This window comes from Triturus cristatus, chromosome 7 (assembly GCF_964204655.1).
Source record: "Triturus cristatus chromosome 7, aTriCri1.1, whole genome shotgun sequence".
Lineage (NCBI taxonomy): Eukaryota > Metazoa > Chordata > Amphibia > Caudata > Salamandridae > Triturus > Triturus cristatus.
The window spans coordinates 1,677,891,330-1,678,035,508 of NC_140590.1; the positions used below are offsets into that span (position 1 = coordinate 1,677,891,330).

Genomic DNA, 144,179 nt, shown 5'->3' on the forward strand with positions numbered 1-144,179 from the left:
GCTGAAGTCCCAGATAACCTTTGGGGTAAGATGAGGAATTTAGGGCCTGTTTGGCAGATGACGCAGACAGCGTCTGGGTACATTCAGACAATTGTTTTTGCAAAGATGATGCTTGCACGCCCGGCCAATGACTTATATGGCAAGTGGGTGGCCAGTGATTTATAAGCCCTTTCATGGCTGTCCCACCCAAGGAGGGGTGGGGTCAGGGGATTGAGCGCAAAAGACAAATGCAGGAGCATGCTGGGCCTACAACAAAGGCACGTCCAATTGGAAGTAATGCAGTTTTCAGCATGAATTCTCACAACGTAGAAGGAGACATCCAGGTTTGCAATGCGGGCAACATTGGGAAGCAGGGGTACTGGTCGTACAAGGGGGTCAGTGGCAACACAACAGTGAGAGGGGCAGAGGGTGAGGTGGACAGAACAGCATGGGAAAAGGCTTGTAAGCCAGTAAAGACCGATGGATTGAGATATTGGTTGCCCTGGAGTGCTACTTTATTATTGTTGGAAGGTTTTGAAAATGGTTTTAAGTTGGGTTATGTAGGTCTGCGTTGTGCCACTGCGCTGAGATTTGTGTTCTATCCAGGGGCATGAGTAGCTGGTTTGGCAAAAGCTTATGAAGAGAGGATGGCAGACCCTTTTGTAGATTAACAGTTGCCTTACTTAATCATATCCCCCATTGGGGTTATCCCTAAGAAGGAGCTATGGGAACTCTGACCCTCTGGCCAGCACATATGCTGGATTAGTCTATCAATAAATGATGTTATTACTGAAAGGCTGAGCAGAGTGCATCATGCCCCAGTGGTCTATGCTATTGAATTGAGCCAAAGGTTTGTGCCAGGTACCCTGATGGCGAAATGCAATATTAAATCGGCTTTTCATTTGCTGCCCGTTCACCCGGACAATTTGGAGTTGCTTGGAATCCAGTTTGCAGATTATTAATTTGTTGACAAAGCATTGCCGATGGGCTGTTCTGTTTCTTGCTCATTGTTTGAAGCCTTTAGTACATTTCTGCAGAACTTGTTTCAAATGGTAATCAGTTCAGATACCATGACACATTACTTAGATGATTTGTGCATTGTGGGTTTCCCACAGTCTACAGAGTGCGCAGACATGCTGATCAGGTTTCAGGATATGATGCAAGACTTGGGGGGTGGCTATGGCCCCAGAGAAGACAGTTGCAGCACTGGTGGTTTTGACCTTCCTAGCTGTGGAGCTGGATTTCGTGAGAATAGAGGCGCGGCTGTCCTAGGAGTAAAAAAGAGAAGTTGATTGCCTTGCTGAGTAAGATGCTAACCAGGGACAAGGTGCAGGTCAGAGAGAGTCAGGTTTTGGTGGGGCAGCTACATTTTGCTTGCAGAGCGGTCAGGACAGTCCGTACGTTATGAGGACATTGGGCTTGGCCCGGTCGGGGCGATTTCTCCTGCATCATAAATTATGGTGAAAGTGGGAGTGAAAGCAGACTTGAGGATTTGGCAGACTTTTTTTTAATGAGTTCAATGGGGTCGCGATGGTGGGGATGGGGGAGAAAGCAGAGGAATCTTTGGAGCTTTTCTCAGATGCAGCCGGTGGCTCATGTTTTGGGGTTTAGAGGCAAAGGCATTGGTGTGCAGAATCCTGGCCAGAGCAATAGAAAGGCGGCGGCTGCAGTATAGCATTTCTGGAATGTCCTTCACTAATGTTGGCGATTTGCCTGTGAGGACACAATTTCTTCAACAAGAAAGTGATTTTTCATGTAGAGAACATGGCGGTGGTCCACATTGTCAATAGACAGTCACCCAGAGACCTGCAGGCTTTGAAGTTGTTGTGAGGTTTTTGTTTTGGAGTGTCTGCACCTAAATGTCATTTTTAAGGCACAGCATATTGCAGGGGTAGATGACAGCATTGCAGATGCTCTGTCTTGTTCCCAGTGGCAGAGATTCTGTGGGCTGGCGCCCTGGGCAGACAAGAGGAGGACACCTACGCTTGGGCACCTGTGGCCCCCTGGAGGGAGCGCATGATGAACCTGGTCAGAAGTTCTTTGTCAGACTCCACGGAGCATATGTACAGTCAGGCATGTATAGAGTTTATAGCGTCTGGTGCTAAGGGGAGGATAGCAGAGGATGGCGAGGAGTCGAGCCGGGTGGATGTGGTGAAGTTCATTATATTTTTGATTGAACGAGGTCTGTCTGTGGTGACAATTGAAGGCTAGCTGGTGGGCTTGGCTTTTTTCAGCAGGCTGTATTTAGGTTATGAGTAGGGTGACCAGGCGTCCCAGATTTACCAGTGTAGTCCCGGTTTACCAGCAGCTGTCCTAGCAGATTTTGGGCAATAGAGCTTATGTCCGGGTTTTAAGAGGAGGGGTCGACTGAAAACGGTGGGAGCTGCCTTTTTATGTTTTGCCAAGCAGGGATAGTTATCATCTTTTATTTAAAAAAGTAGCATTTTATTTATGTATGTTCTCACTGCCTCCTCTGTATTTCTCTGCTGAGGAGCGCTGTCATTCCGTGGGCTCAGTTGAAGTAAATTTATAGTCGTCCTTCTATTTTTTGGAAATGTCCTGGTTTTTGGTTTTCAAATTCTGGCCAACCTAGTGATGAACCATCGGCAGGTGAGTTGGCAAAAGAATTTTGGAAGGCTGGGTCAGAGAGAGAACCTAGGAAACGGATAAGGATGCCGGTGACTATGCAGATTTGTAAAAGATTGGTGGAAATCCTTCTGCCATTTTGTCTGATGGAACAGGAGAGCCAGCTTTTTTTCGGCACTGATGGTTTGGCTGTTTTATGGAGCATTTCGCGTGGGAGAGTTAATTGGTTCCAAGAAGGTCAGCACGAAGGGAGAGAATGTACGAGTGCTGCCGGGGTAAGTGAGGGTGTGGCTGCCACAATCCAAGATTGATCAGAAAGGTCAGGGAAAGTGTATCAGCATCAGGTGTTGCCCGGATGAAAGGGTTAGCCCACTGCCATGGTGGCAGATGTCCACAGGAGGGGAGCCTCTGGAAGGTGAAGTTTTACGGCACGCCACAGGGAGCAGTGTGTTAGCCTCAGGTTCTGGGAGTGATGGGGTTTCCAGGGGAGGAGTTTGGTACACAATCCTTTAGAATAGGCATGGCAACATTGGAATAGTTATGAAAAAGTTCTCATTGTCCTGATGTTTTGTTGCTGCATTTGAGGGAGAATGATTTAGTTAAAATGAAGGGCTTGGCCCTAACAAAACGCGTCCAGGGCGATTTGCATGAAATCAAGATGGTCAACAACTATAGAAACTCCAAACCCCAGCCCAAGGCCATAGACTTCTTTAAACAGCACAACAACCCAGCTACCACAACAGACATCAGACTAGCCGAAAAGAGCCAGCTCGTCCCACGGGACACCACCTCCATCATGAACTGTGACAGCCATTGAGAAAAGGCTAGTGTATGGAAGGGAACAATGCTGCTTTTGCAGACCGGGAATTTCCTGTATCACTGTAGCAGTGATGAGGAGGGCTGCATCCTGCGATGCTGCAGTACCCATTGGCAGAAGGACAGCATCTGGACTGGGTGCTGAGAAGAGGGACAGGGGCTGCGCAGGCAAAAGAGGCAGGATCTGAGCTAGAGGGGCTGCGCACCTCTTAACTGGAACACAAACATACACATGTACCTGGCCCATTAACCGTGGGAACCTGGGCAACGTCATAATAGAGAAAACAATCGTTCCTTCAAGAAGTACTCTTGAGCAACCTTGAAGAGCAGTTGAAAGATCCTGGATAATCTGATATCCTGGAATGGTTTGATATCCAACCAACGATTGTATGTTGGAACAACAAGTTCCTCATAAACGACTACCTCAACAACGTGGTCATTACAACAAGCGTGTCTTAACCACGATTGTTTTTACCACGCATTCCTTAACCACAAATTTTCGTGGTAAATGAATGCATGGTAAACTGAATCCCTCCCACCCCTTAAAAACGAACCCGAATCCCCCAACCCCTAAAAACTAACCCTACCCCTCTCACCCCCTTAAAACTACCCTGTACCCCCACCCCCTAAAAATTAACACACCACCTGAAAACTAACCCAAATCCCACCCAACCCCCTGGAATCTACCCCGTACCCCTTCCCCCAAAAACGAACCCGAACCCCTCCCACCCATAAAAACTACCCTGTACCACCCACCCCCGAAAAACTAACCCAAACCCCTTGAACGACCCCAAACCCCATCACCCCTAAAAACTATCCCATACCCCTCTCACCCCCTAAAAACTAACCCGACCCCCCACCCCCTAAAAACTACCCTGAACCCCTCACACCCCTAAAAAAAAACTCAAACCCCTCTTACCTGTCCTGTCCTTCGCTCTGCTTTCCCCACTCATCCCTAACAGTAGACCAACTTAACCTTAACCACGCACATGCGTGGTTAAGGATAAGTCGTTGTTTGGCTTGCGTGATACCGGAACTCGTCGTTCCGCAGTCGTTGTTCAGGATGTTTCCCCCAACCAACATTCAGAAGGCCAGCCCAGGGGCAGGGTACGCCGAGAGAGGTAGCTAAGAGACACCCAATGCTCTGTCAGCAGCGCACACTCTAAGGGACCTTCTCCTAGAGTGCAGTGCTTACCCAGACACAAAGACTGAATCAAGAGCCCAGAGCCTTACTTGGTAGAATTTAACTGAGTTCCAGACAGGAAGAAAAGGAGAGGCGTGGCTTCACATCTGCAGAATCATGCCCCCCCCCCCCCAATTACAATTAAACAATGCTAATTAACACAACATTCACATGCGACTGACAACTTGAGGCCTCAATTTATAAGCAGGCTACTAGTTGCATCGGTTTGTAAACCTTGTATTTCTAGCCAACCTGTGAAAAAGTTCAGTTAATTGTATTATAGATGGAATTTCAAACACAATTTATATGCTCCCATTTATTTCCATTGATCCATTGCCTTTTTGGTTAAATCGGTGATCTTTTTAAATAACTCCTTGTCATTATTATAAAGGCTTTATTTAATCTACACTTCTCATACTTTAATAGCCGCGCTATTGAACAGGTTTTGGAGACTAAACTTGAGAAAAATACACGTCAGTGTTACACTGCTCCAGAGTTTATCAAGGGTTTTCAAAACCACATATGCTGCAAGGACAGTGGTAAATTTTAAGAAGGCACTCACCTGTAAAGCAACAGGTTCAACATTATTGTATAACTGCAGACCGAGTACAGTCTGCCAGGAGTAAATGCTGCTATATTTGTGTGGCCTGTGGTCAGAAGTGTTTGGGGTTATGTTTTCTGTAGTTTGATCTTCAGACCTCAGATTAGCACGCAACATACTGAAGCCTTGAATATATAAGTAAAACAATAAAGGGCACAATGTCAGAATGGCAAATTAGGCGCTTTCCCAACTCAGTACCGAATTATGGCCTCCACCATATTTGAAAGATGTCACAGAAGACCGACAAAGAGTGGATTATAAAACCATGAAGGGAATGTGTAGCGAAAGCCGTAGTATGTGGGGGATAATTTAAGATGTGTGACACTTGGTTGGATGTCCGAGTAGTCTAATGGCAAGTCCCTGCTTCCCCACTAGGCCAAATGCAGTGATCCTGGGCATATCACTTTATGTCGTTGCATTTTATACCTCAACTGCATTTGAAGCAGTTAGAAATATTTCAGCCCAGAGTGAGCCATGTACAAAAAAACAACTTGATCTGACAGACTATAATATTGGTTCACATATTCTTAAAACGGAACTCTGAACATACACTGAGTCTTTCTATGCAATTAATAGGCTATTAGGGTTCCCAACAAGACCTGCTACCATCAGCTACCTGGCTTACATATAGGTTTACCGGACAGTGAGAAGCTACACCAAGTGAGAAATAGTCTGGGGTTGTCCTCTGATCTCACCCACTAACATAAAAAAGCATCACAGTTAATTCAAACTAGCTTATTCACCTTCCTAAACCCCAGGTCTACAATATTGAATGACACTTGGGCCTGAGTTTTAAACGTTTGGAAATCCATACCTTAGACTACTGACAGATGCTGTGATATCTTTAGGGTTGCCACCCTCACAGAAAAAATACCAGCCATTTGTTTACCTTTTGATACTCTTTAAGGGCCATGCGCTTCTAGTTTAACAATACCTTGGTAAAGTCTCCAGAACTAACATGTTTCAACATCACAATTATCCTTCCGTTTGCTTTAATGATCATTTCCCCCCAAAATGTAGCTACCTCTCAAAGACTTTTAAAGCATTTCGATGCAGGTTTGCTTTTTTGAATGTATATTTTTGAAGAGGGACGAGACACTGGAATTTCACCGATTTTCCTATTTTTATCTCCCTCTGACCTCGACATAAACATTCCGGTCAAACAAGGTGGCGACCCTGATGCTATGCCATACTAATGGAATACCTTATGCTATCCAAGTGATAATTAACAATAACTAGAATGTACTCACGGTGAATATAGTACACACAAAAATGTATTTGTATGCTCGCTCACTCAAGGTAACTAATGAGTTGTGTTACATTTTTCCAAGCCAGTTTAAATCTTTCAATAAATGTCACTAAATGCAGCCATGTAGTGGAAGAACAACATCACTGTGTCGCGTCGATTTTACATTTAAAAAAATCAATAGAGAAAAAAACATTTAAAAAAAAAACATGGTTTCTTAAAGCTACAAGCCACAATAACGCTCATATTTCCGGAAATCAGTTCGCACCATGCATTTGCGACAACTGAAAGGTTCACAGCAAATAAAGAAATTGTTGGTGCCGCACCAACACATCCTGTCGCTGGAGGGCAGCATTGTCTTGATAAGAAAACGTCCATACATTTCCGCGCTTGAACAAACTACAAGAGGCTGGCCAATGATGTTTAGCAAACAGATACCTTTATTGCTTTGCGATAGAGGTCTGTACTAGTGTGAGGATTTTATTACAGGTTGGTCTATTTCGGAAATTTGTGCGAAAAATGTATTGAGCTTTAAATCCCACTGACTTGAGTTAATGATCCGAACAGTTTACGTTTTAACAATGGACCTTCTGGGAGCGCAGCCAGAAAAATCACAAAGGGGTGGGGCTACACCGAATCCCTCTCCCAACCCGACCCTCCCACCGGGCAATTTCCAGTAAACCTATTTGCAGCGGGAAAAGGCACTCTTTGGGCAGAGAAACAGGTGTTAGTGTGGTTAAGGCAAAGTGCCGGATATTGCACGGATTGTCAGAGCAGAGGAAGCGGATGAGAAGCCAGAACTTGCGAGAGAAAAACAAAAAAAAAAAAACTCACTCGCCCCCGATGTGAAGCCCCACCCAGCCTTTCAGAGCCCACCTGATAGAGGCCAGCTCTGTTCTGCAGAGAGTCTTGTCCCGATGACCTTAAATAACCTTAAATAATTCTCAGATTGTTTTAAATACCAGTTTCCTTTATTTTTAATGTGGGGGATGTGTGTGAGTCTATTACAGAGGGTTTGCAGAGCAATGCTGTGTGTATGCTTCAGCAACACCCATAATGAAAGTTTCTTTTAGATCAAAACAGCAGCTCACATGTGAGAAATGGAAGGGTGTCTCAGAGGTTATTTGCAGTAATATTTGTGAGCTGCAGCTGTGCTACGATATTGAAAACACGCGTCACTGTCCCTGAATATTAGATGAAAACACAAATCGAATTTGGACGAGTGTAACCTGTGCCCCGTCAGTGACCTGGCCAAAGAGGGCATGAAACAGCTGAAATGAGATCATAAATTCAAAGCTGTTCGAACACAGTCCCAGCCCCCCCCCCCCCCCCCCCCAAAAAATATTTTTGTCCCCGGTGTCCCAAAATCCTTAAGATGTCCCTGAAACCTCCCCAGAATTAATCTTTGAGCTTTGGTAATTTTTGGTGCCTCATTCCACGTTTTGGTCTGCACAAAGCTCGAAGTTTTTCTCGTGTAATAGTGCTTCACAAGCACAATTTCCTCTTCATAGCACCCAGAGGTAAATGCGCTTTTGCAAATTTTGTGCAAACCCTCTAATGTACGCTAACAATAAACACGGGCTCAAAGACAGTCTGCACCCTATTGTACAATTACCAGGCACTCTAAATGAGGCCATTAAAGGGACATTTTTTCACACCCCGCATCATGCCTTTGCACATAACATTCATACGTACTGTTTTGTACTTGCACATATATACATATGTAAAACTATTATTAATTCTACACAGGAAGACGAAACTGAGCCGCACCAGAAAAGGCAAGTTACATCGACCCTAATCCGACCGCAGCAGGCTTTCCTAAATTTAACATTCAATGAAAGTATTTCCGATCAGCAGTTGAAACACCATAAAAACATTTTGAGCAATACAATAATACTCTGTGCAGAAGGTGAAAAATACTACATTAATACCATAATCAATAACAAGCTCTCTGCAGGGAAATCTGGATCAATGACCTCCTTGTGTAACGTAACTGGTGCTCATGTAAAGCGCTCCGATACCAGATACCTTCGGGTCAAGTTTGCGCTATATAAAACTCCCGGGGGGAAATGAGACATATAAATATGCTTTTGATCTCTGCAGGGAACACTGGATCAATGACTTATAAATATACTTTTGTCCACTGCAGAGTACCCAGATCCCCACCATGATGTTAGTATCTTTGTAATTTCTCCAGAGGATGATATATTGACAGCACCAAAATCTTCTGACCTTTCTAATAACCTTTTATTAAAAATATAAGCAATCTCTTGATATCCACATATATTAACATATTGGTAATCTTTTCAATAGCTCAAGTTCTCTGCAGAGAATGCAATATTGTGGTCTCTGCAGAGACTTCCATTAACCTCCTGATCTCTGCAGTGAATTATTTATTGATAATGTTACAAGTAACATTCAAATCATTGCAAAAATGCCTATATTGAAAATGTCGCCAATATTCTTCTGATCCATGCAGTAAAAGCACTATTGCTGATGTTACCAATGATCTGATTTCTGCAGTGACTGCTATGAAGATAATCTGACCGATAATCTGTAGGAGACGCTATATTGACTATGTTAACAATGATATTCTGGATTCTGCCCCGAAAACCACTAACCTTCTGTTCTCGGCAGAGAATGCTTTATTGATCATGTTATCAGTAGTTCTCATGTTTGCAGATATTGCTAAATTGAAAAAGTTGCTAATAATTATTTGGTCTATGCCGCGATCACTATATGATGTCACCAATAGCCTTGTCATCTCTGCGGGGAATGCTACATTAATTATTCTGCAACAACAACAATTGATGGACAGAATGCAAAACAATGCCATACATTCACCCCAGTACAGAGATCTGGGCATAAATCCATCGTTTTTTTGCTCACCATGCCATTCCAGTTTGGACCCAGCCATATGCAAATCAGTCTTGACCCTGTGCCTCATGGGAACAGTCCTGCCCGAACTGCCAGGCCAGGTCCTCCCTGGACTGGAAACAAGCATCCTAGGACGGGTTAGGATCCTGGCTATCAGCCAGGATAGCTTGACTCCAGTGGCATGGAGAGCACGGGACCCACGTCTGGGCATTAATTATTCTAACACTGACCTGATCTCTGCAAGTATTTTATACTGTGGTCTCTGCAGAGTACGTCATATCAATCCCAATAACCTTATACTCCCAGCAGAGAGCGTTGTATTGTAACATCACCGATAATACGCTCATATCCATGGAACAGTTTGGAGATACCATTCTCAACAGCCCACTCCTCTTCTTTACACAGAATATTTCAATATTACAATAAACTCCCCATCTCTCCTGGTAGAACAGCATCTATAAACTCATGACCAGTATCCATAAATGCTGGAGGCTCCAGAACGGCATCAATAAACTGGTGAACATCCGAAGAGAACCAGAAATAAGAAATGCTGCAGGTTACTCTGGCATGGTCGGCTACTGCGACAAGAGAAGAATGGGGTTGGGAGCAGCGGTGTCCAACAAGTAAATCATTGTAGTGATAGCCCAAGAAAGCAGGATACTAGAGTTCCTTCACACATTTATTATCCAACTCATGCTGAAAGGTCTTCACGAAGCTGGCTTTTCAGGGTTTGCACCGGAAATGAAGACTGCCCTCTGATGACGAGATGTTGCACCTCATTCTCAAGCATCGAGAATTCAACATTTGGGGTTCTCCATGTCTAGGGAGAACGGCATTTCCTTGTCCATCGATGCAACCTTTCTGAAACACTGCTCACTGTCCTTCGGAGACAGAGCTCCTTATCTTTAATATACGGAAGCAGATAGATGAGACATTATTATGTCTCACACAATGAGATATTAGTCAGGCCAATGTTCAAGGGCCTAAAATTGTCATGACTAAGGGATGAAAATGAGCTCAATAGAGAGACAAGAATTGCACAGCTGAGGAGATGCCTCAATCACATCACCAGTCTCCTCCTAAGTTCTGGACCACTGATAGCGGATCAGGCTAAAATGAAGAGTGGGTCCTGGATGATGCAAGACTGAAAATGGAGCAAACTCCTGGATCACACTCATGAATGTGAAGCAAGATCTGGATCCATCAAGCCCGGGGGTGGAGAGCTTCCTGGATGGCCTCGCTGCAGCCACTTAGGTCCATCTCCCGCAGCACTCGACTAATGACCTCCACAGTGGACCCAGCCACCCCCGTTCGGCATCGCCACTTCTGCAGCATCTCATAATGCCCTTCACGGCAGTCCCGGTTCTGCATCTCAATCAATTCAATGTCATTATCACTGAGACCCAGCCGGCGAACAAACTCCTTCCAGCGACGTGCAGGTACAGTGTCAACCACAGCGTAGAGAACACGAGGGTCTGGAAGGAGAAGGAAGAGAAATAATCCACATGAGTTATCAGGGAGGTAAGCTCCAGATGGACAAGTAAAGACTTCACATCCACTGTGTACACCATGGGGCTCACACAACTCATCTCTTACCAACAGATTAGATCTCAACTCTATTTCGCACACTTACAATTCCACTACTGACCAACAAAGAATTGGTACGATGCTCCACATACACAATACAGTCCACTAAAGTGAAAGAACATATAACACCATAAAAATGTTGCACATCCCATAAAAGACTTTCAACATAATATCCCACAAATCTGTTGAGTTGCTACAAGTACTGAAGCTAGCCTTATGAATGGATTGTGTCTCAAGCGCAACGCCATGTTTGGTTAAACAACGTCCATACAATCATACGCTTTAATGTCAGTCTTTGGATAAAGTTGAAGGCCCAGGGAAGCTATGACAAGCTTAGACCTCTGCATTGCACTACGAATAGTCCGATTGAAAACAAAAGATGAAGGGCGGCATGACTGTGTACCCCAATGCCAACACTTCTGCATAGATTTTGCACACGTCTTACATCAGGTACACCCACTATAAGGGCTTGATAATTTAGGTCCCGAAACACATGCACACATTCATATCCTAGCACACGCTTGCACACCTGTATGTGGCACACCAAGGGGTTAACTGAGGACTTGTGAAGGGTTGTTGAAACGCACTTTCTGAAGTCGTGCAATATCCGCCAGCACACGCACCACTGTGAGCCAGCTTTCTGTTAACACGTGTGATTGTGGGTGCGCATGCAGTACAGTGGTGGCCATGCACAGCACAACTCTGGCATCTCATGTAACTTTTATTATGTTGGTAAAACATTATTGTCGTAAATGCCACCTGCGCATGGAAGTCTTGGCTCAGTAAAGCAAGACACGAAGATCGATAATCTAATAGAGAGATTCAGCCCTTCGCCAGCAAGGCACAGCTTTCGAGGCTTTCACACATATGAACATTAGGTTAGTAGTCCATCCACAAGAACATCCAGGCTACTTACATAACTTACACTTATACACACACACTTAAATATCTTATGTGCATAGACTAAAATACATCAGACATACCCTTACTCATACATCAAATACACTCGAAACCTCTGCACACCATTAGCATCCCAACAAACTGCGTACCAAGGGACGAGCGCACACCCCAGTGTTCCTCAGCTACATGTGTTCAATAACACATCAGACAACCAGTAACATTTAACATACACTTTCACCAAACAGGAGCACTTAGGGCACATTTGAAAATAATACACATACATACTATAAGCACATTAGCTGTATCTCCAAAGCCTTGTCGCATGTGCACACACACACAGACGCCTACTTACACCATCACACTAAGGTGTGATAACAACAAGTTAGGCACGCCCACATGTGCCACGCATCTACTCACCCTCAGGAAGCTGTGTCCTTCCTGCATCACTGACACAGTCTGGTAATTGAGACACCATAGGGGATGTGCACGGGGCGGTCACAGGCAGCAGGACCTCTGGATCCGAGCACTGTACTGGCTGTCCGGGGAGGTATGTGGACTTAGTAAGTCCAGTTTCCATCTAGGAGCAGATGAGAACAAATAAAACCACATGGTCACAAAACAGACACAAAACAGCAACCATATCCAGAAGTTATACAGCAGGAAAAAGGAAGGGGAGGGAGCCCATATTCAGAATTGGCAGGCCTTGCACTGAGATTCGATTAAGGCAAGCAAAAGAGGGCAGACACACAGATGACTAAAATGGAGAAAATACTCACCGACAGAGACAAAGGACTAAGCAGAGAGAATTGTTATAACCTTGCAAGCTTGTATAGTGTTGTTCCACCTGGCTCCTGGACTTACTACGTTTCCAAGTTCCAGCTCCTGAGCTAGCGTTCCAGGGAGGTGAGCTCGAGTCTGACTGGCTGAGGGACAGTACGCTTAGGTTGAAAGGAAGATCTTTAATAAACCCAGTGTTTACTCACCCCCTGGTGTCCTGTCGTTCAATGAGGGCAGTGCAAGTAGAATAATACACCAAGATTACAAAACTGAGGAGAGAGACCATGTACAGAGACTGCGGAGGGGCACTGCGGAGGTTGGAGGGCAAGGGGGAAACATGCAGCCATTAGAACCGATAAGGGAATAGAAGGGTCATATAGAGATTTTATACAACAAAGAGGGACCTCAAGGCCCTATAAAGTGACTAGGCTACGGATGAGGAGTAGTAAAAAGGGGTCACGAACACAGATCGCATACTACAGAGAGGAAGTGAGGCCATTTGTGGAGAATGAAGACCGGCGAAGCAAGAGAGTGATTACATGTCAACACAGAGTAAGCAATATATCTGGAGTTTACGGAGGAAGAGAAGACCTTCACAGACACTACAGCATGGGGAAGAGGCCCTATCCAGAGATTACTGACCATGAAGGAGGTAAAGAGTGGGCATATATTAATCGGAGTTAGAAAACAGGGTGGCATAACCGAGGCCAAATATAGAGTTCGCAAACTTCGTGTTACCGCACATCGGTGGTCATCGCCATGATATGAAAACACTTCCCACATAGGATCAAAACAAAGACAACATCCTTCCACCATCCATGCTACCCATGTAGGCAATTGCTTCAGCGCCCCACATAGGGGTAATAAGAGCAGAGCAATACAATACTCTCTCTCTACGGGAATTCTCTCTCTTATACAATGGGAGGGCATTGGCGATGCCATATTCAGACTATTTACCAATATCAATTTGTTTACGTATTTCTGTCGACTTCCGGCCACTTGTGGAAACTTGGTTTTTGCTTGAACCTTGCACTGCGTCTCTAAATACTTGTGGGTCAGATATAGGGCATTGTGCATTGATACATAGGCTTAGGTTATACAATCTTATCATTAAGTTTGGATGCCAGAAAGGGGTGAAACCTCTATTTATGATAAGGATAGTTGTGAGAAAAATGGGGACAAACAGGGGTGGTGGATCACTGGCTGTATGCAATGAGGCACAAAACTACTACTGCCTTAAAAACAGGTTGGTTCTGCTCGTCCCTGCATCTCAAGTCAGCAAGGTGAATCTTCAGTCAGATTTTGCACTTCTTAATTTATGGACAGAACAACACAGATCGCATAACAATAGTCCAAGAAGGTTGCAACAAGAGAGCTACTCATCTAACCTCAGTGGTTAGTTACAGAGATTGGCTAGTTAGAAACTGGCCTCTTTGATCACTGAATTTTATTGTTCCATGTTTGGCAAAAATCAATGATTACTTCCAAGTTCCTTTCTCTCTGCTTGGAAGCGCGAGCTGCCGCGGCAGGCAAGGCCAGGCAAATGAAATCGTATTGTTTGATTCATCAAGGCAGAGACAAAATCCCCCAGCCATGCGGTAACTATGGCCTGGTCACTTTTCAATAGCTGGTTAGTTTTCAGTCGTAGATGAATCGGAGGGTCATCTGAAATGGCAGATACTGGCGTTCAATCACTAGTGCCTCTGCATGCATGTCAATGTTAAAAAGTAGGCGCTATGAGAATGACCCATGGAATGCACTTCAATCTACTTTATAAATATCATTTCAGCACCTTTCTGAGCATAAAAACATGAATGCTGTTGGCATACTACATTTTAGGATAAAAAAAAATATGATAGTTATCTACTTTGCATTTTTACTAAATACAAACCTGATGTGTTAGTAAAAGGAATTTGCTGGCAAAAGAGCAAGTTACTTACCTTCAGTGTCTATTTCTTGGGGCTAGTCTATATAATCAGAGACTTCTAACCTTAGAATAACCCCCAGACACCAGTCTGGATTTAAAAAACGTTTTTCCAGCCCACCGCTAGGTGGCACTGTGGCACCCTCGAAGGGGTGGCGCAGAGCCAAATGTAATCACCACCCCTGCACGCTGACATCCGGTTCTCCCCCCCACCCTGTCAGCCCCCTCAGATGCAGAGCATGAACAATTGTTGGTACCAGTGTACTCAATACTAACTTAAGATTTCTTCAAATTGTTACAAGCTACTTCACAGAATGGGAAAGCGTAGGGCAGAGAGGGGTCTGCGGTTAGATAGAAGTAATCATCAGTACAACAAGTTACTTGCCCTCAGTAATACTCTTTCGATGGCGGATCTAACTTCAGATTCCTCACCTTAGAATAGATATCGAAGCATACCTCCCCAGATGGCGGGTCTGTGGCATGGACTCAGACCAATGTGTCCAGCAGGACTGAGCAGCAAAGTGCCTTTCCATCAGACCTGGCTGTCAAGACAGTAGAGTTTTGTGAACGTATGAAATGATGTCCATATCGCAGCCGATCACATTTCAAGGACAAGCACTCCACGATTCAATGTAGTGATAGCAGCCTTAGCCGCCGTAGTAATATGAGCTCTCAAACCTTCCCGGGGCCCCTTGTTGACTAGTGTGTTGCAGACCACTATTCATCTCAAAGGGGTCCCCTTCTGCACAGCCTTCCCTTTCTTCGCCCCAGAGAACCCCACAAAAACCTGATTGTCTACACGGGTTCCTTGATATGATTAAAATACAAATTGAGAGCCCTTTTGGGGACCAGTCAATGCAGCCTCTCCTTCTGCTTTGAAGGATGAAGGGCGAAGAATGCTGGTAGAGTGATCAATCACACAACAAGGAGGGAGTCCCGACCTTCGGCATGCATGCAGCTCCATCCCTCAGCACCAAGCTGTCCAGGAAAAAGGTGGTGTGCAGTGGTTTCACTGAAGTGCCTGGAGCTCACTCTCCTCTCAAGATGACGTAAATGCAATGCGGAAGACTGTTTGTGAGGTCATGAGATACAGCGAACAGCTATGCATTGGCTCAAAAGGTTTACAAATAAAAAATGTCAAGACCAAGTTAAGGTCCCACTGTGGCGTCACAAACAGCTTGGGAGGGAACACGAGTCTAAAATCCTTAATAAATCCCAGCACAACTAGTGATTAACTCAAGAATGGTTGGTCCAATAAACGTAGACTGTCTGATAGGGCACCATTAAAGGTTGATTATTGGTTTGTAACTTTGAAATGGGGAGTAAAGATGAGAGCCAGCTTGCAGGTAGTTGTTGGTGTTGGGCCTTACACTAACTGGTTGAGAACAAGGGTTTCCATATTCTCTCCAGTCACTAGGGATAAAAGAGTCAGACAGCTGACAATGAAGGGAAAGAGGCCATATGCAAAGATAACACACCAGCAAGGAGAAAAAAAAGGTCGCCCAGCTGGCCCAGTTTTTGAGGTAAGATGGCTTGGTTAAAACAAGCATAGGCATAGCCAATAGGTCTCGCCTTTGGGACCTTATAAGTGTTTAGCCATGCAACAGTTGCATAACTAAATACTTATAAGGTCCCAAAAGCGAGACCTATTGGCTATGCCAAGCGGCCGTGCGGCCGCGAAAGTGAAAGTGATTGCGGTCAAGCACATGCACTGTAGCTCTAGGCTGGCCAGGTAGCACTTTTTGGAGACCTCTCAATAAGTCTAGAAAGAACAGCGCATGCGCTGGGTCAGGCGAGACCTAAAAACGTTATGAGCTGTATTTAACATGTCATAGCGTTTTTATTTTTTACTTTCAGCTGCTGTAGAACATGACTAAAAACTTTGGCAAAGCCAAAAGATCTTGCATAGGCAGTGCTTTAAATGGGAAAAAATAGTGCAGGTACTCATTTAAATGTGGCGAGTGGGCGGGACTAGAGGCGGGGCTAAAGGCAAGACATGCAAAGTTTATTGGTTTATATACTAGTTGCAGTACACACGAGAAATGTCTTTCTATAAACAAATCAGGATAATTCTTTATACAAAATGAAAGTCAAACAGTGATATTTTAACCTTTCCTTATTTTGTAATATTTCTCTCACAAAAAGACGCACACACAAGCAGGCAAACAGACCCACATAAGCAGACACTCACACAAAAGAATCAGGTAGGAGTAAAGCCCTTTTAACCTCCCATGGCTTTTCTCATTGGGCTGTCACTGGGCTGCCTCGATTCCTTGCAACACAGCATGACGGCGAACACTGGGATATCATGCAAATGAGCCCATGCTGAAAAGTTCAGCGGGGGCTCAGCTCAGGGCTTTAAAATTGATTTGGCTGAACAAAGAGACAGGCTATCACCACTAGAGGCCAATGCGCCTACCCTCCATGAGTACCGGTACTCTCCACGGCCGTAGAGAAGTGCCATTACTCAGGGAGATAAAATTAAGAAGGGCCGGTACTCAGTACTGGTGAGTAAAGGCCCATTTAAAGCACTGTGCATAGGCAAGACTTATTGGCTTTGCCAATGCTTGTTGATTATACTTTAACATGTGACTTACTCTGCTTAGCATTATTGATTTTTCAGAGTTAGAGCGAGATAATCTAAAAAATTTAAATAGCCTGTCAAGTGAGAAACTTCTCAGCCACATTGGCCTTCAGAGGGAGCGAGGTCCGAACATAAGAGGAAATATACGGGTTGGTTTCCGTTTGGGCAAGTCCACATCTGCCAATATAGATAGAGCTGGAAAGAAGATATAGCCCGGTCAGCGGGATCCCCGAGGCTCAGCTGCAAAGCCTGGCTTCTCTCGGGATGAGCCTCCCTCTCAGCCGCCCGTGCCTGCAAAGCCCAGCAGTGCGCGGCCTGGGGCTGCAGTGGTATTGTTTCCAGGGTCAGAAAATCCTGTCAGCTTCGGCAACTCAGGGAGACACGAGCCCGGAGGGCTGGGACAGACAGCCTTGTGAACTGTGGCAATTAAGAGCAGAAGAGATTCAACCAAAGAGAAGCTTTTATCGGAGGCTGGTTAAAGCTGCATGCAGTCTCGCAGGGCTGCTTGATCTCAACTTGACATCATATTTCCAGCCCTGGCTTCTGAGAGTTGCAATCTCCGTTTGCTTCATGAGTACATTACATATGTGTGAGACTGTCTTGGCCACGTACAGCCGCCGTGCGAAAGTAAAACATTAAAAACAAGTACAGGCTATGCCAAGCGGAAGTGATGGCGTTTGCGATCAAACATCAAAGCGGCGAAAGTGAAAGTAATCGAGCAGAGCATCAAAGGGCTGGGTGAGAAGGGAGGGGGGAATGCAAGGAGCAGAGGAGCAGCTGTGCACGTGCACGCCATCGTGCACTCAAGCCCTAGGCCAGCAAAACCATGTGGGTAGCACTTTTGAAAGCCCACTTACAAAATGTCTCACAGAGACAGCTTTCGCTGTCTCAGCGAGACCTAAAAATGGAAGGGTCCTATCAGGATGGTTGCACCCGAGGACCCAAACACCCGCATCTTTAAGGGGCGCAATGGCTGCTGGAAAGGGTGGGCTGCTACGCTCAGAGGTAGGGCTGGCTTTCGACAGGCTGCAATGGATTCGGGGAAGCACGACCATTAGCTGAATTGCAAATGTAGCAGTTTCTGTGCCACACAAGAAATTATGTGCCTAGAAGCAGGGGTTCTCCATGGAACCTTCTCCCTTCCCTTGGAAGGTATAATGTCTTATCGTGCACATTATCAGGGTAGCACATCATCAGATTAGCACATCATCCTATGCTTTTAACGAAAGAACCACCCTGATTCCTTTTTGTAGCAAAGTCGTTTCCAGCAGGGTTTTGTTGGCTTGAGGCGGCAATGGGCATAGTAATCCCCGATTTATCTATAAACTATGTATCATGAATGCTCTAAGTAGAAATAATCAGTTTCTGGCAGTTTGTTCTCCCAAACTTCTGACAGTGTTTCCTATCCAGACCACAGAAAGCAGCACCTCTTAAGCCACAGCATAAGATAAAGAGGTCTCTGCTGGGCAAAGGCACACAACAGGCAAGGTAATAGGCCAGAAAACACAAACATTGCTTGGGAAATCAGGAGGTATAGCTTCGAGCTCGCAAGCAGCTGTGTACAAGGATTACACTCAGAGGAAAGACAGAGAAATACCACAGTTGGAGAAAGTGTCAGGCAAGTGAATTACAGACTAGGGAAGGAGCGACAGGTAACCTCTCCCTTCTCGCAGCCCTCCACCCCTCAAGCAGGGTGCTTTGCTCCCACTCACCTGTGATGTGCCGTCGATTGGAGAAGACTGAGGAGACACTGTAACAAAAAGAAGACCTGTCAAAAGCACTGCTGAACTCAACTCGTGCTTGTTCGCTCTCTTTCTGTATCTCCTGTCTGTTCCCTCTTTGTCGGTCCTTTCTCTCTCCCACCACATGCTCGCTGTTTCACTCTTCTCAATCTTTCCCTGTAATCTCCCGCTCTTTCTTCACAATTTCTTTCCCTCTAAGTTTGCAATTTCTCTCCTCCCTTTCCTCTTTCCAACCTATGTTTTCACTCTCTCTTGCCTCTCCACCATTCCACGTCTCCCTCTGCTCCCTTTCACTATTTTTTCCCCTCTTCTTTGTTGTGTCTCATCTCTACTGCTTCCCATCCTTTGTTCTCTTCTCTTTCTCATCTCTATGATCGTTTTCATCTCTCCCGATACCACTTTTCCACCTTGCTCACTCCCAAACACCCCTTTTCACTCTCCTTCTCAATCTTTTCCTGTTTATTCTTTCAATTTTCCCTTCCTCTCTCTATGTTCCCTGTTTCCCTGTCTCATCTATCTCTTCTCCAGTTTCATCACTTTTCTCCTTTCACTCCATTTCTCCATCTTCACCCATTCTCCATTACTTTCCACCTTCCTTCTCTCCTACTTCCACCTTTTGTCTTCTGCCTCTTTCCTTCATCCTCCCTCTCTTTCATCTGTTTGTCTCCTCTCCGCCCGAGTAATGATACCCTGTTCTACGCAGCGCCAGGTTAAAGTGCTGCACAAACCCCAGTCAAGTCACAAGTTCTCCTTCTCGGATAATGCACCATTGCTTATGTAATAGGAACATGCAGAGTTATGAACTGGTCAGTTCGAAGCAACAACCACAACAGCATGGGTAGCATCCTCCCCAGCCCGGGAGCATGCAAATGAAATGTGCTGCACACAGAACTCTGCAACATAAGCCTTTATTTATTCTTCAACATGCAACCACACACTGCACACATTGTGTCATAACCTTTAAAACCACACCTTAACATTTCCCAGCAGATTACGTAATTCCTGTTTAGAGTCCGCCCAGAACCGCAAGGGTCCTAGCGCACGCAATATCAAAACTCTACAGCATGTTTAAATTGTCAGTCCCAGTCAAGTTTATGTTCAGCCCTGGCTTTCGTCCTTTCAAACTGGGTCAGATAAGTGTCCTTGAAATGTTGTACAGTCAGCAGTGGCAGAAGTACTCAGGGTTACCAGGGTACGGGTGCACGCACGCTGCTCCACATGCTCGTTTTGTATCATGGAAGAGGCATGAGAGGTGCTACGGCTTGTCTGTGATTGTTGGAGCACGCAGCAGCAACTCAAAACGAGAACTAGTGTAACATCAAAGGGGCCAAGACATGCATGGGCATGTCTGATCATAGCTGAAGAAAGATTCATTATCTGTTGCTGCTACAAGCCCTCAAGGTGGTTCCACTGTTGGAGTGTACAGAAGGAGAAAGGAACATCACAACCGCCCTGAGTGACATGGAGGTAGTTTGTGTACAGCACAGGTCATCAAACGAGGGATGGGCTATTACAGGGGTGCCAGGCGCAGGCTAGAGGTATTGTGTATTATTAGGTAGTATGCCTACCTGGATTATACCATTAAAAACAGGGCCTGGAGGGAGGGGTTAGAGTGGGGCTGCTAAAAATCAGAACCACAGAAATCCCATGTGCTTCATCACTCAGGTCAGGAGTACACATCCTTTCACCATGCCATGGACATTCCCCACAAAACCAACTCTTCATACTAGGCACATGTGTACTTTCACTTTTGACTCCGAAAATAGCTCCCCTGGAATTTGATTGTGAACCCCTCCAAATAGTGGCTGTGTTGTCAGGGTTTGATTTTCCAAAATGGTGTCTTGGGTAAGCGATTTTATGGCTCAAAATGTGCAGTTCAGATGGGTTCAACCACAATGTAAATTCGTTTTTTAACATAGCCATATTTTTGCAGGAAATGGGGTCCAATTTGACAATAGGCCTTAAAAGGGACATGCTAAGATAAGAGGGGATGGGTGAGAGGAGGGGCTTAAAACCAAGCGGGCTGATCCGGACAAGAGTGCACCATGACTTTGCCACTTTAAAAAATTTAACAAGAATATTCTTCAGGTTTGCCTCATCTCTCTCTTTTTTGTTTAGCTCCGTCTGTCCCTTTCTTTTCTCCCTCTCGTATATAACACCTCACTCTCTGAGACACCATTTTCTGCCTCCCTTGCTCCCATTGACCTCCTCTGTGAACCCTTAACCTATGAGAAGCTCTTCCATCTTCCACTCCCCCCTTAAAATGGCACCTAGACTCATCTCTTAACCCCCTAGGCACTTTTATTCTGTGACTTGTGACGTCAGAAGCGCATCCAGTCAGTTGCCTCCTTATGGAGTACACGGTCTTGGAGGGCTGACTTGGCTTCCTGTCTCTACAAGCCTCACCTACGGAGTCCCTGAAGGACCAACATTGTTACCACCTAATGCCCCTTGTGGTCATCCTAAACAGCTGCACCCTGGACACCTAAATGTATCACATATACATAAGGCAGTATTCATGACATGGGCATCATTGCCAAGCCATGGACCTTCTCAAGTAGGCCTACAGCCGGTACATCAGAACTGGTTATGCCTTAGAACTGATGGATGGGATTTTCGGACCTTCAGAACAAACTTTAATTCCCTTGAGCGGCCCCTTCAAAGCGGTTGGTGCCTACCTCAGAGCATCGCAGCGATCCTCTGTGCCCTGGGTCCTTCCTTTCGAACACAATTTTTTTTGGGCACCTTCCACGCCTTGCAATGGTAATCTTTCTGCTGCCCGTTATTTAGGACTATGTAACCTGTGTGCCTTCTGTGATGCCACAGTGCTATTGTAAAGCGCTCCAACACCATGGGTAATGTCGGCGCTATATAAAACTGCTTAACATAAATAAAACACCAGCAACCTGACAGTCGCTCTCAATGACTATGTCTCTTTAGTTCGAAAATGAAATTAAAACACACCCTCCATGGTATCTTTCCTCTCCGGCTGATTTTCATCGCAGATTTGCTTGGTCATTGCGCAGTTTCTCTCCTGTATCATCTATTTCAGAGCCAAGGAGGGCCTTAAAATCAAGATGATGACCGCATAACTACGCATAGTCAAGACAAGTGACCAGTCTCCAACAAGCACATAACAGAAGACCATAGTTGAAAAGTCCAGAACATAAATCACTTGGTGGACTCTTAACCAAGCAAATAATTGAATTCAAAGCTTTCAAAATTCTGCCTACTTGAAGAAGCCCAGATGTCCCGGAGACATTCTACATTAACAAACTGAGGCGGTCAGATCGGTCAGCCTTGTCACCTAATGTTAGTTACTCATAACAGGCTCACCCTCCGTTTGTGGATAGATCCTTACTTGTGCACGCTCCTCCCTACGGAGCTTCTTCCCACAACCTTTGCGGCTTGAAACATCCCTGCGAAGCGTGAAACCAAACACGGGATATACAACAAGACCACAGGGAATGGCCCGGCTGTCTGTCAGCGATAAAAGTAGACCAGGAAAAAAAACTCCTCCCCAAAGCGTAAAGAATCACACAATCAGCACTCAAAATTACTTTCTAAAATCTATTATAACTTACAATTCTTTTAGTTACAATTATACTTATTTTATATGATAGAAATCACAAAATTGACATTCATCACTGTCACCCTGCAACAGTTTCTTCTGTTGAATATGGTTGATGTGCATGTGGCTAAAGCATTTTTATGATAAGGAATGAATGGGGATGTGTGGCGTGAATGCAGTTGGCCTTTTTAAGATGGAGGATGGCCGCGTGTGATACAAGGGGAGAGATGAAAGTGTGTTTAATATTTTCTGATTTGTATCATATAGAACAGATATAATTGCAATTTGTAAATACTGAATAAGGATATTGTGATTCTTTACACTTTGGGGAGGTGTGGTTTTTCTAGTCTTCTTTGCTTATTCCCCTGTCCTGCTCCCTATCATTTCAACAGGGGCAATTATTTTTGGAATTTTGTCTTTCAGTGGTAACCATTGCTAACTCTTAGTTTATGGCTGATCCCCCCTGCCCCTATCCTGCACCACTGAGATGCCAGTCTAGCCTCACTCCCAACTATGCTCTCAAGCAACCGTTCAATGGCGTATGCTGCATATAAGAACAGCTATAATGCAGCAAGCATGCACTCACACTCACCTGGGTTATAGAAAGTTGAAGAAGAACGATAATAAAATTTCCAGACGATCCAAATTCCTAAGAGAACTAAGCAGCCCCCGAAAACTCCTGTTAATGCAATCAGGAGGGGTGGGGTACCTGTAGAGGGAACAAGGGTGGATGAGAACTCAATGCCCCTCGATTTAGAGCCCTGCATGCCCCAGCATTGAACACTTGTTCATTACTCACCCATGGGTACAGGTTTTCCAATGGCCAGAGGGCATTGGTTACGGCATTCATCACTCCGGCACCTGAAGAACAGCAAACACGGTCATGAGATCAACTCAATCTAATGGCGAACCTCCACGTGGAACCAGAAATATACGAGACCTCTTCCCTGCCCCAGAAACCCGCTAGATGCAATTGCCTAAATCTTGTTATCCTGAAATATCATACTGCTCATTGGTATGGTAAATGTCTTACGGCTCATTGGTATGGTAAATGTCTTACGGCTCATTGGTATGGTAAATGTCCTACTGCTCGTCCTTACATGCCATATATTACATCTTATTGGTGAGGGTATTCTTGTATCTTACTTATAGGACAACTGTCTCCCAGCTTGCTTCTGGGGGCAATGTCTTTCAGCTCACTGATAATGGCAATTTCATGCAGCTTGCGGTAACTGGCAATGTCTTACAGCTCAAAGCCAGGGAGCCAAGCTTTTACAGCGGGTTACTCGCAGCTCATTACTACAAATCCATTTCTTACAGTTCTTCTCTAGGTGCAAATTCTTATAGCTCAGAGCGATGACTTCATGCACGTCATCAGAGAAGCTTTCTAACAGACCACCCAGTGCATTCCATCTTCAACAATATAGTTGCCTAGGTTAAAGTAAGTCAGCAAAGAGTCTGTCCTCCATGTCTATGGAAAGCTCAGCTGATAAACTACCTCTCATGGACGATAGACTATCAACTATATCTTATGTTTGATATGACGAATTCCATCCTCTGTGTCTATTATTTGCCCCAGGCCATTAGAAATATTGCATAATCCTGCCCCAAATTAGGAAGGGGTAATGCAAATCATGCCACACCTGAGAGTGTCTAAAGTTAACTTATGCAGTACAATATATACATTTTGTATCTAGCAATTACATTTTGCATTGAAATACAGTAGTCCAGTTATATTAATAGGGTCCTCGCTCCCTTCCAACGAAAACAGTTTGTGTGAACAGATACAAATATACACTCAGCAGAACATAGTGCTACACTTGTCCAGTTTTTTGCATATTTTCCTGTTCCAAACTCACCAATACATCTACAAGTAACAATAACATTAACCAGTGCGGCAACAGTCATGTTACTGAAACATAACTCCGCCCCCCACGTTTGCCCACAATGTTCACATCTGTTCATCGTACTGCTTGGCAGCGTCATTAAGGTACAAGGCAAGGGCTTGTCTTCCAGCCGCAGTCTGTCTAGGGGAGAGGAGTCGGCCTAACTGCTAGGGTGGTCGACCTCGTATCTGGGGAACCGGGTTCGAGTCTCGGCAATGACGCTGAACATAAAAATATATCTTCCAATCATGGACACTCCTCAAGCTTATTCCCCAGGCTTACCATAGTAAAGTTCACACTTCAGTGTCCATAAGGGACACAATTATCTGCATCCGCTGGTCCACTATTGTTTTTAGGTCTCGCCTGAGCCAGCGCATGCGCTGCTCTGGCGAGACTTTTAGTAAGGGCTTCAGAAAATGCTACAACGGTGGCCTAGAGCTTGCTGTTGGGCACGCGCTTATGAGCATAGGCGCCATATGGCTTTCCTCGTCATGCTCATTAAGCACATCGCTCGCCGTGCTTGATCGCGATCGCTTTCACGGCCGCGCGGCCAATGCTCGTTTCTTATCTCTTTCAGTGTTCTCCTTTCTACACATCTCTTCTCTTTGCCTATCTCCTCCCCTCCTTTCTTTCATACCTATCCCTAATCTCTTTCAGTCACTTCCTCCCATTAGTTTCCTGTCTTCTCCTCCGTTCTCGACCCCATCACTCTCACAACCGTCTGCCTCCCTTAATCTCTCTCCCTCTACTATCCCCTCCCCCCACGCCTCTCTCCGTACTCACTCCCCTGCAAGCACCTTGGCAGTGACTGAGTTCACTGCATGGAGCTTCACACTTCCCACATTGCACGTGATGCTCCCAGGCCACCGTTATCATGAATTATTCTTAACCTCTGCAATACCAGCCTGGACACTAACACCGTGTTTATATCGTCTATTCAACTTTTCTAGAAAAAATATTTTACCTTTCTTGTTCATGTCACGGGAAGTTTTTGCCACACGTGCATGTGATTTAATTGCATCCGGTCGTGTGAGGAGGCCGATGGAGAGAGAAAAGCCCATTCTGAATTCCACGATGTCACACGCTGCTCAGCAATTCTAGAAGTGTGACTACGCTTCTCCGACAATGTACCACAAGCCTGAACTGCAACGTCTATTTTCCGTTTCCGGGGCAGGACCACAGATCTGCCAATACTCTTCAATGCTAAATTCCGACGCCTCAGCTGTTCTCCAATTGGTTTCGAGTCATACCTGTTAATGCTTGCAACCCTGGCTTTCCACTACCTACGCCGACACTCAATTCCACTATTCATATTCAACCTCATCCGACACACTTTGGCCCTTGTACTCTTGTTCAGTTCAGGACTGTCAGTGAACTAAGATGAGACCACTGAATGTTAAAAATAAATCTGAGAAGAACAACAAAGTTTCCCTAAGGCTGTATGTGACAGCACCCTCTACTAGCTGAACAAGCATTGGCATAGCAAATAGGTCTCGCTTTTGGGACCTTCTAAGTATTTAGTTATGCAGCACAATATTCTTGGTGCAACAACAACTGTTGCATGGCTAAACACTTAAAAGGTCCCAAAGGCAAGACCTATTGGCTATGCCAATGCTGGTTTCTTATGCCACGAGTTTCTTCTGAGCACAAAACAGCTCCTTCCGCTAATGCCCATTTCTCAACAGCTTTTTTCCACCTAGTATGTTTTGGCCTCTCAGGCAATCACCAAGGCATTGCCTGGTCTCTTCGGGCGAATACCAATTCTCGTAGCAAAATCCAACCTTTTTTATTTTGCACATATATAAAATAGACCTATATTTTGAAAACTACCTCCTGGGGCTAAATGTCAGGTTTATCTCACTTTGGGAATCTCGAACCTCTATTGGCAATTTTATTCAACAGATAAGGAATCGTGCCGCGAATGTCAAAAATTCAAAATTCCGCCTACGGCTAGGGTCAAATAGAACAGTTTCTCCAACACTGTGGACACACAATGAAGCTACAGGCTGTCTCTTAGGAGGACTGTGTTGAGTTTCACAACACATTTTCTATGACTATTTATATCCAGCGCTATTTCATACTTTCTATGTGTTGGAGGCATCCAGCTCTTCGCACCCTCTTACATTGCAACCAATGCCAATAATGTAAACCTTCTCACACTGATAGCTCAGAGCAGGCAGAATTAGATCAGCCGCGGCCTGTGCAGGTAAGAGCGGTGGGGCCGGGTGAGGGGGGATTTCGACGGACGATGATGAGAAAATTAATTATTATATTTTCCCTCGTCATCATCCGTCAAAATCCCCCCACCTGGCCCCACCGCTCCACCACTCTTACCTGCACGGGCCACGGCTGAAGTAGACCCTCCACATCTATGCCGAATGTATACTCTTTGCACATGTCCAGGAACTCCGTGTAGTCTTTTTTCTATATCTATCGATACCCGGATTCAAGGACAGGTAATGTGTCTTTACAACTGTGCTTTGGTCTAATTACAGGCTCCCTGCATGGATGGGAATGGTCTCCGTCATTACAACATCAAGATAAAGCCAAAAACAGTCACTTACATCCAATACTCACTCAGAAAGTTAGTTCCATATTCATGGGGTAAAGACTTTACTAACTCAGACACATGATACAATAGGAAACGAGGTAGGACGTTAGGTTGTTACCTACTCCAATATAGTGAAGTACTAGTATGTAGTCAGAGAGGGGGACAAGCCCAGTATTACTCCCACTGCACAGAGAAGCTAACACCTCTATTCAATCATCAGCGAAGGGCAATACTAACCAAAGCACCCAACATATTAAAACAGGTAGGGTTGTTGCGCGATGGGATACTCACTCATTGCATGGACGGCACGTCAGCTCTATGTCGTGGAAGAATCCGTTATTGCACTGGCAAATTGTGTCATGGAACCCTTCACCTGCAAACATCCACAACGAGAAAGGGGTTCAGAAACAGACACAGGGTAAACATAGCATGTCCTCAGAGACCGCAGCATATGTACTTGGAGTAGAGGTAGTGCGCTTGTGTCATCTCTATTGGCCTCATAACAGACCCAGCATGTTGCCTGGAGCGTTCAGAATCAGGAAGGCTTTAGTACCAACAGTGGGTGGGGAGGAAAGACTTATTCTAAACTCTAGATATCTCCTGGACAGGCTCAACATGTTCCCTTGAAGAAGCGCGTCCCCTTACAGTAGTTGTCTCAGAACAAATTTACTACATCCCCAGAAGATGGTCCGCGACTTAGACCTACCATACCCGATGGTGTAGATCATTACCAGCACAGACTAATAAGCTAGTGGAGGATACATTATCAAAATAAATGACTTATCTACCATTGGGGTTGGCGTGCCAGATGCACAAAAGATCCAGCCCTGATTTAGCATTAACCTTGGAAATCAAGACATGTTGATAGAAAAAAAAATAAAGACCCTTTGAGAGAGGGAGTGCTCAGAGCAAAAAGAGCATGTCCCACAGACTATGATGTCTTGTAAAGTCCTCATCTTGAACTTTTGAGAATGCGCCCACATGCTACGTGGTCATATGCTCAGACTTGGCCCTTGTGTGCCCTCATTTGTTTATGCAGGAAAGGACAAGTTGAATGTACCACCCAGCCGCTCTCTGGTATTGGCCCCACCTCAATTGCTCCTTTCTACAAACTTTTCTTACTCCTCTTCCAATGCAATGGACACTGTTTGCTCTTTGCAATATGGTTTTCGTTGTGATCTACTGTGACGTTTAAAGGTCAGAGGATTATTTTGTTGTATTTTGTGTCTAGAACCCCCTAGTCTGCGGCAAATGGTCTATCATTCAGAAGGAAAGGATCTCAATCATTCTCTGCCACCAGCACATCTGTGGTTGGGAGTCAATTCTGCCTCTTTAGTTGATCTGGTCCTCGTAGCTTCCCAAAAAAACAGTACGAAATCCATGGGTCTGAACAACTAGCTAGAAAAGTGTGTGATCAAAAGCTACAAAAAGATGGGTGTATAATCTATTGAGCCAGAATCACATAATACACACCTAGGACTACCAAAGGGCATTTCCCTTTTTAGGACAAAATCCCTCACTCACCACAAAGGTGACATGCTTCATCATGGGGATTCTCCTCTCCAAGGATAACCTAGTTCCTTGGAGGGCTACAACCCTCTCAGTTAGAGAGTGGAGCTCAGGGATGTTTTGAATACCAAATAGGATATCCTAAGTCCTCATGTGAAAGACAAGAGTATGAGTGAAGGCGCAGCGCAAAAGAATATATAAGTTAAGAAGTGTAGAATAAAACTGGATAAGGGTTGTACAATTGAGAATTTATTCATATACACCCTTTGCCAGGATTAAAACCAGAGCACCAGCGGTATGGATTTAGAACCACTCCGGTGACAGTGAAAAAAGTGGTCGACATGTTTCAGCCATACTGCCCATACGTGGGTCAGGCTTTCATCGGGACCTCTAACAGGTGCTGCTGCGAACAATGTGTGAACAAGTGCAACAAAAAAAGGATACTGAGTATATTTCGTCAGTGTATAAACTCCCTCCTCAGTGTATCATTTGGAAGGAAGAGGAGTATACCCGCATTTGCTGGGTATTCAATCCCACCTCAGCCTGGCAGCCGCTCAGGTAGGGGGCACCGCTCTCTCCGTCGGTACTCCGTGTTGTATAGAGCCGGCGTCAGGCTGAGGTGGGATTGAATACCCAGCAAATGCGGGTATACTCCTCTTCCTTCCAAATGATACCTCACCCAGCGGGTCATGAGGTTGGTCTCCGCAGCATAGTGAGGGGGTGCAGAGCCCTAACATGTGTCATTTTGAATGTGGAGGGAGTGTGTGGTATCTGGGGAGGCATGGATGGCGTTTTACTCACAGCTCTTCAAGGTCTTCCCATTCGTGCACGCTTTGCATTGCTTGCATTGAAAGTCGCCTCCCCCTTGCACCTGGAACTCCCCACCGGGGCATCCACAGACAGTCTTACTAGAGGTAGTACAAGGAGAAACCTCAATCTGCCCAAAACCTGTAGAACGTGAAAGACAATACATGAGAAAAGAGTGGAGTTGGAAAGAAACAGGGTTAAGTGGATATTGCATACTCTAATCAAGGGTACTGCAGACACTTTCAATGCAATGAATATCACACGTCCTCGAACATTTCTTATACACCCTGCTTACACATTGCATATTATGCAATGGTGTTAGCCTTACATAGGCACAAACAACTCCGACACTCTGCATATTGTATACCAATGAGCTAATCCAAATATGCATACCTCTCACTCTAGGAGTATTACATACCTAGGGCAGTGTCACCCAAACCGTGGGTCGCGACCTACTAGTGGTCGTGAGGCAATTTTCAGTGGGTCGCGCAAGACCAAGCAAAAAATAAAGATACCTTTAAATCCTATGTTTATCTGGTCACATTTGCTGTGTTTTAAAGACAGAGGTCAAATGTCAAACTGGGTCTTCTAAAAAATGGCTGCTTATGTTTTTTAACACAGGGATTGGTGTTTATAAACTCCACTCACTTTTCAGTAAAGTGAATTATATGACAATCTTGCTTGGGTTTAGAGAGCGTTTTTTTGAAACAAAACAAAAGGTGAATACCTGTAAATGAACGCTACACATTCAGCAGTTAGGAAAGCAAAAATGAAGCACATTTGTTTGTAATTCTTAAGTGTGATGGAAACAAAGACCTCAACAGGATCAAAACAAATCAAGAAACTTGATGATGCACAAATGATAAATATTCATTGAAACACGATTTCCCAATGTAGTTTTATCAGTCAAACTGTATGTCTGGGCAAATTTAGTGCAGGTTTAAATGGAGAATATGCTGTATGTAAATGACAGTGCAATGCAATGCGATAGTTAAATTTAAAAAAAAAAAATTTGTAATTCTAAAACTTGGATCATGGTTCTAAGAACCCTTACGTATTTGTTACGTTGGTCTCTCCTGTTCTTCCCATTTGGCCCATCCGAGAAAAGTGGAAGTCCTGTGCCTCTGTGGGTATAGTAAAGAGACTTATTTATATTTTGACTTTGCCTTTGGTTTGCTCAGAAGATAAGAGGCTGCCTAGATGCAGGAACTTGAAATTGTAAAGAGGCAGTCAAATATTGTTCAACCACCATCAATTGTATAATGATTGGTAAATTTGTGAAATGTCTGATCTTTAAGATTGTGAGATCTAGTGATTCGTGCCATTTTAGATTTTGTTTTGAGGGTTGGCACCAGCCTATTTTTATGTGTAGTTGCAATACTGTATTTAGAAGTGTATTGTATTTTTTCTTAAAATATGGTAGGTATTGTAAAGAGGATTCACACGAAGACTCTTTGAAATGTTTATTTCTTACACCCACCAAATACACAGCGATGACAGCAGGCTTCAGCTCCAACTGTCCCTTCAGTCCCTTGTACACTCTAAACCATGTCATCACATTCTGAGACAGAACTACCACTTAAAGGAGAAGCTACAACAGTAGGATTTTAATTAATCAGGCAGTAACATTTCTGACACTAATGTAACTAACAGGCTATCTAGATTCTACATGAAGAGCCAGGAGTGGGGACTATTCAAGCTTCTCTGTAGGTCATGAAAGGGCATATGTATATAGAGATGCCAACTTCTAAAAACAAATCTCTAAAGAAAGGGTATTTTAATGCACAACATTTTAAATTTAGCTAGGGTAATACAATTTTTGGTTGGCTACTATTTGTGCGTGCGCTTTACAAATGTATTTGGAAAAAATTAGAGGAAATTTCGGACCTTTAAACAAAGCAGTCTTGAAATTCTCTATTTAACATGCTTTATATTTTGTTAAGAGGTGACACTGTCTTTGTTTTAGTTACATCTTTTTAATTCAATTAAAATACAAACGGATTGGATATTACACACCAAGAGCCCATCACTCTAACACCACACATTATAAATATCACAGTGTCTTCCACTCCACAAACACGTCTTACTCTTATGGATATTTCACACCCAGCCCGTAACTCCAGAACCTCTCACACTGCGCGTGCTACACACACCTCACGAACAATGTGGAATAGTACACAATTATTGTACGCAATGATGCACTGCCTGCCTCTCACCTCCCCTGCATGCATCACAGAGCATGCATTTGGATATATAATTTGGCACTTCTGTGTATGACCCCTCCTCGCAGCGACGGCAGCTCGTCACCTGGCCCTCGCCTTTGCAGTCTGACACCTTCCGGAAGCCTGAGGGTTGGATGGTTAAGCAAACAAACATGCATGATTGGGACCAATCAAAAATTCATACATATAGATGTCCATACCCTCAGCTCTCCCCGAGTTTACAAATCTCTACCCCATGCAGCACTTCTGTGTTGGAGTCTCAGTGCCAAGAATGGACCTTGCCCACTCATTGTCAGCCACCCTCCAAGCCCAGGTTTCATCCCCTCATACATTAGCACTTTCCAAATGTGCCGATCAGATTTGAACAGTCTTTTCCCTCTTTTCAACAGCCCCTCTAACTCCTGAGACTCTCATCGTGTTTCCGCTTTTTGTCCACCACAGTATGGTTCCCATAATGCCCAGAAAAGACGGCATAATATTTAACTTTTCCCTACAGCTCCCTTCCATCTTGGGGATCTTCCCAGTTTCAACACAGGGCCTTCCCACCACCTTATTCCACACATCTTAAACCACCCACTAGTGCCTCTTAGCATACAGTGGGAGCTCTAAGTCACGCCCCCCCACACTCCATTCATTCTGGGGTGACTCTCCGTGTCCTGAAGTCCATTTATGCCCTACTCCCCCCACCCCAACACAGACCAGAATCTCCCTATTTCCATTAATGGATTTTCAACTACCACCTCCATTACACCGTGTTTTACCACTATTTACTCTTATCAGAGGGGCTTTCCTCCCGACCCTCTGCCTTTTCTTCTATTCCATGTGCAACTCATGGTGTCTCCAAGTAGTCATCCTTTCACATTCTCCTCTAACCCTCTTACCTGCTAAACACATTTTGCAGCAGAATGCCCCACTTGGGTGCTTGTACTCGTCGTCTTGGCAAAGGACATCCCGCCGCACTCTCCAAGTGTCATTCAATAAATTGCTATCCCCAATGGGAGCCCCGTGGATCAGCAGGGCACCCAACACGTCCGGAACAGTCACCTTGGCCGCCTGTAGGTGTGCCAGGCCAAGAATCAGCTAGGGCGAGAAAGAGAGTAGAATTAGTGTGGTAAGGCCATGGTGAAGATCCTTTGCATGTATTTGGTCATATGTAGTAGCCTACCTTCCTGTGTTTTCTAGGTGTGTTCTTCAGCTCTACGCACTCTGTGGGTATTAAAAACTGAGCGATAATCTTACATGGTGCGATTGTCTTTGCAGTGCTAGTTTCTTCAATTTACTCCATGCCTAGCAGCCTTTATATCAGTCATGCTATTGGGTAGGCAGTGAAGACCAGTGCTGCAGCCCCTTTAAGAACAGCCTTGGTTTCTCAGTCCTAAGCAGGCACACGCCCATTACACTGTGGCAATGGTATGGTCCAGGTGACAGGAACATACTAGCGCTTGCACAACCGTCCACAAACCCAGAAGGGGTAGGTAGGATTCTGTCTTTAGGCCGAGGATCTCTCACAGTCCTACAGTCATCTCACATTGGAACCCTCCAACAACTGGCAGTGAGGCAGATCACGACCCAGCAATACACCGGTGAGTTTCCTTAACCATCTCGCTCTCCAACGAGACGTCAGATGGAAGGGGTGGCAAGGCTCTGCAAGGATTGCCCTCTTCTTCTACTATTATGTTACCACCTTTTAGCCTCACAGCTGTTCCTCTTCAGAACCTTCTTGCTAGAAACTGAGAGTGGCACATCTTCAGAAATAAATCCATGCAACGAAAGAGGAATACCTCGGCCAAATGCTCTGCGTCACTATATTTTGTGAAAGAAAGAAAGAGTTTCTTAGCTGTTAACTTTAATATGGTAGTGTCTCAGTGTTGGAATTTGCCCTTTTTGCAGGGTTATCCACAAACTTTTGGCTTCTTCTATTTTTTCCTGACCGTTTGTTATTGGCTATAGGACTCTGGGCACTTTACCACTGCTAATCAGTGCTAAAGTGCATATGCTCTCTGTATAAATTCTTATCATGATTGGTTATCCATGGTTGACATATTTGATTTACTGGTAAGCCCCTAGAAAAGTGCACTGAGCGTGCCAGGGCCTGTAAATCAAATGCTACTAGTGGGCCTGCAACAATGATTTTGCCACCCACATGGGTTGCCCTGAAAAGGTATCTCAGACCTGCCACTGCAGTGTCTGTGCGCAGTTTGTTAACTGCCATGTCAACCTGGAAAGTGCACCCACTTGCCAGGTCCTAAACTTCCCTTTTCTTATATGTAAGGCACCCTTATGGTAGGCCCAAGGTACCCCCCTGGGCAGGGTGTAGTGTATGTAAAAGGTAGGACATGTACTGGTGTGTGTGACAAGTACTGATAGTGAAATACTGCCAATTTTGTTTTTCACTATTGAAAGGCCATCTGTCTCATAATATAGAATGGGAAATGTTTTGTAACATCTTACAAGTATTACTTCCCATTGGGACAAGATGGAGAAATGAAGTTTAGTCTCTCTGAGCTCAGAATTTAATAACATCTTTTAGTAAAGATGGTTTTTAAATTGTGTGTTAAAAAAATGCCACTTTTAGAAAGTAGGCATTTTCTTGTTTAACCATTCTGTGTGCTTCTGCTTGTTTGTGTATTGACTGCCTGGCTTTGGAGTGACAGGGGCTGGGGATGTGCATTCACTGTAGACAGCCACTGGGGGTTTCAGGTGTGCCTGGTCCTTCTGTATGACTCAGAGCTGAGCTGAATAGACCTTGGCTGAATTTAGAGTAGTAGGAGGAGATTTCCTTGCACCTGAATAGGGCCTGTCTCCCTTGCACAATGGTGTATCCACCCCCTGTGGTCATACTGCACCAGTGAGGACAGAACTGGTATGGACTGGGCTTAGAGACCCTTGCACAAAGAGAACAAAGACATTTTGGAGTATAAGTATTAGACCTAAAGCCCCAGAACTTTAGATTACTTCTGGACTTAAGAGAAACCTCTGCCAAGGAGAAAAGCTGAAGAGCTGTGAGGAAGAGTACTGCCCCTTTGCTGCGTGCTGTGCACCATACTAAGCCCAACATGTTTAAGCTCGATTGCCTAGTGAAATGTTTGCATTCATTTGTGTTTTGTCTTGTTAGCTTTGCACATTACTTCGCATTATTTCTTAATATTTTTTAAAACGCTTCTTCAGTGCTCTCCCCACTCCCCCCCCCCCCCACACACGCCGCTGATGCATCCATAGCTCCCAAGGGTTCAGATTACTGTGTGTGACATTTTCATAATTTCAGCCTAATTATGAGTGACATTTCAACGACTATGAGTGACACTTTGAGAGAAAAATTAAGCAATGAACATGATGTAAACATATAAATATCAGATATTACACCAATTTGAGCAACGAGAAACAAGATCTTAACAAGCATTGGCATAGCCAATAGGTCTCGCCTCTGGGACCTTATAAGTGTTTAGCTATGCAACAGTTGCATAACTAAATACTTATAAGGTCCGAAAAGCGAGACCTATTGGCTATGCAAAGCGGCCGTGAAAGTGAAAGTGATCGCGATCACGATCAAACATCAAAGCGGCCGTGCGTAATCGCGGTCAAGCGCAGCGCGCGTGCCAGCGCACATGCACTGTAGCTCTAGGCTGGCCTGGTAGCACTTTTTGGAGCCCTCAATAAGTCTCGCCAGATGAGCGCATGCGCTGGGTCAGGCGAGACCTAAAAATGATGCAAAGCACCTGAAATGGACGGGCACTAACCCGAGACAGACTGCACGACTGCAGTGCTCAGTAGCAGAGGGCAGGCAGACACTGCAAATGCTGCCAAGTCCCACAGCCAGCGACACAGATCACGCCACCAGCAGGGAGCTGTGTCACAGAGCTGCACCAGGTTCTACTGATGATTTAATGATGCTGCTGGCAGCCTGGCGCTGAAACTAAGGAATTGTACTGTCACTGCACCACAGAGTCAGTCATGTGTTTGACTCGCCCGAAACGAGTTTAGTGCGGCTGTATGCAGCTCTGAGTCATCGCAAGGAGCTGCAATACAGTCAGTGATTCACCAGACTTGCAAACCAAGGCTCACTTCAGGCTGCAGAACGTCAGTGACAGTAGGGCAGGCACATGAACATGACCTACGTGCTAAGCGCTTAACTAACTGCTATTATAATTATATGTAAACCACATTTTTATTATTAGCAGAGTGAGAGATTATGCATCACTAGTCCAGGCACTGTCTCACTTACTTTTGAAGTAGCTCCAATTCGGTTACAGGCCGGCCGCCGTCGTGGCTGAGCCCAAACAGGCAGCAAACCGGTTATGATAATTCAGGGCTCAGCAGAGCTCAGCTGTACAGTAGTGTGCTCTGGGCTCCAGCGCCACCATGGTCGTGGGGATCAATTTTTTTTTTAAATAATTACTGCGGTGACGAAAGCAGTGCTAATCGTCACTGCAGCCTCCCACAACAATTTCACGTCAGGAACTGCACCGCCGCAGGCGGCAGCAGGACATCCCGCGGGCTAGCGGCCTATTAAAGTGTCTCTGTCACAAAGATCTCATGATCCTTACCAGTCACCACATGGTTGATGTCTCTTGTTAGTGGCCATTGGGCACTGCCTCTCCTGACGTCACTCTCAGTCATGTGTATAATCAATCATACGCGGTGTCGGGAATAGATTGTTACACTGTAGCAGCTATGTAGCCGCAGCCCCGAAAGCCTGCATGGAGAAGCGCACACAGCGTACTGCCACTTCTCCAGTTTTACTAGGGTTTAGCATTCCAATGGGTGCATGATTATCAGCGCTCTACGGCTTGACAGCCGATGAGGCTGCTACGCCTATTATGCGCGACTTTACATTTCAGTCTGGTAATGCGGACCTCCACACTGTATTGCATTAATCTAACACCTCATGTGTGATACATGGCAGGGCTGCGCTCCTGCTGGTCATTCAGTTCGTTCACTGAGACGGAAGGGTCGTTCATTGTCCATCTTCAGGTTTTAGTGCTGGTAAATGGCTTTGTTTGTTATTGATACATCTGTGTTTCTTCTGTGGGTGTGGTGTGTCCTTTAATTAGTGCCGTCTGATGTCTGTAGTGAGTAGGTGTGTGCAAAAAGTGCATTGCACTGCTAAGGTGGTACACTCCGGTTTGGGCAGCGTGCTGTCCACGTCAGGGTGGGATGTGGTCTGACACGGATGTTTGTTGCCTCTGTGACCAACTGTGTGCACTAGTCCTTTAGGCTGGACTGAGCTCACACACAAGAGCGAGGCTCAAAGTACAGGTATTGAATTAAACAAGAAGGGAGTCACTGTGCGTCACTCCATTAAAGACAGTGGAATGGCGCAGGCTGTAGTGGGATCTTCTGCTCAAATGGGAGCTAACCACCATTGAACAGGGCTGTGCACCGAGGTGTGAGACTTATAAGACTAAACAAAAAGTGAGTGAGCGGCTGCTTCACTGTGTGCCACATCACTGAAGCACAGAGAATGATTCTCACTTTAGTGAGACATCGCACTAGTGAGAGGCCTACCCCAGCTGAATTATGTTGCGAGAGGAAATACACAGTGAGAGAGACTACTTGTTCGCATCTGACTTTAATACAATACATGGCATGATGGACGGTGGAATGAAACTGTGTACCGTTGTGTAAAACGTACACGAGCCGAGTGACACCATCTGATGAATGCACCACTCTTGAAGTCATTGGGATGGCTAAAGCTGGAGTGAGACTGCATGAGCATCACTATGCAGCTTACACACTCTGAACGAGGGCATGCACTAATGTGTGAGATTGTGCTGTGTGCTGTTGTGTGAGACCATCAAGCATATTGCCCGACCGAGTGCCACAGTCGGGCAGACTCTGACCAACATAGAGAGGCTTTGCTCCGAATAGTGAGCAACATATCCACTGAGTGACAATACTCAAAGGTGTACAACTACATTAGAGTCTACAGGGTGGCAAGCTGAGAGCGACACTATAAACCAAGCGTGAGACACTCAGTGAAGAGAGGTGGGAAACTAAAAACGCAGTCCGATTCCACCAACATGTGTAGCACCGTTAGGAAGTATAGTTTCACAGCGGGTTGAGTGGGTCTATGCCTCATTGAGAGACCCATATCTGCCTACTGAGGCTGTTCATTGGAGTGTAAAACTCACGACAAAACCGTGAGGGTAAAAGACACACAATTGATGGACAGAATGCAGAACAAATCAAAACATTCACCCCAGTCAAGAGATCTGGGTTAAATCCATCATTCTTTTGCTCACCAGGCCACCCCAGTTTAGACCTGGCCATATGCAAATCAGTCTTGACCCTGTGCCTCATGGGAACAGTCTAGCCAAACTGCCAAACCAGGTCCTCCCTGGACCGGAAACATGCATCCTAGGACCAGTTTCGGGGTTTCACCCCTCATCAGCCAGGACAGCTTGATTTCAGTGGCACAGTGAGCCCGGGGAACACATCTCTGCACTGGGGTGAATGTATGACATTGTTCTGCATTCTATCCATAAGTTGTTCTTGTTGCATTTGTCACCCCTAGTGGGACGGGTAAGCCCAGACGTGAGGTCCCGTGCTCTCCATGCCACTGGAATCAAGCTATCCTGGCTGATGAGGGGTGAAAGCCCGAAACCGGTTATAGGATGTTTGTTTCCAGTCCAGGGAGGACCTGGCCTGACAGTTCGGGCTGGACTTATCCCATTGGGTGCAGGATCAAGACTGATTTGCACATGGTTGGGTTCAAACTGGAGTGGCATGAGGTGCAAAAAAGCAATGGATTGAGACCCAGATCACTGTACTGGGGTGAATGTATGACATTGTTCTGCATTCTGTCCATCAATTGTTCTTTTAGCAATTGTCACCCCGAGTGGGATGGCCCAGATGTGAGTCCCGTGCTCTCCATGCCACTGGAGTCAAGCTATCCTGGCTGATGAGGGGGTGAAACCCTGAAACCTGTCCTAGGATGCTGGTTTCCAGTCCAGGAAGGACCTGGCCTGGCAGTTCGGGCTGGACTGTTCCCACTGGGTGCAAGGTCAAGACTGATTCGCATATGGCTGGGTTCAAACTGGAATGGCATGGGGAGCAAAAAAAAATGGATTTAGGCCCAGATCTCTGAACTGGGGTGAATGTATGACAAAGTTCTGCATTCTGTCCATCAATGTTTGCAAAAGCGTGAGGGTGGCACGCTGAATGAATGAGACCGCGGCCAAAACCTGTAACTCCATTAAAGACCCTGGCGTCATTATGCGTGGCACGAGACTGTGCGAGACTCACACCCACGGAGTGAAAGTGCACCAATTTGTGAGACCCGCGCCCCCTCCCAAACCCCTCTTGCCCTATCAGGGTGCGTGTGTGAGTACAGGAAGGTCTTTATGGCTGCTGACAAGGCCTGGCATGGAGTGACCGGTCTCTCCCGCGAGCACTCTGTGCACGGAGGTCACCCTGCCAAGAAGGGGAAGGCCCTTCCGAGAAACCGGTCGCCAGAGCCCAAACAGGAAGGGAAGCTGGGTCGCGGTGTTGGCAACCCCGGGCCAGCACAGAGAGCATCACTCACTGGAAGCTAGCAGCGTAGACGCAGTCCGACAGGAGAGAAGCGCTGTCTGACAAGAAGCGCTATACACAGTACAGAAGTCCATCTCTACCCCAGGGCGGTGGCCAGCTGTTGCCCTCGGGTACTGAGCGTGGGGTAAGGGCACCTAGACTCACCCCTCGGTATTATCCAGCAGAGGGGCATTTCCAAACCCCCTCCATCAGGGATGGTAGCACGCGGCTGCAAGTCTGGCCCTACACCTGTTTCAGTTTTCTGGGAATGGGTTCGTGTACATTTATAAGCGGTCTACTTCACCATCATGACTCAACGCGTCCCCAAAATAAAAAACAGAGGGACGGTGAAATTCACGGTCACAGGTTAATTCCCACTTGACTTCAAATGGAAAGTCACACCCTCTATAATCTACCCCCAAAAGCTGTGTACACGGCTCAGTCCGCGCAGCTAGTCTTACTGGGGCACCGGTCTGTGACAGACTCGTCCCCAGCACTTCTGGCCTATCACGTGCCTTACTTAAAGTGCGCTGACTTCCCGCAGATCAGCGGGCTGCATTTATTTTTGGGAGGCGGTCCGCGCGCGCGCGCGCGCGCGCACACACAGACAGTTTACTGTCCTTGGCCGGGGCACTTCTGCACGAGCTCCAGCTGCAATCCGTGCAGGGTTTCCGGTGCCCGCTGGCTGGATGGCTCAAGGCCTGCACGCGCACAGGACGAACAGGAAAAGACAGAAAAAAACATGCCTGCCGCACCTTCAAGGGGATTGCACAACGGTGGCGTGGGAGGAGGAGAGCACCAAGGGCTCTTCCTGGACAACAAACACGGCGCGAGGGTACTACTTCGCCCTTTCAGCCCGATCCGGACAGCCTCAGGGTGGTTAGTCCTGGTACAGGCAGTCCTTTAACTGGGGAAAAAATGAAGTACAGGTAATCACCCAATGGAGTGGGTGTGGGGTTGGGGGGCAAAACAAGGATGGTGCATCGAATGGGATAAGGTTTTCAAGGTGTGCCTCTGCGGTGACCAAAAATCTTTGGAAATAGTGGGTCGTAATTAGGCATGGATGTACTTGAATTACGCCGGAGTATTATCGGTAATTCGCAAAATTACACTATTATTCACACTCGCGTAATTTAGTTATTTGGGTGCAAGATGCATACCGCAAGAGCAGGCGAACAGAGCACAGGCAGACATTGCTGTTTATGTTGTTTAATTTAGCATTATTTTCTTAGTGTAAAATGCATCCGCTGATCCATTTTAGAAGGAAGGGTGCATTTTGGACTAAGAAAACAGGATTACGTTTCTTGCGTAATTCTACATAATCTCGACTAATTTTGCTGTAATTAGCAGAATTTCGTTTCAGCAAATCACGCGAGTTATGCCCATCACTAGTCTGAACAGCATTTGAAAGTCAGTGGCTAACAGGGCACACATGAGTAGTGAGTAGGCTGTCTTCAGGCCACCCAGGAAGTCAGAGTTTGAGTCGGGAGTAGTATATGTAGGCTGGTGAATGGCCCTCATCAGGTCACACACAGTCAGTGGCAATGTCAAGACCTGAAAACACGGGCTGGTGAGTGGGCTTTGCTCAGCTCATAGAGAGCCGGTGACGCAGTAAGGAGCTGGACAAGCAGGAGTGTACACTGCTTACGTCACCCCAAGAGTGAGGCTGAGCCAGGCTAGGGTGGCCCCCTTTCCACTTCATGTGTGTGGGGACATAATCCGTGTGCATGGACAGAAGACGTTTTCTGAGGTGGGAGGGGCACTGAGTCGCCCAAAGCATTTTTGGGGGTTTCATTCTAACCTCCTCCCCCAAAAGCGGGCCATCTTAAAACATATAACCAAGTCGGAAATCTAGCTTATGAACAGTTATTACTATTCATACTTTACTTGAGGTCTAATCCTTTTACTACATCCTGGAGGAACTTACTTCAGGAAAAAATGTTGAGTGTGGGTGCTGGCATCAATGTTACATGACTACACTCAGGGATTGTGAAAAATCTAAACATTGCACAAAGTGTAGCATGTGAGCCACACCCATTCATCAGAAGAGTAGCAAGGATGTGGTATGTAGCCCTCTTCAACATCTACATGACTCCACTTGCAGACTTGAAAGCATTGTCAGATTGCACACCATCTGCTACGCCGACGACACAAAACTTGTCCTCTCACTCTAAACGAACCACACCCACACGAAAAACCAACTTCCACAACTGCATGAAGAACGTTGCAACATGGATGAAAATCAACTGCCTGAAACTCAACACGGACAAAATGGAAGTTCTGATCCTCAGCAGACACACCACCATTTGGAATGACTCCTGGTGGCCAACAGAGCTCAGACCCATGCACGAAACCTCAGCATCAAACTGGACAGCCAACTCTCCATGAAAGGTCAGGTCATCGCTGTCATCTCAGCCTGCAGCCACATGACCCGCAAAATCTTCAGATGGCCTCCCATCAGCACAAGGAAAACCGTGATGATGGCCATCATCACCCGCCGGTTCGACTACAACACACACTATGCTGTCACCTCCACCAAACTCTTGCAAAGACACCAGACAATCCAGAATGCAGCAGTCAGACTGATCCTCAAACTGCCCAAGAGGACACACATCACCCAGCACCTGAAGGACCTCCACTGGCTCCCCATCCAGAAGAGATGTCAGTTCAAGCTCCTGACTCACGCATACAAAGCCCTCTACAACCAAGGACCAGCCTACATGAACCACTGCCTGACCTTACACCAAACCTCCGCTCCGCACACCTCACCCAGACACAACGTATCTGCAGCAGCCGCTCCGGAAGATGCTCTTTCTCCTACCTCGCCACCAAAGCCTGGAACGCCCTCCCCCTCCACCTCTGCACTTCTCTCACGCTGAACCACATTTAAAGAAGGAAGTCAAGAGACCTGGCTCTTCAACTGATTCCTGCAGCACAGCGCCTGGATACCCCCCAGGGTGATAAGATGTGCTATAAAAATAATTGGATTATTGATGGTGCACAAAGTTGCAAGTAGATTACTAAAGCAGGATATGGTAGTGTGCTTCATTTACAGACAACACATTTTCCATTGAAATGGCCACAACATTCACACAACAAGCAGTTTTACTGATAAAAGTATATGGTGCCCAAACAAAAATGTGCAAAAATCATGTATAGCAAGCATTTATCCTTTACCTATATCATGTCTTGATCATATTATTATGTTTGTTTTCATCATACCACCCAATTACAAAAAAATTTGCTTCATTTGTGCTTTCCCAACTGCGTATATGTTTTGAAATATTTGCACACTTATTTTACAGGTATTTAAATGTGTGTTAGAAAAAAACCATACATCCAATACCCTTTCCTTTCAGACTCCCTGTACCCCAGCAAGATTGTCAGAAAGCTTACTTAGCAGCCTTACAAAAGAAAAGTGGACACCCATCTTCATGTTAAAAGAATAAGCAGCAATTTGTATGATGATGTTGTCTGACATTTGACCTCTGTCTTTGATTATTCCCCACTCCCTTTTATCAAGATTGGGAGTAGTTAGAAAAGCGGGTTTTGGCTGTGTGGTTTAAAAAAAAAAACTTGGACTGGATATTACCCAGAGAGGGGAAACGTGCCCAGTGTCACGGTATATTCCCCCAAATGCAGTATGCTGGTAAATGTATACCATCTGCAGTAAATAGCAGTGTGCTACATTCTCAGGTCTACTATTTAATTAACTGTTTGATCCTGGGCAATGTATACTTTCCATGTATCTCTCTCCAATGAGCTTACAAAAAATAATCTTTTGAAAAGCAGCTTAATAGGAGAAATAACCAAAGATGGCATACTCTAGAGACAGCCCTGAACACGGTATTCATTAACTCATTCAGAGATATTCCTAGGCAGTGAAAGGAATAGTATCTCAATAGAAAAAATGCTTCTGTGCAGGACCTCTTCTGTGTTGCAGCTCCTCCCTCCCAACTAGAGACAGGCTGTAAAGGGCTAAAAGAGAGAGAGTTCTTGAGAGAGACGGTCAAAGTGGCGTAGAACAAGACAACAGGCATCCAGGAGTGTCTCTGTGTAGCTATAATTAGGAATGGCCCTCCTCAGGTCACACAGAGAGTCAGTGGCAGGCACAGTGTAATAGCCCAGGGTTTGATTGGCCCTTGTGCTGTTAGTCACATTGTGATGCAGGTCTGAATCAGTGATCCAACCGGTCATTATGAAAATGAGCCTCTGTTGAATAATTTGCCTGTGTCTCATCCGGGGTTAAGCATACTGGCATTCAGCTGTTAGGGAGGAGCACAGGACCGGCTGTGCTCTTACTGCCCCATCATTGGAATCCCATCCCCATCATCCCTATATCTTCCCCTGCTCCAACTTCATGGGTATCAGTACTCTACTCGGGAAAGGAAAAGTGCAGGTGCACAAAGGGAGCAAAGTGAGAAATGCTGGTACGGAGTACCGGTAAGCACCGCCCTATTTAAAGCACACAACAATCACCAAAAGCTGTTCACCCACCCCACCAAGCAGAACCTAGACTCTTTCTTTGCAAATAAGTAAATATGGATCAATGGGGCACATGCATCAACAATGCCATTTGCGATTCCTTATTAGCGAAAAATAAGGAATCGCTAATAAGGAATAGCAAAAGGCTATGCATGTAGGAATCGCTATTCAAATAGCGATTCCTTAACTTTCCTTAATTGCGACTAGCAAATTGCGAGTAGCAATTAAGGAATGCCGTCCCAATCATTCCTATGGGCCTCCAGGCCCATAGGAATGAATCGGAGATTGCATGAGCAAATAGCGAGTACCAGTAGGTTCTCGCAAATTGCTCATGCAATTTCAAGGGTGCAAGGGTGTCAAAATGACACCCTATTGCACCCCTGAAATTGATATGTGCACATATGTTGCACACACATGCTCTAAGGGCATGTGTGTGCGCAACATGAAACTTTGAAAAATGCACAAAAGTGCATTTTTCAAACTTTTAGCAAATTACCATGCAGTTCATCTTCATGGTAATTTGCTCCCCCTATTAGCGAATTCGCTAATTTTTTAACTTTCATGCATTGCATTTAAGGAATCTCAATTTGGGATTCCTTAAATGCAATCGCAATTTAAGGAATCGCTATTTAAGGATTCCTTAAATAGCGATTTTTGTATTTGGGTTGATGCATTGGGATTAGGTTTTATTTACTCGCTAACGGGTGTTATTAGCGATTCGGTATTTTACCGACTGGATTTTGGCTTGATGCATGAGGCTGAATGTGCACAGACGACAATTGGCAATGCGGACAGTAATCGATGCAAACCTGGACATCAACGGCATTTCCTCTGGTATCCTTGACAGAGCCCTCATGAACACCCATCTTTTCAGGACAAAGTCATCAGAACCCCAACACTAATATTTATTTTCTTTCTACTGGTTGTTGTTCATACCTTTCAGTAGCAAAGTTAGCATCCGTTATACTCTACGCTCTGTAGCCCTATTCTCTTCCCGTCCTCTGTATCAAGCCACCGGTTTCTTTCCACTGTTCTCTGCCGGGTTCAACCCTGGAGCCACTCTCAAATCCCTCAAACCTACTTGTAAACCTGGTGATTCTTGGCTCTCCACTGAGATCACGCCCCTCTTCCAAAACGTTATCCAGGTTAAGCATCCACAGGCATAAACACTGGGCCTTTTTTTTCCCCCATCTTGCTTTCTTTCAGTTCATAACACAACTCAAAGCTGCTAAGGATTATTTCTTTCACTCACGCATCCCTGAACTATCTTACAATGTTCTCCTATTTGGACGTTTAAGTGTTTGCTCTCCCCACCTTTTCCTAACTCATCTCTTTAATCTCACACTGCTGATCATTTGGTTACGTACCTCACATGAAATATTTCTAGCATCTGCACTACTTTCCTTACTTCTCCAATCAGTACATCTTTTTTTTATCCCGAATCCCTATATTTCCTTCTAGAATCTTCTCTTTTTTGTGGCAACCAGTTGGTCAGAATTCTGCGTGCGCTCCGTTTTGGATATTCAGCTTTCTTAATCCGAGTCAAGACCGACAGACTCTAGCCCTGGTTGTTTATTTACTCTTAGGATGAAAACGGTGTATCCAGTACTTATCCTTAACTGGTCTGTCTCTCCTTCTTATCTCTTACCTTTGGACACTTCCCTCAATTCTGAAATTGTTCAACCTTTACTTATAAAGTCTTCTGAGTCCCAAGAATCTATGTAATTTCTAGTCTTCCTCAAATTTCAGACCTTCGAAAGATAACGGGACATGTTGTTTTCTCACAACTCTTTTCTTTTGCTGAGGCTACTAATTGCCACTCACCTGTTCAATCTGGGTTTTATTCTGGCAAATTTACTTGAGTCGTGCTACTTCCCATCTCAAAAACTAGTTCACAGTCCACACAATAAACAATCTTCTGTTCTCAATCTCCTCAACTGCTGTGCTCCTTCCCAACATGGTGGATCACTCTATTCTTAATTTCCCTCTATGCAAGCTTGGGATTCCTGGCACTGTTATCAATTTTTTCTATTTTGATCCTACTCAAAGCTCCTTTTTAGTTTCATAGACAGTGAGTGTAGCCGCTCTATATCCTGTTCTCTATGGTGCTTTTTAAAGGTTTAGTTCCAATACTTTTCTCTTTGTATACCATTGCTTTAGCTTCTATTATTTCTTCATTTAGGTTTGACTCCTATTTCTGTGCTTCCACTCTCAGATCTAGGTTTCATTTTCCTCTTTCAGTAACTCTCTGAAATCAGGTCACAGATTTTATATCTACCTTTCAAAAACTGGATGTTGTTGCATTTCCTGAAATTCAAACCGAAGACAAATGAGATTCTCTTTTTTCCAGTCTCATCAGATATAATTACTCCCCCCATATACTTTTACTTAACTCCTATTCCATTTTCTATTTCAGCCTGGAATCCTATTTGACTAATCATTGACTTTCTCTGAACAACTTCAGCACCTTTGGCTACAACTTGCATCTCAGCTCAGATTCCATTATCTTTCATATTTATTTTTTTAAAGTGCTTTCACTCTTGCTGAACCTACCTATGTACTTTGATATCTCTATGTACCCCAAATTGTTTCTTTGCCTCTGGCTCCCACTCCAGTTTCTTCCGTTTCAACACTTCCATGTAACTGTTAATGTTTTCAGTGCTTCGCTATATTCACGCATTCGGTTTCGAAAAAAACTTACACTTTCTTCTGTTTCCCCACCCCCATGTATCTCTTCAGTTTCTTCCGCTTCCCCACCCCCATGTACCTCTTCAGATTCTTCAGTTTCCCCACCCATGTACCTCTTCAGTTTCCCCACCCCCTGTACCTCTTCAGTTTCTTCAGTTTCCCCACCCCCCGTAGCTCTTCATTTTCTTCAGTTTCTCCACCCCCTGTACCTCTTCAGTTTCTCCATCACACGTACCGCTTCAGTTTCTTCTGTTTGTCTACCACCTGTACCTCCTCAGTGTCTTCTGCTTCCCCACCCCCCATGTACTTCAGTATCTTCTGTTGGCCACCCTGCCCCATGTACATCAGAGTGCATGCTCCAGTGTAAGTGAATGAGTGGAGGTTGCTGTGCTAGGCTCGAACTTCATTCCCTGGGTCAGTGATGGAGTTCAGTCTCTAGTTTCAGTGACTTTGTTAAGTCTCTCATTTAAGGGGATTCATAGTAACCCTGGGCGTAGTACTACGCTACGCTCACGGAGCGTGCGTAGTTTGTGCTATTACGCACTACGCAAATTGTACGTAGCACAGTGCAAACAATGTGTAGCGGGCATTTTTTGCTTGCTCGTGGTCCTCAACGTCAAGTTGGTGACCGCGAGCGAGCAAAATCAACATCCCGGCGAGACTTTCCTCGTTCGCGATCAGCAACATCAAGTTGACGATCGCGAACGTGGAAATTAACCTCCCAGCGAGATTTTCAACGCGGGGAGGTCCGGTTTCTCATTGCGAGTGGTCGCGTATGCTCGTGACCGCTCACGATGAGAAACTACCAGTCCGCGTTGAGAAAGCTGCCACTCGAGTACAAATCTACTCGAGCGGCAGAAAACGACAGCTTGCACTGTGCATGATGCCATTTGCTATGATTGCACAGTGCGGACAAGCATCCGGCACTGTGCAATCAGTGCGAACAGCATTTCCCTATCGCACTACGCAGTTCGCGTAGCATGCGTAGTGCGAAGGGCACTTCGCGTAGCGCAACTATGCCCAGGGTTAATTCATAGAGGCTTTGGGCGTAAGGGACAGATTTCAATCAGGTGCATTGTTATTTTTGCAATATTATTTCTTGAATTAATCTTCTAAGTATTTCTGAGTGAGTGTTGGAACCAGGTGGAGATTTGTTATTAAATTTCAAGGCTATGGTTTACTTTTTTTTTAAATCGTATTTCCAAGGATGAAAGACTAGAGCTCTTTGTAGAAGCAGCATCACTGTCCTACAAATTTGTGTGCTTTCCCACAGTTAACATTACTGTACCCCTAGGGAGGAGGTATTTAAAATTAAGTTCACATGTTTTATATGCGCTGTCATTAGGAGTTTGCATCCATAGAAAATGTAAAGAAACACCATAACCTTTTATGGTTGGAGCGATGTTAATTTGTGATGCTTTGATTAAAAATATGCTGGGACCTCTTGGGTAAAAATGGGGTGGGGAAAAAAATAGCGTAATTAAGTTTTGCATATCATTTTATAAAAGGTATGCATTTAGCATGAAATTCAGTTTTGCAATATCTCGCATGACTTTTGTACGAAAGGGAATATCTCACATATGAAAGTACTGCAAGGTACAGGAAATCGTTGGGAGTAGAAAATATTTCTCAGAAGCGGTTTTACCCTTCCTGCAAGACGTTTTTAGTTTGCCGCAGTCTACCGCCAGAGTGGATTATGTAACATTATGCAATGCGAAATTTTGAAGGACTTCATAGATTTAATGCCCACGAAATTTGAGAATTTTACTTTCATAAGTAAACTTTCACAAAGGCTTTGGTGAGGCCTACTTCATAGTGGTACCTCTCAATGTTTAATAATAAAAGTGCAGGGTACAGTTATCCAAAATTGATGAAAAGGAGTTTTTTTTCTTAACTCAGGGAAAGTGAAATTGGATCACTGTGGCAAGTGTTGATATAGAATGCATGTGGTACAGAGGCAGGGCAGTATATGGAAATCAGAGGACACCCATTAGAAGGTTTGGACGCAAATCTTCATACTAAAACATTAGTCTGGCAAGTCAATGTGAGAAAGAATTCAGTTTTCTAAAGAATGATCCAGGGTCAAGTGATCATCAGGATATCCTGAGTTGATAAAATGTACATATCATCAAATTTAACAGGAAACATTGACACAGTAAGGGTTACTCCATAATATCAGTCTCAGGGCCAGTGCTAGTCACCACTGGCATGAAAGTGGAGAGAGAGAGACATTGATAATATCGCGAAATGGAGATCAAACATTTCCAATTTACAGATCTTCAGGCCCTTCGGAAAGGATGCAGCATTTAGTTCACATCCCGGGCATATGGATCATCCATAACCGAGCAGACTGCTCCACCCAGTGAAATGCCTTTTCACCATCAACAATAACCACAGGTAACCCAAACAAGAGGCAACATTGCCACACACATTGCAAAAGACCGAGGATGTTAAGGTAAAAAATGTAAATGTCATCCTGAGCCAGATAGATCAGGTGCTCAGCAGTGTCATCTTCCAGGAAATCAATGAATATTTTGGGACTTCCTGGAGTGCCTGATCAGCTTGGGTAGGGTGACAAAGGCTTCTTCTCAAAGCCGCTTTAGCATTTGGAGTCACAGCCGCAAAGCACAGGCCCATGGATTGAGCTTTGCATGAACTCACTTCTAAGATGGCATGTAAAGCCTGGCATCTGAAACCTCCACCGTAAAGTAAAAACATACATTACATTATTATAAGATGAAATATATATTTTGAAAGCTGCCTGGAGGATAAAATGGTGACACTGAAATCCAAAAGGGTAGAGGAAGGAATCATCCACAAAGCTCTGTCAAAACTTTTCCTAACCGCCCATTTTATGTTTCCCTCAAATATTTTTTCTGTAAATCTTCTTGTTTGCCTAAAGAAAATTAGTTTTCAAGGCAAGTCTGCCTCAAAGGCATTCTAAGGTGATATTTCATGAAATAGCGACAGAACTAGAGAAAGTGCTACAGAAACTCCCGGTGACAGAGTTTTGGCCTCAGCAGGAGTGATCTTAAAGAGCCAGAGTGAGGCGTTCTCCATGCTTCCTCAAGCAAACAAAAATACATATATTCCAGGTGTGTTTCGAAACTCCAGTTCTTCACCAAACTAAACCAGGATTGATTGATAAAACTAAACTTATGGGCACGTGACTAATACTAGAGGCAAGAACTAGGATCATTCCTGCAACTACAAAAACTCCTTGGACTCAGATCTACTGGCCAATACATTACATAAATGGTTAAATGGTGGTCGGTCAAAGGCACATCAGAGTCCTGCCCATTGAGCGTCTGTTCTTTAAAAAAAAAAATAAAAATTGGGGAGTTTAACATGCTGCGACGTATTAGCGTCTGAGTACTGGGGGTACGCTAAACTTGTTGGCAGCCTTCCCAACCACAGAACAATGCAAGTTAGGATTGAGTACCCCGTTATATCAATGAGAAAATTGATTTGGGGGGTAATCATTTAACCCGGTCACCGCTGTTATCTAACATAGATTTGATTGACTGATAAACAAGAGAGCAAAAGAGTCACAACACTAAACGGGAAACAATTACGTTCCAATATTTTGTCATCAATATTTTCAGATAAGACTTCCGGGTATCTGTGCACGTTACAAATGTTCGTCAACATAACATAACATAATAAACCAGAAAGTTGAAGTGTGAGTGGTTTGTAAATTTCACCATAACACCAAGGTTGTTGGACTGTGATAAACATTACCTGCTAAGCAACTGGACTAAAAGAGTCACTTTTTTCAGACAATGCATATCGAAAAATAGTTAATACTGGATTAAATGGTTAAGTTGTGTGTTGTAGAAAAAAAAACTAAGGAAAATGTGTCATGCTAGTAAATCAGGGACCACAGGCAGAGATCTAGAATGTATGATTGTCTTTGGCACAGTCAGGAGGCTTCAATGAGCCTGCATATGGGCATTAAGAATTAGGAGCTAGGAAAAACTCTTAGAATTGTCCTCCTGTCGGATGAGGCGTTACCCCTAGAGAAGAGAGGCGTTATCGTCCACTACACTGTGCCCCAGGAAGTACTGAATGGTAAGGTACTGAAGTAGCACATGTTTGAGAGGGTAGCAGAACATGTCCCTGCAAATTTCCATTGTCTATCCCATGTTGCTGGGTATCCCGCTTTGTATGTATGACCTTAGTGTTAACAAGTTCTTGGATTGGTCTTAAAGCTAACTGGGAATCATATTGGATGTGGAATATTACAAACAGGTGTTAAAAGTATTTACACGTAAGCCAATTTAGAACTGGGCATCAGTTGAGCTCACAAGTGGGTCTGATTTTTTTTTTTTTACTAACACATGCAGTACAGCATCGGCAAGATGGGAGGAGGAGCAGGGCCGGACTGAAAACCCAAAACAGCCCTGGCAATTTTGTCGGACCACTACAAGGGGAGGTTGGGGGTTTTCGGGAGGGCAAGTGTGAAGCACTGGCTGGCCACAGAGGCTGTAAATGAAAGAGTGGATTAAGCTTGCTTGCTGCTTTTGTTACTGGGGGGCAGATGTTACAGCACTGCTTCAAACCGGCACCCAGTAACAAAACCGGCCACCAACCTTTCAGCCTCCTGGGGAAACGCCCGATGCCCAGTCCGGCCCTGAGGAGGAGGAGAGCTTGATGTCAGAGCCGTTTCATTTTATAGGCACTCAAATGCTCGATTAGGCATGCAAGCCTAGAAAATGATGAGGGTGCAATTTCTTTTTATTTACCATTCTGAGATGGAACAGTAAGTTGAAAAAAAAAAAAAGCTAAGAAAGAGGGAGAAGAATACTGCTTTTAAGGCAGATGGGCAAACAGCAATTAGCTACCTGACCCTCCCCATAATAAATAAAAGTGGGGGAAGGGAGAAGCAACCAGGAGTGGCAGGGTAGGAGTGCAAAAGAAGCACCAGTGGCGGCTCCTCCGGTAAGGCGGAGGAGCGTCCCCCCCCCACCGCTTTAAGAGCAGTGAAGAGGAAAAATAAAATGATAATAACTGAACGTTATTATCATTTTATTTTTCTGTTCCTAGGGCCGGGGAGGGGTGGGGCTGGCCAGAGCATGGCCCAGTGGGATGAGTGGTTTTCACTCCCAAAGTGTGCATGGCTGTGTAGCCGGCCCGAGAGCCGGCCAAACTGTCATACACACTTTGCATCTTCCCCGCCAGACTGTAATGCACATCCTGGAGAGGAACATGCACAGGCTCCCTGTTCCCATCTGAGCTCAGCACCACGGCGATCAGACCAATCACAACACTGCATTGAAGTGTTGTGATTGGCTTAGGAGAGCATTGTTGCTTCTTGCGACAGAGGAGAGTTGGTGGCTTTGACGTGAGTGTGGGTACGTTTTCTTTCTTTTTTTTTCTAAAATTCATAACATCAACTTTATACAACAGTAGAATTAATTTCTCAGCCGGTCTAGTTCCATTTTGCACGATAATAAGTATATATGGAAAGCAATACTGTGCACATCACTGCCGAAGAGATTGTACTGATGCATGTCAGTGATTCGTGAATTTTGTTCCTTCAGGAGTGCACAGATCCTGGCAGGTCTCGCACAAGAGCCACAAACAGAAAACAAAAGAAGTTATTAGACTTGCAGGAGTAAGTGACCTGTCTCCTCCCACAACAAGAACTTTATAACATACCACAGACCTGCTCCTCCTTGGACATCATTAATAGAGGTGCGGAACACAAGGCAACAGACTATACTGGTCAGAAAGCCAACAAAACTCTAACTAAACCATCACCGCAACACTGTTTGCAAACACCAGACTAGAATGCAAGACACTAATCAAACATCGTCAGGGCCTTTAATACACCTTGTTCCAATAGCAAGCACCATTCAACAACAAATAAAACACCACATCAAAGTCACCCTAACAAGTACCACATGATTCACAATCCCACTTCTAATGAACCAGTGGATAACCAATCACACCACTGAACAGGCAACCACCACACACAGCAAGCATCACGGTATGAGCCCTATAAAGATCTCACTGCCTGGCCCGTAAAAAAGGTAAAAAAAGAATGGGCAGGGGCACAAAAAAAAGGTAACACAGACATGCGAGAGGAAGGAGCTTTAAATCGATAGGGAAAAGAGAACCAGCATCTGCAAAAATGAGCAGGGATACAGGCAGGGCTTTAAGTGGTGGGGGAGGTTCTGAGCACCCCCAATTTTTTGGGACGGGGCCTCGAAAGGGGTCTCTAGGGGGCTCTATGTTCGGGCCTCAAAGGTCAAATTCAAGAATGTTCCTATTTTTCATGGTAGAAGTAACTCTGTTGCCCTTAATCAAAATCAGTTTTACCAAAGTCTGTCTGTAAATATCAATAAATGAAGTGCCCCGGATTCTGAGAAAGAATTTATAGCCAGCTTCCGTGTGCTAGATGCAGGCAACTTGCCTTCTGGTGATGAATGCATTCTTTATGGTGAAACAGATACCCAGAAACTGTGTTCAGAGTTTCAGCTGCCAGCAAGAGATACTATCCAAGCTTTTAGACTTTTCAAAAATTTTAGTGGAAAGAAAACCCCTGAAGCATTAAAAAAGGTAATAGTTTGCATGGAAACCCTGCCAGCAAGTAATGCGGACTGCGAGGGAGGTTTCAGCGCAATGAACTTAATTGCTCGTCCAACAAGGGCCTCTCTTCCTGTAGAGACCATTTCTTCATGCTTATGGGTAAAACTCAATGGTCCGCCATTTGAAACGTTTGACCCAAAGCTGTATGTAAAGCGTTGGCTGGCAAAAGGTAGAAGGTCTGCTGAAGAAAATGGTTGTGAGAAACCCCAGCAAAATAGACACAGTGAATATCTTTAAGGGTTTGGGGAAATCCTGCAATAGATTTCTAAGTAATGTAAATAATGTTTACATGTTTTTTAAAGTGTTTGGTATTTTATGGCTTATACTTAATAAATATACCTTTTTGCCTATTTTATTATCCGTTGCTGGATGAGACTTTCATGATTTTCTTAAGCACACAATGCTAGTTATCTTGATTTAGACCACTCCCCTACTCGGATAGGCCACACCCCTTTAAGAAATTTGCAACGCCCCTTTTAGAGCACCCCCAGTTTTTTTTCCCCACTTAACGCCCTGGATACAGGGACACAGAGAAAACAGAGAATAGGGTCAGATAGAATTCTGTTCATAACCCCAGGAATTATCTGCCTTCCCTAAGTGAGCCAGGCCAGTGCTTAATTTGAGCCGGTGGGGGGCACCAGCACTCCTTTTTGGGGACCAGCACATACTTTTCTGCATCAGACATTAACCATGAGCAAGAGAGTGAATAAACACAAAAGACAGGAAGACCGGGGAAGAGAAAGACTGTAAAACTCACAAAAGGGGAAAGCAGAAACCTGCAAGAGCGAGATGAAGGGGCAAGGAGAGTCTGGTAGTGGAGTAAAGAGGCATGAGGTGGGTTCCATACTTTGCAGCCTTGGTATTAAACACGCCAATGTTTAATTGTACTGGCAGCGGGCTTCTGGCCAGTGTTTTGGGCACCAGCTAATATTTGCTTACAAATTAAGCACTGAGTCAGGCAGAGCACCTAATCCCACATCTAATGTAAGGACCGGCCACTATATAAAGCTGTGCTGAAGAATAAGTACAGGAGAGGTAGCACCAGCTTAAACCATCCACCATCGCCAGTACAAGCACCCACCAGCACCGTGGGAAGGCAGCGACCCTAGAGGTGGGCGAGCTGCTGAAGGCTGGCTCAGCGCGAGGTCCTGTTGGAACCTCGAGCGGAGTGTTCATGTGGCTTCTGCCTGCCTCCGTCGCTCTACCCTCATGCACAAAGAGGCAAAAACAAAGCATTAACGTTTGAGGTAAAAAGGAGGGAAATGGATACTCATTTAGTGGCTGATTTGAAACCAGAAAACCTAGATGAATCGCTCTTCCTGCTTAACCAAATTGTGTGATCTCAGGCAAATATTTTATCAATAGTCCTTTTTCATCCATATAGCATACGAAAGCACCTTACAATACGTAAATTCAGAATAAAAGCTGTGCAAAACCCTTTGTGTTTGATTTAATAGACCAATTTCACTCCTAGAAGAATCTGGGCTGCATACAGTGTTACGTGACGACTGTCTTGCCTCCTAGCTCACAAATGGCGCGGTCCCCAGGACGGGGGCGGGGCAGAATGGTTAATCACATTTGAAAACTATCACTTTTAATAGTTACTTCTCAGTGCAGTGCTCCAACGTGATGTATTCACGTCAAAGGTTAAATAGGTTAAAGACATACCCTTTAAAAAAAAAATACAAATTTGAGGAGCATCCATCATTTTATTTGAAGTTTGTTGTAGATTCACATGGCAGACATTTTCAGGACTCCGCTCGAGCACGGGCGCCAAGAGCCAGGCCAGACCCGTGGCTCGGCTCGCCTCGCCCTACTAATTTGCTGGCTCGCCCACCATTAGATCCAGGGTTGGGATCAAAAATAGGGCCCGGACTCGCAAAAAAAAAAAAGTGCCCCACATTTGCGGATTGCGCCTTTTTACAAAACTCTGCTTCAGTGGTTTAAATATTATGGAAAGAAGTAGAGGGGTCCGGCATTAGCCCAAAAACTGAAACTAGAAGCTTTGTCCATGCAATTAAGGTTGTGGTCTAAAACATGTGAACTAAATTCCTGTGCCTGAGCAGTATTTGCGTAGCCCACTGTGAGTTTTCTGTTATTGAATCCCAAGTTTACTATTAGAAGATGAGCAGAAAACAATGTAAAACGTATCAATTAGGGAAGCCATAAGCTGACGCTCCTTTTAACGCTTCTGCGGCAGTGTCAAAGTCCCAACAGAAAACGAAGTTCCTAAAAAGCCCCAGAACATCGCCTGAACATAGGACGCGGCCCTTGGTACTGCAGCTAACATTATTATAAGCAGGGCATTATGGGGAACTGAACTGGTGACCTTTTGATGAGGAACATAATCATGCAGTGATCACAATAAGCCAGGGGGCTGTCAGTCTAGCTGTAAAGAGCTCTCAAGCACCTATTGACACAACTTTTGTTTTCTTAAATCCACTAAGATATCAAATAAATGCAAATCTTGCCAGCACGCACTCATTGTGCACGGGTCGGTTTACACTGGTGCACCACACCTGAATGTTAGTGGCCGCCTCTGCTCAGGCCCCCTATCAATCTGCATGCATTAATAATGGGCGGGCCTAGCAAGAGACTAGGAATGACATCCGCCGCCCCCACTCCACCCCCACAGTTGGGGAAAGAGGGAGGGGGTAACGTAGACCCATCTGCAGGCCTCCAGAAAGGCCGGCTATCATGCCGCCCAGAGAAGCTGCCCACTGCTGCAGCTCCGATGCCAGCCCACTGCCCGCCCTCTAACCCGACCCCCTCTAGAGCAGCGGGGCCCTTCCATTGCGGTGCATCCACCCGACGCACCACGACCTACCTACCCGATTCAAGGCCTGGGCAGCAGGTCTCAACATACCACACTTAGGCAACCCATCCGCAGAGAAACGCACACAGCAAGCAGTTCCACACCACCCCTACTCAAAGGACAGATTATGGCCACATACATCCCTCTGGAAGGCCCCGCCCCGTGAGCAAACCAGCAATCGCAAGCAAGGTCGGCAGCGAATGGGAGCCTGGGGGGCAGCCGAGCACAGCGAGGTCCGCCCCCCGGGCAGATTGGGAGGGGGGAGTGGCCGGAGTGGCCATTTTGTAAATATTGGCCTACATTTGGGGATAGCCCAAATGTAGCCCAATTTCATAAAAGTAGCCCAAGGGGTATTTAGGTCGTTTTCGCGCCATCCCAGCCACCATTTTAGGCTTGGTGACCTGGTGGCTGGGAGCGCTAGCTAAAAGATAGGTTTGGTAATTTGGGTCCAGGAACAGGGAAAGGGTATCCAGGTTGGATAAGTTTAGATTAGAGGTTGGATAGTTACAGTTGCACAGAAGGCAGGTAGGGGTTACGGTCAGGGGAGTTTGGGAGTTGGAAAGGCTACATGGTGTAGGATTGGGTTATATGTTGGTTATGGAATGTTATGTTGTATTTTGGGGGATGGGGGAACTGATGTGGGGATCGTAGGGGTGGGGGAAGAAACAAGGGGTCAGGAAATTATTGTTTAGCGAGGTGTTAGTTTTGTAAGGCAGTGGCCAAGGAGTCTAAATTGTGATATGCACCTGTTTCAATAAAGCGGCCTTTATCACACACAATAAAAGTGGTCTGGTGTCAGCTTGCCCCCCCCCCCCCCCCCTTAATCTCCCAAGTGTCAATACTCAGGAGAGCGAGCGATGGGTGGTCGTGGGATATGCAGAAAAAGCATAAGATGCCATAGTCGGTGTACCATGGATAGGAGTCCCCAAATCGGGCAGTCGCATTTCTGAGAGGAGTCTTTTTCGGTTGAGCCTCTAACGTCATACAAATAAAGCAGAATTTTAGTGGTTCACTTGTCAAGCTCCCTGAAGCCCTAAGGTCGAGGCAGCCACTCATGCGAGATCCAGACAGGTTCAGATCAACGGCCCAGGCCGAGGATGAAACGGAGGTGTACAGCGCTGCTCTTGTCCACGATCACACAGGCACGTGCCTTGGGGTGGGGAGGCGCTGCTCATAGAGAAGCTCGCACAGCGCGGGGCAGCCTCTCTCCGCTGCTGGGCCTGCTAAGGTTGCAGACTTCCGCGGTTTGTCACGGATCATGTCATTTATAATACAGCATTTCCCAAAATAAATCTAGGAGGGTGGGAGGGACAGAAAGTACATTCCAGGAGCCGAAGAGCAGGACCCGGTCCCATAAATCTATCGGACAAAAGCGCCTTCTGGCGAAGGTCTACCCCCGCCCGCATCAGCAGGGCAAGTGGCGTCGCCTCTATCGGTACACTGATCATCACACCCGCTCACGAAACTGACAGGATATTGCAACATGGATTCTGAAAACAATCAGTACTCCAGTTAAGCCCTTTCCATCATCTTTACATCTAGAAAAAGCGAAAGAACTCAAAACATAGGGACTAGGAAGTAGGTGACTTACATAGCTGCATTGTGTTTACATTTTGACTTCCAGATTGGAAACCTCTACGACATATTCTGAAAATGGCAGACCCCCAGCATGGACGTCGATTCTCCAAAACCCAAAGGGCAGCCGAAGTGACATCATATACCCTTTGACCTAATGAGGTTACAGAAAGTGATACCATATGACCTTTGATCCTGAATCATCCCACGAAGTGATGTCACATGACTCTAATCCTGATGACACACAATAATTAACATTGCTGAAGTTACACAATAATTGTACAATGAATATTCTAAGGGAGAACAGCCATAGGCTCTGAAAAAAAACTCACTAAATATTCAAGTCCTTTCATGGCGTGCCTAGCTAATGAAACCTGACAGTCCCCATGAGGTCACCCAATTATGTTTTTATTATGTCCTACGACTGCCCCCTTATGTCAAAACTTACCTCCAATGCTAGGACCAGCATTTTGCAATGGTGGCCCCTTTTGCCCAAACATTACATACAATATTCCAGTGCCAGATTTTCCATAATACTGCTTCTCTTGCACTATGGATGTCCCTTATGTCAAAGGTTAGGTCTAATATGTCTTGGACCACATTTTGTCATGGATGGCCCATGACATTGCCACAGTTGTCTTCCTATAAGCCAAGAATGTCTTCCAATGTGCCATCACCTGCAATTTGCCACAGGTGCCTACCATGCCAAGGATTTCCTCTAGCAGGCCAGCGCTGACATTATTTTCATGGGTGCCCAGTGCAAAATGTACCTACAGTGTACCATCATTGGCATTTTGCTGAAGGTATCCCATATGCAGGTATGGTCTCCAGTATGCTAGTGCCAACATTATGCCAAGCGTGCTTTGACACACCAAGAACCATGCCAGGTCCAACGGAGGATTTGCAAACATAACGGGCTCACTTACAGTCAGTTGCGCTCATTCATTTTCACTTAGTGTCTTGCACTCGCTCTCACCCTGCATCACTCATACGACTTATACTTGCTCACTCGCTTTGACACCCCCCAATCCCACATGCAAACATACATGCTCACACATACACACACACTCTCACAAACTCACTCTCACACACATGCATGCACGCACGCACACAACATACATTTAAAGCCTTTATACTCTTCTTACCTCAGTTGCCAGTGACGGTCCAGGTCTTGCTGCTTCATTTTTATTTACACTAATAGTGAATAATAAACTATTAATGTAATAAAAATGAGCAGAAACAAGACTCTGATAATGCCAGACACCCTTGTGTTCTTGGCACTGAAATTGCCACCATTGAGGCCACGGGCTGCAAAGGCAGTGCCAGGGGTAGCAAGAGGCAAACTAGGGGTTGCAACTGCGACGCCGCCAACCCCTAAAGGGTGTCCATGACCCCGCATTTCTCTTCCGTTTGGTGCCTCAGCGAGCCCCTTTCTCCACTATGCGTGCCCAGATTGGACGAGTTATAAGTCCCATCGGCTGCTTGGCTTCACCAGAAACAGGGCCGGACTGGACTGGTCCCATCAGGAGCACAGAAGACTCTGCTTGACATGGGACAGTGGGCCAGAGGCTGGGTAGATTAAGGGAGGCTCCGTCCACTAAGTTGCAAAATCAGCCGCAAACCAACATAAAACACTTTTCTTTTAGGCACATGCAACATTTTATTTTCTTCTCTGGATAAATACTCGTAAGGCGGGGCCGGCATCGGCCCCCGCCGCAAATATGGCGGGGCACCGACCCCCTCCTCCCCTCGCCCTTGTATCTCGATCGCGCGGCGCTGAATCACCGCGTCATCGTGACGCGGTGGGCGCGCCGTGCGTTTGATTGGTCACAATAGTGACCTATGGCCCGGAAGCGGTTAAAGCGCTTCCGGGTCATGGTGAGTTAGGGGGGGGGGGTCGGGGTCAGACCAGTTAGAACCGGTTTGACCCCAGGTTCAAGCTTAAAGGGCGGTGGAGCGCGGGACTCTGTCTCTTTGTCCCGCGCTCTTACAGCACCTAGGTCGCAGCCCTCTAGGAGGCTGCTTAACTCTTTTGTTTGTCTCCTCTGCAGGTTCGCGTCACCTACGTGGTAGTGCCGGTGTGGTATCCTGGTTCCTGGTCATGATTCTTGCGGGGCGGCTGGCGGTCGATTTCGTCCTGGGTACAGCGCCTGGAGGCTGGTTCGCGTGTTGAACACGGAAGCGGTGGCATCGGTGTGCTCCGGTGCGCGGAAGGTCCCGGTTCGAGATCGGGCAGAGGCGTGGTAGAGGGGCTTGTGAGCCCTGGTGGAACGGCGCGCGCACGCGCCGATAAGGTATTCGTTTTCGGGGGGGAAGGTGCCTGCGGGTTGCGTGTAGCGGCGAGGCTGCTTTGGTGAACGTTCCTCACGAGACAACACGCTTTAATTGCCCTGGGAGCTCACGAGCTGCATATTGAAGTGTATTTCCATTTAAAACGGTATTATTGTGAGGGCAGAGTCCGGCTAGTGACGGATATTAAGGCAACATCTACTTACTGAGGCTCTTGGGAGATACATCAGTAATTTCAAAGGACGGTTGTTTTTTATGAGGTATTACTCGTAGGGCCACAGGCTCAATTTTTAGGTGGGCTGTTTCAGCTTCCTGCTCCTGTGAGGACCTGGCAACGCATGTGAATTAGAATATCAGTCGATTAAGGGTTATTAATTTCGAGTAATTTGCGCATTTTTTCGTAATTACATTGTTACCTTATCCTGTTTCAGGTGCGCGTTCAGTGGGGCAGGGACAGTGTTTGCAGTATTGTATTGTCAGTTGCACAGGTTTATGCTGAACATTTGTGGTATTTTGTCTGCAATATTGTGATTATTGTATTACGCTAAGGCGGTGTCGCTTGTGTTGTTCCAGGTTAAGGTGCGAAGGGAATTGAAGTTGGGTGAAGGGGATTCAAAGGAAAGCGCAAGGGTCAAAGCATAGGATGTCAGGGAAGCGGGGGGCCAAGCGTTCGCGCATGGAGCATATGCTAGAGGCAATGATGCGTAAGATGGCGACTATGGATAGGAGATGGGGTAAGGTGGAGCAAATTGGCCATAGCTTGGCTGAGCTTAGGCAGAAGGTTGAGGAACAGGGTGGGCCGTCCGGAAGGCCAAAGCGGGAGATAGTACCACCAAAACCGAGGGGAGAATTGGAGGCTCTCCCTAGGAGGGTTAGATCGAAGAAGGGTAAGGTTCAGGATCCAAAAGTAGTGGAACCTATAGAGACACCGGGGGGGGGGTGGTCCGTCTGGGCTCCCAGTAACGCCTGTTACCCCTGAGTTAGTACCCAGCATCCCGGGGTCAGGGGTGCCAGTACCGGCGCCAGTTCCACTTCCAGTTGACCCAGTAGTTGAGCCGGTTGTTCCTAGTATTATCCCGATAGTGCCCTCAACAAGCCCCAAGGCTCCCGAATTGAACCCAGTGGCCCCGAAACCATTACCAGTAGGGGGAGGGCAGGTCCCGGGGGAGTTAGCTACTCAAATAGCGGCAGTGCTTCCATGGTTAGGAAAGGGGGGGGTTTTGCCGTTGGCGGTGGGAACCGATCCCCTGGCAGAGGCTCAAAGAATGGTGGCGAAGATCATGGCGGCTCCGGGCATTGAACAGAGCCTGGCCGTGGGGAAGGCACAGCAAGCACAGCCAGGGCCACAGGAAGGTGGCAGTGGAAAAGCAGGGACGACAGAGCCTGCGGGTAAGGAGCTGGCTTTGCCATTGTTGGGCGCCGGGGTGTTACCTTCTAGGAAGGAATATTTAGCTCGCCATGTTGCAAAGGATGTGAAAGAATTGATTTGGGCTGGGGCGTATGTCAATATGTTTTCTTTGCTGGTTGATAACAGGGAAATGGAGTATGCGAAGAGACAGAAGGATTGGATGCTTCCCAGTGAGTGGCGGGCGGAAATGTCTAGATTCAGGGTGGAGGAGACATTGACAAACTGGATAAGGGCATTTTCTGTTTATATGGCCATAGTGGCTGAACGTACACCAAATATGCAGGCGGAAATGGCATGCTATCAGAGCAGGGTGGCAATGACGCATGATAAATATGGTGGGGGGGGTTGGAAGGAGTATGACATGAACTTCAGGAAGGCTAAGGAGTTTGACTCTTCATTAACATGGGACAGGGTGGATTCCATTTCTTGGTTTGATCAGTTTGCCCCCGGGCACATGGGAAGCACGACTCAGAATTGGGGAAAGGCCCACATTTCACAGCCTCATCAGCCTTTTCGGACTGGGCTTCCCGGGGCGGCGGCGTCGGCCACTGAGAAAGGGGGAAGGCGAAAGGGGGTGTGCTGGGACTTCAATAGAAAGTCCTGTACTAGAGCCCAGGGCACCTGTAAATTCAGGCATGCATGTGCCATATGTAATCACCCCTCTCACCCAGAGTCAAAATGCTTTAAGAAAGGGAACAATGTCTCAGTGTCAAAAGGGGGGAAAAAGCAGGAATGAGGGGCCAATCCTTAACGACACGCACTCGCCCATTGATGTTGTGGCTTTGAATCCTTGGCTTAATCGGTATCCAGACCATGCTACAGCTAGGTTGCTGCAGGAAGGGTTTTCATATGGTTTTAGGATACCAGTGGGGGATTACAAAGGGACAGCAGTGTGTAAAAATCAATTGTCTGTCACAGCTAATACACAGGTTGTGGTGCAGAAAATTAGGAAGGAATTGGGCTTAGGGAGAATTGTGGGCCCATTCGACACTCCCCCGGTGCTGAATTTTGTCTGTTCTCCCTTAGGGGTGGTACCAAAAAAGGAGGAGGGGGAGTTTAGATTGATTCATAATTTATCAGCACCCAGAGGCAAGTCGTTGAATGATGCCATTAATGAAGAACTTTGCAGTGTCAAGTATGCATCCTTTGATCAAGCAGTAGAGATGCTGAGGGCGTTGGGCCCGGGGGCATGGCTGGCGAAATCTGATATCGAATCGGCATTTCGACTCTTGCCAGTACATCCTTTAGATCATCATTTGCTTGGTTTTTCATTCAAAGGTCAGTTTTACATGGACAGGTGCATGCCTATGGGTTGTTCAATCTCCTGTGCGTATTTTGAGAAATTTAGTTCTTTTTTGGAATGGGTTTTCAGACAAGTCACAGGACATCATTTTGTGATGCATTATCTTGATGATTTCCTCTTTCTGGGACCGGCGGGCTCTCAGGAATGTTCTGTCGCCTTGGAGAAATTCTGTGCCCTCATGCATACGTTTGGGGTTCCCCTGGCTCAGGGGAAGACAGTGGGGCCAACGAACAGAATTGAGTTCCTGGGCATCGAAATTGATTCAGTACAGGGTTGTTTTAGGTTGCCAGAACAGAAGATAAGGAAATTCCGTGCTGCATTGCAGCAGTGTTTGTTAAAGGACAAAGTGACATTACACCAATTACAGGAAGTGGTAGGACAGTTGAATTTTGCATTACGGGTGATACCCATCGCTCGTCCATTTTCCCGTTCCATCTCTCAGGCTATGGCAGGATTACATGAGAAACACCATCACACGCGCTTGTCATCTGAGGTTCGCCAGGACATGCGGATTTGGATAGCATTCCTGGAGGGTTTCAATGGCAGAGTGGTGTGGCCCTGTCCTCCTACTACTTCGGCTGCTCTGGGTCTATGGACTGACGCGGCGGGTAGTGTGGGATTTGGTGCCATACTTGGAAACAAGTGGGTAGCCCAGCCGTGGCCAGGGTGGTGGTGTGATAGTGGCTTGACAGCTAACATAGGTTTTTTGGAATTGTTCCCCATCTGGGTCGCATTAACGGTATGGCCCCAGGAGCTACAAAACCAGTCTGTCATATTTTGGTCAGATAACATGACAGTGGTGGAAGCCATCAATCAACAGGCAGCAAGGTGTAGAATGATTCTTCGCCTTTTGAAAGAGATAGTGCTGTTATGTATGAAATTGAATGTCCAGTTTAAGGCTAAGCATGTCCCGGGAGTGCAGAATAATGCTGCTGACGCACTTTCTCGCTTCAAGATGCAGGTTTTCAGGGAGCATCTGCCATCCGCGGAGGCGACAGCATCGCACTTTCCAGAAGTTCTTTGGCAGATTGGTGCCCCCAACTACAGAACCTCGTGGCTGCTAGCCTAGCTCCAGGGACACGGAAAGCTTATGAAGGGGCGTTTGGGTCCTACAGGTCTTTTTTGGGTCACGATTGGGAGGAGAGGTGGCATACGTCAAGAGCATTCCTATCGTTTTTAGACAGCTTACACAGGGGGGGGCGAACAGTTGCGGCTGCCAGGCGACATGTAGCGGCAGTATCCTTCTTTGCGCAGATTAGTGACACGAATGATCCGACCAGGAGCTTCATCGTGAGGAAGGCATTGAAGGGGTGGCGAAAAATTCAAGGTGGGGTTCCCGATTCCAGGCAGCCGATAGGGTTGGCGCGGCTGAGTTCACTGTTGTCAGCGCTGGGTGTGATCTGCAGTTCATTGGTGGAGACTCTGTTGTTCAGAGCTGCCTTTGCATTGGCCTTCTATGGGGCATTCAGAGTGGGCGAATTGGTGGCCCGAAACAAGCAGGACAGGCAGGGTGGCCTTTTAATTGGGCATGCAAGGATACAAGGTGATAGTCTGCTTTTGACCATACAAAAATCAAAAACGGATCAGGAAGCACGGGGCGAAGGGGTGGTTCTGTATAGAGCATTAACCAACCCGTGTTGCCCAGTAATGCATTTGGAAAACTACCTCAGTGTGAGGAGCAGCGCGTTGGGTGGGGCATTACTAGTACATGCGGACGGTACACCACTTACCAGGTACCAGTTCAAAATGGTATTGGACATGGCAATCGCCAGGGCAGGCATGGATCCAAGTGTTTTTGGAACACATTCCTTTAGGATAGGGGCTGCCACAGAGGCGACGGCTAGGGGATTGCCTCCCAGTAAGGTACAGAAGATTGGGCGATGGGTTTCCAACAGTTATAAGCGTTATGTGCGGCTGCACATGTTGTGAGGGCGCATTGAAATGGTGTGACTGATGCCTCTCTTTCTGTCGGTTGCTTCACAGTTTCTCAATCCTGTCACGCAGGGGAGGAACTGCCATCTCACCACCAACAACATTCGACGCACGGAGCAGCGCAACCACAGGTCTCAGGGACGCGGAATGTGTGGGTTGTGGGGCATTCATATGTTAGGCGTATGAAATCTGTTTTTCTTGCAGGTGACTATAGGAAACGGGCAGAACAGAAGGGGTTCACAGTATCTTTTCATGGCAAGGGGGGCCTTTGTCTTAGTCACTTTAGGGGGTTTATGAGCGATCTGCTGAAAAAATACAATTCTTCTCCCTCTATCCTTATTTTACACCTGGGGGGCAATGACTTAGTCAGGTTGGGCAGGAGGGTTTTAGTTGAGAGCATAATATCTGAGATTGGTTGGTTAGCCAAGGTGTGCCGAGGGGCTTACATAGCTTGGTCACACATGATACCCAGATTTAAATGGAGAGGGGGGGACTCGGTGAGGGCTTTGAACCACTCCGTAAAGAGGGTCAATAATAAGATAGGAAAATTGTTCCGATCTCCTAAGTTACAGTGCATCGCACATGGGTGTGTTAGGGGGGAATTGTTTTTCTTAAAAGACGGGGTACACTTGACTAGGGTGGGGAATGACTTGATGTTAGAGAATTTCTTAGCTTGGCTAGGGGGTCTCAGGGAGGGGGCATGACCTTTCTGAGGGATGGTTGGGGGGGGGCCAGATAGTCGGTCAACTATGCTGGCCTGTGGCGGTAAGGTCATGACTAGTGAGCAGTACATTTAAGGTCCTTAGGGGGCTGCCTCATTCTCGGATGGGGTCGCCCAGGGGGAGGGACAAGGGGTCTCTCCTATAACTCCAGGGGCGGTACATCCGGTTGGCTGGATGGGTGCGGGGAAGGGGGGGGAAGTCACGCTTTCTCTTAGGCTGGTTGGCCACCCCGCACTGGCATTGACGTCATTAAATGGCGCAGAGTGCAAGACCCCCCAAATTGGCGTGGAGTTCAGTTAACGTATGGGGGTAACCGGGAGGGGGAAGTACCCTCTCGGTAAGCGGGCCCCCTGCGCATGCGCAACCCTACTGGGGGGGCGCGGTTAAATTGATAAGGATCTGACACCAGTTAATGACCTTGCCGTAGGCCCAAATAGGATACGCAGAAAGTAATTAATGTATGATTATGATCTTTATGTTAGATTCGGATAGGAAAACTATGTATTAGTGAAATGTTAAGGTTAGCCATCTGAAATCTGTGCATATTAATTGTAATCAAAATGTCGTGTTATGTTTCTGCGTATACAAATGTAAATAATGTTTATTTTTAATTTTTGATTTGTTTTCATATTTTAATAAATACGGCCGGGGGTTGCACGACCCCCGCCTTCCAAAAGTCATTACCTCTCATGTTCCTCATTTTAAATGTGTTTAGGTTCCGGGGGGGAGGGGGAAATTCGGTAGTCCCTGGCCATATAATCCTGGGCACAGTAACAGGTGAGAATCGAGTCGTGTTTAAGGCAATGTGCCACTGCCACCGCATCCTACTAAAGAAAGACCCAAGATATCTGCAACCTCTAATCAAATACATACCAGGGTGCAGCTTAAGATCGTTGGACAAGGATCGGGTGACTGTACCGAGAATTTTCAGAGCAAGAATGGGGGAACGCTCATTCAGGTACCGTGCTGCAAAAATGTGGAATAGCCTACCGATGGACCTAAGAAGAGAGCCATGCGAAAGCAGATTTCGTAGGCAGCTAAAGGCCTGGCTGTTTGTGCAACCCCTACAAGGATAAGGCTCGGTTAATGGACTTATGTCGCGACCAATCTTGCATTTAGAAGCTGCACCTCCCAGAGTCCTCTCCAAGCGTGGGGACACACTGATGGTGTAACCATGCGCTCTACAAATGAATAAATATTGGAACTTCATAAGCTTCCCATTGGATCTGCCAGCAAAACGTGAGAAATTTTACCCAATGTGTCTTGAAAATTGAGCTGCAAAATGCATTTGAAAAAGGTTTCTTGAGAACCTCACCTGCAGACCCCTCTGGGAAGGAGCGTGGAGCCCCACATAGCATGTAATATAGGTTTGTATGAAACATTTTCAAGGACTACGTTTTTCTCCCAATTCAGCCCTGACAAGGAGGATTCTGCCTGGACCTGCACATCACTCAAGTACTGACGACTGCTGAAGGCATGTACTCTTAAACTGTTATTCATGGAAGTTTCTTATCTTCCAAAACTAAATTCTCTACAATTTTAGACATAGAATTCCACGATCGCCTCTCTGCTTATACGAATAAGCAGCAAGAAAGAATTTCAAATTGTCAAGGAGGCATAAGGCATAACGTGATTGGATGATGTTTAATCCCAATCCTCCAGAAGATAATAATTCCTTAAAAAAAACAAGCTGGGGGAATGGGCCAACCAAGGTGGAAGGAGGAAAGGGTTCAACCAAGCAGGAAGGCGGGGGGGGGGGGGGGGAGGGTTAAACCAAGCAGGAAGGCGGGGGGGGGGGGGAGGAAGGGTTCAACCAAGCAGGAAGGGGGAGAAGGTTCAACCAAGCAGGGGGGGGGGGGTTCAACCAAGCAATGGGGGAAGAGGGTTCAACCAAGCAGGAAGGGGGAAGTATTCAACCAAGCAAGGTGGGGGGGGGGGGGGGGGGGGGAGTGTTCAACCAAGCAGGAGGGGGGGGGAAGGGTTCAACCAAGCAGGAGGGGGGGGGGGGAAGGGCTCAACCAAGCAGGAGGGGGGGGGGGGGAAGGGCTCAACCAAGCAGGAGGGGGGGGGGGGAAGGTTCAACCAAGCAGGAGGTGGGGGGAAGGGTTCAATCAAGCAGGAGGAGGGGGGAAGGGTTCAATCAAGCAGGAGGTGGGGGGAAGGGTTCAACCAAGCAGGGGGGGGGGGGAAGGGTTCAACCAAGCAGGGGGGGGGGGAAGGGTTCAACCAAGCAGGGGGGGGGAAGGGTTCAACCAAGCAGGAGGGGGGGGGGAAGGGTTCAACCAAGCAGGAGGAAGGGTTCAACCAAGCAGGAGGAAGGGTTCAACCAAGCAGGAGGAAGGGTTCAACCAAGCAGGAGGGGGGGGGGAAGGGGAGGGTTCAACCAAGCAGGAGGGGGGGGGGAAGGGGAGGGTTCAACCAAGCAGGAGGGGGGAAGGGAAGGGTTCAACCAAGCAGGAGGGGGGAAGGGAAGGGTTCAACCAAGCAGGAGGGGGGGGGAAGGGTTCAACCAAGCAGGAGGGGGGGGGGGAGGGTTCAACCAAGGGGTGGGGAAGGGTTCAATCAAGCAGGAGGGGGGAAGGGTTCAATCAAGGAGGGGGAAGGGTTCAACCAAGGGGTGGAGGGTTCAACCAAGCAGGAGGGGGGGGAGGGTTCAACCAAACAGGAGGGGGGGGAGGGTTCAACCAAGCAGGAGGGGGGGGAAGGGTTCAACCAAGCAGGAGGGGGGGAAGGGTTCAACCAAGCAGGAGGGGGGGAAGGGTTCAACCAAGCAGGAGGGGGGGGAAGGGTTCAACCAAGCAGGAGGGGGGGGGAAGGGTTCAACCAAGCAGGAGGGGGGGGGAAGGGTTCAACCAAGCAGGAGGGGGGGGGGAAGGGTTCAACCAAGCAGGAGGGGGGGGGGAAGGGTTCAACCAAGCAGGAGGGGGGGGGGAAGGGTTCAACCAAGCAGGAGGGGGGGGGGGAAGGGTTCAACCAAGCAGGAGGGGGGGGGGGAAGGGTTCAACCAAGCAGGAGGGGGGGGGAAGGGTTCAACCAAGCAGGAGGGGGGGGGAAGGGTTCAACCAAGCAGGAGGGGGGGGAAGGGTTCAACCAAGCAGGAGGGGGGGGGGAGGGTTCAACCAAGCAGGAGGGGGGGGAAGGGTTCAACCAAGCAGGAGGGGGGGAAGGGTTCAACCAAGCAGGAGGGGGGGGGAAGGGTTCAACCAAGCAGGAGGGGGGGAAGGGTTCAACCAAGCAGGAGGAGGGGAAGGGTCCAACCAAACAGGAGGGGGGGAAGGGTCCAACCAAGCAGGAGGGGGGGAAGGGTCCAACCAAGCAGGAGGGGGGGGAAGGGTCCAACCAAGCAGGAGGGGGGGGAAGGGTCCAACCAAACAGGAGGGGGGGGAAGGGTCCAACCAAACAGGAGGGGGGGGAAGGGTCCAACCAAACAGGAGGGGGGGGGAGGGTCCAACCAAACAGGAGGGGGGGGGAGGGTCCAACCAAACAGGAGGGGGGGGAGGGTCCAACCAAACAGGAGGGGGGGGAAAGGGTCCAACCAAACAGGAGAAGGGGGGGAAGGGTCCAACCAAACAGGAGGGGGGGGAGGGTCCAACCAAACAGGAGGGGGGGGAGGGTCCAACCAAACAGGAGGGGGGGGAGGGTCCAACCAAACAGGAGGGGGGGAAGGGTCCAACCAAACAGGAGGGGGGGAAGGGTCCAACCAAACAGGAGGGGGGGAAGGGTCCAACCAAACAGGAGGGGGGGAAGGGTCCAACCAAACAGGAGGGGGGGGGGAGGGAAGGGTTTCAACCAAGCAGGAGGGGGGGGAAGGTTTCAACCAAGCAGGAGGGGGGGAAGGTTTCAACCAAGCAGGAGGGGGGGAAGGTTTCAACCAAGCAGGAGGGGGGGGGGGAAGGTTTCAACCAAGCAGGAGGGGGGGGGGGAAGGTTTCAACCAAGCAGGAGGGGGGGGGGGGAAGGTTTCAACCAAGCAGGAGGGGGGGGGGGAAGGTTTCAACCAAGCAGGAGGGGGGGGAGGTTTCAACCAAGCAGGAGGGGGGGGAGGGTCCAACCAAACAGGAGGAGGGGGGAAGGGTCCAACCAAACAGGAGGAGGGGGGAAGGGTCCAACCAAACAGGAGGAGGGGGGGGGAAGGGTCCAACCAAACAGGAGGAGGGGGGGGGAAGGGTCCAACCAAGCAGGAGGGGGGGGAGGGAAGGGTTTCAACCAAGCAGGAGGGGGGGGGAAGGTTTCAACCAAGCAGGAGGGGGGGGGGGGAAGGTTTCAACCAAGCAGGAGGGGGGGGGGGAAGGTTTCAACCAAGCAGGAGGGGGGGGGAGGTTTCAACCAAGCAGGAGGGGGGGGGAGGTTTCAACCAAGCAGGAGGGGGGGGGGAGGTTTCAACCAAGCAGGAGGGGGGGAGGGTCCAACCAAACAGGAGGAGGGGGGAAGGGTCCAACCAAACAGGAGGAGGGGGGGGAAGGGTCCAACCAAACAGGAGGGGGGGAAGGGTCCAACCAAACAGGAGGGGGGGGGAAGGGTCCAACCAAACAGGAGGGGGGGGGAGGGTCCAACCAAACAGGAGGGGGGGGAGGGTCCAACCAAGCAGGAGGGGGGGGAAGGTTTCAACCAAGCAGGAGGGGGGGGAAGGTTTCAACCAAGCAGGAGGGGGGGGAAGGTTTCAACCAAGCAGGAGGGGGGGGAAGGTTTCAACCAAGCAGGAGGGGGGGGGAAGGTTTCAACCAAGCAGGAGGGGGGGGAAGGTTTCAACCAAGCAGGAGGGGGGGGGAAGGTTTCAACCAAGCAGGAGGGGGGGGGAAGGTTTCAACCAAGCAGGAGGGGGGGGAAGGTTTCAACCAAGCAGGAGGGGGGGGAAGGTTTCAACCAAGCAGGAGGGGGGGAAGGTTTAAACCAAGCAGGAGGGGGGGGAAGGGTCCAACCAAACAGGAGGAGGGGGGGAAGGGTCCAACCAAACAGGAGGAGGGGGGGAAGGGTCCAACCAAACAGGAGGAGGGGGGGAAGGGTCCAACCAAACAGGAGGAGGGGGGGAAGGGTCCAACCAAACAGGAGGAGGGGGGGAAGGGTCCAACCAAACAGGAGGAGGGGGGGAAGGGTCCAACCAAACAGGAGGAGGGGGGGTAAGGGTCCAACCAAACAGGAGGGGGGGTAAGGGTCCAACCAAACAGGAGGGGGGGTAAGGGTCCAACCAAACAGGAGGGGGGGTAAGGGTCCAACCAAACAGGAGGGGGGGTAAGGGTCCAACCAAACAGGAGGGGGGGGTGGGAAGGGTCCAACCAAACAGGAGGGGGGGGTGGGAAGGGTCCAACCAAACAGGAGGGGGGGGTGGGAAGGGTCCAACCAAACAGGAGGGGGGGGAAGGGTCCAACCAAACAGGAGGGGGGGGAAGGGTCCAACCAAACAGGAGGGGGGGGAAGGGTCCAACCAAACAGGAGGGGGGGGGAGGGTCCAACCAAACAGGAGGGGGGGGGAGGGTCCATCCAAACAGGAGGGGGGGGGGAGGGTCCATCCAAACAGGAGGGGGGGGGTCCAACCAAACAGGAGGGGGGGGGTCCAACCAAACAGGAGGGGGGGGGGGTCCAACCAAACAGGAGGGGGGGGGGAGGGTCCAACCAAACAGGAGAGGGGGGGAAGGGGTCCAACCAAACAGGAGGGGGGAGGGTTCAACCAAGCAGGAGGGGGGGGGGGGAGGGTTTCTACCAAGCGGGGGGGGGGGGGAAGGTTTTCTACCAAGCGGGGGGAGGGAGCTACCAAGCGGGGGGAGGGAGCTACCAAGCAGGGGGGAGGGTTCAACCAAGCAGGGGGGGGAAGGTTTTCTACCAAGCGGGGGGAGGGAGCTACCAAGCGGGGGGGAGGGTTCAACCAATCAGGGGGGGTGGGAAGGGTTCAACCAAGCAGGGGGGGGGAAGGGTTCAACCAAGCAGGGGGGGGAAGGGTTCAACCAAGCAGGGGGGGGGGAAGGGTTCAACCAAGCAGGGGGGGGGGAAGGGTTCAACCAAGCAGGGGGGGGGGAAGGGTTCAACCAAGCAGGGGGGGGGGGGAAGGGTTCAACCAAGCAGGGGGGGGGGGGGAAGGGTTCAACCAAGCAGGGGGGGGGGGGGAAGGGTTCAACCAAGCAGGGGGGGGGGGGAAGGGTTCAACCAAGCAGGGGGGGGGGGGAAGGGTTCAACCAAGCAGGGGGGGGGAAGGGTTCAACCAAGCAGGGGGGGGGGGAAGGGTTCAACCAAGCGGGGGGGGGAAGGGTTCAACCAAGCGGGGGGGGGAAGGGTTCAACCAAGCAGGGGGGGGAAGGGTTCAACCAAGCGGGGGGGGGGGAAGGGTTCAACCAAGCAGGGGGGGGGGAAGGGTTCAACCAAGCAGGGGGGGGAAGGGTTCAACCAAGCAGGGGGGGGGGGGAAGGGTTCAACCAAGCAGGGGGGGGAAGGGTTTAACCAAGGGGGGGGGGGAAGGGTTCAACCAAGCGGGGGGGAAGGGTTCAACCAAGCGGGGGGGGAAGGGTTCAACCAAGCGGGGGGGGAAGGGTTCAACCAAGCGGGGGGGGAAGGGTTCAACCAAGCGGGGGGGGGGGAAGGGTTCAACCAAGCAGGGGGGGGAAGGGTTCAACCAAGCAGGGGGGGAAGGTTCGACCAAGCAGGGGGGGGGGAGGGGAGTATGGGGATCTACCAAGCGGGGGGAGGGTTCTACCAAGCAGGGGGGGGAGGGGTAAAACCAAGCCAGGGGAATGAGTAAAATCAAGCCGGGGGAATAGGTAAAACCAAGTAGCAGGAGGGCCATCTCTGACTGTCACACTCCGGTTTGGGCATGCAGCAACCCTTGCCACTGGAGCATAGAAACCTGCTGAACCTCAGGGCTGTGAGTCACTCTTGAGCAGGAATTCCTCCTAGGCGGTGTCAACAACTTGAAACTTCACAACCCAACCGGAAATTCTGGCAGCTTCCCTGTTCATGCACCACAGCAGACGCAATACTCATGAATCTTTCATTAACAACGCCCTTTACCTGTCAGCCTGATCAGGAATACATTCTGATTCCACCCTTAGCATAAATCAACATTCAAAATACAACAGCAACAATTCTTTGGTAGAAACAGAGTTAAAAAAAAAGAAGGCAAACAAGCACCATACCAACTACACCACTTCAACGACACTGCTCCCTTTATTAAGAAATGTGCCAATCACACAAGCCTGGTCACCCAACACATCACAACCACACTGTGCCTTACACTCTAACCCAGCAAAAACAATAAGATGCTGGACAGAGAGTTGAAACTTTTCAGGCACTCACCCCCAGTCACTGATCTGGGTTTAAACCATCATCATTCTTCTGCTCACTAAGCCACCCCAGTTTGGACCCAGCCATATGCAAATCAGTCTTGTCCCCGTGTCTCATGGAACACTCTATCCCGAGCAATATTCTTACCCAAATGAGAGGTTATTGTGGGAGATTATGTCTCGATGATCCGTAACCAAAACTACAGCAAGCCAATCAACTGAGCTGTGGAATCACTTCACAGTCTTATCCTCCCTTCACACTAAGTTCATCTTGCACCACTGCCTAAAACAGAGTCGCCCTGCCCAAACACGCTCAGTGCACTCACAAGTGAAATAGTTGTCCTGTCGCTAATTACTCTGCGCTGCAGAAAAGTTGGACCGCAGAGCTGAATACTGCATGGATCTACCCCCAACATTATATGACTTATCACATCCTGGAAGGCAGAAAAACCGAGAGTAAGTCCATTGGTACAACAGGGAATTGAACATTCAACTGCTCCACACGTTGGAGAACAAGTTCTTTTTTGTTTTTGTTTTACAAGACAATGGTTCGCAAATCCAACAAAGCTAACAATACCCAATTGAAAGTAGCCAGCACCTAAACCAAAACTGGCCAAATGTCCAGGCTTTTGAAGAAACTATGCAACACCATCGGACCAGAATCTCAAACAATTTCGATTAGATATGAAATCTACCAAATTCAACCTCTTCTCAAAAATCAACGAACCACTAAAGTCCATCCATCATTCTTCAGCCCACAAACAGAGCAAACCGTGACAAACTTTAACCTCCAATAGCTTTAAAAGTAATTAAAATTATCACTTCAGTATGGCCAAGCAATTACTTCATCAAGACTATCTATGAATTTTTGGCAGCATTCATATTTAACTTTGACATCTGTCCATCCTAGTTCAAAAGCCTTAGTACCCTTTTACCAAAATTATTTACCACCAAGATTAGCATCCCACCAAAAGCAGCCTCAACACCCCATCAGGCATGAATGTTTACTGGCCAACTATAAACCTTTGGGAGAGAGTCCATGAAAAACGTGCATTCAGGGTCTCCAACCAGTAGCTTGTGAGCTACTGTAGCTCTCCGGCTACCTCAGAGTAGCTCACCTGTGTGCAGACCAGCTTATTAACTTAGAAAGCTTTGGCTTGGTTCAATTATACATAAAAAAAAAATGAAATTATACAACACTAATTAATATTAGTAGCTGCCAAAGTGTTTAATTGAACTTAAGTAGCTCTCAGTACAGAAAAGGTTGGAGAACCAACTAGTTCGAGAAGCACCCGCTTAATGAAAATACCTAAATCAGAAGCCCTTGGGCCCTGGGTCAATCACACCTTCATCCCACAAGGTGATGGATGATATACTGTGCGCATTGGTTGAGAGTGCCGCATATGCTCTAGTCGTGGATGCTCACTTACCTCTTGTCAGGACGGAAATGTTTATTGCATGTAATACAGGTGTGTTCCCCTGCATTCCCAACTGCATGTATATCTCATATCCTGGCTTATCATGGCCCCAGGCTCATTCTAATCTAAGCATGTGGGCAGAGGAATAAAACTGTCCCAGACTGTGGATGCTCTTGGACTTGTTGGGGTACCCTTATTACGGACAGAGCAGTACTGTCCCGGTCATGGGTGTAGTGCATAAAATGGTGGTGGCAGCATAGAATATTTTAAAAGGATCATTAATCTGGGTAATTGGGAGTGAGGCCTCCTGGCCCCACTTGTGCAAAGTTCCACTATTACCTGTATTCCCTGAATCTTATGTTGGTACTCCACATGTATGTAAAATGCATGTGTTGTATGTATAATAAATGTGTAGTGATAGATGGTGCATGTGAGGGAGCCTGAGTAATAAGCCAGTTGGATCCGTTTTGGACGCCACAGGCCTGGCATAGCAAAGGTTGGAGGGTGAGAACGGTTTTCCCAGACAGCGGAAGTGTATTGCCTGCGTTCTTGCGGCTGGAGGGGGGAGAACCAGACACTGAAGTGAGAAGGATGGAGACAGTGCTGCCTTTAGGAATTCAATAAGGCTTTTTGCTAGCAATGAGCCGCTGATTTGCCTTCCTCAGCACTGCCGTTAGGTTGCTGGAAGGGATGAGGAGAGGGACTGCATTTTCTTTTGTGTAGGTAAACCTAACCTTTTGTTTATCCCAAATTACTCCCCAGTTGGGCAGATGACAGCCAGATGCAGAAAATTCATACCTCAATGTGCCTGTGTTGCTGGTACTCTGGGTTGGAGACAGCTCCACTGATAGCTGCTGTGAAAAACATCACTCTACACAAAGGCTGTGTGTGGACAGCAACCTGAGAAACACACTTGATAGAAGAACCACCTCGAACCGGTTCTGCTGTTTAAGGCAGTCGATTTGCATCCCCTGTTTAGAAGATGTGTATAAAAGTGGGACCCAAACCACCCCAGTTTCAAGTACTTTATGACCAGGGAAGGGAGTGCTCCACAGAGTACTCAAAGGACTGCAATGTAACCAGGGCTGGAGTCTGACAGCCAGTCTTTCAGAGGTCAGGGAGCAGCACATGTAGCCTGCACTTTCTATTGGAGATGGTTTAGATCTGCTAGAAGCCTGCCTGCTTGCTGAGTGAGGGAAGGAGTCCACCAGACCCTGCTGAAGGGGAGACTGTCCAAGAGGAGGGAAGTCAAACACATCCTGGCTACATCCAAAGAGTACTGACTGTTTTATGGCAAGCTGGAAGGGACCCATGTAACATAGGATCTTCCTGGTCTCTCACCACCAGTTTCTGGCAGGAACAGCTTCACTTTGCTTTTCCTTACGGCAACCCTGGGGATGCAACTGCTCTGATCACCTTAGGCTCGATATGGACTGCATGTTCCTTTGCCCGGTTTGAAGATGCGGTCATTGAAGTCTCGATCAGGATGCGTTTACCTTTTGCTCGGTCGAATCTTCAACCACTGTTATCATCGTAGGTCCACACAGGGCTTTATCTACCTTCAGCTCAGTCTAGGACTGTATCTCCCATGATCATCACTGGCCCGATTGGGACTGCAGCTGCCATTGGCTCAGACAGAGCCCACCACCATGATCCATGGAGGAATAGGTCTCTTCACTCCGCAAGCAAATACCACGCAGTAGGTTACAACGTGGACGTTACATTGTCTGCGTTGTTACCACGCATGGCTTTACATCGCAAGTCGTTTCTACCACTTGCACTAGATGTCGCGCTGGACTTAGGAATAGTATAAATTACTATTCCTACTCCAGTTAGAGCAACAGCAGGGAATGTGTTGGATTTAAATCCAACACATTCCCTGGCGTTGCACGCCATCTAGCGCAAGTCGTTAAAGACTAGTAAAAGGAGGTCAGAGGTGTAGAACCACAAAGGTGAAACCAATACCTTTCTCCGCATGGTGCCATCTAGCGCAAGTCGTTGAAACGACTTGCGATGTAGTGCCATGCGTGGTAACAACGCGGATGATGTGTAACGTCCGTGTTGTAACCTACCCGCGTGGAATTGCACGTGTTGAAACCGCTGTTTCCCTCCATGGAGACCACCGGAGCCAGGTCTGCACTTGCGCCAGAGAATCACACGACTCAGGCAGGCACAGGGAGTGATGCAGCCCGTGCCTGGCCTACCCAGCAGCCTTGAGGAATCCTCAGTCGCCGCAGTTCTCTAAGACGCACAAAGGTGTCGATCGGAGTGCCTGAGAGGAGTGGACAATTATCTACCCGCTTTACCATAAGGGAGTAAGACTCAAAACCATCTTGAAATGAGTGCACCTTTAACTGTGTGAAATCTAAGACTGCACCGGAACTTCACTTGTGATTTAGCTGAGTTCCAGAAGGGACCACCAGGGAGTGACTAGTAAAAGGAGGTCAGAGGTGTAGAACCACAAAGGTGGATCGCACCCTGGGACACTATCTTGTGCAACACATTGGATTGTATGTTATTGAGTGCTACTGTCTAATCAAAATAACTTTATTTTCCTGAAAGACAACCCACTGGGCTAGACAAAGTTATTGTGTTTGTTGGTTGATGGTTGAATGCTGAGATTGTGCACCACACACTACCTCCCTGATAATCCCAGTCCTGTGCACCCCAGCTACCCTGAGCGTCCAGACAGGAAAATATTCTCCACAACCAGACATGCAAGAGTATGAACATGGATGTCCTCTGGCGGTTGTGTCTTGTGATGTATGTTAATAAGATGCGCTGAGTTCTACGGTCCAGGCTTCGTGTGGCGCCCAGAGTTAGTCTAGCTACTGATAAGTGCGGGAGTAGGCCATCCCAACAGGCTGATAGTGTGGAGGCGGAGGTATGTTGTGAATGGGTCCCATATGCCCAGAGGGCCATTTGCCTGCGGCATGAGGTCGCAAAAAGTAGTCCGCTGCATTTGGCAGCGTGTTACATCAGACAGCCATGCCTTCTCTGTAGGCACTGGTCTGCGGCCCCAGTGTATCGCTACCTGCCACTTAGCCAGCAGGATCGTTACGAGCCGACGGTGCACAGCCGTAGTTTCCTTAACATACCCAAGCAAACAACAATGGGTCGGGTGAGGTCAGGTCTCCTGTGATGGCACTAATCATCTCACACACTGACCTCCAGAAGCTCGCCACTCTTGGACAGTTCCAGGCCAGGTGTAAAAAAGATAGCATCTGGCGCCGCACAGCACCAGCATCTCACGTTGCTAGACAGACGGATCTTGTGTAGGCAAATGGGGGTGCGATAGATTCTGTGCAGAAATTTAAAATGGATCAAGTGCAATTTATAGTTGGGGGAGAAGCTTTCTGGTTGCCCACAGCATTAGAGCCATTGTTCATCAGGTATGTCCAGGCCAACCTCTAATTCCCAGGCCCAGCGTGCCCTCAAGGGGAGGCGGACATCGTTAAAGAGTGGAGTCGAGTAAAGGGTGTATGTGGCGTAGGGGTTGTGTATATGTATTCTAGTGCTGCAGTAGTTTGAGGGGCAGGGAATGAGTTGTTTACAGCTCTACACGTCGATCTGATTTGGCAGTATATAAGTGTATATCCATCAAAGTGATTTCCCTCGTGTCCATACTAGTGAATGGGGGGGGGGTGGGGGGAGGAGGAACTGGTTGTTCTGGTGCAGGTCCGAATATGTTTTGATGACCAATGTTGCAGCATGCCGCGCCATACCGCAATCCTGCAGAGGGAGAAAGAAGGGATTCGCTGCAAGAGCGGCGGATGGTGCATAGAGCTGGCAAGCGCCAATCCATCTACATATCCCTTCCCATGCCCGTTTCACGCACTCAATTGTGTTTAATTCGGCCCTGGGTGCTGTATATGGTTGGAACAAGGCCGTTTTCAGCGGCCATGGTGTGGTCTGATCCCTTTCTACCGCCAAATTTGGCTGAAAGTGGGAAAAGTTATAAGAATTTCGGTAGAACCACAATTTATGCTATCGCTATGCGCCCGACAATAGTCAGAGGGAGCTTACTCCATACCAGTACAAGTGTCTTATGTCATTCGACTGCCCGGCCATAATTTATTTTGCACAGTTCCCTTGGGTCTCCGCACAGCCATCAACCTAAATATTTAGTCTGTTTCGATGCCCATTTTAAAGGGTAGTCCGTTTGGAAGGGTCTCGTGGCTTCAGTAAGCGGAAATAGGATCAATTTGCTCAAGTTAATCTGGAGTATTCTCCAAAGCGCATCACTTCCCTCACCAGGGGGATCTAGATTTTCCTGTGGCTCACGGATGTACAGGCTAATGTCTTCAGCATACATGGACACCACCAATCCCTGAGTGGTGAAACCAATACCTTTCTCCGCATGGTGCCGTCGCAATCTAGCAGCCAGTGGTTCCATTACTTCTGCATACAAAAGCGGGGAGAGGGGGCATCCCTGGCTAGTACCCCGTGAGATCACAATGGATTTGGAGACATGGCCATTCAGCTTGATGCGAGCCGAAAGGAGGTTGTATAGTAATATGATGTTTTGGTCCAACGTGCGCTGAAGCCCAGGCGTTCTAGGACCGAGAAGAGAAATGGCCATTCGAGGAAGCTGAATGCCTTAGTGGCATCTAGGAGTGCCACAACTGCTGGCAGGAGGGAAAGTGAGGTTCATCAGTGTTTGGCCCGTATACTGCTGCCATTATCAATGGTCGTGCGTCTAGAGTGCCTACCAAAATGACGAAAGTTCTGTCTTTATCTATGAGGGAACTAGTGGTGTGCCACAGCAATGCCTTCCTGAGAATAGTGACCCACGGGCATAATTAGAGTAGACTGAGGAGTAGAATTCCCCCCACCATCTAGCCCCAAGTCGGGCCGTGCAATCTGTGGATAGGTGGGTTTCTTGTACGAAGCAAACGTCTGTGCAGTGGTGCACTAAGTTTGCGTGATTAATCAGGATTTGCGGTGGCTGTTGAGGACCGCCACGTTCCATGTCAATCATGTTACACTCACCATGTCAGAGGTTATTTAAGGCGTGTGAATCAACATATCTCATGGTGTTCCTAGTGTAAGTGTACGCTGCATCTTAGTATTGTGGTTTTTGTAACTTCCAAGCTTGAGTGTTGTTGCAGAATAGACCTTATAAACACTAAACATGTAACCACCCCATTCACACACACCCCCCTTCACCCCTCACACAAAAACTCGAAATGTCCACAAGTGAAAATTGACTGAAAAGAAATAGCAGTTTCCCCACCACCAAATCCAACCCCCAAACAGGTTGAGAAATGTTCCCCTCCCTCCCCATAAGATCCCAACTAGAAAACAAAGAGATGCTTGTGGGAATTATCCCATGGGGCCATGATCCCACCAGGGGGACACCCCTGACTCGCGCTCAGGGTTGCCGAGCTATATCTCGATGCGGGAGTGCGCTCGCTTGTAAGGTAATGTGCTGAAAACAGAAGACCATTTTTACAGGGATCCATCAGTAAAGTTCAACAGTACAGTTCTATTTTTGCTCCAGTGTAGCCCAGTGTCCACAAGGGTCCATCCAATGTAGCACATGGTCACGGGGCTAATCATGGTCACTCATGCGTTCTTCCTCCAATGTTCTGAACCACCGGGATTTGCTGTTTCAGCTTAGTTCTTTGGCATGGGTCAGCGCAGCTTTCGGGTCAGTAAAGAATCGTGGCCTCCCATGACACACACACAGAACAGCTTAGCAGGGTAAAGAAGCACATACGGAATCATAAGCCTCTGGATGATTCGTTTTGCCGGCAGGAAATCATGCCCCGCCACCTGCACCAGGGAAAAAGGACAAAGTGTTGCCCCTGAGTCTACCTTCCCCTATTTCTCTAGCCTTCCACAGAATCACGTCCCGATCACAGTAGTTTCGCAGAAAAGCAATTATTGGGCATGCAGGTGCACCAGGTAGAGGCCTCGGCCCGAGAGAACGATGGGCTCGCTCTACAATGAAAATCATCGACAAGTCTGCCCCAAACAATTGGTGGAGCAGGGATTCTAGACAGTCCTCCATTCTGGCAATCTCCGTGGATTTGGGAATACTTGGGATTCGAATGCGGTTCGGTCTAGAATGGGATTCCAAGTCCTCATTCTTTGCCTGGATAATCACCAGCACTTTATCCATCTTTAGCAGACGCTGACTGTCCTCAGTGAGAGTGTCTTCCGCCCCAACACTCTGGATTCCACCTGGGTAGTCCGAGCATCATGTAGGTCGACTTGGTTAACAAGGTCTAGTCGTATCGTGAGGTGATCCAGTTTAGCATCTATCGTCTTGAGGCTGAATTTGACCTTCAGCAGTAGGGAACGTATGTCCCCCTTTTGCGACTTGGCGTCCTCAGTTTGCGTGGCCTTTTCCCCCGCATCTTGTAATGTTTCTCCATGGTGTCCTGTGTGCCTGTTTTCAAAGGTTAACTCAGGCTCCTTAGCGTCCGATTCCCCCATTATGCTAGGTGCAGAAGATACAGTAGATCGGCAGGAGAAAGGTGGGTGCACCAGTGCGTTTTCATGTTCTCTGGTGTTCTAGTGACAGTGTCTATGTCTCGATCCACACAGCGCGCCTATGGAACGCCCTTCCTCGAGACCTGAGGAAAGAATCAAACTATTTACGATTCAGGAAACGACTCAAAACCCACTTGTTTCCTTAAAACAGCTTTTAACCACTTCTTTTTTGCTCTGTTTAAAATTGCTTCTGTCTAAAATTGCTGTACCCCCCTTTTCCCCCCCCCCCCCCACTGGTGTAGGGATTTTTTTAGCGCTGGGATACCTCCGGGTGACTTCGCGCTCTATAAAAATTTTAATAATAATAATAATAATATGTCACGGAGGTCATTTACCACCTCTTCCTCCACAAGGTTGTCGGATACTTGAGATGTCGTATGCCCCAGCAGGCCAGGCCCACTGTGGGGCAGTGATGAGTTGCCACGGGATGATGGGGGGGGGGGGGGGGGGAGGGGGGGCGAAGGAATGAGTCGATGAGCCGCAGGGTCCGGGTTGCAGCAAATCACCAAGGTGAACGCTACAAGGCTCCAGACCGCACCCCTCAACAATGCGCCTCCTCACCTCGCGGGATCGCAGTGATGTTGAATCTGCAGTCACATCAAAGGCCACCGGGTAGGACCCGCACCTGCGTCCTGGCAGAAGGGAGGATTGGTGGGCTGTGCACTTGGGTTTCAAGTGCGCATGTCTCTTTGCCCAACTGTCTAGTGATGGCCAGCAAGACATGAGCATTTTTAACCTCTCTAACGTTAGAGAAAGCACATGCATCCGGTGCCCTATAGAGCGCCGAGTGTGGCCGCTCCCTCTAATCCTAGTGCTTCTCTCATGCTGGTTACCAGCATGAGAGCAGCACCACGATTGGTTAGGGGAATTGGCTGGAGACCACGCTGGAGCCTGGAAGTGACAGAAGAAGAACACGGCCCGGAGCGAGGGAGACGTCGGACGTGTCATGTAGCATGCAAGTTTAGTGACTATTTCTTTTTATTTATAGTCACCACTCACCTGGCATGCATGCACCCACCACCCACCCATTTGCCCGCCGCACCACTCTTCTTGGTTGTCAGCCGCCACTGGTAACGGAAGCACATTTGTGACGGCAACATATTATGCTATTAAAGAAGTGAACAGTGTTTTTTCATTGCTCATCCCATTTTTAGGTCTCGGCTAGCGAAGGCTGCGCTTGCGCAGTCTTGCTCGCGAGATTTAATGTTTTTTAGTATGGGGCTTGAACCCGCCCCTCTTCTCCATTGGCTGGCTTCCTAAACTGAGGCCAGCCATTGGAGGAGAGGGGCGTCTGTCCGTTTAAGCCCAGTCTTTTTCGGATTCGGGGGCGTGTTTTTTACTTTCTTTCTCTCCTCTGGAATGTAAACATTCCAGCCGATGGGAAGAGGAGAGAAAGAAAAACACGCCCCCCAATCCGAACATTTGCTGCGTTTCTCCGAGGCATTTCTGCTTGACCTCGGAGAAACATGGTTAGCAAGTCGGCTAGCTACTGCGGGGTCCTGGGGTATGCACAATATCTGAAGTTGTCTCTAAGCATGTGGCGAATATTGTATATATTTTACATGGGGTATTGAATGTACTGGGGATGTGGTTGCCTCTAATATGTGAAAGCGTGGATGCTCATTTGAAACCTTTTATGCCATTACAGTATGTATTTACGTTCTTGACACTGTATTATTAGCTATGTGCATGTTATTTAAATACTATGCTGATGTCTGAGACACGCATGAGACCGTTTTCAGATCATCTTCAATGTGACTTTCAACAAACTGCTCGATACTGCTCTTCCATTCGAGCAGGGACGAAGGCGGGTTTTAGCTTGCCACTGGGAAAGTGTACAGAGTAATTTTGTTTCTTTTTATTTACTCTACACAGGAATACCTTGAATGCATTTTAGGACATTTCGCAATACTGCCAGCGCTCAGAGGGTGCCCTGCCCAGTTAGACGTGTCACGTTTGCCAAACTTTCCACCGCGCCCCTTGCGTGCACGCTGACGCAGAGCCAGCTCGCAATACTGCCAGCACTCAGAGGGTGCCCAGTTACAGACGCGTCACATTTGGCAAACTTTCCACCACGCCCCTTTGAACCTCTCTAACGTTAGAGAAAGCACATGTATCCAGTGCCCTATAGAGCGCCGAGTGTGGCTGCTCCCTCTAATCCTAGTGCTTCTCTCATGCTGGTTACCAGCATGAGAGCAGCACCAAGATTGGTATGGGGAATTGGCTGGAGACCACGCTGGAGCCTGGAAGTGACAGAAGAAGAACAGGGCCCGGAGCGAGGGAGACATCGGACGTGTCATGTAGCATGCAAGTTTAGTGACCATTTCTTTTTATTTATAGTCACCACTCACTTGGCATGCATGCACCTACCCATTTGCCCGCCGCACTACTCTCCTTGGTTGTCAGCCGCCACTGGTAACGGAAGCACATTTGTGACGGCAACATATTATGCTATTAAGGAAGTGAACAGTGTTTTTTTCATTGCCCATCCCATTTTTATTTAAAAGTTGTTCTAAATCTTCTGGTGGGAAAAGGTGATTGCCTAGGTAATCTGCAATAACACTCAACACTGACATTATTATATACCCTCACTTGTGCTGGTGAGAACTTAAACTCCTCAAATTCTTTTTTTTTTTTAAAGCAGATAGATGGGTTGCAGAATCAACAGGGGCTTTAAGCAACACAGGTGAAGGAGAGGGGATGTGGAGGAGAGGGGATGTGGAGGCAACGGGGGGGCAGAAGGAACACAATAGAGGGTGGGGCAGAAGCAGCACAAGGGTTGAGAGAAGCAACATCAAGGGCATGAGTGGGAGAAGCAACGGGGAGAAAGAAAGAGGGTGCAGGTGGGGAGAACCAACACTGAGGGTGAAGGAAGCAACAGGGAGCAACAAGAAGTGCAGGATGACAGACGTGCATGAAAGAGGCTGCTAGAAAACACACGCACACTCAGTGTTTAACACAAAAAAAGTAGTTCTTGAAAAGGAAGCAGAGAGAGATGGCATTGAGGAAATGCTCCATGGTAGGGACAAACACAAGATTGACAAGCTGGGTCACAAATAAGAAGTAGGCAAATAAGAGTGACTTGACAGCCAATCAATGGTAAGCAATGGGCAGGCTCCAAGCGCCTCTGTGTTCTTGGTAAGCCATATGTTTCACAACAGACAGCGTGTGCGCCGTGTAGTAGGCTTGACCTAAAAAAACAACGTTCTGGAATTCAAACGGAGTATTTAGCAGCACCAGGATGTTTTTATGGTTCAAATGTTTGCATTATTTGAGCCGTCTTGGTGAACCAATCGTCTGGACCGTCTCAAAACTTTTCAATCCCATCCTATAAATAAGGGCCGGGCACTCTTCAGAGTTTTTCCACTGAGTCTGACACTGGCTCATGCGCGTGCTGAAAGTCTCGCAATGAGGGCTGTCTTGGAGGATGGCTATTTTTCTGAGTGCCCGAAAGAGGGGGAATGCTAGACCGTTTTCTAAAACAGTAGAATCATCTTGGGCAAAGTGTATTGAAATTGCTGAGGACGTTGTGGCACTTTGAAGAAAAAAAGGAAAGTCAACTTATATCAAGAGTAAACCTGGATGTGTCTGCATTATTGATCCAATGTAACGTTATGACTAATAATGTACCAAGGCACTGGGAATGTTGGAAATCATGGGAATTGCACTGCACTTTGTCTTTTCTTGTTTTGTCGTCCTTGTTTTTGTTTATTCAATAAAAAAATCTATTTTAAAAAAAGGAGTAAACCTGTGTGTGCATTATGCAACAAGGAAGAGTTCTCAATCGCAAATAAATAAAATCTATGTTAAAAGCCACAGTATAAGGAGGTACAGAGATTAAATGAATACCAAAACTGCCAGAACGATTGTGAAATAATATTGCCGCACTCAGTATAGTTCCCTCTAAAAATAGGTGCTCACTCTCAGAGCCAATCGTTGAAAAGACCCCAAATTAAATACAATGTAACACAATGAGAGAAGCACACATGCATGAAAGAGTCAACAAAAACATGAAGTTTCTCTGAGGGAAATGTATCCCTCCAAAGAATCAAGGAGCTGAGTTACAACAATGTCACAGTACAGGAAGTAGACATCACAAAACATAGATATTTTACTGGAAGTTCATTTTTTCATTTTACTTGCACTTTAGAAGCAGAGACGAGGACACAGCCAACGAGTTTCATCCCTAAGCATAGGGACTTCTTCGGGGGGGGGGGGGGGGGGGGGAACATTTAGAGAGCTGCTGTGGAACCCAAACAATGCTTGAAGTTGTAGCTAAGTGGTTCCCCAAATTATTTCAAACACGTGCCCACATTCAACTAATATTTTGAAGGCATGTGTCAAAACAGCAAATTCTCGTTCAAGTCAGGTGAAATATCAATTCCCAATCCACTACCAATGCTCCAGTCAAATTAAGAGTCTCGGCATGTATAGTATGATGAAACTTCAATTCCCAGCATCGTGCACCAACAATCATTGATGACTGTTGTAACTCTTCTCCTTGAATCTTTGGAGAACTTCACCTACTATGTATTTGTCCGGCATTATTACACATACGGAAAACCCTTCTTTGGCCACTATTGAAAAAAGAACAAATAAGGACTTGCAGAACTGCTGTAATCAAATGCCTAGGAGGCTCAACAGTAAAACTGTCTTGAAAGGCAATAACGTTTCTGACTATCGCAGCAAAGGAACTGGGGATACACGGTGATAAATTGCAATTAAGAATTTGAAGTCTATTTATTACAGCCCCATATACTTCACCCTTGCGAAATAATAGGAAATTAACAACGGTAGTAGTCTCCAGCCTAGATAAAGTATAAATAAACATTTTTTTCTATTGCAGACTATTAGTTTACAGCACCAAGCACTTTATCCTGGAATCACTCGATTCAATCTACGGTACTAGTCTTCTTTTAGATCACCAACCCACTTCTATCCTTTTTAACTTGTTTTATTGTAAATTTTAATAAGACTCATGTTAATTAATGGATTGATATAATCGTCCTTGTACATTGGGTATATTGGTGGATGTGCCACCCTTTTATGATTTAAACAATCAAATAAAAGTAATTTATCTTCCTTGAATCTTTGGAGGGATACATTTCCCGCAAAGGAACTTCATATTTATTTACTTTTTCGTGCATGCGTACTTGTTGCTTTGTGTTACATGGTAAAGAGATGAGACTCTGGGATAATGAAAGATGGAATAAAGGTCTGTCATAAAAATTCACAATAACCTTTACACTCCAGTTCAGCCAAGTGAACCTACTCACTATTTGAATATGAAGGCTCAAGGTAAAAAGTTACAGAAATGTAGGCCTGCATGCTGCGAAAAACATTCTGTTTTTAATAGTATTGTCATGGTTCTTCTTGAAAATAAATTACTATGCTTTGTAACTATGAAGTGGAGTGAGAACTCAAACTAGCTTTGCATTCTGTTTTGTGAAAAATATTCGTGTAGAAGCAACTAATGTACTAGGACAGGAAGGTTTGCAGTTAATCCCACAATCTTAAACATGGTGTGGCCATCTCTCCTCTGCACTTGGATTTCACAAGCTCCTCTCCAACGATAATTCCAACAACTAACCAGTTTCCCAGCAAAAGTTGGAACTAAAGTTTGATAAATATTAAAACTAATCATAGGGAGGGTTTTAGAATTTACCCAAAAGGGACGCGAACAAAAGTATCCCAAAAGAAATGGGAGGGATATGATTTCTGAGCTCCAGTTACGCCTGTCCATAATTCAAAGGATATTCATTGTAAGGTTTTCAGTGCGAACTAAGACAATGGGGGTGGTCTTGTGATGCTCGCTTCTTGGGGTAGAATGTATAGAGGTAGGCAGGGCTCTGGATGGATGCTCTGCTTTTTGAATGCCTGGCGCACTATGCAATTCTTCTACTCCTAGAGGCGGGAGCGCACTTCTATCTGTGAATTCTTAGCAATTGACCCACCTGCTATTAGACAACATTGGGCTCACCCGGAGGGAGGCCTTTTAACTCAAGTCTGTACTAGATATGCTAAGTCAGTTTTACCTCTGGTAAAAGATAGCAAATGGGCATTAGATATTTTAGTTGTATTTTATGGCTATGGGAAGTAGTTAATCTAAATATTATTAGTAAACTTTCAAGTGCCGCTAGTGGAAAAAGCTATGGGGTGAACTTCACTGGCCATCCTGGAAAGCGATTAGCCAAGAGTTTGATAAACAAATCCACAAACAATAAAGGTAGTGGGGGGAGGATTTTAACCTGCAGATTAACTCTGATCCCTTCAATGTTTGCTTAAAAGATCTCTCTTAGTAGATGGTGTGCCTTCTAGCCAGGCTCCTGAGAATCATGCCCAAGATTGCCTTGCTAGTGGGAACAAAGCGGTCTCAGTTAAACCTTGTGCTTGAAGCAAGGTTCCTCTTTTGATGTTCCGGTCAGGGTACATTTAGATTTTGCTTCAATAGCAACCACAGATTATATGTCTGTTTCGGCAGAATTTTTTTATGACTATAGATTTTAAAGTTAGTGATAAAGAAGGAACCGATCAGCATACAATGATTGTAGATTCTTTTAAATTTGAAACAACCTTTCATGGAAGCACGCTCTCTAGTCCAGCTTCCTACCCTCAGAGACTACGTGTTTGTTCCAACTTAAATTATTGGAATACGTTGTGGGAGTTTCAATTTGCTACTGATTTTAAAATCAATTATGATAAAGAGGGGGATGTAACAAATGTCTTGAGTAGGGACAATGTTTTAACAACCTGCCAGTTTCTCAAACTATTTTAAGAAGCACAAATGCTCAACATGAAAACAATGGATTCATGAGGAATGATTCTACTGAAAGAAGCAACTCACTGTCTTTAGGATATAGAGGAATAAAGTGTCTGTAACTTTTCACAAACAATTAAAGCTTAAGCTAAAGATTTTTTTTAAAAAAAGAAAACTTCACATTTATGGGACAAATGGCAAGAGACGAGTGAGGTAGTCCTTTGTGAGGATGCTGTAAATTTTAGGCAAATCGTGACCAATGTTTCACTGTGGAGGGCACATTTCTGGATTGTATTGCATCTTGAAGTGCCTGGCCTTACTTTTTGTCTAACTTGCTTGACTGTCACATCCCCTTGCTGATGTGTGTAAATTAATGGATAAACAAAAACTGAGAAACCACATTAGAGGAAACCAAATCATGGAAACAAATTTTAAGGAAATACAAATAAATCGAAAATCAAAGGAAACATTTCAAAGGAAATATAACTAAGGAAAAAATCCAAAATGACGTTAAACTTGGGTGGTGTTTAGGTGTAGTGAGGAATAATTGGATTCAGGGAGGGGTGGATTTGAGGCGCAGAAATGGGTTTTTAAGGTTCTGGGATGAGTGAAGGTTAGCGGTGGTGACGTTTTTCTAGGAACAAGGAAGGGTAAAGTTTAGGGGTGGTGAGGTTTTTTAGGTCTCGCCTGACCCAGCGCATGCGCTGGTCTGGCAAGAGATTTTGTGAGGGCTCCAAAAAGTGCTACCAGGCCAGCCTAGAGCTACAGTGCATGTGCGCGGGCGCACGCGTCGCGCTTTACCGCGATTACTTTCACTTTCGCGGCCGCGCGGCCACTTTGATGTTTGATTGCGATCACTTGATGTTCTCCGTGAGGATTCAATAGATTGCAGCAGTTAAAACAAGCATTGGCATAGCCAATAGGTCTCGCTTTTGGGTCCTTTATAAGTGTTTAGTTATGCAGCTGTTGTATGGCTAAACACTTATAAGGTCCCAAAGGCGAGACCTATTGGCTATGCCAATGCTTGTTTTTTTTTTTTTTAGGTGTGTTTAGGATGGCGAGGGATTTTTACAGTTCAGGGATGGGTGGAGTGTAAGGGTGCCGAGGGGTTTTTAGGTTTCACAGATGGGCAGCATTTACAGCTGGTGAGGGTTTTTAAGGTTCAGTGATGGGTAGAGTTTAGGGGTGGTGAAGGATTTTAGGGATAGGTGGGGTTTATGAGTAGAAAGTTTTAGGATTTAGGTATGGATGGAAGTTAGAAAGGTTGGACTGTTACAAGGATCGTGGAGTTTAGATGTAGAAAGGCGTCTTTAGAGTTCAGGGCTTGGTTGAGTTTAGAGGGGTTATGGGGTATTAGGAGTCTGGATGGATTAAGAAGAGTTTTTGGTGTTAGGAATGAGTGGAATGTTGGGATAGTGAGGGGTTTTAGAGTTTAGGGACGGGCGTAGTCTGCGGATCAGTGAGGGGTTTCAAGGTTTAGAGATAGGCAGAGTTTAGGGGGAGAAAGAGTTTTAAGGGGTCAGGAATGGGTGTAGTTCAGGCATGGTGCTGAGTTTTAGAGGGCAGGGACAGGTGATAAGAGGTTCTGAGAAGGTAAGGGATGAATGGTGTTTAGGGGTGGTGCAGGGTCAGAGAATTGGAAAATCTAAAGTAATTGTTTGACAGGGTGAAAGATAAATCTGAACTATTCCATGAACTACAGCACTGAAATAAATACCTCCGACAAACTGGTTTCTAAAAGTAAGACCTGCAACCATTGAATTTACACCTTAAAAAATATAAGCATGCAAAAGTCAATTTAGAAAAAAAATTACATTCTAAGAATTGGTTTCTATCAAATGGTAAATGTTGTTTATACTGCAAATTTCTTTTAAACAGTTTAGGTTAAATGGTTTCTCAGTAACGGTGTTCTATGAAACCATTTTTCTATGAAATCACATACATCTCCCCATATATTGAAGTAATACAGTAGATGTAGAATTGCTTTCTAACTTTAAAATAGAATTGATTGCTAGCTTACAAAACGTAAAAAAATAATAGTAAGGTACGAAAATTAGTTGGGAGCCAGATAATTTCCCAAAATTGTAGTACATCACTGTGCCAATTGGTGGACTCCTCAACATGCACTGTATGTTCCAATGGGTAACACGACTGGTACGCTTTCTAAGTCATGGTGTGGGGAATCAATGTAACCGTTCTTAATAGAACCGCTCAGAGATTCTGCGAAATATTGTTTTGTTTCTTAAACTGGTGTATGTGCCAACATTATGTCTAAGATTGTACAGTTTTAGATAAATGGATGGATAGAGTTTGATAATATAGCGCTGCAAGAACAGGAAGGTTTTAACCCCTTCGCTGCGGCGGGAATTCCGCCGCAGCGCTGGGGGGCGCGGGGGGGCAACGCGGTGACGCTGTGCTCATGACGGAGCCACTCCGTCATGAGCCACGGTTGAGCTGTGCTCATGACTCCGCCCAGTTGCGTTGTCCCCCCGTACAGGCGGGGAAACAGCGCCGCGTGGGCGGAGCGGCCGCCAACGGTCGTGGCATGACGGAACCGCTCCGTCATGAGCACACGGCAACCGTGGCTCATGACGGAGCGGTTCCGTCATGAGCGGGGAAGGGGTTAAAGGGGTTATTTTGACCGCTTGGTGATCGCACAGAAATTAGTGGAGTTGCTGGGACAGTTTTGTTGACACGGTTGATTTCTGGCAGCCTTTTCACTGGTCAATTTTGTGACTCTTTGGAGAAAATGGAGTTCCTGGAAAATTTCAATTGGCCCGTTATCTGCTGTTATAGCCAGCATAGTAATAATTTAGAGCGGACTGACATGGAAAATTGTGGTTATTTTAAAGAGTTTCTGTCAAACATATCTTAAAACAGGATGTCTGCTCGTGGAAGCTCTTTTAGCCTGCATCTGGCTGATCTCCCACAGACCCTGCTGTATACCCGTTGTTTGTGTAGCTCGTTTGCAGATTTGGTAATAATTAATTCGACAACTGAGGAGCTCCAATATAGGTTTAAAAGCCTGTGTGCATAATAAGTATCCCAAATAGGTTTTCGGTGAAAATAAAGAAAAACAAATATTACGCTTTGTTAAAAAGCAGTCCAAATTTAGCTGGTTTGCTTTTAGGTCCAAAACTTGGGAATGTAAGCTCGAGGAAATACTTACATTTTGTGCTTTCAGGTTCTTTTGGTCATATTGGAAAACTTTGGTAACATAAGGGTCTGGGCATCTTCCATGACAGATGTACAGTTGTTTGATGCCCAACATAAGGGCCCCTTCTGTGGACCCTCAATAGAAAGGGGAAGTCATCCAAATGCTCTGTTGAGCTTTCTGGTCATTGCCATAAGATTGGGGGAGGCAGTTTCTATGTGCAATAAAAAGCATGGCCATTTAGATTTTAAAGCACATGTTGATTTTAATGTTGTAAGTATAGAAACGTAATTTGCATTTTTAAAGACAGTTGTCTAAATAAATGGTTTTGATTTTCACTCTCACAATAAGAATGTGTCGGAGATAATAGGAAACAGCCTTTACAACGTGGTTTTACCACATTATACCTTTACCACACATTTTTTTACCACACATTTTCACTACGCATATCCTTTTACAACCTATGCCTTTACCACGCATTTAAGGTAAGTTCGGAGGTGTGGGGGTTTACTCCCACAAATACATTGTATATATATCAACAATGAGTGGTAAAGGCATACGTTGTAAAATCATATGCGTTCCAAACAAATGCGGAGTAAAAAATGAGTGGTAAAGACGTGCAGAGTCGTTGTGCCATCATACAACGGAGATAAATAGTCAGAGATCCTGCCTTGGCCTGCTCCGGATTTGGGTTTTGCACGTAGAGCAAGACTTCACTGGCGAACGTTATTTTGGAAATGCTACCTATCCTAGGGATGAGCGATCAATTGGAAGTACCAGGAGTTAAAAGAAAATGTATTAGATGATTTACAAATCCTTTGTTTTCAGGTGTTAGTACGAATTAATCAACTAATATTAAAGATAACTACAACTCCCAGAAAGCATCAGGTAGTTAAGCAAAACCCAGAACAGGGGCACTGGGTCATTGGTGACATGGAGGCAAGCACTGGCAAAGCTAACAGGGTTGACGTGCGTATGGCATGCGCATCGGAGAGTGAACGTAGACAAACGCATCTGCACAATGGATGCTACAGAAAAGAAGGTGGTTACTTTCTTTTCGAAATCGCCCACTTTTCAGATGTGCCCGCTCCATAGGTTTACAAGAAATAAATGCGTTGTTTCCCGTAGGAGTAACGTCTCTTACTCAGCACTCCGGTATTTATTGAATGTTTAAATGATTGTACAACGATTGTAGAATTTGAAGTTTTGAGGCGTCTTTTATTTAAAAAAATCCTTATGAAATTCATATGATATTCATTCTTTGTTACTCAGATTTCAATCAGTGGGTTTCATTATTCATCACATTTCTGCCCAATGCATTTCGGGCGAACCCTTCGTCAGGGGACTTGTATTCTGAAAACATTAAAACGAATAACATGTAGCAAGGTATAACACAAATAACAAACAATCAATTTCACTGTTCTCAAGCTGATAATGGTGGTTGTGGCGAGACTATAAATTAGTGTATCAGGTGAAAAAGGGAAAGGGTGCCGGACCACGTGAAAGGTTTAGTTGTGAGCTGATGTTATAAGCCAGCTTATTCATGATTTAGAAATGAACGAACAAGCGTGTTTATCGTGTCAAAAATGGTTAACGAGAGCAAAATACGACAATGTGGAAAGAAAAAGTGTGGCGGATACAAGAAAGTCATGCGTGGTAACAACGGAGTGCATGCTCTAATATAGTGAAGAAAAGAGAATGTAACGCTGTAATACGAGCGATATATAAGGTTGAATTCTAACCTTTCAATTTAAGTTCTTAGGAATCTTGGGTACATAACGAGAAGAACCATAAGGTAACGGAACGGTAAAAATAAACGTTCTGAAAAACATAAAATGGTTACGTATAAACGCTATACCATATGTAAATATTAATCATCGAGTATAAAACCATAGGTTTCTCAGACGCGATTTCTGGTGTTCATAAAATGGCATGCCGGGCTAATAGAGGTGGAAGGACATCTTCAAAACAGCCAATAGGAAAACGGTGAGACTGAAATACTCCTGTGGACTGATTCAAGATGTCACTCACAGTGTCTTGAGCCAATGGCTGAAGCCTCCTGGGCATAAAAAGAGAATGGCTAAAGAAGGAAAGCCCAAAGCCTCTTATAGAAAAAAGAGTGTTTGCCCTAAGTGGCACAGGCCCGATACATGTTAAAAGTAAAAGGCAACATGTCACTTGGCCGAGGTTTAGTGCAGTCCATGTGTCATCTGGAAAGACTCCGCGGAATCTGTTTTCTGAACCAAATGCATGAGATCACGCGTTTCCTATTGATATGACCTTAAGAGTTATCTAAAGCAAACACCTGGGTTCAGCACAGTGTTCAGGGACAAACAAAACAATTGGGAAAGATGGACATTCCCCAGTAGGCCAGCTCGAACTATAGATACTATCTGTCATGCCCCGTAGGAAGACAAAACTACCAATTCAAGAGCCATTCGGAGAACTACAGATCCACAAGCACACAGGGCTGTAAGTAACAACCAGAGACCTATAGATACCAGTAGACCCTGCAGTAAGACAGAACTACAGACTGTAGCATTCCCTGGAGAAAGAGACATTCAAAGAACTACAGATATGAGCATTACCTGCAGTAAGAAAAAACTACAAGATCCAGCATTCAATGCAGCGAGTCACTCAGATACACTTACTATCATACCCTGCTGTAAAACAAAACTATAAGTTCCAGAATACGATGCAGCAAACGTCAAAGAACTGCAGACATGAGCAGAATCAGCTGAAAGGAAGCCATGCAAGCTACAAACACCACCATGCCCTTCAACAAGAGAACTACAATTCCCAGAATGCATTGGGGTAAATGACATTCGGAGAACTATAGCTATCAGCATCCATTCAGAGGAAAAAAATACTCTGCACTGAAGAAGAAAAAAAAAATTACCTGCAGTGAAACACCAACAGAACTACAGCTACCAGCATGCCCTTCTGTAAAAGACAACCAACGCCGGACCTAGTGGCTCAATGGACTATTGCATTTACTACACGTGTCTGTGGTAGCCCTCAAAGTCACAGATAAAAACCCTGGTGGGTTCAGTCATTCTTTTATCCTCCTGAGGTCAATAAAATTAGAACCATTGAGGTGGGTAACAATAAACATTGATTATTCAGTGCCAAGACGCCCCTGAGGGTAACGGTGAGTTTTACAAATGCAGAAGTTATGTTAAAGGAGAGTACATGCAGTGGTGAAAAAGAGGGGGCTCCAGCCACAAGCAGTACCTATTACTGGGCCAAATGCGGGCCACCCCACTGCTGTATCCGGGTGCAATCTGCCGACACATTCAGGGGTGCCAGCACCTTGTGTTTTGTCTTCAGAGCAGCAACTTGCCGGGGGTGGGGAGAGACAGCTGGTGCCCGGGTGATGAGAATGTGCAGCAGGCACTTTCACCCTCTGTGCTATTTTATGCAGAGTCAAAAGTGTGATTAGACCGCTCACAACTCTACAGCAAGCAAGTGCAGAAACCGCCAGAGCTGTCCTGCTGACACTACAGACCAGAGTTTGCGCAGTACACAGAGATCGCAGGTGCCTTCACCCAGGGACACAGTTTAAACGCTAATTATGTAAGCCGGAACAGAATTACTGTCAGTGTGTCTTTGTTGCAAGAAAGACACCGAATCTAAAAAAATAGATGTGCGAGTTGTATGTCAGAGCCCACTTCGCATGTGACGCCCTCTTCCACCTTGGAACTCCACCCGAGGGTCGGACTGGGACAGAAAATATGCCCGCCCGGGCACCAAAGTAAAAGTGTAACTCATTAGTACATTAGATAGCTAAAAAAACTGCCCATTTGCAACTCGAGAGTTTTTCACTTGTGAACACACGCTGTGCATGTGCTTTTCAATATATGGAAGGCAGGGCGGATTTAAGCTTGCTGCAGGCAATATATGTGGTAATCTCCGGGAAATCAACAGTACAAACAGGCCACCTGCCCACAAAACAGGCCAAGCAACAGCCAGAGAACCTGCCCCCTCACTGACTTGTCAGGGTAGCCCCACCTGCCCACTCAATGACGTGCGAGAGCAGCCCTCGGGCACTGCCTGTGCCCAATAGGCCAGTCGACCCTGCTCCACCCCTTTTCTGGGGCCACCCTTTAACCCCTCAATGTATATGGACATGTCGTCCAATCAGATTTAAAGCACAGGTTGGCCCTGCAGTTACAGGTGTCGAGAGAGCCACAAATGGTCCACCTGTAAATGATACCCCGAGAACGGATGACGTCAGCACAGGCAATGGGCTGGTGCTAGGAAACTGCACTTGGTTCATTTAAAGGGGCCGCACAGGTACTGAGGTATGGTGAGCACCTGTACTTTTATACTTTGCTGTCAAACCCTTCTGCGAGGAGTTTTTAGGTGTCACTCAGCATTGCAGGGGGGGGGGGGGGGAGACGGAGAACTACAGCGTTACCAGCAGCTGGACACCGCGTTATAGACACGAGTATGCATGCCCTGTTATAAGCAGTGGGCGAAGTGGGAGGGATTGGCAGGGCACGGCGTGCCCCTACTTTTTTTTTTAAATTTAATAGAAACCGTTCCCCTACTTTTTTATTTAAAAAAATCGTCCCCGGACGGCAGAAATAGCCGGGACCGGTGCATGCTCAGAGAAGGACAGTGTCCGCTTTTCCTGCTCTGCCTCTGTCAGCTATTCCCCGTCTTTCGGTCTTTGTTTCGCTCCTCCTCACTTTCTGAAACATGTGACTTCAAGAAACGGCTGGTAACCCCTTTTCACTCATTTCGTTCATTCGTTCTCCCGTTACAAGGATCCAAAAACATAAAAGCTTTTGCTGGAAATGCCATTTTTTTTTTTGCTGAAGATGTGCATTTATAAAAAAATATATATATAGGTACATATACATCACTGAAAAAGCTGAACCAAACCTTTGGCAGAATGAATACATGTTTGAGTACAAACATATATCGACGTGGTAAATTTTCAAACTGTAATGCAAGTTAAAATGGGTATTTTCGTACTCATTTCATATGGATGTTACCGAAACTACTGTCGTGAAAAGGTTCATGCAGCTTAGATGAGAAACCAACTTCAGACAATTTTAAAGTTCCTTCTAAACGAAAGATTCAGTTGAATAAAAAAAAAAAAAATTATTCTCGCAAGTTGTATGTAAAGCAGCTACATCATAACAAAAGATTCATTACGCTGCAGGAATTTAAAAAGACATTTCTAATGGTGAGGAACATTTTCTGCACAAATCAAATCCAAGCCAAGGAGCAAATCTGCTCTTCCTAGTACCCTACTGAAGGCAATGCTAAGGACAGCTGGAAACCCCATGGAGCAGTTGTGATTGGACCCGTTTCCACTACTGGGATTCGGGAAGCCCCAATGACCTCGCCCTAGCTCTTAATGTATTACTAGGTACTAGGAGTAGTGCTGTTGCACTAAGAATCTTACGCACAAGCACTTTACCAATCATCTCTATAGCATTAGCTACATTTTTGGGATGGGCTTGGCCTGTAAGGAAAAAAGCCTTTAAGTAAACACTTGAAGTACTTCTATCAGCATATATAAACAAAGGGGTGTGGGTTTTTCCTCCTGTATCACAACATGATTTTTACTAATTGATATTGTTTTACCTTGTAGCAAAAGTTGCTGTTTTTAACCATGCAATTTTAACATTGTAGTCTTTCCGATTTGTTTAATGCTTTTTTTAATTTTCTTAAGTATTTATTGATGGATTTTAATAATTCTGTTGGGCTCTAGATGTCATGCCTTGTTATATGTTTGTGTCTTTTATGATCTTTTAAAATCAAATAAAGACTAATGATGATGATTTTAATGCGCAAGAATAGCTTCCAAGCTGCATGTGTGCAGGATGGGGGACATGGAGTTTAGGGCAACCTTAATTCACCCTGTAATGAAAGGAAAGGAAAATGAGAACAATGGGCTCCACTGTTGTCCTGTCTCATCAACGAGCATGTTGCAATCAGGTAACAAGGATGGCCACTCCATTGGCAGCTTCTATAAAGGAGATGGATTCCGACATCTAAATAGCAGAATAGCTGCATCTAAACAGTTCTAAAATTGGGGGCCGAAGGCCTGAATTCTCCTTCAATATCTAAATAAAGAGGACTTTTTTTTTTTATTAGAGACAGGGTGCAGGGGCATGGTTATATGACAGTATACTCACTGAACTGCTACATATCCAACAAATGAGGATGGCACTGGCTAACAGATGGAAAAGGATATTTTGAAACACATTTATTACAGGTCCTCTCTAATATCTTTCACGGCCTATGCCCAAAAATGAGTAACTGATAGCAAATATTCTGGAAATATAGCGTTCACGCTTTAAAAATTATATATTTATTTTTTGACCTACAAGTGATTATATTCAATCAATCAATCAATCAATCGGGGGTTTATATAGCGCGCTACTCACCCGTAAGGGTCTCGAGGGTAGGGGGAGGCAGCTCCGGAAACAGTAGAAAAACCAGGTGTTGAGGTTCTTCCTGAACGTGCACAAGGTCGGGGAGCGTCTGATGTTCACTGGGAGCTCGTTCCAGGTCTCGGCTGCGATGTAGGAGAAAGCTCTCCCGCCGGTTTTGTGTCTGTGGATGCGAGAGACCTCTACCAGGGCGAGGTCGGCGGAGCGGAGGTTTCTCTTGGGTACGTGGAAGGATACTCTCTCGTTGAGGTATTTGGGTCCGATGATGTGTAGGGATTTGTAGGCGTGGGTGAGGAGTTTGAAGGTGACCCTCTTCTCAACGGTGAACCAGTGGAGGCCTCATAGGTGTTGGGTCATGTGCTCATGGCACGGTGTTCCGAGGACGAGTCTGGCTGCGGCGTTCTGTATGGTCTGGAGTCAATGCAGGAGGGTTTTGCTGATTCCGGCGTAGAGGGCATTGCCGTAGTCTAGTCTGCTGGTGATGAGTGCGTGGGTGACGGTCCTTCTGCAGTCGGAGGGGATCCACTTGTAGGTCTTACGGAGGATGCGAAGGCAGTTGAAACTGGTGGAGGCAACGGCGTTGATCTGGTGGTTAATGGAGAAGGAGGAGTCAAGGATGATGCCAAGGTTCTGAGCGTGGTCTGTGGGGATGGGTGGGCTCCCGAGGGCGGAGGGCCACCAGGTGTTGTCCCAGGCGGAGGTGCAGGGACCGAGGACGAGGACCTCGGTCTTCTCTGAGTTTAGCTTCAAGCAGCTGTCCTTCATCCAGGCTGCCACGTTCTTCATGCCTTCCTGGAAACAGAGTCTGGTGTCTTCGGGATTCTTCGTGAGCGAGAGGATGAGCTGGGTGGCATAGGATACGATGCTGAGCCCATGCTGTCTGACGATGGCGGCGAGGGGGCCATGTAGATGTTGAAAAGCATGGGGCTGAGTGACGATCCCTGGGGTACTCCGCTGTTGATTTCCGTGGGTACGGAGAGGAAGGGGGAGGGGGGAGGGGGGAGTCGGATCCTCTGGGTTCTGCCGGAAAGGAAGGATTGGATCCAGCCGAGGGCGGCTCCTCGAGTTCCTACGTCGTGTAGTCTGGCTGCTAAAGTGCAATGTGAAACGGTATTGAAGGCTGCGGAGAGGTCTAGAAGGATGAGGGCTGCGGTGTGCCCCTGTCTTGAGTATCATGCGGATGTCGTCAGTGGCGGCGAGGAGAGCGGTCTCGGTGCTGTGGTTGCCGCGGAATCCCGACTGGGAGGCATCCAGGATGAGGTTCTCTTCTATGAAGGGGGTCAGCTGGGTGTTTACTAGTCTCTCGCTGACTTTGGCCGCAAAGGGGAGGAGAAAGATGGGTCGGTAGTTTTTCAGGTCTGTTGGGTCGGCTGATGTTTCTTGAGGAGGGGTTTTACTTCCGCCCATTTCCAGTCGTCTGGGCAGGTGCCGGATCTGAGGGAGGCATTGATGGTGCGTCCCAGTTCGGGTGCGATGACGGTGGCGGCCCTATGGAAGATGTGCGGTGGGTAGGGGTCCGTAGGGGCTCCAGAGTGGGTGTTCTTCATGGTAGCTGTGATGCCTTCGACGGTCATGGGCTCCCAGGACGTGATGGTCGGCTTATCGGCGGTGGTCGGTAGGGGGGGTTGGGTACATCATTGGTTCGCTGAAGTTGTCGTAGAGGGCCTGGATCCTCAGATGGAAGTAGGAGCTGACCTTGTTGCAGAGTTCCTGGGAAGGTGTGATGTCCATGGCTTCGCAGGTGGGATTTGCGAGCTGCTGGATGACGTTGAACAGTTCCTTGGTGTTGGTCGCGTTGGTCTGGACTTTGTCTCTTATGAAGGTCCGTATGGTGTCTCTTATGCACTTGTGGTAGTCCTTCAGGGCGCTCGTGGTCGTTCTGTGCTTCCGTAGTTTTCAAGTTTCGCCAGGTTTTCTCTAGGCGTCTGCAGGAGCGTCTGGCTTCTTGAAGATCTGTGGTGAACCAGGCGGCTTTCGGTGGGCGTTGTTTGGAGGGGTGGTGTGAGCTTGTCAGCGCAGCAGGTGATCCAGCAGTGGAATTCCTTGGCTCCGGAGTTGGTGTTGGTTGTGGCGGGTCTTGGATAAGGGTGGTGTTTAGGAGTTCCTCTATGACCTTACTCCAGTTCCTTTGTGGCAGAAGTAGGGCGGGTTTGGGTGTGGTGGTGGTGTTGAAGGTGAAGTGAACGCAGTGGTGGTCAGTCCAGAGGGGCTGGGTGGTGTGCCAGAAGCAGATGTTTGTTCCTCCCGCGAAGATGAGGTCGAGGGTGTGGCCCGCTCTGTGGGTGGGTGTGTTGATGAGCTGCTTCAACCCTAGGTTGGCGAGGAGAGCAGTGGAGTCGGGGTCATTGCCATTGTCGAGGTGGAAGTTCAGGGCACAGAGTAGAATGTAGTCCGTGGAGGTGATGGCGTGGGGTGCGGCAAGCTCGGCGATGGTATTCACGTGGTGGGTGCGAGGTTCTGGCAGTCTGTAGATGAGGGTGCCGCATAGCTTGGTCCTGGGGCTTGTCTGGATCTGGAAGAGGAGGTGTTCTGTGTTGGAGTGGGGGTCACCCGTGCTGGATGTGGAGCGGTGGAGGGGGGTCTTGTGTGCGATGGAGAGTCCTCCTCCTGGGCGGTCTGGGCAGTCCTTTCTCTGGATATTGTAGTTGTCAGGGATGGTGGTGGCGAGGTTGGGACCGGAGGTGTCATTGGTCTAGATTCATTTGATTATGATACTTTATAATTTTGAAATTTGTGTACATACTAACAGTCTCTGGAAAGATTTTGCCTCATTAGTACCAGTGTAACATACAAATGCAGCAGTGAGAAAGGTGACCAGTCAAGCTTTGCAACGGGCCCTCCACTTCTTAGCAACACAAGTCACATTTGTTTGTAACTTTTCATCCGTTTGAGCTACAAACAATTTGATTAGTTAAAATCGTCAGATTATGCAGCAGCAGATGTATTATGTGGCAAACATTTGCAAACTACGATATTTTGCTATTCATGTTTGAACTGCTTTTGCGAAAAAAGGAGAAGTGCTGAGGACAGAAACGTAATGGTTCGTAGACAAATGGCTTGTGCTTCCACTTTCAAGTGAATTTGGGACATTCTATGATTGGAAACACATCTCGCTTTGTGAATGTATTTTAATGCCAAAAACCTGAAATAAACTTGACTGTCCATTGGATCAATTAAATAACATAATAAGCTGTTACTGGTCCGTAAAATGGCAAATACTAACAAGCATTTGCAATGCATTAGGTCTCGCATTACTGAAAGTTTGAGCTATTGGCGTTGCATCATTATTTGCAACGCCAGTAGCTCAAACTTTAACTACTGTGAGACCTATTGCATTGCAAATGCTTGTCTTTTGTATTGTCATAATTTTTGTAAAATACACTTAAAGTTATAGAGAAAAAATATTTGCCACTTGCAACACACCTAATTCTCGGGAACGAGAAGTAGGGGTGTTGCAAGTAGCAATTTGTGAAATAAGTTGGAATCGAAGAGGTTTACTTAGAAAGAAGATTTAATATGGGTACATTTCCATGACTTAAATCAAGCCAGAAACTAAAAAGGACAACATAAATGACTGTTTACTGAGGTTTTCAAAGGCCATGCTTTCCCATGATGGGTTTCCGCATAGGAATCATATCTGGGAGGTGGTTGTATGAGAAAGAACCTGCTGCCAGGTCTAATCTAATTGTCTGTACTCAGATGAGGGGTGGTCGGGGTTTCTGAGCTATTTCGCATAAGATAAAACTCGACAATTGCTCAGACACAGAGGGGATGTTGTATAACTTAATTTAAGGTCCTTATATTTCTCCTGCTTGCATCATTATTTTGTGTGTAGTAAACACATGTGATGTAGTCATTGATATCAAAAAGCTTCCGCGATCACTTCAAATAATGTTTCAGAATATTTTTTCTGGTGGACTTCTCAAAGGTTTGCCCGCTCTTTCACCCTTTCGTAGGCACGCGGCGCCCTTCCAATGTGCCTAATGGACAGACGATGGAAATACAATTCTCCAGCTGTCAAACAATGTTGGAACTTGCCCGAGGTAGAGACGAAAGGGGCAGTGAGGCAGTGCTTCGCAGAAAATCTGCTTTCATGTAGTGCTTGGAAACACAGATTTGTAGCACTGTAAACAGACGTGAGCACTTATCCTCTACATTAAAATCACTCATTTGAATAAACCGCAGAAATATGAATTGCGGAGTCAGTGGACGTGAATTCTAATCCGTGACTGACGGGTGTTGTACCGAATGGTGTCGGAGGTGCGTTAACTCGCTGGCAAACTCAAGTACAGTAAAACCGGTGCTTTAATGATCATTAATGCGCCTCTCTGCTAAAAGGCCGATCTGCAATTGCAGGCGATGCCACATCTCCGTTGTACAGTGGAAAGGGAATTCGATACCGTTCCAGTGACAGAGGACGTTCGATTTCTGCGCCAAGCGTGATACTGGCTGTAACTTGGGGACTCACTGGGAAGGTAACGGCAGACACTGATTCACTGCCTGGCAGATGGCAGGCTGAGCTACAATGGGAAGCGACACATGCGTCTCGACTGGGAGACATATCTGGAATGACACACAGTGAATGTGGCACGGCGAGAACCTGGAAACGGAACAGGAAGTGCCGCCGCTCTTCGGGGATGGAAGGTAATACTTTGTGTTTCAGTTAACGGAGTTGAGATCAGTCCTCCCACTGCAAGTTCAGAACAAGACAAGCCCGGCGGAGCGTGGCGCGCACGCGCTTGGCGGGGGAGCGCATTCCAGGCGGGGGAGCGGACCCTTTGAAGTGCGATGCCAAACAGATTGCATGGCAGCACGATGCATGTGATTGTGCGCGTGCTCGCCATGCAATCCGCTTTTCGGAGCACTTTTAAATGCCCCTTACTATAGTCTCGCTTGGCGATCGCTTACGCGAAAGCAAGGCGAGACCTAAAAATTGGGATGTTTTGCTCTTTCTGGCCACACCTCTGACTCTGCCCACTGACCAATCCTCAGGATACACCTGCCCTCTGATTCGCCACCCACAGTTCCCCTACTTTTTTCCCCCCCACTTCGACCACAGGTTATAAGACACCGTCAGGTACCCGCGTTCACTGCCCACCGTGACTATTCAGTGTTTGCACAGTAAACACACACTACCAAGTACCCTGGCAACGGTATCGCCTCTCTGCACAAAACTCACCGGATAGCATATCTTACATGTCCCGTGGCATGCGCCTGGCTTTCAGTCGGCATTGTTTTTAAGCCTGGAGAAATAAGTATTTTATACTTTTACTTTCAGTTTAGGCGCTATAAATAAATACAAACCTGCGAGGGAAATCCAGAACTGGTTGAAAGTCACCTTCATGTGCCGGAAACAGGTGGCACCCGAGCAGTGGTAGTTACTCATCGCACACAGTCACCCACTGGGAAATGCCTTGTATCTGTTCTCCCGCTGTTCCGTGGATTCATCCTATATCAAGATTCATTCCTTCGTCAAGGAAATGGGGGGGCTAGAGTCACGCTTTGTAGTGAAAATAGTTGCATTCTGGGACCTGTAGTTTCGCCTTTCCCACTAAAGGTATGGACTCACTAACACCAGCGTGAAAAGTGTTGTTGGCGAACACGTCACGTATAGCTGTAGCAACCATCACCACTCGCTTAGTACCCGGTCAACCATCACTAGTACTCACCACTGACACATAGGCACGGAGGAGTACTTATGTCACCGACCCAGAGTACCCGAATAAGCACACCTGAGACGTTTACCTCTCAATATCCCGTTTACTACGGTCTACCCACCGTGTTCAACACCACGAACTAGCGCAGATCTCTCAACAGAGTAAACGTCAGTATAGGGAAATAAACGAACGAGACCAGTACTCACCAGGACGGCGCCGGCCCCCGGACATCCGCCCATGGCTGCGGGCTCCCGGTCACGGCCTCACCCGTGGGTCCTAGGCGGCGAGAGGCGCCGCTAGGCGCTGTACACAAGTCCCGCGGCGGCCGTTCCCGTGGGGCCCCTCTCCAAGCTACAGAGTGTACGAGGAAGTCGAAGGCAGAGGAGGAGCGGGGGAGGATCGCAGGGCGTCCGCACCTCCCTCCTCCCAGGCACTCACTACGTTAACCTTACAGGAATGTGACAGGGAGGGAGGAGTGTTGTACCAGGGGAGGGGAAGCAAGGAGGAGAGAGGGAGGGAAACATCTCGCACAGAGAGGGTGCAATCGAGAGGGGAGAATGCGGCTGAAGGAGAGAGGGTACCTCAAGCAGTGGGACAGAACTATAAGGAGAGTGGCAACCAACCAGAGCTGCGGACTTTGGAACTGAGGAAGCAAGTTCGAGTCTCGGCGCCGGCTCAACATCCTGTGATTCTGGGCAAACCTCTGGAGTTCTCCCTGCCTACAAAAAATTAATGTGCAATATAACCGGTGCTTCTGTCAAACGCTACTACACCTTCGGTTCGGGTCTGCGCTATATAAAACTGCAGAAACAAATTATACTATTCAGGGACATCTTAAGGATTTTGGGGGCCCTGGGCCAATTGTATTTCAGGGCCCCCCAGTTCGGGACAGCCTTGAATTTATGATACAATTTCAGCTCTTTCATGCCCTCTTTGGCCAGGTCACTGTCAGCGCATAGGCACACTAGTCCAAATTCTAAATGTGTTAACATCTGATATTCAAGGATAGTTACCTGTTTTCAATATTGTACCACTGCAGCAGCTCACTGATAATACTTCAGATTTCTGTGACATCCTCCCACTTCTCATCTGTGAGGTCATGTTTTATCTAAAATATAATTTTTTATGCCTATTGCATGAAACATAAACCCAAAATTTCTCCTCAAATGTCTGTAATAGACTCGCACATCACCCACATTAAAAATAAATGAAAGGAAAAGTGTATTAAAAAAATTCTGTTTAAGAATTATTCAAGATAACCAGGCCAAGACTCTGCAGAATAGAGCTGGCTTTATCAGGGCTTCCCTGAGAGGTTAGAGCCCTGGGCCAGGGCCCACTTTGCCCATGCCATAAATCGCCTCTGGAGAGAGGAGCGCATGTCCAATAGAGGGAAAAGAAGTGCCTTAAAAGTGAGGGAGAACACCTGTCTAACTGCGAGGGCCCCCAGGAAAAAAAACATAACTCTCAGTTGCTTGGGGGGTCTTCCCTCAATGTACCCTCACTTTTAATCAGTGCCATGATTCAGCTTCCAGCCCTATGTTTTGTGATGGGGCGTGCATGGATCGAAAGGCCGAGTGTGTGGGGGCGTATCGTCGGTCCATTTACGCTATTGTACTCAAGGGGGTCAAAGACGTGTCATACTCGACCGGGTGGTGGACTGGGACAGCGAGAAAATGTTAAAAGTCTAAAGTTTGCGGCACTGGGAGGAACTCGCAAGTAAGTGCCTCCCTGGCAGGAGAAGTGTTTCATTCAGAGGAGTAGCGTAGAGCTAGATGTATGAAACATTTTTGCGTCTACTAATGCAAAAATGCCTTTTCTGATGTACAAAGCCCAAATTGCGATTCGGTAACCTATTACCAATTCGCAATTTTTCGGTCTGTGATTCTGTATTTGGAAGGGGCGTGTTTGGGGCGTCCCCTACAAATACTGATTCGCATTGGTAAGTATGGATGTTTTGCGACCAAAATGCGGTCGCAAAGCATTCCCACTTTACCGCCAACTCAAAGTTGGTGGTAACCCATTCTCAAATGGGAAGGGATACCCAAGGGACCCCCTCCCCTTTAAGAATGTTTAAATAAATATTTTTTAGGAGCAGATGAAACTAATACGTTTCATTTTTTTAATTTTGAATTCATCTCTCTTTTTATATAAGAAAAATAGACAGTTTATATATTTATTTATTTAAAAGCAAGCACAGATATGGTGGTCTGCTGACCCCAGCAGGCCACTGTCCCTGTGATGGCAGGTCATCCTAGTGGGTCATAAATTGCAAATGACCTCATTAGTATTCATGAGGTAGATCTATTTGTGACCCACTGCCAATCGCTAATGAAACACAGATGAGTTTCATGAATTAGGACTATCGATTTCCAAATTGCGTTTCACAAAAAAAATCGCAATTGTGCAATCTCTATTTCTAACTTTCAGACATTATTTATTTATTTATTTGAAAAGTTTTATAAAGCGCAAACCAGAACCAGATCGGGTATCAGAGCGCTGTACAGAGGACAATTAACGTTGCCGTGAGGAGACAGTAAAAGTACAATACAAAAAAGGTAGCATAGGAGGAACCAGGTGAAGGACCTACTAGACGAGGCTGTGCCGTTTAAGCAGCGCACTACGCCCCAACAACGATACAGTACATTTCGAATCGAGTAAATATCTCGAAACACATAGAGAAAATGATTGTCAGGCATACATTACAATACACAAAGTAAAAATGATTGTTAAGCACGCGAGGGAAGTGATTACCACATGACATAGAAGCTATTGCTGCTGAAGTTCTTCCAAAAGTAGCCATTTGACTTGTTTCTTAAAAGAAGCAGTTAAGGGGTTGGCTCTGATTTCCGTCGGGAGGGCATTCCAGATTCTTGGAGCCAGCCCTGAGAAAGTGTGATTGTAAGTTCTTTTTTTTGTTGAATTTGGGTGGTTTCAGGAGTAAGGTATTGGAGCTTCTTAAGTTTCGACTGGAACCAGAGAGCTCGAGTTTCTTTGTCAGGTAAACGGGGCTATTGCGATGTATAGCTTTATGTGTCAGATATGCTATCTTGAAGCGGATCCTTGCTTCAATGCGAAGCCAGTTGAGTTGATTTAGGTCCGGTGTAATATGATCATGTTTTCTGGAGCCTGTGATTAGTCTGGCAGAAGTATTCGTAGCTCTTAGCGGAGCTAACCTCGCTTTAGGAAGCCCTGCTAGGGTTACCAGGCCATATTCTACTTGCGAGATAACAAGGGATTGGACTGCTGACTGGATGTCCTCGGGCGGTAGGAAAGGTTTGATTTTCTTGAGAGTGCTGAGCTGATGATTGGCCCTCTTATTAGTAGACATCAGGGCCGGACTGGGAACCAAAACCGGCCCTGGCAAAGTGCTCGGTCGGCCCCCCCAGGGCTTGGGGGTGCCGCCGAGCTCTTTGACAGTGCGGTTTTCGGCCGATTTTGTTACAGGGCAGATTTTGCAGCTAAGCTGCAAAAACGGCCCTGTAAGAAAACCGGCCCCCACCCGTGCGGCGCACCGGGGGATTGCCCGGTGCCTGCTACGGCCTGTCCGGCCCTGGTAGACATCTAGCCCTTGGTGCCTAGCAGAGAAGAGGTATGTTCCACTGAGAAAGGGAGGCTACTGCCTCACAAAGAGGAAGTGTTGCCAGGGTCTGGGGGTCTCCCTCTCCCTCAGAGACCCAAGGGTAGGATTTCTAACCCACATGGTGCAAGAACTCTGTTCAATGCACCAATACGAGTTAGAAATCCATTTGGACTGCAACGCTACACAACCCACTAGGCAGTATTGTGCAGGTGGTTTCTGGTCACGATCAGTCCCACTAGGTGAGTTGGGGTTCTGGAGTAGCGCTTTAACTCCTCCTCAGGGGTAGTATGCGCTACATAAATACAATTACTACAGTAAATACATGTGTTCTGGGCCATAGTGGAACTCCAAACCCTCTTTCATAAATAAATAACAGATTCAAATAACACCAGCAAACACAGGATAAAACTTAAAACATTTTATTTCTAAAAGCCAGGACAAGTGCATAGAATATTAAAGGTAACCACACAGAATAAGAAAATAAATGTAGTAATGCATGACATGGCCAGCAAAAACAATATGAACATTCCTAACATGGTTAATACCAGTGCCAATCTTAGGGCAGTGCAACCAGTGCCCCCGCACTGGTCGCTAAGGTAAAGGGGGCGCCCTCTGCACGACATGCTAAAGAACACCCTTTAGAGATCTTTGTGTACACAGCATTTTTCAAGGGATAATTACAACAATGACTCTGGTGGTTAATGTACTTGATGAAGAAATCTGCAAATTGTCTAGTCACATTTTTGACTCAAGCTATCACAGCATAGAGGGTTAATGTTCCTGCTGCAAAACACAACTGTGACATGCAGATTACAGGTTTGTATTTTCTGTAGGGTTATTGCTTTTGTCACAGAGATTCTTTTGTTACTTGGAGTTCATAAGTAACAATCCTTGTAATGTAGCACATTGACCTATCAACTGGCATCAAAGCGCTGCATGCAAATTGAAAGGAATAGGTTTAGAACCTTATTGTTTTTACGGTCAAAGTTTTGTAATTCTAAGGTTGTTTAAAAGAGTTCCTTTGGGTAGCAATGCAACCATTGTGTTACGTTTATGAGGTGGATTTACTAACACTTTGCAACTGGTTTGTCTCAAACCTGGTGAAAATTGCTGTTGTGGGTCTTACTTTCCAGAGCAAATCCTGAACTGCGTTGGACAGTAGTCCTAAAGTAACACAAAGTAGCAATATGCGCTACTTTACACCAAGGAGGCTTATCGTCCATGCTTAATATGAGCCAGTGGTTTCTTGTGCTCAGCACTGGCGCTTAATTGCCAACACCAGCATTTGTGCCAGCTGCCAGCTGTATGTGTAATTTAAAGATGATTAGGACAACAGTTGTTTAATAATTGAAAAGAACTAATGCATGTCACCCATACCATTCTTTGAGCTTTAGTGGCCTCTAACAACCAGAATTGCCTCAGTTGTACCCGTGTGATGGTTAGTGGTCGTGTAGGTACCGTCATTGGCAGCGTTGGCAGGTGCTATGGATGGTGCAAGCTGCAGTGGCCTCCTGACAAATTAGGCACTGCTTATCGTGTGTGGTACATGAATGTTTCCATTGACTCACTCATGGATTGTGACTCTAATCCCTATCTACTAACTTTCGTGGAAAGGGATTGGCATCAAAATATTACGCCTCCTTAAAGCAGGTGTAAAGTTGGTGAAAAAGATTGGTTTTCTTCAAACCTTTCCAACTTTGCATGTGTGCTCCACCGTTCGGCACACATACAAAGTGGTAAAGTGTAACTCTTTCTGAAAGCATCACATTTTATGTTGGAAGCATATTCTTCCAGAATGAAACCTAAGCTTGACATCACACAAACACCCTTGCAAGGGTGTGTGCATTGCCGCAAGGCAGCCTAAGGTATCCCAGCACTCGAGGAGAAAGCGACAACACCATATTATAAATAGGGCCCTGATGTGCTCTCTCCTTTACACATAACGCAGTAGAGCAACTTGGTGACTGGGCATCTGAAAAACGTAATTAATCTGCCCTTTATTTCATGTTCCCAGCTGGCGGGGACATTTTTAAAGCTCCTGCCTGCTGGTAGCAGTTTTTGTCTTTGCTTCCGTGGGCGATTCAAAAATGCTTCTGCGACGAGGGAGGAAACACAAGTTTTCGTGCCCACGTCAGTGTGGGCAGGAAAACCACTTTGTCCCGGTGGTGGGCTCCCTGGGACACAGCAAGCATGCTGGCCCTGGGGGATGGGGTCCCTGGGGCCGACTATGGCTCGGGGAGTGGGGCCGCATGCCTGCTCCCCTAAAAAAAAGTAAATTAGGCCTCGGGGAATGGGGTCCTTAGGGCTGAAAACGGTCATGTGCTCCCCTCACCTTAATTAAAGATGCGGCTCCGAGCTGCCATTATTTTTTTATTTTTGCGATCCCTGGGGAGTCCTGCGGAATTGCAGCAAAAACCCCAGGTATTTTTTATACAATTTTGGCTCCATGGGGTGGTCCTCCCTGGGCCCAAAGAGGGCAGGCTATCCCTTCCCTGCCCCTTTCCATAATTTGTTTTTAAAGTTTAGGACTGGAAACTAAGTCCCCAAGTCCTGTAATGGCTGCCAGCAACATTTTCTCATGTTACTGGCTGCAAATCAGAGTGGTCACCCCTGAGGAGTCTGACTTCTGCAGGAGCGAATTGGCCCAAGGGTAAAAAAGCGAATTGGACCAATCAGTTCGCTCTATTTTTACATTGACGCTCCTGCGGGCCTCTCGAGGACCTAACTGTCCAGATATACAGATATTTTTAAACCTTTATTTTTCATAAACCACTGTATGTACACAAAATCACAAAAAGCACAATCAGCGCACCAAGATCTAGTTTCCTTCCAAATTTAGTGCAACTTTGTTAGGGAGATTTTACTGTAGGCCTGTCTAAAGAAGTCAGTGGAAAATGCAAGGGATTTTGTGTTTTGGGACCCCCTTTTTTTCTCGGACTCTACTTGATGGATTTCCCCGAAACTTTCCATGCACAAACAAGGTAATAAATAGCACTTCTTTCAAAAGTTTCATAGAGATTTGTCAAATAGTGCCAAAGGTATTAGGAACCCAGTAAACACATTCTCATGGAAATGCTCACCTAACTATAACTACACAGTGGTGACTGCCACTGGTACATAAACATATATATATATATATATATATATATATATATATATATATATATATATATATATATATATATATATATATATACATATATCAAAGTTCACAAAGTTTCCCAAAGCGAGGTGCACTCTCAGGTCGGCTTCAATAGGGTCAGGGAAGGTACCATACAGATCCACCGTCAGCAGTTACCTGACACGTTTCGGGCTTGCGCCCTTCCTCATTGGTTTTACTGCACAGTTGAACACCAACATAACGGACTCTCCAGCATTCTTCCCTTTTTATTCTTGTAAATAACACTCAGGTGAGTAATCTCGCACAGCAATCTGGGACTGGTAATCCATACAATAAAACCCACGTGGGCTGTTGGCATCATACTGGTAAATGTCACTAATAAAATCTGGATAGGAAAGGAAACTTCCCCCATGCTGCCACTTCGCCAATTTGATCCGCTCCGCTATCTCCCATCAGACAGCAGCGGAGCCGTTACATTTGCGGCGGTGCACCTCCCAACCAGGATGGCCGGATACATCAAAGTTCACAAAGTTTCCCAAAGCGAGGTGCACTCTCAGGTCGGCTTCAATAGGGTCAGGGAAGGTACCATACAGATCCACCGTCAGCAGTTACCTGACGCGTTTCGGGCTTGCGCCCTTCCTCATAGGTTTTACTGCACAGTTGAACACCAACATAACGGACTCTCCACCATTCTTCCCTTTTTATTCTTGTAAATAACACTCAGGTGAGTAATCTTGCACAGCAATCTGGGACTGGTAGTCCATACAATCAAACCCACGTGGGCTGTTGGCATCATACTGGTAAATGTCACTAATAAAATCTGGAATAAAAAGGGATCCACAAATTTCCTCCCACCCAGCATTCCCCCAGGTCTCCCGATAAAAATGGTACCTCACGTGTGTGGGTAGGCATAGTGACTGCAACAGGAAATGGCCCAAATCGTACTGTTGAGACTTCTAAATTACCTATAATAAACCTCCTGGTTTTGGGGGGGTGGCACCTGGGGTTTTGGCCCCAGGCTCGCCGCTATCTAGGGAAACCTACCAAACCCACACATTTCTGAAAACTAGACACCCTGGGGAGTCCAATGAGGAATGGCTTGCGTGGATCCCACAATGTTTCCCTACCTAGAATCCCCTGCACACCTCAAATTTGGCTGAAAAAAAAACATTTTCCACATATTTTTGTGTGAGAGCCAGACAAATTACCCTATCCTTGATTCCTCTGGGTGTCTAGTTTTCAAAAATGTATAGGTTTGCTAGGTATCCATAGGTGCCAGCAGAGCTAGGGTTCAAAATCTACAGCTAGGCACTTTGCAAAAAAAGGGTCTGTTTTCACTGTGAACATGTGTTGTGTCCACGTTGCGTTTTGGGCCGTTTACTGTCGCGGGCACTAGGCCTACCCACACAAGTGAGGTACAATTCTTCTTGGGAGACTTTGGGGAATGCGGGGTGGGTGAAATTTTGTGGATCCACGCAGATTCCAGAACTTTTCACCACAGGAATGTGAGGAAAATGTATTTTTTGGACAAATTTTGAGGTTTGCAAGAAATTCTAGGTAACAGAACCTGGTGAGAGCCAGACAAGTCACCCCATCCTGGATTCCCCTGGGTGTCTACTGTTAAAAAATGTATAGGTTTGCTAGGTTTCCCTAGGTGCCGGCAGAGCTAGGGTTCAAAATCTACAGCTAGGCACTTTGCAAAAAAAGGGTCAGTTTTCACTATGAAAATGTGGTGTGTCCACGTTGCATTTTGGGCCATTTCCTGTCGCGGGCACAAGGGCTACCCACACAAGTGAGGTACCATTTTTCTCGGAAGACTTTGGGTAATGTGGGGTGGGTGGAATTTTGTTGATCCACGCAGATTCCAGAACTTTCCATCATAGAATTGTGAGGAAAACGTGTTTTTTTTTACTAAGTTTGAGGTATGCAAGGGATTCTGGGTAACAGAACCTGGTGAAAGGCACACAAGTTACCCCATCCTGAATTCCCCTTGGTGTCTAGGTTTTAAAAATGTACAGGTTTGCTAGGTTTCCCTATGTGCCGGCTGCGCTAGGGTCCAAAATTCACAGGTAGGCACATTGCTAAAATCAAGTCTGTGCCTAGTGGGCTTTCTGCCGCCCTGGGGGGAAATCGGGGGGGGTGGAGGGTTGCCCCGATATGACTGTGGCTATTTTTTTGGAGGTGGGGGCATTTGTATGCCCATGCTGGGCAGCCTCCACCCCCAAACATAAAAAAAACCAGCATAATCGCTAGCGCCTAATGGGCCTTCTGCCCCTCCCAGGGCAGACCAGGGGCCTCCGCCCCCCCGGGGGGGGGGGCGGAAGGACTGTGGCATTTTTATGGGGAGACGTGGGCATTGGCATGCCCATTTTGGGCTGACCTCACCCCAGAGTTAAAGAAATAAATCCTGAGGCCTAGTGGTCTTTCTGCCCCCGGGGGGGGGGGCAGATAAGGGGCTGTTGCCCCAATATGCCTCCGGGGAGGGGCAGAAAGACTATGGTAATTGTTTTTGAGGTGGGGGAGCAGATAAGGGGCTGTTGCCCCAATATGCCTCCGGGGAGGGGCAGAAAGACTATGGTAATTGTTTTTGAGGTGGGGGGGCAGATAAGGGGCTGTTGCCCCAATATGCCTCCGGGGAGGGGCAGAAAGACTGTGGTAATTGTTTTTGGGGTGGGGGCATTATCATGCCTAGGTTAAGAAAACGATGGAGGGTAGTGCCTTCTTAATTGGTCCACGTCAGTGGATAATCAATATCAGAGACATTGCTCGAATGAAGATCATTTGTGTTATTTTTATTTATCTTTTTATCAAAGGAGCGCAAAAATTTCAAATTGTGAAGAGAAAAACAAAAGCCGACACGTGTTTCGCCCTAGTGGCCCATTGGCCGTGGGCTTTTTCAAGGCGGTGAATATTAATCAACACAGTCTTCCTGTGAGAGTAGAAAAGACGTCTCTGCGGTCCTCCGGGGAGGGGCAGAAAGACTGTGGTAATTGTTTTTGGGGTGGGGGCATTATCATGCCTATTCTGGACAGCCCCCACTCCTACATTATAAAAAAAAATCCCTGGTTTCTAGTGGGCTTTCTGCCCCCCCGGGGGGCAGAACGACTGACATTTCTGTGGGTGGGGGGGTGGCATTGCCATGCCCTTTTTGGGCAGCCCCCACCCCAACATCAATAAAAAAACAATCCATGGTGTCTAGGGGGCTTTCTCTCCCCCCCCCCCCCCCTCGGGGGGAGACAGATTGGGGGCTTCTGCCCCCATCTGACCCCTGGGGGGGCAGAAAGACTGCCTGCTGTGCCCAAAAGAAAATGGGGGGAGCACAGGCTCTTGCCCAAGGGGCCGCTCCCCCCTCCCTGGTGCTAGTGGGTGGATCCCTGCTTTGGGATCAGCCTCCTGGGGTGAGCACCAAGCAGGGATCCACTAGGGAAGGGTACCATTGGAAAGAAGGGGAGAGTCTCCCCTTTCCAACTATACCTCTCCCATCTTTTGCGGTGCTTGGGGGGCTGAGATAGCCCCACAAGCACTGAAACTGAGAAACTGAAACTAAGTTTCAGTTTCGATTTCATTGTAATGACGATAGCGCACCATGCGCGCAATCGTCATTTCAATGAAATTCAAAAATAGGCCTGGGGAGGTTGGGGAAGCTCTTCCCCACCTCCCCAGGCAACACCAACAAAAATGCGAAATCCCTCTGCTGTCTGCAGCAGAGGGATTTCCTGAGCATGTGCTCATGAATTAATGGTTCCGTCATGAGCACATTAGAACTTGTGCTCATGACGGAACCATTCCGTCATGAGCACAGAAGGGGTTAAACACGTTATAAATATTTGTATTGAAGAGAAACTCTGTCTGCAGATGACAGTTGATGACTTGTGTCCAGTATGTTCCACACACTGTTTTTGGTTCTGCAGAAAAAGTTTCCATCAGGGCAAATATTCTGCATAGTAGATACTAAGGGGCCTATTAGGATGGCGCACCCTAGCAGTGCTGGGACCGGCCGCCAGTGGTACGGCGGTCTAGCACCGGCAATTAGGATGCCACCGCCGCGGTGGCATCCTCTATTCCCAGCATTGTGGCGGGTTGTGCTCACAGCACCACCCGCCACAATGCTGGGAATGCACATCGTGCATTGGCATGCACAAGGTGACAGGCACTGCGCTGTGCCTGCCACTTTGTCCGTGCCAATGCAGGGGGGTACCATAGGTACCCCCCATTTGCCCCCCCAACATCCTGGGGGCCCGCAACGGGCCCCCAAGGCTTCTTCCCGCTCCCATGGTAATATGGATGGCGGTATCTAGCAGACACCGCCACCATATTCAAGCCTTTTCCGCCCGGTCGACTCGTCGACCGGGCAGAAAAGCGGCGGGCGGTCTTGCCGTCCGCCGCGGTACCCCCCACCATCATAATATGGGGGTGGCAGATGGGAGGCGGGTGGGGATGATGTCAGGCGGATCGTCACCGCCATGCGGGCGGTGGCGATCCGCCCGACATCATAATAGACCCCTAAGTTTTATAAGCAACCTTGAGCTATTTGACAGAATCAGCTCACCATGACACTTTTTGCATAACATACTATGTACATGTGCTTATTTTGCTTCAGAAGATAGGCTATCTGTAAAGTTTTCACCACAGTATGAAGGCTGCAGGTGGTATGATGGATTTAACTCAGATCTAATAGTGACTGAGGGGTGAGTGTCTGAAAAGTTTCAGCGCTCCGTCCTTCATCTTATTGTGTTTGCTTTGTTCGCCCTGAATTGGCAGGGTATGCCCAGACGTGAGTACCTAGCTCTCTTTGCCACTGGATTGAAGCTAGCCTGGATGATGAGGGTTGATACCCCGAAACTGGTCCCAGGATGCTTGTTTCTGGTCCAGGGAGGACCTGACCTGGCAGCTTGGGCTGGACTGCTCCCATGAGGAACAGGGTCAAGATGGCTGGGTCTGAATCGTTGTGATGAAGTGAGTAGAAGAACAATGATGGATTTAACACAAGTCTAATAGTGATGGGGTGAATGTCTAAAAAGTTTCAGCGCACCTTCCTTCTTCTTATTTTGTTTGCTTAATATGATCTTTAGCACCTTCAGATCATGGTTTTTATAAGCAAATAGTGTCTTTTTTTGGCAAGTATTGCATAGAGTATACACTGTTCTTAGTAGATACTTTTTACTACTCTGTGGTGTATTTCTCATGAGATTTTCACTGTCTACAAACAGTTTGGTATAGAGTAAACTCTCTCCATAAAGTAAACAATGTTTACAGTGCCCACTTTTCTGCTCATATCAACTTCATTTCTCAATATAGGTTTGGTGAACATGAGGGGTTTAATACAGATAAAATCTGTCCGTAGCAGGGCATTAACTTTGGAACAGACATTGAGTATCTTGAGGAACTTGGCTTTCTCCTAACAGTCGTATACATATTTTAACACAGTGTCAAAAAGGGGTTTCTATGTATCTGTGGTTGATTGTTAATGTGAACTTGGCTACCTGTGAAGTGTATGGTTTAGGGTCAATGTTGCACATAAGACATGCTTGCTACACCTAAGGGGGTCATGTCTGTGATGCATTAATGATGCTTCATATTATTCTGACCTATTTTGTACTTACTTTCAGGCATCTAATGCTGTACCAGTCTATAGAGTAATGTGCACCATAGAAGCTTGGATGATGTTATCAGTGATGTCATCAATGATGTCATTTGAGATGTCATCAGTGATATCATAAATAAAGTCTTAGAACATGTCACGAGTGATGTAATATGTGAGGTCATAAGCAGTGCATGTCGGAACGTCAGTTATAGGTAGCTCTGCTAACCATAACTGGTGAATTTCTGGGATTTATTTTGTTCAAAATGTTAATATTGTCACTGACATATTGACCTAACTAAAACTTTACTTTAACCTTTGTTTTTTCAGTGAATGTGTACGTTTTTTAAAACAAAAGCAGATCTTTTTTTATCACACATATATATAACATTACTTTAACCTTTGCTTTAATCAGTAAATATATATAAATATCTATCTAAATAAATATTTTTTTTTCACTGAATAAAACAAAGATTTAAGTAATGTTATCATTAGGTGTCATCAAAATATCTGTTTGCATTTAAAATAACCTTAGAAATTCATTAAAAACAAAGGTTAAAGTAGCGTTATATTTAGGTGAATTTCTCAGTGACAACACTAACGTTTTGAAGTAAAAAACCCACAGAAATTTAGCAGTTAACTATAACTTGTACCCCCCATGCACTGCTTATGACCGCACATATGACATCATTTATGACATGTTCTATGTCCATCATTTATGACATCACTGATGACATCTCAAATGAAATCATTGATGACATCATTGATGACATCACCCAATGAGCATGCTAGTTTGTTTTATAGTTTACATAGTGGTGGGTAGTTGTCATATTGGTTTTCTTCCTAATTTTTCACAGCTTGGAGTCAGCTAATGCATGTAAGTGTCTACAAAATGCATGTGCTCCTAATGCACTATAGCTGTGAAGAGGTATTGAGCACGTTAGACATATTTTTACTCAAGAGTAACTAAGTGTGCATGTGACAGTTGACTTGTGTTCATTATTGTTCGGACATGTTTTTTGGTTCGACAGAAAACGTTTCCCACAGAAGGAAGATTCAACGTAATAGATACTAACTTTTGTAAGTTGCCTTGAGTTATTAGAGAGAATCATGTCAGCATGATAAAATATACTTAACATAGAAGACTATGTAACAGGAACTAAGATATGCACACCCTTTAGTTTTGCTAGATCAAATGAGCTATCTGTAGAGTTTTCACCAATGTGTAAAGGATGCAGCTACTATGTTCTTTAGCACCTTCAGAGGGTGGTTATTTTTTGAAAATAGGGTTTTTTACACAACGGTCGCACAGAGTGTACACTGTTCTTAGTAGATTTTGTTTAATACTCTGTGGTGCATTTCTCATAAGAGTTTCACTGTCTACAAACAGTGTGATACAGAGTAACCTCTCCCCATAGCGAAAAAGCTGTATACAGTACCTACTTTTCGGATCATATCAACTGAATTCGTCAATGTAGGTTCATTGAGCATCAAGGGTTTATACAGATAAAAACTGTCCATAGTAGGGCATTTGGATTTGAACTCACATTCACATTTAGGCTTTCTTTCAACAATTGTATGGATATTGAGCACTGCTGTCAAGTAATGTTTTTCATATATCTATGGTTGATTGTTAACTTGATCTATGCTACCTGCATAGTGTATGCTATGGGCTCAATGGTGCTTGTAATGCTTGTTTTCAACATCTGAGTTGCGTGTGTGCTGGCAGTAGTAATGGGTGATTTTCTCCTAAGCTCTTTTGTACTTACTGTCAGGCCTCTAGTGTTATACTAATGTATAGACCAATATGTGTGAAAGTGAAGTTTGGGTGATGTAATATGTGATGTCATAAATGATGTCATATAACATGTCATTAGTGATGTCATATGTAAGGCCATAAGCAGTGCATGGTGGTGGCGCAAGTTATAGTGATGATAACTATAACTGGTGAATTTCTGTGTTTTTTTTTTGTTCAAAACGTTAATGTTGTCACTGAGAATTCATCTAACTATAAAATTACTTTGCCTTTTGTTTTTTTCCAGTGAATTTCTATGTTTTTCAAAAACGAAAACAGATATTTTCATTACACCTAACTATAACGCTCATTTAGCCTTTGTTTTTTTCAGTGAATTTCTAGTTTTAAAAAAAATTAGTAAATTCAATATTTTTGTGTGAGTATATGGTAGAATACCTTTATAAGGCATGCTGTATTCAGACACTATTTAGTAAATTAATGTTTTTTTCTTGTTACAAAACAAGATATGTTTCACAGTTTGCAAAATCTTTCTAAATTGTTTGTGTATTAAACAGATAAATGTTCAATAGAAATTGTTTATTTGCTCAGTTATTGTAACTTTGATATTAAGACATGTTACCAGCAATCCTTTTTTAAAATGTCATTACTCTCGTAATGATGGGTGTGCGTGATAGGGTGTTTAGAGGGACTGGCCTCTCTGCTGAGACCTCTCTCTGTAAGGATGGGTGTGCGTAGTAGGGTGTTGATGGCCTCTCCTTTTAGACCTCCCTCTCAGATGATGGGTATGTGCAGTATGGTGTGCGGAGGGACTGCCCTCTCCTTTTAGACCTCTCTCTCTCTCTCTCTCTCAGATGACAGGTGTGCATAGTAGGGTGTGTGAAGGGCTGGCCTCTCTGCTGAGACCTCTCTCTGTAATGATGGATGTGCGTATTAGGGTGTTGAGAATGATTGACCTCTCCTTTCAGATCTCCCTCTCAGATGATGGGTATGTGCAGTATGGTGTGAGGAGGGACTGCCCTCTCCTTTTTGACCCCTCTCTCTCAGATGACGGGTATACATAGCAGGGTGTGTGAAGGGACTGGCAACTCTGCTGAGACCTCTCTCTGTAATGATGGGTGTATGTAGTAGGGTGTGGAGAGGGACTGTCCTCTCCTTACAGACCTCTCTCAGATGTCAGGTGTGGGTTGACGGGTGTGGGGAGGGACTGCTGTCTCCTTGCAGACTTCTCTCTCTCATATGACAGGTGTGCATAGTAGGGTATGTGCATGGACTAGCCTTTCCTTTGAGACCTCTCTCTCAGATGACTGGTGTGCATAGTAGGGTGTGGGAAGGGACTGCCCCTTCCTTTTAGACCTCTGTCTCAGATGATGGATGTGTTTGTCGCTTCGCAGGTAAAACACTTCAGACTAATGACCTTATTTTGACTTTAGCAGTCCTCCTGCAGAGCCCCACGGTAGCACTCCGCAGGGCAACCGCCAAAGTCGTGGTCACACAGCCCTCGGATTCATGCAGCAACTGGGGTGCAAACGTACAGGCGGCACAATCCTGTCTAGGTTAGACTATTGCAACAGCCTCTTGCTAGGGGCTAATCAGCCTGTGATTAATAGGCTTCAACGCACTATGAATGCGGCAGAGTGCATTCTATTTGCATTACCTAAGTACAGTCCGGTGTCAGGGGTACTGCATCAACTCCACTGGCTTTCCGTGGAGCAAAGAATCAGGTTCAAAGCACTTTGTGTTATTCATAAGGTTCTGACGGGATCTGGCCCGGCGATCCTTAAAAGTTTGGGTTACCACCATGTTCCTTCCCGTGCTCTGCGGACCTTAATTTGATGCATGTGCCACGTTTCCGTAGAGACAGAACTGGTGGCCATTCCTTAAAAGTGCTGGCTCCCACCTTATGGAACTCACTACCTCCGGCTATTAGGAGGACTTATAATCTTTTGATGTTTAGAAAGGCAGTAAAGACATGGCTGTTCCAGTAACCTATTCATCTCGCTTGTTTCTTTCCATGCTCTTCAGCGCTGGGAAGTCTCTTCGCTGGAACAGCCATGCACTTTACAAACGGCATAACATGTGCCCCCCCTGCATGCACCCCAGGCCCTGAAGAGGCAAGGGGCCCTGTTACAAGTTGCGGACTATTCTGGGATGGTGGGGTGATGTTTTTGTTTTCTTTTCTCTCTTCCAGGATAGTCTAAGGTTAGTAAGTCTTAAGCTCCTTAGAACTATACTTCTTTTTCTATCTATGGCTAGATTTTTCCTTCCTGTTTCTGTCTTCCCCTGAACCAATCAGGGGTACTCTGTCCCTTCTCTATTTGGGATCTCGTTATTTATTAGTATAAGAACGGTGTTAGGAGTTTAGAGAGGCAGCTGGTGAGTCAAAAAAGAAAAACATATACCCTCACCGGGACTTCACTGACTGAATAACTGAAATAAACATACAGTGCTATGGGAAGACAAAATTGCCAAAAGCTACTATAATCCCTCTGGTATCTTCTGTGCTCCTTTGCCTACCCCGCTCATTATTTCCCCACCCTTCCCCTTCCAGAACCACCATCATTCACACACTTGGGAGAGCCATGCTCCCTCTGGAGTGGGGTGGAGCACAGTGTATAGCTGGCAGGTCCCATGGATATCCTGTAGCTTCTAAGACTTCTCATTCCGTTGGTATAGCAGGAAATCTAGGCAGACTACAAGGGTGTGTTTCAGTAGTGGCGCAGGTCCTCAGCATAGGAGCTTCCCATCTCCTCAATTGTGGCATCTTCCCTGTAGTTGGTTCCACCTCTGTCAGTTTCCTCCTCTGCCCTCTCTCTGGGCCTAAGTCTACCTTTGCTTTCCCCAGCTTTGCCTTGTATACATGCCTCCTGTGTTTGTCTGTCTTCTGTCTCTGCCATTCTTAGTGTGGTGTCACATAAAAGTGTATTTTCTTTCTCTGTTGCAGGTGTGGCTTTCGGGACAGCCCAGTAGAGGTCAGGTAGGGGCTCCTCCGAATTCTTCCGATCTATGCTCATGCCCATCAGCCTGACGGTGAAGTACAGTGTGTGGAGGAACTGGCCTCTCCTTTCAGACCTCTCTCTCAGATAACAGCTGTGCATAGTGGGGTGTGTGGAGGAAGTTCCCTCTTCTTTTAGATATCTCTTTTAGATAAGGGGTGTGCATTTTAGGGTCTGTGGAGGGACTGGCTTCTCTGCGAAGACCTCTCTCTTAAATGATAGGTGTGTGTAGTAGGGTATGGAGAGACACTGCCCTCTACTTTGAGACCTCTCTCTCAGTTGACAGGTGTGAATCGTATCGTCTGGCGATGGACTGCCCTCTCCTTTTTGACCTCTCTTCCAGATGGCGGGTGTATTTACAAACGGGGGATAGGGTGTTATAAACGCTATTGATATTAAAATAATCATACTATGTAAGAAAGAGAGGAAAGCAACAAGAGATCTCACACTTGCAGGGTGACGGTCAGGCAAGCTTCCATCTTGGTCCTCTTTTGTGCCTTGGCATTGCATTGAGATTGCATCCTGCTTCAGCACTAATTGTGGCCCCTGTGATTCAAATCTAAAGCGACTGCTGACTGACCCCCAGGACCTGGCCTGTGTAAGGGATTTTGGGAAGGATTGTAAGGTTTTTAAGGTAAACACGAATGTGAGTCTCCTCAACCCGTACACCTAATACACCAATGAAACATTCCTGTGCTCAACCACCCCGTTCCCATATCCACCCTTCACACTGCAGTCTCCTGGAAGGTACAGTAATACTGACCCACCTGCATGCAAGTATTGGACCAAGCCAAAGCTTTTTTTTGTACAATTCCCTCCTAACAACCCCTCTCCACCCCCACCCCCACGCAGTCTAGTTTCAGATGCCCCACTCGTTCTGCCTGAGACTAAACCAATCAGCAGTCGCAGCTCAGGCAAGACTGACACGATCATCAGGTAGTGAGAATATTACAAATCGCAGCAGTGCCCCCACCTCTGCCACCCCAACCCCCGGACGGGAGCCGGGGATGCGAAATGTCGTGCACCACGGTGCAAAGGGATAAGTGGCGGGATTCACTAACCTGAAAGATTATGATGCCCGGTCCTCATGGGAGGAGGTGATGAATCATTCTTCCAGTTTGAGTGACACACCCATGGCATGCTTTGCTCTGAAGTACATTTCCACAGACGCGCTCCGGGAGGTTGGGGGGAGGGGGACAAAGGCACCTAAATAGGTAGAGGAGGTAGTGAGTTTGTACTTGGGCATACAACCCGTAATAGGGTGAAAGAAGGACAGAACTTGGACAGCAACTATCCACAGGCCTGGGGGGGGGGGGAGGCCCCCTCCCTGGCTTGCTAATCCCTGGGGCCTGGGATGGCAGCGGGACTTTAGTTTTTCACCCCCGCGTTGCTGCTTACCCGCAGACTATGTCCAATTTGCAGCCTCCTGATCTGGTCTCCCATACGAAAACGAAGGAGCGTACGGTTCCAGGTTTCGGGTGCACAGTGCTCCTCGGGATGTCCACATGTTGCATGGCTCGGAAATGGTTGGATACGGGTTTTTCTTGGGGGAGGCCTCGTGTGTTACTCTTCACAGTTGGAGAAGTGAAGCTTACGCTGTTGGGATCGCAGGACTTTACAATTAATTGTTCTGTTTCAAGTTTCAAAAGTAAACGAGCGTCAGGGCCCGGGCTTCAGGGCGCAAAGCTCCTGCCCGGCAGTCCGTGAGGTCCACGTTTCATGGTTTGATGCGTACTCTGTCCCTTGGGGAGGCATCGTGTTTCTTTACTCAGTTTACAGTGCAGTCCATGCTGGTTGGAACCCAGTGGTTTAAATGGGGGCTCCTGGGGGTGGCAATCGCAGATTGTCCACCCCCGGGCTGCTTTGGGCAATGGTATGCCCAGACAGGTGGCACGCGCGCTGCACGGTTGGCTTGTTTACAGCGCGAGCAAGTGGTGACGTATTAACCGTCACTCACTACCGCTGAGGTGCGCTGAGGAAGGCGGTGGCGTTTTTGGCGGCGGGGTGAAGATTTAACGGATAAGTACGATAATGGAGGGAGATAATAAAGCAGCCGCTTCGGTACGGGAAGCGCTGCGCACGCTGTGTGAGGCGGGACGTGAGGACCTCATTATGCCGGGTGTGCTGTCTCAGGCATGGGTGGGCATGGAAATGAAGACGCGCGGGGCGGCGGGTGGTGTCGCTGCTGCGGTGGTGGCCTGCATGTCGAGCGAGAGCTCCCCTGCTCGTTCTATTGATGGCAAGTACTTAAAAGGCAAGAATTTACCTCAGGCTGAGGGCGCTTCTCTGTCACAGGCTCCTGGGGATGTTTCTTTCCCGGCAATTCTGAAGAGGGGGAGGGGCAGGCCGCGCACGCGCGTCTCCAAAGTGTTGCTGCCTCAGCAACAAGATACAACACCAAGGGGCCCGGTTTCCATAAAATCAACAGAAGTTGTTTCAGGAAAAGAAAATACACCATCTGGTGGCTTGAGGCCGGTATTGCAGGAGGGGCTGGCTGGAAAACAGGCATTGGCAGCACGCAAGCATGACATTTGCATATTTAGGCAGAAAAGTTTGAGTGACCCAGCTGGGGGTCGAAAATTTTCTGGTGAGCGAAGTTTATCACCGGTTTTTTCCAGAGTGGGGGGTGATTCAAGGGCTTGCTCAGTGCAGGGTCTTGGCACCTCGGACATAGGCGAGGCTACGACAGCACAGGTGCATGAAGACATTTTGTGGGCACCTGACAGGGTGGGGTTGGCAAGGGGAGGGGGGGGGACTGCCAGTGTACGATGACGTTGTCAATCCGCCTGACGGCTGTTGGGTTTGGCTGCCTACAGAAATTAAGGACTCGGCGCGGCTTTCACGTTTTCAAGTTGAGGGGGCGCCAGCCGCTGCGGGGTCAAGCGCCTTGCAGCCCAACGGGGGAAAAACGCTGCCATGCACAAAAAAGAGCAGTGGGAATTCTACATCCAGGCTTTTGGCGTCCTGCAACGAACGAAGCGGAGAGGAGGGGAATTTTTGGGCGAAATTTCCCACGCCTTTGGATCCCAAGAAGGCGGCTCGTTTTGCGCCACAGATAAAATGGACTGTGTATGATGGGGGTGTTGGGGACGGGGAATTGCCGGGTTGCAGTACAAGGGGGAAGTAGGTGAGGAAGGGGTTTTGAGGTGCAAGCAGGTAGAAGTGGATACCTTTTCTTTGGAGGAGGGGGAAATTGGGGATGAAGATGACCTGGCGCAGGATTTTTCTTTTTCTTTGGGGAGCATGGGGGGGTCTACTAAAGACTTTTCCAGAAGTTATTTTTCACAGGGAAAAGAGAAGGTGGAGACAAATACAGGGAGCAAGTCACGATCGGAAACTACAGGGAGGAAGAGAAGAGTGTTTTCGGAAGGCAGACAGGCCATACCAACAGGTGAGGCACTTACGAAATCACGTTGTAAGATTTCATGTGTGGATAAGGGTGTGGGCACGGAGGGAGGCGGGGTCAAGTCAACACGAACGGCAGCCAGTCAGGCAACTGTGGATAATAGCAGCTCAGGCAAACAGGATCAGGAGGCTACAGGTAAAGATGAAGGGACAAAAACGGAGGTTGGCGCAACACAATCATCTGTTTTAAAGCGCTTACCGTATATGGGTTTCTCGATGCCATTGGGGGCTCATTTGTCCAAAACCACGAAAGAAAAGATTTGGAAGGGTGAATTTGTAGATGTTTTTAAGCTATTACACAGGGAGGTCCAGGCAAAGGAGGGTTCCAAAGAGGAGGCGTGGGAGTTGTCCAGAAGGCCTAGGGTACCCACCAATATTGATTCCTGGACCTCGGCGTTTCTTATCTTTGCTAGTGTATATTGCGAACATTTCCCAGACAGGTCAGTGGCTATATTTAAATATATGGACACCATTAGGAAAGCTGCCATTGAGTTTGGTGGGTATGCATGGCTGCGGTATGATGAGGAATTCAGAGCACGGTTGATTCTATTACCTGAAAAACCATGGGGTGAGGTGGATAATGAGCTTTGGGTGCAATTGATGTATCCACAAAGGCCCCCGCCAACCAACTACACAGCGAGTGGTTTAGCGGTACACAATCGGCCCTTTCAAAGCAAGCCCACCCTGGGGGGGGGGGGGTAGTTGGAACAAACAACAAATCGCAAGTTCCGGTGCTTGTTGGAACTTCAACAAAGGGTTTTGCAACAAATATCCTTGCAAATACAAGCATGCCGTCACGCAATGCTTTGGGGAGCAGTGGCAGTGGGGGGGGAACAGCTTGCCAAGTAGAGGTAGGGGCGGGGGCCCTCAATCTGGTGTCAAAGGCTTCTACACCAATTAATATCGGGAAGTTGACTGCATACTTGGCATATTACCCTGACATACACGAAGCTTCTTTACTCGCATGGGGTTTCAAGGAGGGTTTCAAGCTAGGCTATCAAGGACCCAGGTGTCGCCGTTTTGCAAAAAATTTAAGGTCTGCAGAGGAGTTCCCACAGGTGGTGAAGAAGAAACTGTTGACAGAGGTGGCTGAGGGTAGGATGGCAGGCCCTTTTGGTACATGGCCATTGGAAGATCTTATTGTGTCCCCTCTGGGGGTGGTGCCCAAAAAGGCGGAAGGTGAGTTTCGTATGATCCACCATCTTTCCTGGCCTCAAGGGGAATCCATCAATGACTTCATTGCCAGGGAGGATTCCAGGGTAAGGTTTGCTTCTGTGGACACGGCCCTTGGGTTGATAAGGCTTTCTGGGCAGGATTCAGAGCTAGCAAAATGTGATATCAAGGCGGCCTTCCGGCTGTTGCCAGTCCACCCATCAGATTTTTCCTTACTAGGCATACATTTTGAGGGACAGTTTTTTGTGGATAAGGCCCTTCCTATGGGTTGCGCAACGTCTTGAAGGCTCTTCGAAGCTTTCAGCTCTTTTTTGCAATGGTGTTTTTCATGGGTATCAGGCCATACGGGAGTGACACACTATTTGGACGATTTCCTGTTCATAGGTGCGGCAGGTTCACAACAATGTGCCAAAGCATTAGAGGACTTTGAAGCCTTTGCACAAGATTTGGGCGTTCCATTAGCGCCAGAGAAAACTGAGGGGCCGAAATGTTGTTTAACATACCTGGGTATCGAAGTGGACACCCACAGGATGGAGGCTAGATTACCGAAGAGTAAGGTGATTGAGATCACCAGAATTCTGGAACATGCCATAGGAGCTAACAAGTTGAAATTGTATGAGGTGCAGTGTTTACTGGGCCATTTGAACTTTGCCTGTAGGGTGGTCCGGGCAGGGAGGTCATTCTGCAGAAGATTGGGATTTGCCATGTCGGGCATTCAGATGCCACATCACAGAATCAGAATTACCGCCAGTATAAGGGCGGATTTGGTAGTATGGTTACGCTTCCTGAAAGATTTCAACGGTGTCACAATTTGGTCGTTGGATGTTGATTTCAACTGGGAAATACAGTTGTATTCGGATGCATCGGGTGCAAATGGTTTTGGCATATTTTGGGAGGGGAAGTGGTGTTCAGAACAGTGGCCAAAGGCATGGATTGAGGAAAAAAGGAGCATAGCTTTTTTGGAATTTTTCCCGCTGATAGTGGCATTGGCCATTTGGGGCCCACAGCTAGCCAACAGGGCAGTGGTTTTCAACGTAGACAACAGAACTGTGGTCGATCTAGTTAATGGGCAGAAGGTCAGGGACACAAAGTTGTTAAAATTGTTACAAAATTTTATGCTAAGATGTTTGCAATTTAATATGACTTTCAAAGCCAAACATATTGCGGGAGTGGCAAATAACATCGCAGATGCCATCTCTCGTTTCCAGTGGACGAGATTCCGTGGTTTGGCGCCCGGAGCAGACAGTCAGAAGACACCGTGTGGGATCTAGTGAATTGACCACGCATCATCTCATCGAGAGCTCTTTGGCTACCAGCACCAACTTGGCTTACAGACGAGCTTGGCTGGAATTTTTAGAGTCAGGAGCTAAGTATAGATCTCCTAGCGGGGCAGGTTTCAGGCAGCGTAATGATGACATCATTAGATTTATAATGGATAACATCAGAAGAGGCATATCTTCCACTACCATAGCTGGGAAGTTGGCGGGGGTGTCTTTTTATGGAAAATTCTTTTGGGGGTATGAACCTTCGGCGGGGGAGATGGGTCGGAGAGTCCTGCAGGGTTGGGCAAAAATGAAAAAGAGGGGTCGGTATAAGAGAGAACCCATATCACTTAGATTGTTACACAATATTATCTGTGTTTTTGGCGGGGTCTGCTTTTCCCAATTTGAATGTAATTTGTTGAAACTATGCATGATTTGGCTTTTCTTTGGGGCATTCCGTATTTCGGAATTGTTGGGTACAGCTCATGTCGAGGGACTAAAAGTACGGAATGTGTCCATTTCCCTCTCTTCCATTTCCATTTTTCTGGAACAGTCTAAAACAGATCAGGTTGGTCAAGGGTCCACTGTGGTTTTACAAGCGTTTAAGGGCCAGCTATGCCCTTTGAGAGCATGGTCGGATTTCATATCTGCTGGAGGGGCAACATCAAGGTTTGTCTTCAGGCATCAGGACGGCTCCCGGTTAACGGCCTACCAAACACTGGCGATCCTGCGCAGAGCATTGATAAGGGTGGGGGAGGACCCCTGTCAATTTGGGACTCATTCCTTTCGCATAGGTGCGGCTTCAGAGGCTGCCAGGTGGGGCTTTTCTATCAGTGATGTAAAGAAGCTGGGAAGATGGACTTCTGATTGTTGCTTGCGCTACATTCGCCATTTAGAGAGTGAGGTCCCTAAATTATGATACTAATTGCCCTTTCTTTTCAGGTCCTTGTGCCAGTGGTGCATTTTCTCAACGCCGGGTATGGATCATTGGACATTCGTTTATTAAGTGGGCCGCTAAGCAGGCTGAGAAAAGGCAATTTGGGAAAAACTTAGGCTTCCGTTCGGAGGAGATCCTGTTGTCATGGTTTGGTAAGAGCGGCATGAGGTGGGGTCAGCTTTTGCCTCTTATCAGCGAACTGTCCTGTAGAAGCAAACCGGAAATGTTGCTGATTCATCTTGGGGAAAAAGATATCATTCAATTGTCAGGTCTTGGGTTAATTATAGACATGAAAGCGGATCTCAGAATCCTCTTAAAGACATGGCCTGAAACGCATTTGGTTCTAACAGCATTAATGCCACGACGAGTTTGGAAAGGAGCAGAAAAGTTTACAGCAATCGAGAGGGCAAGACGCAAAGCGAATAGAGACCTTCATCGCTTTTGTCACGAGGTGGGAATAGGTTGGTTGTCTCATGACTCCTTTACAAAGGATGATTATCAATTTTTTAGACACGATGGGGTCCACTTATCTTTTATAGGTAATGAAATCTATTTGCTAAATATAAGGGAAAAGGTTTCGAAGAAGTTTCAGATTAACACATGGTGTTAGTTACGATGTTTTGGCGACATTCGTTTTTGTCTGCATAAAATGCATTGTGTTGTGGGGAAAGTTTGGTTGAGACATGTACCTTTACTCTAATGTATAGTCATGCAGCAGTTAACGATCAAAAAAGTTTTTATCTTTCCCTCCCTCTTCCTTTTTCTTGTCCTTGGCCCAGGGTCATTATTATTGCCCGATGGGGGCTCCTGGGGGTGGCAATCGCAGATTGTCCACCCCCGGGCTGCTTCGGGCAATGGTATGCCCAGACAGGTGGCACGCGCGCTGCACGCTTGGCTTGTTTTCAGCGCGAGCAAGTGGTGACGTATTAACCGTCACTCACTACCGCTGAGGTGCGCTGAGGAAGGCGGTGGCGTTTTTGGCCCTCCCGCCCTCCCCATATATTAAAAAAAAAAAACAAAAAAAAAGAATATATTTATATATATATATATTTATATATGTAAAAAAAATATATATATATATATTAAAAAAAAAGAAAAACCCTTTGGGTGGTTGTCGCTTGGCCAGGTGGCAGAGTTGGAGGAGAGCAAGACAGGCAGGAAGGGTTGGGGGCATCAGGAAGAGTTTCGGACAGAGGGAAGCAAGGGAGCGAGGTTAGAGGCAAGGGGTAGGCAGGAGAGGTAGATAGGGGTTTGGGGAGGAGGATTAGGCACGACAACGTTCGGGGAAGACGGTTGTTGGGGAAATTTGGTAGGGGTGGGGGGTGATAGGTAGGAATATGTATTTGTGATATTTTTGTATTATTTGCCACCTGTCCAATAAAGCGGCCTTTTACCCCACTTATTGGCCCAGGGTCATTATTATTGCCCGAAAATTAATTGTTTATTACGATTTTTTTTTTTTTTTTCTTCAAAGTTAAAAAGGAGCCTAGGCGTGTAGGGCTTGTGTGCGCTGAGCTCCCGCCTGCGTCCCGTGATGTCCACATGCTTTGCGGTTTTCCGTGGGGAGACCCCGGGTGTTTCGTCACAGTTACCTACTCGGTGGAGCACGGCATTAACATTTTTTGTGTTCAGATTTTCCATAATAAAATGAGCATAGGGTAACGGGGTTCAGGTGGTCAATGCTCCTGCCCTGCATCGGGTGATGGATCACGGTTTTGGAATGAATGGATGTTTTGTCCTAATGTAACGCAACTGGTGCTATGCAGCGCTCTGTTACCTGATTGGATTAGGGTCAAGTTCGCGCTATATAAAACTGCAACAAACAAACAAAAAACAAACAAACAAACAAAAAAAAACATTATAATAATAATAAAATACATGAGGCGTGCCTTGTCCAGGGGTGGCCTCGTGCGTTTCTATTAACATTTGAAGGTGAAACCGACCCGGGTCGGAACACAGTGCTTTAAATTATATGTCAGGTTCCTATTTGCCCAATCCGCCCCGGCTACGCCTTGGGGATGGCTTTATCACTCATTTGGAGCTTCATGGAGTTGTCGCAAAATACCGGCTACGCCTTCTGGGAGCTCCCAGTCCGGCTGGGCACTGGCACAACACTTGTCACCAAGGGTGCATTGCAGGCACCAGCGAGGTCAGGGGGTCGAGGCCGTTGCCACGGTGCTGTGGAGCGTTTCTCCGGTCACCGGCACAGAGAGGAAGGTGCAGCGCTCTGGGCCTAAAATGGCCTCATTTTGTTCGCGCCTGGATGTGTCATTGTGGTTTTGCACTGTAGTGGGGAATGGGACACAGTAAGGGAAAAGAGCTTTGATGTGTGTTTGTCATACAGTCCATTTAAGAGTTACTGTATAAAGTTATTTCCTATCAGAAGAATTCAAGAGCACTGATGAGTGTGCAAATTGAATTCTGTTGTACGATCATTGGTCACCTGCACCCAGCTTCATATCAATACACATATGAAACGTGATATAGTAAATGATGACGGTGACATCAATTGAATTTTATGAATGGGAAGCTTGGCAAATATATGAAGCAGTGCTATCCTCTCTAATGACATACCTTGAGTGTCCAGGGACTTCTCCATCCCTCTTGAGCCTTGGCTAGGGAAGGGGTGGCACGATTTGCCACCGCTGTCTTCGCCGCTCACCGGAATCTGGCGGGCAGGGTGGCTTATGCCTTGTTGCAATAGGTGTATCACGTGCCTCACATAGAAACTATGGGACCACATTCATGTTCACTGTAGTAGCACAGATAAGGATTAAGAACGCTTCAATTACCAGGCTGTGCCAACATATTTCCAGCTTAGAATGCTCTATTGTGCACAGAGGCAGGGTTCTTGCAGAGAGGGTGAAGGTCAGTTGTGGAGCAAGAGGTGCGAGCGAAGCTAAGGGTTGACTACCTTCACCCCATGGGTCACAAGTCCCATATCCTCAGCAGGCTCCGCGACGAGCGCAGGGGCACTGGCGACCTGCGTGCGTTGGTTGGTTTCTGTGTATGGGTCGGGGGCATTACACCCTGAATCTCCTCCCTTCGGTCTGGGAGATTTTACCCCCCGAGGTGAGCCTGTGTCCATGGAGGGAGTTGTTTGGGACCTGGAAAGTCCCTAGCACTCACAGGCCTTTGGTTCGGTGTTGCGACAGGTTGCCGCTGGTTTTGGCAGTTCAAGGGCCCTGACCCGTTCTTGGCTGCAGGGCCAATAGCTCGAAGCCGTTGGGGGGTGCGGTCGCCCAGCCGGCCGTTCCGCCCTTCTACACAACGTAGCAACAGAGGTTCTTTGGCAGCGGGGAAACATTGGAACGGCGTGATTGATGACCCGCAGCCCTTCCGGTTCACGGGCCTCTACCGGGGTTTCTGACAAGTGGTTCCGTGTCTGGAAACGGCGTTTGTTGCTGGCTGTGAGATGTATTTTCCCCTTGCACCTCCTCGGAGGTGGCTTGTCCCTGCTCATTTGGGCACCTCCCCCATCCCACTTTACCAGCTTGGTGCTGCCGCTCGCTATTGCATAGGCGGGGAGGGGGGACATTGGGGCAGGGCACAGATGAATGACACCTCGCAGTGTTGGATGCCGCTAGCCGGGCGCTCTGCATCCGTCCGTTCTGCCTTATCTTATAGGCAGGCACAGGATCCATCTACAGTGAAGAGTCCTGCCTGTCCAAATCTTGGGCTAGGGTTTGGCCAGCTCTCCTGCGGTATTGTAACACACCGGGGGAGCAGAGTGAGCAGTGTGGCTGAGGAGCTGCTGCTCCAGGGCCTGGTGTTGAGTTCATGGCAGGGGCGCCTGGTCTTTGCATAGCTGTGCCTTGAGAGGGGCTCCTCGCACGTCAGCAACACGATGCATTGGGGTTGGTTGCCTAAGATTCGGAGGAGGCTTACAAAAAAAAAAAACCCGTCAGGACATCAGGCAGAGAGTCTGGTGATTTGGGTCTCGGCCACGTGCGTGCGGTCAGCCCATAGGGCCTAATCTTCGCTTACTGGTCAGACAGCTGTGGATTGGTCCTCTGAGCAGCGGTCTGTTGGGAATATCTGAGAATGTGTTAGACATGGTGAGGGAGGCCAGGTTCGGGAACTGAACCCTGGATATGGTTGAGCCTTATTGCATCAACGTTTTCTTATTTCCGGGTATATTCTACCTTGGGTACTGTTGCTACACGGGTCTCTGCGTTACAGCGCTTTCATTAAAGCACTATTAGTAGGTGGTGTGCAGTTGATAGGCGGGACACATTAGTGTTATTAAGAAGGTTGGTCGGTTGTTCCCTTCCCTTCATAAGAGCTTGGCTGTGTGTGTGTCATATCGTCCAACTTCCGTGACGGTACAAGTAAATTCCATGAAGAGTAGAATTATAGAGCAGGGATGAGCGTGCAGATGGAATTTTGGAATGTTATTGGGTTACCTGCTTGCTAGCGTCATTCAAATTACACCCATGGATCGTGAGGTGTTGCTAGTTTAGATGACATCAGTAGGATTGATGAAAAGGAAGCCTGGCAAGTAAATAAAATGTTAGAAGTGGGTACTTCAGCACTGGAATGTAAATGTTTTAAATAGACCTGGGGAAGCAATGATCTGCCTGACTTTGCCTTGACACCAGTAATGACTACGGCTCTCTCTGTTGGTAATGCACATCCTTCATCGGGATGGGCACGGGGCCCGTAGGTATCCCATGTGCATTTTGATTCAAATAATATTTACACTGAAAGGACTTGGGAGTGTGGTGGCCGTTCTGTAGGCCACAGCCAGTGCCTGAGCATGCTGGGCAGCCCTGCAGACCAGTTTTACTCTGGAAAACACTCCAAGCTGCGCAGGGCTTCCTAGGTTCTGTCGGGGTCTTTTATATTAGCCGGGCACTCCTGGGACGCTTCACCACTATGGTCGGGAGCAGGGGGAGGTGTCACTTTGCATCCAGCACCTAGGCTAAGCAAAGAGTTACGCCTAAGGTTGAGTGGGTGTTAATGTACCTGGTCGTTCATTGGGGCTCCTTAGGGTAGGATGACCTAGCGGCAAGGAACAGCCAGGGTGGTTTACGTGTGCTTCAGCGATCATGAAGAAAGTATGCATCGCGGGCCCTGGCTCACACGGAAGTGGGCAAAGATCACACACACTACACATGCCGAGGCCTGCTCTGATGCCTGGCATTGGGGTCCCAGGTTACTTCTGAAATGGCTAGGCCTTCAGATGCTGAAAGGATGTCCGCTGTTATGTACTCGATTGTTAAACGATTGGTTATTTCCTGGGGTCATCCGCGGGTGGAGAGCGTTAGGCTCTTGTCTTTCCATCGGGTCGGTTTGATGCGGGATGGTGGTTTTTGGGCACAGCCACGTGGTGGGTCTTTCTGTGTCTGACTGGGGATAGCCTTCCTTTAATCTCCCGGTTTGTCCACACGGTTGTAAGACGGGGGGACCCAACTAGCCCTGTGCTGATTGAGTTGTTACTACGGTTATTAGTATTAAACACATCAGGTACTTGCGGTACTGTCATTTGCTCCCAAACAATAGGTACTCTAGGGCGCATGTCCTCCATTACACACATCGCCAGACAGGACTGCCCCCCCTCCCCCTCCCCCCCTCCAATTCTTGGTGCGATAGGGGTCCAAATTCTTGTGGGTTGGCAGGCTTGGACAGAGGTTGGTGGCGAGCCCCCACATCATTCGGTAGGAGGATTTCATAGAGTCTTGGGGCAAGTCACAGGCCGCTTCCTCTCGCTGTGTTTGTCTTCTAGGTGTGGTCGGGTCAAGTGACGGAGGAGAGCAATCATCGCATGGTATATCTGGGCATGAAGGAACGCCAGGCAAGATTGTAGCGCAGGCAGATAGTGGTACTTATCGGGGACTGGATGTTGGTCTCAATGGCATGCCGCCATGCAAGGGGACCATGTACCTAGGTCACGTACATCAGGCAGTGACAGGTGAACTGGGACCATGTGTACTAGAATATACAGGAGTGGTTCCCACCAGGGTTGGTCAGATGGGAAGCTGTCATCTTTATTCTCACTGGATACCCATACTCCATCACTCCTATTGTAAGCCGAGGATGCCTGTTGACGCTGTTAGACCTGCTATTAGTTATTACACTCACTTGTGTGCCTTGGCATGGTTTGACTCGCATCAGGGCCAGTTTGGGGTTACTGGCGAATTGTTTGCTCCAGGGCTGAAGCGGGCGCTTCTAGAACAGGGCAAGATTGATTAGGCCAGGCAGCATGACCAAGGTCTTTTCGGCACTGGCAGAATGGTGCATGCTGCTAAGTAGTCCCAGTGCAAAACATAGATTTGTCAACATTCTGCTAGGAAAGGATTAGTAGCAGGAAGGTATTGAACAATGGTGAGCAATTGGTTGTGGGTTCGTGCTCAACAGGAGCAAGGGAATTGCATTCTGTTCCATCAGGCTTCGGGCACCGTCTATAGCACCAGAAACTGTAAAGCTGCTATTTTCGCCCGGGTCTGGGCTGCCAATGTCATCCAACTTTGCAGCCAGACACTGAGTAGGCAAAGGCATACTTGCGATGGTGCAACGGGCACTCAGCAGTAGAGTTAGATGTGTGCCATCATACACCGATATAACGTCAGTGTTAAAACGTAGGTTGTGGCTACACACAACCAGGCACTCTAGGGCAGCTGGGGCGGGAGTGTGCCAGTGCCAAGAGGGTGCGGGTTGCCTGGGTAGGGCTGCTGGTTTGGAGGGAGCACTAATGCGGATCCCCACAAGAGCACGTTTTGTTTCATAGAAGGCTGAATTGTTACTTTTATGGCATGGTGCCTGTTGCTTTAGTTATGCGCATGTTTCTTGGCAGTGTCAGGAACATTCAGAACGCAATGCTGGTGGTTAGCCGGTTGTCATGCTGTTCAGAGGTATTTTAGCTCATGCATGGCCAAGCATGGGTTATAGGCCGGTGGTCTGCCCTGGGATTCGTGTTAACAGGCAGGTGAAGCAGCAGAACTTGGAGGGGCTTGGGTTTGACCTCTGGATACTAGGGCGGAGCCTGGTTGCTCACTTAGTAGCCCGCCCTTGAGTTCGACGAAACAGGTACCTTTGATGCGAGCATCGGTACCGGGTAACTTCTCCCGCCCTCCAGCACTGGCTTTTTAATTTTTTTAGAGAGTTTTATATAGCGCAAACTTGACTCAAAGGTAGCGGGTATCAGAGCGCTTTACACGAGCACCAGTAACGTTACATGAGGCACATTCATTTTTATTAGGCACAGGGAGATTAAGTGATTTGCCCAGAATCACAAGATGTTGCGCGTCCTTGCCGAGATGTGTTAATTCCTGCTCTGTGTAATTCAGCGGGTGGTTATAATGATCAGCATTCTGTAAACACTGCTCGTTCTGTGAGGCTGAGGCTGCTGCAGAGCAGCCTGGATTTGTTGATCGCGCCAAGACGCACACAGGAATGAACAGATGAGCCCGCGGGCTGACAGACACACCATCGGCACAAGCTAGATCCTCAAAGAGATGAACACACACACAGATGAAGACAGGTAATCAGTGCGAAGGTGCGACTCACGGAAGCAGGCACACAATAAACAGACCATTCTCTAGACATGAAAAGGAAACAGAGAGGCACATGGAGACACGCACAACACATGGGCAAACAGTAAGTGTGAGCGACCGAGAAATGCCGCTGCAAACGGACCCAGCGACACAGAGATATACATTAAGCACACTGCGGACAATACAAGTAAAAACCAGTGCACACTGACAAACAATTTTAAACAGACACAGTGACTCACAGCGATAGGCACAGACTGGAGAAGCTTGGCTGCTGATGAGATTGCTTATGGAGATCTTTAATTAATGTCACTGTCACTTGGGCGCGCACTGCCTCTGATGCACACACACACCTCTTCTACACACAAGGTGCAGCTCTACCAAGAGTGGAGGGTGTGGAGAACGTAGTGTAATACAGCTGTAGCAGCGCCACATCAGCATGTACATGTGTGCTCAGAACCCCAAAGCTGCGTTTGTGCTGCCTTGAAGGGTGGGAGGAGGGCTCCTAACGTGAAGCAGAAAGAGGGAAATCCAAAATTAAAAAGAGGCAGCGACGGAAGGGAAATGCTGCGTTTGTACTATTTTTACTTGCAACAATTATAAAAAAATATATACATACGCTCCCTGATGCCCCTCGGCGATGTCTGTGCTGTAGCATATTAGAGCCCACATCCGTCAGTAAACATTCCAGCGGGCGACTGAACACCGTGAAAGTGATCCGAGGCCGAGTGAGTGCCCGGGCCTCTTGCTGCCTAACTTGATGCACTCAGAAAGGGTGGAGGAAGGGAAATGATGTATTTGTGCTCGAAAGGTGGGAGGGCAAAAGGAACAAATAAAACAAGGGACTGCGTTTGTGCTTGGAGGGCGGGAGGAGGTCTCCTAACGTAAAGCGGAAAGAGGGAAAGCCAAAATGAAAAAGAAGCAGCGACGGAAGGGAAATGCTGTGTTTGTACTATTTTCAGTTGCAACAATAAAAAAAAAAAGCGCGGCCGCGAAAGTGAAAGCGACCGCACTGTAACATGAGCCACGATAAGGAGGAATGCAGCTGGCACAATGCGCGCCGCTGCTCGCTCCTGAGACACAAAGGCCGTGGGAGGGAACCTTTAGAGAAAAGGTGGGTCATGCACCCGCCTTTGGCCAATTGCGTGCTTTCATTTTTGAAAGCCACACACAAAGGCCAATAGAATGTGTGGAAAATAAAAAGCCACACGCACAAGTTTAGCGAAAGCCTGGAGTGATTCCAAGAGGCCCTCTCCTAGAGCAGTGCATGTGCACTGCACTAGGCTCGACCTAAAATATTGGCAATATCAAGAATCTAGCCAATGCTATACAAGTGAAGTCATCGTCATTATCATCAAATGCTTAACAGTAGTGTACCCAAAACACATGCATAAGCTATTTTATCACAAACCATATTGCACAGAAAAGGTTAGAGTGTGTCCCTCCACTGCCATGGTGGGAATGGGAGCCCTATTGTAGGCAGGAGATACAGGGGATCAAATACATGAAATAATTGCTGGTGGCGCACCAGGGCCCATGGGAACTCTACAGGAGGCAGGGGTTGGCAAGCAAAAATGTAAAAAAAATACATTAAATATTTGCTGGTGGCCCACCAGGCCTCAGAGCCAATGGGGACTCATCCAGAGGCAGGCAAAATTCCAAAACAATACATAAAATAATTGCTGGTGGCCCACCAGGCCCCATGTGGGTTCAACAGGGGGCAGGAAAAAAATCGAAAAAAATACACTAAGAGGTCCATTAGGATGTAGGGCGGTGGGACCACCGCGGCGCTGGCGGTGCGGAAAAATGCCTTTTTCCGCCCGCCAGCAGCGGACATCACGTCCGCCATATTAGTATGGTCAAACATAGGCCAATTTCCGACCGTCGCGGTGTGACGTGCACCGCCATCAAAGTGCGCCCGCCACCGCGGCGGTGGGAGCCAATGGAGACCCTCCGCCGTGCAGAATGACGTCCGCCCCGCTCCACAAATTAGGATGACTCAAGCAAGCAGACGCACCGCAGCGGAGACACCACCCAACCAGAGATGGCGGAAACTCGACAGCGGAGCGTCAAAGCAGAGTTCCGGTCACGACCGCCATGGATCCAGCTCTACACGTCTTTCCGGTGCTGTACCTGTTACATCACCAGTAACTCATGGACCACCGCGGACGATGCCGCAGGTACGCAATAACACAACACACAACACACAACCCACGGCCTGACACAGGGTTCAAATCCACATCAGACACCCTAGGGGGGACAGGGACACACCCACAAGGGCACCCACACATCATCCACCTGCTGCAAAGTCACCCCGCTGCATCCTGGACACACAGCTACCGCCACCATGCAGCAATGTCCCGGTCACGTCACCGCAGTGGCGAACACAAGCAAATACATGCGCACAATGCAGAAGGCAGGGCCAGTGCCATGCCTGGCAGGGCACAAAGACCACAGGGACACACCCACTCCCACCACACACTAGCACACCCAATGAAGGCACATGCCATGTGCTCCCCCTGTGCACCCCATGCACAACAACAAGCCAGGGCAATACGTACCCTGCACCACACAACAAACAATCATGGAGACACACAATGCAGGAGTGGCTGCACAGGAACACACAACACACAGCACAGTAGCGCAGGGCCAGGGAAACACACACAACACCACACTCAGGGAAAAGCCAATGAGGAAAAGCAACAAATGAACACACACAAGGAATCAACATCCAAATGGACACACAGCCTGCACAGTCACACATGCATATCAAAGACTGACACACACACATACACACCCCACATGCCACCAGCAATGGAGCACAACAAATAGGGAAACCAAAGTGAGCTGCACACAAATGGAAGGCCATGGAGACACACAACAAGCATGTGTACATCATATCAACACAAGGAACAGAGCACAACACCCTCACACCATCAAAGCACACATGGCTGGCACAGTCAGTGAAATCAAACCACAGATAGATCAGTGCAACAACACAGGGAGACAACAAGGCAAACCATGTATAGGCACAAGCATGAAAGGATGAAAGGAAGGCCCTGAAGTCAAACTGGGAACAGCCACACATCCATACAACTACTTCACAGGATGCGAAACTGCTCGATGATATAGAAGTAAGGACGTATAAATCTGTTTTTAGGGTTCCCAGACATATTAGTCGTGCTAATTTAAGACTCGAATTTGGTATAAAAAAACAGTTATTGGCCAGACAATCTACATATTTAAAGTCTTTACTGTCACTATCTTGAGCTGAAGAGGGCTCGCTAGCTAAATTGTGCTGGCTTGAGATTTCGAAAGGTGAATATTCAAGTAGCTGGCAAGTTTATTGAAATGAGTGTTTCTGCAATTTTGAATGCCCAAACTTAGTAAATGAAGTGAGGAGCAAAATGGTCTATAAAAAAATCAATTAACCAAACAGCAGCCTTAATGTCTTCTATAACAGACAAAGATGAATTAAGGCTAAAAAATCATTTATGGTCAATAGTTAAATCTTTTGGCAAATTGTTGCCACAACCGTATTTGCTCTTTCATTTAAAACCTTTGATTAAAAATAAATTCATGTTATTAAGATTTGGGATATATCCAACTAAAGATGGAACCCCAAAATAGGAGAATAAATGCCCATTGAGTATTTGTAGGCTATGTGGGCTGTGTGACGAAACCTTATTGCACATAGTAACTCTATGCCCAAATCTGTTAGAAGAGAGAAAGACCATTTTGAAGGCTATTTTTAAGGAATTGGGGGCTAGATCATGTAGGACTGCAATTATAATATCTCTAAGTGGTGTTAACATTCATATTATTTACCAATTTGTTAAGTTTGTTTTTATGGCTGAAAAGAAACTTTGTAAAACAGACATTCTAAGTAAAAGAAATACTAGTTATGAAAGTTAATAGAAAAAGGGTGACGATATAGGGGCCGATTCCGATCCTGGAGAAATATTCCCCGTACGAATCGTATCCGGATTTTTTTACGTACGAATCGTACAAGTCCCGTACAAACTGGCAAGTACGATTCGTATGTAAAAAACACCATACGAATCACATTGGGAATATACCCCGACACGTCCTCGGGTCGGAAAAAGTGTCCGACACGTCCCCGGACGGTTTTACGTACGACTCGGTAAACCGACGTCCGAACGCGCAAGTACAATCCGTCCCGTCCGTCCGAATCCACAACCGTATGGTAAAAACACCGTACGGAGCGAACCTCCATAGCAACCATGGAGACGTCCAAACATGTGCCCGCATACGCGCCGAACACCCCCCCATGTCCGCGCCGTACCCCCAGCCCCCCCCATGTCCGTGCCGTACCCCCAGCCCCCCCATGTCCGTGCCGTACCCCCAGCCCCCCATATGTCCGTGACGTACCCGCACCCCACCCGTGTATGTCTGCGACGTACCCGCACCCCACCCCCGTATGTCCGTTGCGAACCCCCACCCCACCCCCGTATGTATGGTGCGAACCCCCACCCCACCCCCGTATGTACAGCGCTGGGGGTCCGCACCGTACATACGTGGGTGGGGGTTCGCACCGTACATACGGGGGTGGGGGTTCGCACCATACATACGGGGGTGGGGGTTTGCACCGTACGTACACGGGTGGGGTGCGGGTACGTCGCGGACATACGGGGGGGGCTGGGGGTACGTCGTGGACATACGGGGGGCTGGGGGGTGTTCGGCGCGTACCGGGCCCCCTTTTCGCCGTGCATCGTGGCGTACTTAGCTTTTCCGGCACTTTTTGTGTGCCGTAAAAATATAGCCGTCCGGAGTGCTGTCGGTACGAATCGTACTTGGTGGTACGTAAAAAGCTGCCTGACTCCGTCCGCATGTCGCGTACGCGCCATCCCGGATCACATTTGTATGTGTTTTTGTGTCGGTCGGTGTTTTGTACGAATCGTACGGAAATGGTGTTTCCGTACGAATCGTACTTGCATGTTTGTATGGTGTTTTTACCGGGTACGAGTCGGACGGAGAAAACACTCCGACCGACACATTAGTGTTATTAAGAAGGTTGGTCGGTTGTTCCCTTCCCTTCATAAGAGCTTGGCTGTGTGTGTGTCATATCGTCCAACTTCCGTGACGGTACAAGTAAATTCAATGAAGAGTAGAATTATAGAGCAGGGATGAGCGTGCAGATGGAATTTTGGAATGTTATTGGGTTACCTGCTTGCTAGCGTCATTCAAATTACACCCATGGATCGTGAGGTGTTGCTAGTTTAGATGACATCAGTAGGATTGATGAAAAGGAAGCCTGGCAAGTAAATAAAATGTTAGAAGTGGGTACTTCAGCACTGGAATGTAAATGTTTTAAATAGACCTGGGGAAGCAATGATCTGCCTGACTTTGCCTTGACACCAGTAATGACTACGGCTCTCTCTGTTGGTAATGCACATCCTTCATCGGGATGGGCACGGGGCCCGTAGGTATCCCATGTGCATTTTGATTCAAATAATATTTACACTGAAAGGACTTGGGAGTGTGGTGGCCGTTCTGTAGGCCACAGCCAGTGCCTGAGCATGCTGGGCAGCCCTGCAGACCAGTTTTACTCTGGAAAACACTCCAAGCTGCGCAGGGCTTCCTAGGTTCTGTCGGGGTCTTTTATATTAGCCGGGCACTCCTGGGACGCTTCACCACTATGGTCGGGAGCAGGGGGAGGTGTCACTTTGCATCCAGCACCTAGGCTAAGCAAAGAGTTACGCCTAAGGTTGAGTGGGTGTTAATGTACCTGGTCGTTCATTGGGGCTCCTTAGGGTAGGATGACCTAGCGGCAAGGAACAGCCAGGGTGGTTTACGTGTGCTTCAGCGATCATGAAGAAAGTATGCATCGCGGGCCCTGGCTCACACGGAAGTGGGCAAAGATCACACACACTACACATGCCGAGGCCTGCTCTGATGCCTGGCATTGGGGTCCCAGGTTACTTCTGAAATGGCTAGGCCTTCAGATGCTGAAAGGATGTCCGCTGTTATGTACTCGATTGTTAAACGATTGGTTATTTCCTGGGGTCATCCGCGGGTGGAGAGCGTTAGGCTCTTGTCTTTCCATCGGGTCGGTTTGATGCGGGATGGTGGTTTTTGGGCACAGCCACGTGGTGGGTCTTTCTGTGTCTGACTGGGGATAGCCTTCCTTTAATCTCCCGGTTTGTCCACACGGTTGTAAGACGGGGGGACCCAACTAGCCCTGTGCTGATTGAGTTGTTACTACGGTTATTAGTATTAAACACATCAGGTACTTGCGGTACTGTCATTTGCTCCCAAACAATAGGTACTCTAGGGCGCATGTCCTCCATTACACACATCGCCAGACAGGACTGCCCCCCCTCCCCCTCCCCCCCTCCAATTCTTGGTGCGATAGGGGTCCAAATTCTTGTGGGTTGGCAGGCTTGGACAGAGGTTGGTGGCGAGCCCCCACATCATTCGGTAGGAGGATTTCATAGAGTCTTGGGGCAAGTCACAGGCCGCTTCCTCTCGCTGTGTTTGTCTTCTAGGTGTGGTCGGGTCAAGTGACGGAGGAGAGCAATCATCGCATGGTATATCTGGGCATGAAGGAACGCCAGGCAAGATTGTAGCGCAGGCAGATAGTGGTACTTATCGGGGACTGGATGTTGGTCTCAATGGCATGCCGCCATGCAAGGGGACCATGTACCTAGGTCACGTACATCAGGCAGTGACAGGTGAACTGGGACCATGTGTACTAGAATATACAGGAGTGGTTCCCACCAGGGTTGGTCAGATGGGAAGCTGTCATCTTTATTCTCACTGGATACCCATACTCCATCACTCCTATTGTAAGCCGAGGATGCCTGTTGACGCTGTTAGACCTGCTATTAGTTATTACACTCACTTGTGTGCCTTGGCATGGTTTGACTCGCATCAGGGCCAGTTTGGGGTTACTGGCGAATTGTTTGCTCCAGGGCTGAAGCGGGCGCTTCTAGAACAGGGCAAGATTGATTAGGCCAGGCAGCATGACCAAGGTCTTTTCGGCACTGGCAGAATGGTGCATGCTGCTAAGTAGTCCCAGTGCAAAACATAGATTTGTCAACATTCTGCTAGGAAAGGATTAGTAGCAGGAAGGTATTGAACAATGGTGAGCAATTGGTTGTGGGTTCGTGCTCAACAGGAGCAAGGGAATTGCATTCTGTTCCATCAGGCTTCGGGCACCGTCTATAGCACCAGAAACTGTAAAGCTGCTATTTTCGCCCGGGTCTGGGCTGCCAATGTCATCCAACTTTGCAGCCAGACACTGAGTAGGCAAAGGCATACTTGCGATGGTGCAACGGGCACTCAGCAGTAGAGTTAGATGTGTGCCATCATACACCGATATAACGTCAGTGTTAAAACGTAGGTTGTGGCTACACACAACCAGGCACTCTAGGGCAGCTGGGGCGGGAGTGTGCCAGTGCCAAGAGGGTGCGGGTTGCCTGGGTAGGGCTGCTGGTTTGGAGGGAGCACTAATGCGGATCCCCACAAGAGCACGTTTTGTTTCATAGAAGGCTGAATTGTTACTTTTATGGCATGGTGCCTGTTGCTTTAGTTATGCGCATGTTTCTTGGCAGTGTCAGGAACATTCAGAACGCAATGCTGGTGGTTAGCCGGTTGTCATGCTGTTCAGAGGTATTTTAGCTCATGCATGGCCAAGCATGGGTTATAGGCCGGTGGTCTGCCCTGGGATTCGTGTTAACAGGCAGGTGAAGCAGCAGAACTTGGAGGGGCTTGGGTTTGACCTCTGGATACTAGGGCGGAGCCTGGTTGCTCACTTAGTAGCCCGCCCTTGAGTTCGACGAAACAGGTACCTTTGATGCGAGCATCGGTACCGGGTAACTTCTCCCGCCCTCCAGCACTGGCTTTTTAATTTTTTTAGAGAGTTTTATATAGCGCAAACTTGACTCAAAGGTAGCGGGTATCAGAGCGCTTTACACGAGCACCAGTAACGTTACATGAGGCACATTCATTTTTATTAGGCACAGGGAGATTAAGTGATTTGCCCAGAATCACAAGATGTTGCGCGTCCTTGCCGAGATGTGTTAATTCCTGCTCTGTGTAATTCAGCGGGTGGTTATAATGATCAGCATTCTGTAAACACGGCTCGTTCTGTGAGGCTGAGGCTGCTGCAGAGCAGCCTGGATTTGTTGATCGCGCCAAGACGCACACAGGAATGAACAGATGAGCCCGCGGGCTGACAGACACACCATCGGCACAAGCTAGATCCTCAAAGAGATGAACACACACACAGATGAAGACAGGTAATCAGTGCGAAGGTGCGACTCACGGAAGCAGGCACACAATAAACAGACCATTCTCTAGACATGAAAAGGAAACAGAGAGGCACATGGAGACACGCACAACACATGGGCAAACAGTAAGTGTGAGCGACCGAGAAATGCCGCTGCAAACGGACCCAGCGACACAGAGATATACATTAAGCACACTGCGGACAATACAAGTAAAAACCAGTGCACACTGACAAACAATTTTAAACAGACACAGTGACTCACAGCGATAGGCACAGACTGGAGAAGCTTGGCTGCTGATGAGATTGCTTATGGAGATCTTTAATTAATGTCACTGTCACTTGGGCGCGCACTGCCTCTGATGCACACACACACCTCTTCTACACACGAGGTGCAGCTCTACCAAGAGTGGAGGGTGTGGAGAACGTAGTGTAATACAGCTGTAGCAGCGCCACATCAGCATGTACATGTGTGCTCAGAACCCCAAAGCTGCGTTTGTGCTGCCTTGAAGGGTGGGAGGAGGGCTCCTAACGTGAAGCAGAAAGAGGGAAATCCAAAATTAAAAAGAGGCAGCGACGGAAGGGAAATGCTGCGTTTGTACTATTTTTACTTGCAACAATTATAAAAAAAAATATACATACGCTCCCTGATGCCCCTCGGCGATGTCTGTGCTGTAGCATATTAGAGCCCACATCCGTCAGTAAACATTCCAGCGGGCGACTGAACACCGTGAAAGTGATCCGAGGCCGAGTGAGTGCCCGGGCCTCTTGCTGCCTAACTTGATGCACTCAGAAAGGGTGGAGGAAGGGAAATGATGTATTTGTGCTCGAAAGGTGGGAGGGCAAAAGGAACAAATAAAACAAGGGACTGCGTTTGTGCTTGGAGGGCGGGAGGAGGTCTCCTAACGTAAAGCGGAAAGAGGGAAAGCCAAAATGAAAAAGAAGCAGCGACGGAAGGGAAATGCTGTGTTTGTACTATTTTCAGTTGCAACAATAAAAAAAAAAAGCGCGGCCGCGAAAGTGAAAGCGACCGCACTGTACCATGAGCCACGATAAGGAGGAATGCAGCTGGCACAATGCGCGCCGCTGCTCGCTCCTGAGACACAAAGGCCGTGGGAGGGAACCTTTAGAGAAAAGGTGGGTCATGCACCCGCCTTTGGCCAATTGCGTGCTTTCATTTTTGAAAGCCACACACAAAGGCCAATAGAATGTGTGGAAAATAAAAAGCCACACGCACAAGTTTAGCGAAAGCCTGGAGTGATTCCAAGAGGCCCTCTCCTAGAGCAGTGCATGTGCACTGCACTAGGCTCGACCTAAAATATTGGCAATATCAAGAATCTAGCCAATGCTATACAAGTGAAGTCATCGTCATTATCATCAAATGCTTAACAGTAGTGTACCCAAAACACATGCATAAGCTATTTTATCACAAACCATATTGCACAGAAAAGGTTAGAGTGTGTCCCTCCACTGCCATGGTGGGAATGGGAGCCCTATTGTAGGCAGGAGATACAGGGGATCAAATACATGAAATAATTGCTGGTGGCGCACCAGGGCCCATGGGAACTCTACAGGAGGCAGGGGTTGGCAAGCAAAAATGTAAAAAAAATACATTAAATATTTGCTGGTGGCCCACCAGGCCTCAGAGCCAATGGGGACTCATCCAGAGGCAGGCAAAATTCCAAAACAATACATAAAATAATTGCTGGTGGCCCACCAGGCCCCATGTGGGTTCAACAGGGGGCAGGTAAAAAATCGAAAAAAATACACTAAGAGGTCCATTAGGATGTAGGGCGGTGGGACCACCGCGGCGCTGGCGGTGCGGAAAAATGCCTTTTTCCGCCCGCCAGCAGCGGACATCACGCCCGCCATATTAGTATGGTCAAACATAGGCCAATTTCCGACCGTCTCGGTGTGACATGCACCGCCATCAAAGTGCGCCCGCCACCGCGGCGGTGGGAGCCAATGGAGACCCTCCGCCGTGCAGAATGACGTCCGCCCCGCTCCACAAATTAGGATGACTCAAGCAAGCAGACGCATCACAGCGGAGACACCACCCAACCAGAGATGGCGGAAACTCGACAGCGGAGCGTCAAAGCAGAGTTCCGGTCACGACCGCCATGGATCCAACTCTACACGTCTTTCCGGTGCTGTACCTGTTACATCACCAGTAACTCATGGACCACCGTGGACGATGCCGCAGGTACGCAATAACACAACACACAACACACAACCCACGGCCTGACACAGGGTTCAAATCCACATCAGACACCCTAGGGGGGACAGGGACACACCCACAAGGGCACCCACACATCATCCACCTGCTGCAAAGTCACCCCGCTGCATCCTGGACACACAGCTACCGCCACCATGCAGCAATGTCCCGGTCACGTCACCGCAGTGGCGAACACAAGCAAATACATGCGCACAATGCAGAAGGCAGGGCCAGTGCCATGCCTGGCAGGGCACAAAGACCACAGGGACACACCCACTCCCACCACACACTAGCACACCCAATGAAGGCACATGCCATGTGCTCCCCCTGTGCACCCCATGCACAACAACAAGCCAGGGCAATACGTACCCTGCACCACACAACAAACAATCATGGAGACACACAATGCAGGAGTGGCTGCACAGGAACACACAACACACAGCACAGTAGCGCAGGGCCAGGGAAACACACACAACACCACACTCAGGGAAAAGCCAATGAGGAAAAGCAACAAATGAACACACACAAGGAATCAACATCCAAATGGACACACAGCCTGCACAGTCACACATGCA

The 144,179-nt window shown here is 47.1% G+C and overlaps 1 protein-coding gene across 1 annotated transcript; it reads right to left on the reverse strand.

The window, feature by feature from the left end:
* Window positions 1-6,828: 6,828 nt before the first annotated feature.
* On the reverse strand, window positions 6,829-102,287 carry TNFRSF1A (TNF receptor superfamily member 1A). Its single transcript, XM_085619791.1, has 10 exons — window positions 102,044-102,287; window positions 32,230-32,428; window positions 31,343-31,471; window positions 29,121-29,267; window positions 27,102-27,183; window positions 23,173-23,234; window positions 22,966-23,082; window positions 18,773-18,810; window positions 12,193-12,352; window positions 6,829-10,763 (listed from the first exon to the last, which is right to left on the reverse strand). Exons 1-10 carry the CDS (start codon window positions 102,074-102,076, stop codon window positions 10,492-10,494), a joined length of 1,239 nt encoding a protein of 412 aa, XP_085475917.1. The 5' UTR covers window positions 102,077-102,287; the 3' UTR covers window positions 6,829-10,491.
* Between the last annotated feature and the right edge of the window lie 41,892 nt (window positions 102,288-144,179).

Bases quoted from the DNA above. Each gene is read 5' to 3' on its own strand.
- TNFRSF1A (XM_085619791.1), bottom strand. From the start codon at position 102,076: ATGGGCGGATGTCCGGGGGCCGGCGCCGTCCTG. The intron at 23,235-27,101 runs GTGAGTATCCCA...GCTGTTCTTCAG, and splicing joins ACGTGCCGTCCATGCAATGA to GTGCCGGAGTGATGAATGCC. The intron at 23,083-23,172 runs GTGAGTAATGAA...TTCCCTCTACAG, and splicing joins TGGAAAACCTGTACCCATGG to GTACCCCACCCCTCCTGATT.